This window comes from Ranitomeya imitator, chromosome 2 (genome assembly GCF_032444005.1).
Source record: "Ranitomeya imitator isolate aRanImi1 chromosome 2, aRanImi1.pri, whole genome shotgun sequence".
Taxonomy (NCBI): Eukaryota; Metazoa; Chordata; class Amphibia; order Anura; family Dendrobatidae; genus Ranitomeya; species Ranitomeya imitator.
Window position 1 is genome coordinate 827,491,515 of NC_091283.1, and position 142,945 is coordinate 827,634,459.

Sequence of the window (142,945 nt, forward strand, 5' to 3'; positions counted from 1 at the left end):
TTGCCATGGGCTTTACACTTCTTGATGACACTGCGCACGGTAGACACAGGAACATTCAGGTCTTTGGAGATGGACTTGTAGCCTTGAGATTGCTCATGCTTCCTCACAATTTGGTTTCTCAAGTCCTCAGACAGTTCTTTGGTCTTCTTTCTTTTCTCCATGCTCAATGTGGTACACACAAGGACACAGGACAGAGGTTGAGTCAACTTTAATCCATGTCAACTGGCTGCAAGTGTGATTTAGTTATTGCCAACACCTGTTAGGTGCAACAGGTAAGTTACAGGTGCTGTTAATTACACAAATTAGAGAAGCATCACATGATTTTTCGAACAGTGCCAATACTTTTGTCCACCTTTTTTTATGTTTGGTGTGGAATTATATCCAATTTTGCTTTAGGACAATTCTTTTTGTGTTTTTTCATTTAAGACAAATTAAATGAAGATAATACCAAATAATGTGTTTGCAATCATTTTCAGGAAGAAAATTAGTACTATCTGACAGAATTGCAGGGGTGTCAATACTTTTGGCCATGACTGTATATCTCAGAACCTGGCAATTGAAATTCCTCCTGCAGTACCTCAAAATTCTTAATCCTACCCTGGTGTAAAATTTGTCCCATCCGAGAGATACCTGCCTCCTTCCAAACATGGAATCCCGACATCTGTCTGAACTCTTGTAGAAAATTGTTATTCCAAATGGGTGAAAATCTAGTAAGTGCCCTTACTGCCCTAATCCCCGTTACTTTATCCCAAACCTTATGAATAAGTCTAATGGTACAGAATTTAGAACCTTTCTCCCGGAAGTGTCCCCCCTCCAGACCCTCACACAATACCTGCAACCCAATCAGTTTCTTCAGACAACAGGGTATCCACGCCCCACTAGACTCCTCTCCCCATCCCCTAAAATGCTGACACTGTGATACCAAGAAGTATAGCCAAGGATTAGGGATCCGTCTTGAACCTTTGTAGGGTTTCTTGTTTAAATCTGGGGCTTTTTCCTCCCCAGATCAACTCGCCAAACAAGGATCTAATCCTGCAAAACCTATTCTGCGATATCCAAATAGGGGAGTTGTGTAACACATAAAGGAGTTGAGGCATCACGATCATTTTTATAAGATTTACCCTGCCAACTACCGACAGATGTAGCTTTTTCCATGCCTGAATTTTAGTGCGTATTTTCCTCAAAAGCGGCGCCAAATTCAGTTCTTCAAAGCTGGTCAGGGGAAGAGCGATCTGGATCCCCAAGTATTTAAATTTATTTACTACACTCAGCTTTGTAGAAGTGTCTCTTACTTCTCTATCCCCATAATTCCCATCTATCACCATCATATTAGATTTGCCCCAATTAATCCTTAGGGCCCGAATTACTCCCAAATTCCTCAATAATGGCCTCCGCCCTAACCAGGATCCCCTCAGAGTCCTCCAAGAAAAGCAGAATGTCATCAGCGTACAATGCTATTTTATCTTCTGAGTCCCCATACATAAAACCTCTCACCTCCTGGGACCCTCTTATTTTGGCAGCAAGGGGCTCCACCACCAAAAGCAGCGGGAACAAGGGACAACCCTGTCTAGTGCCTCTAGACAAAGAGAAGCTCTCCAAAAGAGCGTTATTAACCCTGATTTTGGCCACTGGAGAAGAGTACAACAGCCGCACCCATGAGATAAATTTAGGCCCAAACCCCAATCGTTCCAACACCGACCACAGGTAGCTCCACTCCACACAGTCAAACGCCTTATGGGCATCCAAAGAAACCACAACCCTCTTACCTACATTGTCGGAAGGAATTTGCATGTTTAGGAACAGCCTTCTCAGATTGAATGCCGTTGATTTATTGGGCATAAAGCCTGACTGATGTGGGTGGACTAGTTTGTCAATCACCCGATTCAGCCTGTTTGCCAAAATCTTTGTCAGCTGTCAAAAGTGAGATTGGTCTATAGGATTCTGGTAACTGTAAGTCCTTGTCGGCCTTAGGGATGACCACCACAATGGCCTCTCTCATTGATAAAGGCAACTCCCCCCTCTCCAACGAACTATTATACACCCCAGCCAATTTAGTCAATAAAGTATCTTTCAAAATCTTATAGACCTCGGCTGGAATACCATCCGCCCCCGGAGCCCTGCCCCCAGCAACACCCGCCAAGGCCGCCCCAATTCCTCCTCCCCAATCGGCTCATCCAACCACTCACATTCCTCTCTGCTCAGCCTGGGCAAATCAATCCCCTTCAAGAACCTGGTCATGTCCTCTGACCCTTTCTTTACACTAGAAGTATATAACTCCCCATAGAATTTTCTAAATGCTTCCAAAATTTGCTCCCCCTGAGTAACAACCTTTCCCTCTTCTGTTTTTATTGAGTATACATGGGAGGAACCCCTCTGTGAGGAAGCCACTACTGAAAGTAGATGCCCCACCTTTTCCCCCTCTGAGTAGAAAAATTCTTTTTGAAAAGCCCTCAACCTCTCTGCCTTTCTCAGATATAACTGATTGGCCCCCTGTTGAGCCACCCTCATACGGTTCTGAGACTCCTTAGTGCGCTGGGCACCCAATGTTACCTTGGCTGCCTTCAGTTCCTCCAAGACAGCTTGGTCCTGTGCTCTAGTCTTTGTCTTATGTCTTGAGATGTCCCGAAACAAAATTCCTCTTTAATACGCTTTCATGGTGTCCCATACTACATGACTTTCTGCACTACCTTCATTGATCTTAAAAAACTCAATCTCTGTCCCCACCCTTTCCATGTCCAAGAGCTGTAACCAGGAGGGGTGAATTTTCCATCCCGTCCTCCCCAATCCAGCCCCATCTGACAAGTTCAGAGATACCAGAATTGGGCTATGATCTGATAAAATCCTGGGACTATATTTCACCCCACATAGCAGCTCGTTCATCTCATCATTCCCCAGGGCGCCATCGATTCGTGACATAGAGCCGTAAGTAGTTGAATAGCAGGAATAAGAATATGTGTTAACATTGCGTACCCGCCATAAGTCAATCCACCCTATTTCTCCAAGATAGCTTCCAAAAGGAGTGTCATTACCGTTTCTGCGCAGCACTGCGTGATTACTCTTGTCCCAGTGGTCATTAGTTATATTGTTCACATCTCCAACCACAAGAAGGGGAACCCCATCCCAACCTCTCAGACTCAAATATTTCCTGAATTTTCCTACCAGAGTATGGCGGGGGTATATATAATGAAGCTATGCAGATCAACCAATTGAAAATTTTACACACTAAAAAGTTAAATTGACTGTCTTTATCAATTTTAACCTCAATCTCTTCAAATGGGTTATTCATATGAATTAAAATTGACACCCCTCTTGCATAATTAGAGAACGTCGAGTGATACGCCCTGTGCACCCAACTCTTCTGCAGCGTATCAACCTTTTCTTCCACCAGATGGGTCTCTTGCAAGCATATCACCGAGGGCCTGTTTCAACAAGTACTGAAATATTGCGGTTCGCTTAGTAACATCCGCTAACCCCCTGACATTACAACTTAATATATTAACATCACCTCCATTTCCTCAAAGAAAGACAATAAGTGAAAACAGTCTCCCCCAGGTCTCTGCCAATACTCACCTCCCCCCTCCCCCCCTGAACCGTCCCAACTCACGCCATCAAAAACTCAATAGAATTCAAATAAACCGAACTTTCTTTCTCTATACGAGAACTGAGAGCACTTGATATCAACCTAGAACTGTGCCCTTTACCGTCCATCTCTCCCCCTCCCACCGCAACTGAAATGAACTATTCATTGCGCCGCCGAACACAATACTTGACATTTGGGTGCGTTCTGTCTGATAACCACAAAGCACGATCAAAGATCAATAAGTGGAAAAACCAGCAAAATAACGGATCCTCAATATCGTTCTCAACGGTTCCGTTCCGTGCCGATTTTCTTGGCATTGGTATCCAGCCATTGCATAGCCTCCTCCGGACTTTGGAAAACGTGTACACGGTCCAGCGCAACCACCCTGAGCTTAGCCGGGTAGAGCATCGAATATTTCAAGTCCATGTCTCGGAGCCGTCGCTTAACTTCACCAAACTTCATTCTGAGTTTTTGCACCGACGCCGTATAATCCAGATAGATGGAGATCCGATTTCCATTTATATTTAGACCATCACTGATCCTAGCTTTCCTTAGTAGGGTTTCTGGATCCCGGTAGTTCAAAATTTTAGCCAGTATAGCACAAGGAGCAGAGCCTGGCGGCAGGGGCCGAGTGGGGACTCTATGAGCCCTCTCCACCGCGAAGTGATTGGTGAGGTCATTGCCACCGAATTTTTAAGCCATGTCTCAATATATTCAGTGGGGTTATTCCCTTCCACTTTTTCTGGCACCCCAATTATTCGTAGATTGTTCCTTCGGGAGCGGTTTTCCAAGTCATCTGTTTTAAATTCCAATTCTGCAATACGTTGGATACATTTCTTTTCTCTTTGTAACAGTTCGTTTGTTTGGTCCTCCACGCTGCCCACACGTTCCTCCACCGCCTCAACCCTTTTCTCCACCTTACATATGGCAAAATTAAGGGACTTAATTTCAACTTTTAAGTCATCCACCCTTAGGATTAATGCGGCCAAAGCGGATTTACAGAATAGAACAGAGAAAATGTTTTGCAGCGTTGGTTCCTCTGAATTTGACTGCTCCACAATCAGCAGAATCATTAGCCTGCGCTGGACTAGCAGCAGGCGTCATATTGTCAGCACCATGCACTTGCTGCTCCTTCAGCGGGGATCGCTGCTGCTCCTCCACCGGACTGAGACCGTCCTCCCCACCTCTCCTCTGCGGGGGGCCCCCTTCTCTCCAGGTCTCAGCATCTGCATCCAGCAGCAGGGCACCCCCCTCCTCTGTGCGGGCGAACGGCTCCAGCCAGGCAATTACCGTATATACTCGAGTATAAGCCGAGATTTTCAGCCCAAATTTTTGGGCTGAAAGTGCCCCTCTCGGCTTATACTCGAGTCACGGTAGCGGTGGGGTCGGCGGGTGAGGGGAGGAGAGGTCTGTGGCATACTTACCTAGTCCCGGTGATCCTGGCGCTCCCCCTGCCGTCCCACGGTCTTCGGTGCTGCAGTTCTTCCCCTCTTCAGCGGTCACGTGGGACCGCTCATTAGAGAAATGAATATGGACTCCACCTCCCATAGGGGTGGAGCTGCGTATTCATTTCTCTAATCAGCGGTAACGGTGACCGCTGATAGAGGAAGAAGCTTCGGCACCCGGAGACCAGCTGTCCGGGGGAAGGAGTGGGACGCCGGGACTAGGTAAGTATGTAATATTCACCTATCTCCGTTCCACACGCCGGGCGTCGCTCCATCTTCCCGGCGTCTCTGCGCTCTGACTGTGCAGGTCAGAGGGCGCGATGACGCATATAGTGTGCGCGGCGCCCTCTGCCTGATCAGTCAGTGCGGAGAGACGCCGAGACAAGACGCCGGGAGCTGCAAGCAGAGAGGTGAGTATGGCTTTTTTTATTTTTTATTGCAGCATTATATATACCAGTAGCACAGCTTTATAAGGAGCATCTATGGGGCACAAATGGACGGTGCAGAGCACTATATGGCAGAGCTTTATACGGAGCATCTATGGGGCAATAATGAACGGTGTGCAGCATTATATGTGGCACAGCACATGAAGGTTACAAGAAAAAGATTTTACAGCGAGTACCAAAAGTCCTCTTTTCTCACATGACCAGATGATGATACATTGCACCACAGTACAATTGAATGGGATTATATTGCGACTCGGACACCCATGGTCTCCTCCCCAAATAAGGTTACAAGAAAGGGATTCTATGGTAGTACCAAAAATCCTCTTTTCTCCCACTTGTTCCATGATCAGAGTATGCTAGGTGTCTGCGTTCAGGATATATATAATTGTGAAGATATACAAAACATCGACGCTTGCTTAATATGTTTAAGAATCACGAATATTAAATGTATGTACGTGCTCTAATGTCTGTCAGTAGGTTTATATAAACCTCAAGTGGACTCTGATATGATGGTGTAATCCACCAAGCTAATCAAGAAAGAATAATATTTAATCTGCCCGTACCAGGGTGCACCCGCCCCACTCCCCTCATGGTGATCAAAAATCGATATGGTGCGTGCGAGACAGATGTCAGCTTGACCTAATTGATTAACCTTTAGAGTAATACAGATAGCGACATATGGGCGACAGAAACCAAAAATGATTACGAGATAAATCAATGAGGTAATATGTGGAAAACCCCTTATTTCTCTCTATAAATACTGTACATCTCAACCAATAAACCAGACTTCATTTGAGACACAACTCATTGTCCATGTCCTCCGATTTCTCCGGCCGTAAACCTGCAAGATACAATTTGGCGGCAAACAATTAACGCAAGAACACCGGCATTTCTAAATGCAATGGTGCCAGCTCCAAACCAAAGGTAACATTGTGGTCTGTAGAGTATTCAGTTTCCATTATGGATCCAGTATTTCTGATCTACAGAACCAAATAGATCTAGCGACATAATATTGCACTTTTTTTCCCTTCAATCTGATGGCCCAAGTTGCCGCAGGTCCCGATCAATAGAGGCTGAACTCCCGCTTACCAAACAGGACCAGGTCAGCGCCCGCTTAGCGGGAACCATTTGCATGGGACTTACCCACTTATTGCATACAGCATTGGTAGTAAAGGGAAAGTCCACGCCGAATACTTATTAACCCGACCGATAAATCAATCAGAAAACAATACATAGGAGTTTTATAGAAGATTTTTTTAATAAATAAATCACATCAATATTCCACAATCGGCACACTCAGAGCTCCATACCAAACAGTAATGGTGGAAGAAATTACCAAAATCTGCTCATGATGAGTGATTAATGAGGGCAAAATAAGATGGAAGGATTCCTGCAGGCTGCCGGCAATCACTCAGAGAGGCGCTGAGCACTACAAGTCTAAGAATCTTCTGAGGGTAATCTGATAATACGGGATGGCGAATTTACACCCTGTCATCAAGATCCGGACAGTCAACCTTAATGCACTAAAGCTGGTGCAGGCCAATAACAGCTGCTGCCATATTTTCAGGAATGTATACATTAAATATATTTATATATATATATAATAAAGCTACATAGTAACATTAATATATTAACATTACTACACAGGTTACAAAAATAACAAATCGTGTTTGTCTCCCTGGTTACTAGAGCGCACATACAATGGACTGACATTTCCCGATTTGTGTCAGCTTTGCTGTGCAGGCTGGGACAGAATATTCTGATTTTCTTTAGCAGGTGGGGAATTTATTATGACCGTGTCTGGAGGCCTAGATAAAGCAGTATAGTGGCATTATACACCATGTACCCGGGGAGAGGGATGACTCCAACTCTTCCTTGTGCCATACAGCACACTCCTAGCTTTACTGTACAAAATGGAAGACAGTTTCTCCAATGTGGTTGCCCAGGATTATTAAAAAATTAAATAAAAACCCATACAATGGAGAAGACTTAGTACGGTGTTAAAGGGAATGTGAAATCAGAAAATTAGCTATTGTTTTTAATCAGGGGGTTGTTAAAAATCAGTCATATTTTTGTTCAGATTTTTTTGAGTTGCAATATGAAAAAAAAAAAAATTAACACTGTCCACTGAGGCTATTTTAGATTCCTGCCATTTCAGGGAGTTTTCTTCAGCCTCATTATCATCAAAGGCAGGATTACAATGACTGATAACACCTCTATATACAGTAGATAACACAGGATCCACCATTCACAATAGGTGATGTCACAGCTCACCTCCTCCTCCTGTACAATGACTGATAACACCTCTATATATAGTAGATGACACAGGATCCACCATTCACAATAGGTGATGTCACAGCTCACCTCCTCCTCCTGTACAATGACTGATAACACCTCTATATATAGTAGATGACACAGGATCCACCATTCACAATAGGTGATGTCACAGCTCACCTCCTCCTCCTGTACAATGACTGATAACACCTCTATATATAGTAGATGACACAGGATCCACCATTCACAATAGGTGATGTCACAGCTCACCTCCTCCTCCTGTACAATGACTGATAACACCTCTATATATAGTAGATGACACAGGATCCACCATTCACAATAGGTGATGTCACAGCTCATCTCCTCCTCCTCCTGTACAATGACCTCTGCACACGCTCATTCAATGCTTCAATACATAAACGCTTTGATTCAGTCTATTACTGCTAATGTACATGTGATTGAGTGTAGAATAGCCCCAGTGGCCTGGGTGAAAGTTGCACAATTTATTTTTTGTTTTCCCGTATTACAATCGGATTTAAAGACAAAACATAAAAAATATATAATATATACACACGCTTGCACCTGATGTAAACCATAGATCATTTTCTGATGACACATTCCCTTTAAGTGCTAAGCGGAACTAGATGAGCCCAATATGCGACTTAATGCCGACTCTTGGTTGTCCAAATTTTGATACAAAATGGATGGCGCATTTAGGCCACACCACTTTTCTGCTCCTCTGTTTTAGCAAGCGGAGGGTCTCGCAGCCCTTGGACCACAAATGATCAACATTACAGTTACACTTTAGGGCCAAATATAATTGTTCTTTGTCCAGTAGTAAAATGAGCAAATTATCATTAATACAATCTATATTACCCATCGCTATAACGCACAGCATTAGTCCATGGGGTGAATATTTCTTTGGCCTCTTAAATCCACTAAGGGGTTTAAAAAAAAAAAAAAAAAAATCTAAAACAAAAGTAAAATATGGCAGTAAGTTTCTTATAGTGTCTAATGCTCCACTGTGATTATTAACCATTAGTGATAGAGATTTTAGAACTAGGAGAATGAGGAGTGTGACGTCCATCTTGCCCCTTAAATGTGAACAAAAAAGTATATTTTACAGAAACAGCGCCACTCTTGTTCATAGGTTGTGCCTGGCATTGCAGCTATTCAGATTTGTTATGCATTGCTTACATAATGCCATCATATTGTGCAGCGCTTTTCAGACATTATCATCACTGTCCCCATCGGGGCTCACAATCTAGATTCCCTATCAGGATGTCTTTGGAGTGTGGGAGGAAACCGGAGAACCCGGAGGAAACCCACGCAAATACGGGGAGAACATACAAACTCCTTGTAGACGTGGAGCTTGGTGGGAATTGAACCCAGGACCCCAGTGCTGCAAGGCTGCATTGCAAACCACTGAGCCACCATGCTAACCACTGAGCCACCATGCTTGGTCTGTTATTGCAGTTTATGTACAAAAGTGGCGCTGTTTTTTTAAATATACCTTAGAATCCCTTTAACAAACTTTGACCGCTCCATACTGAATACGAGGCCAACATTGGCTGGTTCAGGGCTAATAAATCCTCTTAGTAATCAGGGACTCTCCATTACACAGAAAATCCAGCAAATGCAGGACTCTCAAGACCGGTCAAAGTTCCATTAACATTTTTACAGGAAATTCCCAGAATTAAAAAAGCTTGTCTACCTTCTTTCAAAAAATAGTGCCATTTTACAGGTTGTGTCTTGTATTTCCTTAGCTCTTTAATCTTAGCTGCAGAGCAACACAAAACTTGTAGGCAGGGGCGGTACTGCTTTTGGAAGAAGGTGGATATGTTTTTCCCTAATTCTAGACATCCCCTTTAAGGAGGGAGTCAGTGAGTCAGAATACCCAATCAGGAAATCCTTCAGTAATATAGGGTCAGCGCACTGCTCAAAGTCTTCATGCTGGAGGACCTGGCACAGCTCATTGATTTCAATGTGCAATACTTCATTTCACCTGCGGGGGAGCTGTAGAGAAACAGAAAACTTGCTGCTAAATTCTGCTGCTGAATAAAGTGAAGCATGAAGTCACTCATCAGTCAAGGAACGGTTTCAACAAAGAAGAATGGTCTGAAGCCTTATAAAGAGGTCATCATTAATGCAACTCATGCCCTGAAGTGTTAGCAGCACTGGGCGAGCCCTTTAAGGTTACTGGCATTTTTTGTCTCTCAGCAATCAAAGGGTCCAAGATGCCATTTTGTCAGATATTGTTTTAAGATTAGAAAGCTGTAACTGCTTTCTTTCACAAACAGCGCCACTTCTATTCACAGGTGGCCTCTGGCACTGCAGCTCAGCCCTATTCATTTTAATAGTGCAATACCAGGCTCAGCCACCAGGGGTGCTGTTTGTGGAAGAAGATAGACTTTTTTGTTCCCTTTCTAATGTCATTATTGGGTGAGGACTCGGTCTACGCAGGACAGGATGGCCGATGAAGCTTTTCTCTGTCGGTCATGTTCCTTTTTTTGCTGGTGGAACACAAACACAATCGTTTGGACATTACAAAGTGTCCGGTGATACATCGCACCATTCCCTGGAGGAACCGCTTTTGCTCTAGATTGCAAGGACAGACGCTTGTTTCATGGGGATCCAATGTGGAGCGCTCCATGTCAGACCGTCTCCGTAAGCCGGGTGTGCAGACGGGAGGAGAACACGAGTGATCCATTGCCTGAGACAAAATAAAAACAATGCTGTTACATACTTGTTATGGTGCCCCCTGCTGTCAGACCGCCAAGGGGCCAGTGTATTTTTGCTTGTTTTTTTTGTTTTTTTATTATTATTTAAATACATGTATTTTGGGTTAAAATCATTTTTGCATTCGGGTTGCAATAAGTTTTGGGAATGTTAGCTCAGGCAGGGTTCTATGCTTCACTTTACATTGTGTGAAATAAATGGTTAAATTTCTATCTCCAAACCTGAATAAAATACCAGAAAACAGTATTATGGAAGAATGACCCATGTTCTGTCTACGCGTGGATATTTTTATGGCCTGGTGGTCAGTCTCACCAATTCACAGAAATCGTCAAGGACATATTGTTGTTTCCAAATGTTATAATGATACAGTACAAGCACCCAAAATTCTGTAGATTCCACACAAATTCTCTTGAGAACTTCAAGTCTTGCACCAGGACACGTTGACACAAGGAAAGTCCCCCCACATTTTCTCACGTAATTTATCTTGCATCCCAGGATGTGTTTGACAACCCATTGTATAACCCATATTTCTGCCAAATTATTGTGCAATGCCTCGTTTCCCTTTGATGTTGTCCTATAAAAGATCACCCTTTCCATTCAATAAACAGAGATTTGTTTGGAAAGACGAGGACTGTGTCTCTGAATTATTTCTCCCATCTCTAGGTACCTGAGCTATAACCATACCTGAGGTTGGATCGAGAGAGAGAGAAAATCCTGACTGATAACTGCTTGCTGCAGAATGAGTTAACTGAGAATCCATCAGTGAGTTTGCTGCATAGCAAGATTTATAACTCCCATCTCTTTTCCAAGCCGATTTGTAACCTCAGCTCAACTTTGATGTGGCCAGAAATCAGCATACAGGATATCAGGAGAAGAGATAAAAGCTATAAACCCTAGAATGAGTTCAAAAAAATTGGATAAAGTTAAAAACTGTCCCAAAAGTGTTAATAGAAACCAATTGCAAAACGATTATTTAACCTTAAACGCCTGCATTCAAGAAAACAAATGGCACCGTAGGCGTCTTTAGCATTTAATTCTACATCTGATGAGAACTTACGACTGGGATTCAACCCCAAAGAAAAGTCTCCAGTTACTGAAGCGGCCGTAGCTGTACGGATTGTGAAATATCTGAAAAAAAAAAAAAATAGTAGTAATCACCGCTGCAGGACCCGCACACCCCCACCACTGCAGGAACCCCAGCACCCACCACCACTGCAGGCCCCGAGCACCCCCACCGCGGCAGAAACCCTGCGCTCACCCCCCACCCCCCACACACCGCTGCAGGAAGCCCGCGCTCACCCCCCCCCCACTGCTACAGGAACCCCGGCACCCACCACCACTGCAGGCCCCGAGCACCCCCACCGCGGCAGAAACCCCGCGCTCACCCCCCCCCCCCCCCACCGCTGCAGGAAGCCCGCGCTCACCCCCCCCCCCCCCACTGCTACAGGAACCCCGGCACCCACCACCACTGCAGGCCCCGAGCACCCCCACCGCGGCAGAAACCCCGCGCTCACCCCCCCCCCCCCACCGCTGCAGGAAGCCCGAACTCACCCCCCCCCCCCCCCCACTGCTACAGGAACCCCGGCACCCACCACCACTGCAGGCCCCGAGCACCCCCACCGCGGCAGAAACCCCGCGCTCACCCCCCCCCCACACACTGCTGCAGGAAGCCCGCGCTCACCCCCCCCCCCCCCACTGCTACAGGAACCCCGGCACCCACCACCACTGCAGGCCCCGAACACCCCCACCGCGGCAGAAACCCCGCGCTCACCCCCCCCCCCCCACCGCTGCAGGAAGCCCGCGCTCACCCCCCCCACTGCTGCAGGAACCCCGCGCTCACCCCCCCACCGCTGCAGGAACCCCGCGCTCACCCCCCCACCGCTGCAGGAACCCCGCGCTCACCCCCCCACCGCTGCACGAACCCCGCGCTCACCCTCCCACCGCTGCAGGAACCCCGCACTCACCCCTCCACCGCTGCAGGAACCCCGCACTCACCTCCCATCGTTGCTGAAACCCCGCGCTCACCCCCCCACCGCTGCAGGAACCCCGCACTCACCCCCACCCCCCACCGCTGCAGGAACCCCGCGCTCAGCCCCCACCGCTGCAGAAACCCCGCGCTCACCCCCCACCGCTGCAGGTCCTGCACGAATTGCCTGGAATGTTTATGTAATTGTATAGTGTAGAGGTCAATGCAGAGGTCACACACCTTCCCTTTATCCAGCAGCCTCTTTCTCTCCTTCTTGTTAATGTGTCTCTCTATGCTGGTCTCTCCTCGGGTGATGAGCATGGCGTGCCAAAGCGTGAGGGCACCGAGAGCCACCGCGACAGAGCTGCAAAATGCCAATAGCAGGAATTACTCCAATCCCCTACAGATCGCCTGTTTACCCTTGTCGATGGGTTTGTCTAAACAGACAGTTCTTCTAATTAGTAAATCATTAACTATGGCTTATATTTAACTATAATATTTAATATGAATTTCCAGGGGCAATAACAGAGGAACAGCACAAAGTGAACAAGTATCAGTAAACACATTTACTACAACGTCAGGAGAGTGGACAGAGCCACTAGCAGAATAGCTACTGATGTCTGAAATCCACCTCCTCTCTGACCCCTATGATTTACACTGCAGCTCTGCTTGTTCAGACTGGCTACTTCGCAAAAGTGAAAGCCAACCAGTACTGCACAAAGAGAGTATATCAGCACTGACAGGGACGGCTCCAGGGTAATGCAGCCACAGGGATACTTTTTCCTTCTATTTTTCCTCATCATTTACCTAGAGCTGTAACTAAAGGTACCTTCACACTGAGCGACTTTAGAACGATAACGATAGCGATCCATGACGTTGCAGCGTCCTGGATAGCGATATCGTTATGTCTTACACGCAGCAGCGATCAGGATCCTGCTGTGACATCGTTGGTCGGAGCTAGAAGGCCAGAACTTTATTTCGTCGCTGGATCTCCCGCTGACATCGCTGAATCGGCGTGTGTGACGCCGATCCAGCGATGTGTTCACTGGTAACCAGGGTAAACATCGGGTAACTAAGCGCAGGGCCGCGCTTAGTAACCCGATGTTTACCCTGGTTACCAGCGTAAAGTAAAAAAATAAAAAACACTACATACTTACATTCCGGTGTCTGTCCCGTCCCCCACCTTCAGCTTCCCTGCACTGTGTCAGCGCCGGCCGGCCGTAAAGCAGAGCACAGCGGTGACGTCACCGCTCTGCTTTACGGCCGGCGCTTACACAGTGCAGGGAAGCAGAATGCCGAGGGACGGGACAGACACCGGAATGTAAGTATGTAGTGTTTTTTTTTTTTTTTACATTTACAATGGTAACCAGGGTAAACATTGGGTTACTAAGCGCGGCCCTGCGCTTAGTAACCCGATGTTTACCCTGGTTACTAGGGGACTTCGGCATCGTTGGTCGCTGGAGAGCTGTCTGTGTGACAGCTCTCCAGCGACCACCCAACGACTAAACAGCGATGCTGCAGCGATCGGCATCGTTGTCTATATCGCTGCAGCGTCGCTTAATGTAACGGTACCTTAAGATCTTTCAGTCGATTAACTGTGTTTTAGAAACAGGTTTTTTTTTTTATTTCTGTACAAGAAGTTTTTATCATTACCATTTAAAGGTCCATGTGACTTTTTGATCACTTTTTATTCCCCTTTTTCAGGATACCAAAAAAGAGCAATTCTGCCATTCCACATTTTTTGGGTTTTGACGTTCAATGGATGGGATAAATAATACAATACATAGTTTGGACAGAGACACGTGTACCAAACATGCATTATTTAAAAAAAAAACTGGAAAGTAGAATTTAGTTACGTTCTGGCAAAAAAAAAAAAAAAGTAGGTGGAAGTTTTGAACTTTTATATTTTTTTATTTCATATTTAATTTTCCTAAGGCTACTTTCACACTTGCGACGTGTGTCAATGCGTCGCTAATGTTAGTCTATGGGGAAAAAACGCATCCTGCAGACAACTTTGCAGGATGCATTTTTTCCCCTAAACGACGCATTGCGACGTATTGAAAACGACGCTAGTGTGGAAGTAGCCTAAGTCCCCCAAGGTCTAATTGACAGTGACATCTAAGGCCGGCGTCACACTAGCGAGTTTTACGGACGTATGAGAGAAAATACGCATTGCACACGGACCAATGATTTTCTATGGAGCAGCTCCTATCTGCCGTATTTTACGCATCCATATTATACGGTCTTGTATGGATGTAGAAAATTGCAGCATGCTGCGTTTGTCAGCGTATTGCGCAAAAAATCCGCCAATGAAAGTCAATGGGGGCGAGAAAAATACGGATTACACACGGACCAGCAGTGTGACTTGCGAGAAATACGCAGCGTTGTTCTATAGAAAAGCCGGCAATTCATTGCGGTGTACAGTAAAATCACACTGACAGGTTACAATACAATAGCCAAAATAAATGTCTACACATAGTATATATATATCTCTCAGATGAACTCGAGTGTGAGAAAATATTCAGAAAAATTCCCACGCTCGAGTTCATCTGAGGGTATACCAGCAGGGGGCGCAGCACCGCAAGTCTAGGTAGCTATGTTCCCTTGCTTTCCAATCATTCCCCAGATTTTACAGGCAGGGGTGGCTGCATTAGCAGAGCTCCTGCTTGTAAAATTATTTAACCCCTTCAGATGGATTTACATCATGGGACAAGACTGAACGACGGAAGGTATGGGATATTATTGCTTTTTTATTTTCACTTTGTTTCAGGTGACAAGGGTCTTCAATTGGATTGAGAGTATAATAAACTATTACAACACCCTGTGTCTATTTCAATAAAATACTTTTTTTCATAACGTGCGTGTTTTATTAACCATTTCCTACTATTGGATTAATAATGGAGAGGTGTCTTATTGACGCCTCTCCATTATTAACCTGGCTTAATGTCACCTTACAATAGCAAGGTGACATTAACCCTTCATTACCCCATATCCCACCACTACACGGGAGTGGGAAGAGAGAGGCTAAGTGCCAGAATAGGTGCATCTTCTAGATGTGCCTTTTCTGGGGTGGCTGGGGGCAGATGTTTTTAGCCGGGCGGGGGGCAATAGCCATGGACCCTCTCCAGGCTATTAATATCTGCCCTCAGTCACTGGCTTTCCCACTCTGGCGGAGAAAATTGCGCAGGAGCCCACGCCAATTTTTTCCGTGTTTTAACCATGTATTTTAATAGCTAGAGCCACCAAATTTTACACACAGACACTTGGAACATTATTAGTGAGGAATATGTACTACAAAAATAAGGGATATGAAATGGTTTACTGTATGTAAACCATGTCTCATATCCTGACGGGTTTGGGAAGGAGATAGAAAAAGGCGGCAATTGAATTACCGGCTTTTAAGCTACGGTATCTAGCGCTGTATTAAATATAAATATATATATGTGTCTCACTGATAAAATAAATATATTTAACACAGCTGGCGGCCTGCAAAACAAAGCCGGCGGCTCGCATCCCCCCCACCCAACACAGCCCTCGACCAGCACTTTACATCCAGTGGCAAGAGGGCCAGGTACTGAAAATCAGGAAGTCGGCTGCAAACATCGTACCTGCAAAGCACCCAGAGGTATATGATGCACTTGTGAAAAACTCTCTCCCGAAAAGAGAAGGCTGGAGGTGGCGTCTGGCTGTACGTCTGAAAGAAAGACATCAAATATACTTAGTTTCAGTGCATCTTAGACAGGTTGGAATTATACCTCACATAAACACAAGCATTTAAAGGGGTTCCATCAAAAAGACAGAACCTTTAAAAATCGATGTTTTCCCCTTTGGACATTCTTTTTTTTGGCATAAAGGATCACTAACTATAAGTTTATCACAAGTCCATCTGCTGCTGATCATCAGTAACCTGTGATGACACCTTGTAGTAAGTGTTTCATATTCCTGCAGTGCCTCCAGTGGAGAAAAAAAGTATTACACAGTACTAAAAAAAAAATCAGTCATCTCTCTGCATAACGCGCAGACATGCTGGGTCCACTAGTACAAGAAATGTTATTTTTGGATCTGCTATAGCTAATTGGGGAAGGTCTAAAATGAGGAACTCCTCTGTATTAGAGAAACATATTAAGCCTAAAAATAAATGTGCAAATATACCTATAGTCTAGTTGTCTCAGAATTTTAATTCTGAAGCAATCAGCTTTGTAGAAAAACCCTGCAGGGGTTATTCTCCTGCTGGCCAGGCAGGTTTTTTTTTTTTGGAGGGGGAAGGAGGGCTTAGCAATCTTCAACCCACTACAAACAGAGCAGAGGGGAGAGGCTCCTGCTGCAGTAACACTAGACAGTGAGGAAGAGATGGACCAGGCTGAGTTGAGAGATAGAAGATTTATATATTTCATGAGACTAAATAGGAGATAAAGTGCTCAGATTTTTTTTTTTTTTCTGCTCTTTTGGGGAATTTTCTGTAATTAGTGAACTTTGAACTCACGGTGCACTTTTTATTTCATGGTATCCAAAAATGTTATTTATATATATATATATATATATATATAGATAGATAGATAGATAGATAGATAGATAGATAGATAGATAGATAGATAGATAGATAGATAGACAGATATATGTGAATATCGCTGCAAAGACAATTGAGCGTAATTCCTTACTGTATTTGCGCCTGTTTTCATCTAGGTTTTGGTGCTTTTCACATTTTTCATTTTTCTCCTTATTCTTTTTTACCTTTTTTAAAGTCTATTTTATATGCGTTCACCCATTTGTTTCTTTTCCTTTTATTTTGAGGATCATCATTGTGGATGGGGGGTTTTGGGGTTGTTCCACATGTTTTCGGGCTGATTCATCAACTGCAACTTTAAAATGTTGCTACATTTTTGTCAAATGTATTCCAGATGCCAACTTTTAGTGGAACAAATTTTTTATTTTTTTTTTTTAAGAAAAAACAAACAAAAAAACCCCCAAACAATTCAATTAAAAATGTAAATACGGTTGACACGTGCACAGTTTTCAACAATTTGACACAAAAACCAACAACGAATATACCAGATGGCAAAAAAGGAAAAGTGACGCAAATTATTTATTGGACAAAATGTGCTTTTGTCGTGACTTTCGAAAACCACAACGCAACCGCAAATTGCAAACACAGTAAACTGTAGCTATACAATTTGTGTGCTTTATACATATGTCGCCCCTCGTCTTGTTAAAATTCTTCTTGGCTGGTGGTATGAGATGAAAAGCCTCATATAATACCATCAAACTCAACAGAAAGCCTCCTGGACTGGCTAATGTCTGACCAAACTTTATATTGTGCGGCCCCCACAAGCAAAGGAAGATTTATTTTTTACACATTGGTACAATAATAAAAAAAATTAAGAGAAGGGCCCTGTGAATATTATATAATTAAGCTTGATGAGGCAGGTGAACTTACTGTGAAAATCCATGCGAGAGTGGCTGTATAATCCTTTTTAGAGGTTTACACTCAATCTTTGACCTTCAAGTCTGACTGACCGCTTCCCGTGTCCCCTCTTCCCCGCTCTTTAAGCTCTATCCACCTAGCCTAATTGACAGCTCCTCAGTGTCCCTCTTCCCTGCTGAGATCTCAGACTGGTCAGTACAAACTGCAGCAGTCAGGCTGGTTGGGAGGAGACTGAGGACTCAAGTGTTCTACCACTAACAAAATGCTCATCATCATATCAGGATTGCACAGCCAGTCTGACATGGTTTTTCAAAGTAAGTAGAACCGCTTCATCCAGTCTATGCAATACTGTATTGTTAATCTAGTGACAGATCTACTTTAAGATCTACTTTACAGACTCCTGCAGCTTTAATGATGGCATGTACACTGGTTAGTCACATTATGGCTTTCTACACCAGAAGAGCAGAGACGGACAATATACAGACAGGACGTTACAGAGACAGAGAACAGTGGAGTCGTGCGTGATCAGCAGGACGTGAGGCCGCGTTAGTCACACACATAGGTAGCCGCTTCGCCCACCTCATTGCCTGCATGCTGGAGCCTCTCCGCCTCCTGGTGCTTCATTGTCTAATAGGAGGGAAATAGGACCACAATTACAGTCTAGCGGAACTGAGCAACGTTCTGCAGAACTCCGGAACAACGGAATACGAGGAAGGACAGGGAGAGGATGAGGATGGTATACTGCAAACCACTAAGACACAAGCGGCTATTGGTTAAAAAGAAACTCTTGAAAGCTTGTGATTCCTTAATCCTGCCCACAGTGACCGGCCGCGCTTTATACACACAGCAATGGTGTGAAGAACAGGACTCACAGGCTCTCCGAGTGGGCACGAGGGTGGAGGAGGACTCACAGGCTCTCCGAGTGGGCATGAGGGTGGAGGAGGACTCACAGGCTCTCTCTCTGAGGGGGTGGGGTAGAGGACTTACAGCCTCTCTTACTGGGCATGGGGGTGGAGTGGTTGGAGGACTGCACACGCACAGGCTCTCTCTTAGCGGGAGGAGGGGGATGGAGGTGGGTATGAAGGGGGAAGGTGGGGCTCAAAACTCGTCAGGGGCGTGGAGGATGACCTGAAGTCGCTCAAAACTGGGCAGGAGCGTGGAAGGTGCTCAAAAATGGGCAGGGGTGTAGAGAATGACCCGTGCACGCTCAAAATTGGGCAGAGGGGAGGAAAACAACCTGTGGGCGCTTAAAAAACTGGGGAGGGGCATGAAGTATAGCGCTCAAAGCTGGAAAGGGGATGATCACCCATGGGTGCTAAAAAATCGGCAAGGGAGTGGAGGACAACATGCAGGCTCTCAAAACTGGGTAGGGACTGGAGGACTATGCACAATCTCTCAAAACAGGGTGGGGGCATGGAGGACGACCACAGGCTCTTGAAACTCGGCATGGGCTGGATGACGAATCGCTCCTTTAATGTGTAGTTTTTCCTAACATTAGTTAGGCAGATTCTAACAGGACAATAGTGCAGGAAATTATTGCCAAAATCTTTTTATTTTCCCCCCCCCCCCCTCTCATCTTCTGGAATTATGAGTTTGGGCACCGCGTGCAGCCACTTTATGAAGCATCTACAAGATGTTCTTCTGGAGCTCCGGTAACAACACGCATCTAATCACCTCAAAACTAGTCGGGGTTGACAAGTAACTACCGGAAACCGATCTCACAAGTATAAAGCCCACTCTCCTCCAGATTAGTAATCACACTGGCTTCAGCCCAAATCCCCCAGCACTGCTGTTTCAGTGTCTGTACACACGATGCTTTAGTTTAGGCTTGACATCAAACACTATATCAGATACTAGAACATGAATTATCCTACAGAGACTTTCACATAAGGTACAGACCAAAAGTTTGGACATATCTTCTCATTTTAAGATTTTTCTGTATTTTCACGACTACGAAAATTGTACATTCACACTGAAGGCATCAAAAATATGAATTAACACGTGGAATTATATACTTAACAAAAAAGTGTGAGGCAACTGAAATTATGTCTTATATTCTAGGTTCTTCAAAGTAGCCACCTTTTGCTGTGATGACCGCTTTGCACACTCTTGGCATTCTCTTGATGAGCTTCAAGAGGTAGTCACAGAAAATGGTTTTCACTTCACAGGTGTGCCCTGTCAGGTTTAATAAGTGGGATTTCTTGCCTTATAAATGGGGTTGGGACCATCAGTTGTGTTGTGCAGACGTCTGGTGGATGCACAGCTGATAGTCCTACTGAATAGACTGTTAGAATTGGTATTATGGCAAGAAAAAAGCAGCTAAGTAAAGAAAAACGAGTGGCCAACATTACTTTAAGAAATGAAGGTCAGTCAGTCTGAAAAATTGGGAAAACTTTGCCTGGTTCCCACCGTGAAGCATGGAGGAGGAGGTGTGATGGTGTGGGGGGGCTTTGCTGGTGACACTGGTGGGGATTTATTCAAAATTGAAGGCATACTGAACCAGCATGGCTACCACAGCATCTTGCAGCAGCATGCTATTCCATCCGGTTTGCGTTTTTTGGACCATCATTTATTTTTCAACAGGACAATGACCCCAAACACACCTCCAGGCTGCGTAAGGGCTATTTGACCAAGAAGGAGAGTGATGGGTTCTACACCAGGTGACCTGGCCTCTACAGTCACCAGACCTGAACCCAATGGAGATGGTTTGGGGTGAGCTGGACCGCAGAGTGAAGGCAAAAGGGCCAACAAGTGCTAAGCATCTCTGGGAACTCCTTCAAGATTGTTGGAAGACCATTCCCGGTTACTACCTATTGAAGCTCATCAAGAGAATGCCAAGAGTGTGCAAAGCAGTCATCAAAGCAAAAGGTGGCTACTTTGAAGAACCTAGAATATAAGACATAATTTCAGTTGTTTCACACTTTTTTGATAAGTATATAATTCCACATGTGTTAGTTCACAGTTTTGATGCCTTCAATGTGAATGTACAATTTTCATAGTCATGAAAATACAGAAAAATCTTTAAATGAGAAGGTGCGTCCAAACTTTTGGTCTGTACTGTATAAGTCAATTATGGGAAAACGAGCGTCTCTCACCTCGATGGCTGCGTAGGCTTCCCGGAACATGACTCGGCTGCTGATACTACAGTAGATACAACCCAAGGTCATAAAGAGGCAGAAGGAGAAGAAGTAGCGATGGTTGTGGTGCCCCACACAGTTATTAAGCCAGGCTACAATGGGAACACGTTAAAGAATAACATATCCAACGCATTAGAAAACACAGCTTCGTTATTATGTTTTTTTTTTTTTTTTTTTACGGTTTGAAAAGTAACTTCACTTTCACAAAACTTTGACATGTTATGGTGACAAGTTAGATATTTGCTCGCAGGGGGGTCGTGGTACAGAGACCTCCACCCAAGTCACATGACGTGCTCAGTCCCACACTGCTCCCCTCCAAAACTGGAGAGTGTCATGTACGGAGGAGAGACAGACCTGGGCAGGGCTACCTAATGATCCACGAGGTTCTTTATACGACCATGTTATTCACCTTTCACAAATAATAATCGACTCAAATCTATTCACAAAGGATACGGCAATGGTGATCCATTTTCAATATGCATCTGTGAAGAGAAGATGATTAATAATGATTGTCCATCATGGACGACCTGGTTCTAGATCAAATCTACTGACCGAACATAAAAATGAGGTTATTCTATTTCACAGCCAGGCAAAAAGTGTTTTCAGTGAATGATCCCATTGTATGTTATTACTAGGGCACCATAATAACTATTTATAATGACGAAACTTCCCCCAGACCTGTAAAATGTTTATGGCGTAGGAATGTCTATAACGAGACTGAAGAGGACGGACCACATAATTATATAGAGAGACAGCTTACGTGTCACATATGGGGAATTCACAGTCAAAGGATGATTCCCATTATTCCATAGGGGATAACTTGCCGATTGATAGTTCCCGAGAAAGGAGCTCTGCAGCCCCATCCTGAATGCTGGAGGTGCACATGCTCAACCTTCGCTCCATTCATTGTCTATGGGACTGCTGAAGACAGACAAGTATAACGATCCCCCGAGGATCCCAACCGTCAGATCTCCCCCCACCAAGGATCCCAACTGTCAGATCTCCCCCCTCCCAGGATCCCAACCGTCAGATACCCCTTTTCCACCATGGATCCCAACCGTTGCATTCCCCCCCGAGGATCCCAACAGTCGGATACCAATTCCCCCCTCCCCCCCCCCCGAGGATCTTAACCATCGGATATCCTCTCAGAGGACCCCAGCCACCCCAAGGATCCCGGCCATCGGATTCCATAGAATGGGGTTCCTATTTTATGACATCGGATACCCCCACAAGGATCCCAGCCATCAGAGAGCCCCTCAAGGATCCCAACCATCGGACACCCCACCACCACCGAGGATCCCAACAATCGGATTCCCTTCTCCCCCTCCCGAGGATCCCGGCCATCGGATTCCATAGAAGTTGGGTTCCAATTTTATGACATCTGGATAGCGCCTTTATCTTTGAAAAGGATTGTTGCGCCCCAAAACGGTCAATTCTAAAGAAGAAAACAAAAAACCTTAAAACCTTATCACATACTTATTACAAATGCTACAGTGATGAGTCCGGGCAGGTTTTGGAGCGATGCATTTCCGGCAAACCGACACCGATGGGATATTCTTCTGAGCCTGATTAACACAAACAGTAGGAATGTTAAATCCCTCAAACTGAAGGAAATACATTGATTCTATGAAAATGAAACGTAGGGACAGGATAAAACATAATTTTGCCATTGTTTCATACATTACTTGTGGCAAGAACAGGCTGCATAAAATAAACGCAAAAAAAAGATGGCAAACCTGCAATCTACAACAGTTAAAGGGAGTTATAAGCAAGTGCCCAAGTTATTCCCCATTGATAAGAGAACGGATAACCTATTGTTCCCTAGTAGTCCAGGGGGTCATGTTAGTATTCTGTGGTCACCGGATGGGATCCTGTGAACCTCCTCCTACTGCCTGAACCTCCAATGCCTCCTATAAGGCTACTTTCACACTGGCGTTTTTTGCCAGACGTCGCAATGCGTCGTTTATGGCAAAAAACGCATCCTGCAAAGTTGTTTGCAGGATGCGGTTTTGCCCCATAGATTAACATTAGCGACGCATTGCGACGCTTTGCCACACGTCGCAACCGTCATGCGACGGTTGCGCCGTGTTGTGGCGGACCGCCGGGAGCAAAAAACGTTACATGTAACGTTTTTTGCTCCTGACGGACCGCTTTTTCCGACCGCGCATGCGCGGCCGGAACTCCGCCCCCACCTCCCCACACCTCACAATGGTTGTGCAGTGCGTCAAACGCTAGTGTCGGAATCTCTGCCCGACGCATTGCGACGGGGAGATTCCGACGCTAGTGTGAAAGTAGCCTAACATGTAAGCCTGAAGCGATGCAGCCTATTAATCAGAAGAGGAGCCGGGGTTACCAGCAGCTAGGACGAGGCTCCAGTGACTCATAGGGTCCAGCAAATTAATATACTCGTCTCTAATTCCTGGGGTCCGACCTCTGGGCCCCCACGGAATTCAGAGTCTTGTCTGAATAGAGCAGTGGTTGAGCACGTGTACCTCCACTCCACTAGCTTTTTATAGGACTAGCGGAAATAGCAGAACACAGTATTATCAAGCAGAGAATGAATGGAGTAAAGGTGCACATGCTCGCCCTCTGCCGATCCATGGAGGTCCCCTATCCTATTGATACAAACCCTTGACTATACTGGTAGTCCGATGAGAACAAGTGATAACTACTAGATCATTGAGGGTCCCATTACTAATGGATTGCTAGTACATGGAACTTGTGACCAATCTGAATGAAGCAGCAGTCGCGCATGTGTATCTTGTAAAAAGAAGCTACCTGCGGAGGATACCCAGGGGGGGTGGTGATCGCCTTGTAATAGTGAAACACTATCAGGAGGAGATTCCAGTGGCCATAGGCGACGTGCCAGCAGATCCAGGCGATGGAGTATGTTTGGAGTATAAGAGGAAGGAGGCAGATGTACACGATCAGCACAATGGAGCTGGTCAGTAAGATCACCAGAGCGACAAACACCTATAAAAAATTTTTTAAATAAATTATTAATAATAATAATAATGACAAAAAATATCATGAAAAATAAATAAAAGAAAAAGGTGTTTGGAGGTATACGGGAAGGAAACACTTACGATGCCAAACCATCTCGTCACATGATCCACCAACCAATAAATTGGCTCAAAGAGAGACTCTATGACGACATCGCTGTTCGTGAAGGAGTTATAGGCTAAGGACACGAGGCAAAGGCGGCTGTAACGCAGCGAATCCGTCAGCAGGTGCACATATGTGAATTTCCTTCTGTGTCCCAGGCGAAGGCACCTCAAGAAAAGGCGCCGGATGTTTCTCATTCCCACTGTTCATTACCTGGGGACATCAAATCAACATGAAACAATGTATCAAAAAAAAAAAAAATTAAAAAAATTAAATATATTTTTTTTGACAGAGGGTGATCTGACATCACCTGCTCCACCACCCACAAAAATGCAGCAAAAAGCAATCAAAACCTTGAAAAATATATATATAAAAAAAAAATACAGCTCATCACACACCTCTATTGGTGAGGAAATAGAAAAAACCTACAGGTTTTACTAATTTTTTTTTTCAAAATTCTTAAACTTTTTTTTTTTAACAATTAAAATAATAATGTATACAAGTTCGGCATCGCCCTGGAGAATCGGATCACAGGGTCGTCTTGATGATAGTGTGTGCAAACTGTAAAGCGCTGCGGAATATGTTAGCGCTATATAAAAATAAAGATTATTATTATTATTACCTGCACAATGAGAGGCTTAAAAACACAAAAAAGTTGAATAATTTTTTTTCATTTTAGATTTCTTCCCACATTTTTTTTAGCACATTATGTAGTGACTAGATGGTGGCCCGATTCTAACGCATCGGGTATTCTAGAATATGCATGTCCACGTACTATATAGCCCAGCCACGTACTATATTGCCCAATCACGTACTATATTGCCCAGCGACATAGTATACAGCACAGATCCACGTAGTATACAGCACAAACACGTAGTAAACTGCCCAGTCACGTAAACTGCCCAGCCACGTAGTATATTGCCCAGCCACGTATGTAACAGGTTAAAAAAAACTTAAAATGAACATATACTCACCTTCCGAGGGCCCCTTGTAGTCCTTGCCCCTGTGTGCGGTGCACGCGGCAGCTTCCGGTCCCAGGGTTGGCAAGAGCGTGACGTGACGTCATGGCAGGTCCTTCTTGCATAGCATCCTTGGCACCGGAACCTGACGCTTGCACTGCCGAGAACAGGGCGCGACGTCGGAGGGTGAGAATAACGTTTTTTTCTTTATTATTATTATTTGTAACATTAGATATTTTTACTATTGATGCTGCATACGCAGCATCAATAGTAAAAGTTGGTCACACAGGGTTAATAGCTGCATCAATGGAGTGCATTACAGTGCGGTCCATTAACGCTGGCATTAACCCTGTGTGTGGGCTGACTGGAGGGGAGTATGGAGCGGGTACTGACTGCGGGGAAGAAGGAGCGGCCATTTTGCTGATTGGTCGTGGCAATGGTTGTGGGCGTTTTGCCACGACCAATCAGCGACTTGGATTTCCATGACAGACAGAGGTTTTTCATACTCTAAGCATGTTCTATGACAGGGGTGTCAAACTGCATTCCTCGAGGGCTGCAAACAGGTCATGTTTTCAGGATTTCCTTGCATTGCACAGGTGATAATTGAATCACCTGCAGAGAATGATTCCATCACCTGTGCAATACTAAGGAAATCCTGAAAACATGACCTGTTTGCAGCCCTCGAGGAATGCAGTTTGACACCTCTGTTCTATGAGACCTAACCTATTGACTTTTATTGGGGCAAAATCTATGATGTTATATCCTATCATGCCTATCCATGCTAGGGGATATATAGCGGCCATGTAGATTTACAACATATGGGGTATTTGTTACATGATATCTTTATAGACTTATCCTCATGTATATCCTTGGAGATGAGTAGTATTTGGAGATACAAGTCACATTTTCTATTTTGTCTCGGTTGCCAGATTATGCTAGTCCATGAGCAGCAGAGGGGTGTTTTTTCCTATCATCTCTGCTGCAAACTATATATGTGGTTATTTTAAAGTGTAATTTACTTGTACTGCATTTAGGCTATTCATGGAATTTTCCTGTCTGATATCCCAATAAAGGTATTTATTCATTTTTTTTTTATTTTGGTCGTGTTGTGACTTCACTGTCTCTGCTATCTAATTGTGAAGAGGATCACAGTCAATTGTTTATAGAGGAATTCTTTTGGTGGTATTATTATACAGTAGATATGAATAGTGTCAAACAAAAATATAAATGGTCTTTAAAAAAAAAAAAAGAGCCCCCACATGGCAAAGTGGAAAATTACTTATATATATATATATCTATATATATATATATCTATATATATATATATATATATATATATATATATATATATATATATATATATATATATATATATATATTAAAGTTATGGCTGTTGGAAGAAGGATAGGAAAAAAAGAGAAGGCGGAAACAAACAGAAATCCCGGCCGGGAGTGCGGGGGTTAACAGCATTGTGTGGGAGAATGTTACAATGTTACAGGTGACGCAGCCTCGCCTCCTCCGTGTTCTCCCCGGTGCCCGCTCCTCACCTGCCCGGCGCCGCCGCTCATAGTCTCGCCTTTCCGCAGCGCCTCCGCCTCTCTCCCGTCATTCTGACTCCCGGGTACCTGCAAGAACCGGATGTCACTGCGCTCACCTCACGTCGGCCGGAGCCATGCCTACAGAGCATGCGCACAACAACCCGGCAGCTGGGTATCATTACCACGCATGCCCAGTGAAAGCCGGTATTACGTCACCATAAACAACGCATGCGCTTCATGAGTGACCTAGAATACGCATGCGCAGAATGGACAGTTCAGAAGGATGCTGCTACCAGAAAGCAGAAGCGGATTACTCACTATAACATTATGTGGGAGTCAAACTTGGGTTTTTTACGTTTGCTAACCCAGAAATCCTATATAATATAGATGATATATAACTAACCAACTCCAAGAGCCATACCATATTATTTAGAGGGGGTTGTCCACCAACGGTGACTTTTTTTTTTTTTCTTCACTTAAATGCATGAATTTGGAACTAAAATTCATTTTTGCAATATGGTTTTGTTAAAAAAGTTGCACCGTTTGTCTTCTGTATCCTCTGTGCTGCGGACTTAAGGCTGTGTGCACACGTTCAGGATTTTTCGTGTCTTTTTGCTATAAAAACGCTTAGAAAACGCGTACGTAAGCATCCCATCATTTATAATGCATTCCGCAATTTTTGTGCATATTTGCGAAAAAAAACGCATCGCGGTAAAAACCGCAGCATGTTCATTATTTTAGCAGATTTATTGCAGTTTTCCTACTATAATTATTGCATTGGGAACCTCCGGGGGGGAAAAAAAAAAAAAGGAAAAAAAAATCAGCAAAAAAAAAATAAACGCACAAAAAACGCATGTGGATTTCATGCAGAAAATGTCCGGTTTTGTTCAGGAAATTTCTGCCAGAAATCCTGACGTGTGCACATAGTCCTAAGAGTTGACTAAGAATTGGTCAGCGAGCTCGCTAGGACAGGAAAGTTTGTCACTCTTATATATGTGTGTTTCTGAGCTCTTCTCATCAAAGTGTAATGTGTCGGGAAGGAGCCTGCAAAGGTAAAGTGATGCAACATTTTTAATAAAAAAAAAATTTGCAAAAATTATTTTTTTTGCTCAAAATACAGGCTTTTAGAATAAAAAAAAAAAAATACATGCATCCAAAAAAAAAAAAAAAAAAATTTACAAAAGCCCCCTGAACGACCATGGGCCTTTAATCGTATTGGTCTTCTCTATGGGCCACAGGCTGCAGCCCCCCGTTAGGGTGACACCATCGAGTTCATCATGACTGGCCGACCCTGTAACGCATACAGGTCCTCTCAATTATGTCGGAGGAGGAGGAAAGCATCGGCCCACTTTGCTCTCCCCGGATATAAGCTGCCGCCCTTGGAGGAGATGATGTAGAATCTGCCGGGGGCACATGCGGTGGTCCAGGTCGCTGTAAACATTTACAGGACTACGGATATAAAACAGATTAGGCGTCATGGATCTGATAGTGATTCTTAGGTTTATTCTGTGTGCGGATGGACCCATTATAGCCAGAAAACATGACCGACCAGGCAGCATTATTCTATGGACCAGAAGGTATTCAATGTCAGCGCAGCTCCTGTGCCCACAATGCGGATGAGCGCACAGACACTGGACCAGCTTTAATTTGGCTCCTTCACCCATAAGTTTATTTAAGAGAGTAAAAAACAAACAAAAAAACAACTTATGGACAATTTATCAGCTGCTAGAAATTTGTTGATTACCATAGTAATAACCAAATTTGTATTTATTTATATGGCGCCATTAATTCCACGACAGTTTACAGGCATCATCACTGTCCCCATTTGGACTCACTATCTAGATTCCCTATCAGGATGTCTTTGGAGTGTGGGAGGAACCCAGAGGAAACCCACGCAAATAAACAAGGGGAGAACATACAAACTCCTTGCAGATGTCCTTGGTGGGATATGAACCCCGGACCCCAGTGCTGCAAGGCTACAGTGCTAACCACTGAGCCACCATAGAATGCTAACCACTGAGCCACCATAGAATGCTAACCACTGAGCCACCGTGCTGCAATTGAGATTCTAATTCCTGGAGCAGTAACAAAAAGGGTGACCTGAAGAGCGAGCGGCACACAACTTCTTTACAAAACTTTGTTACCAAACTTTGGTGCATTATTTTACATGTTTTTAGGTCCTTAAAGGGATTGTCCAGTAAAAAAAACAAAAAAAAAACTATAGTCTATCCACCCAATAGGAGATAAATTACAGGGTGGGGGTGGTCCGACCACTGGGTCCCGCACGGATCTTCAGAATAAGGAATGGTGATCACTGATGGGACACTTAAATGGAGCGAGAGTACATGAGAGGCTGATGCTCCATTCATTCTCTATTGGGCGTGCACACTTACGCTCTATTCTAACAGGGATAAAAGAGTCCCCGTTCTGCTGATAAGTGCGGACCCCAGCAGTCAACAAGCTCTCCTCCTTCCCGAGTCTGTACAATGCATCTGTACTCTGCTCCGACACGTGAGCTCTTCTGCCTCATGAGGAATCACGGGGATCTGAAAATCCTGATCTGCAGAGAATTTAAAGGGGACACAAAAGTTTAGTTGCACTTTTATCTCTACTAGACTGCAATGAGCTCCCTCTAGTGGTGGCCGCCAGCAATCCAAATGTTATAATTTGACTCCATCTATAGTGGTTTTGACTTATAATGCAGTGTCAGGGAATCATCCGATTGTCTCCAACTTTATTCTGCAGCCAGACGACTCCCAACATCCAATCAATGTCATGAATATCAAGGAGTCCTGGGGGTGATGATCCGGCCCCCACAGAGCCCTGATCTCACATGAAGAGACAAGCCTCATAGACAGAAGATCTGGGGACAATTCTCCAAGATGTTTAGAACAACCTCCTTCCGAAATCCTTCAAGAAGAGCGATCAGCAGATACTTGTGTGATTTAGATTTCTCTTTTTATTCCCCATTCACTTTTCATTTTGTTAATTGATAAAAATTGGGTTTGTGCCTTTACCAAAATGTATCAAGGAAACTACTCAAAAGATGATAAAAGAGCAAAAAACAAGTGTATAACCCCTCAAACTCTGCTCCCCTTTGATTTTTTTGTGACTGGCAGTGTTCACATTGATCAGATGCTGGCGGCCACGTAACACAGTTGCCTGCAAGGAGACGACCTCGTTCTCGCCCGCTCTATAAAGTACAAAAGAAAACAAAGCTAAAAGACATAAAACAATTTAATGTGTATAATAAAAGCAGCGATGAAATCAACTTGGGAGGGGGGGGGGGGAGGGGGGAAAGTAATGTAAGAAAAATAAAAGTAAAAAAAAAAAAAAAAGTGAGCCCCGCTTCTTTAATGTAACCACATGGTGGTGAATATACTGTAACTGTCCAGTCTGTGAGACACAAGCGTACAGCAGTACAGCGTTATGTCTGGAGAAACTCGGGCTGCACTCGGGCCACTTTCCGAGGCTCCTTCATGTGAGTCTTCGGGCACTGCATCTCACACCAGCTGATTGGCACCATGGTCGCCCCTGGAAAAGTAAGTAATTCACATTTTAAACAATTGGTCTTCTTTCACACACACCGTTTCTGCAGCTTGTAAACTGAATTTCAGTTTTTAATTTATTTTAATTTGCACATGTATTACGCTAATTTTTGCTGTAGATAAGTCTATGAGAAAACATGTCTAAAATGTGCTACAAGTGGAAAAAAAAAAATGCCTCAAAACATGGACTTTAAAAGGTCGTCTACTTTTGGGGTCTTTTTTTCCCCCCCACCTCATTTAAATGCAAATATTTCAGGATAAAAGAAAAAAGATAAAAACCAAGTTTCAAAAAAATCTTATTAAAAATTTTGCATTGATTGGGGCTCAGGAGAGAAAAAAAAAAAAAAAATGGAATAATTAGAAACTCTCCATTGAGAATGAGCTCACTTATGGATCCTCAGTTAACTCATTCAGCAACAGTTAATGAAATGCAGAGTCTATAGAATGCAAAAGAGTGCAACATTTTCAAAGAAACGCAATTACAAAAAATTTTTTTTTATCCCCCCAAAATCTGCATTTAAGAAAAAAAGAAAAAGTATTACCAAAAGGTGAACAATCCCTGCGGCACACGTTTCATGGGATCTTGGCTGCCTGCTTTCCTCCGCCAGGAAGGACATCACGTACATGGGCAGGCAGGGTAAATACACGGCGTACGCTGGAGCACGGTGTTATATATTAGGCCATGTAATGCCCAGAGAACATATTTGCACTCACCGGCTTCGCTATGTGCCACCACCACTCCCAACTCATTCTCCGCCGTGGTCAGCAGATAATTGGACTGAGCGTCTCCTAATGATATCTGTGTGTGATGTAAGGAAGCTCCGGCAATTCCCGCTTTACAATAATTACTGATTACCAACGCCTTTTTCATACTCATGCGAGTACCAAGGAGATGCTGGGAATTTGATAATTATTATTATTTATTTATATAGCACCATTAATTCCATGGTACTGTACATAAGAAGGGGTTACATACAAAGTTATAGAAACTGTAAAGCGCTGCGGAATATGTTAGCACTATATAAAAATAAAGATGATTATTATAGATATCGTTCACAGTAAACAAATTCACAATGACAGACTGGTACAGAGGGGAGAGGACCCTGTCCTTGCAGACTTCTATAACAAGGATACAACTCTTGCTACAACAATGTCTCCAGGACGAAAACTTTTGTACACTTCAACCTGCAAAAGAAAAGCAAATAGTTAACAAAATATGGAAAGTCCTTCTCACCAGGTAACAATTTATATTGTATGTGACCAGCAGCGCGTTCCTGCACATTTACCAAAATAATATATATATATTATTTTTTTTCCCCCAATCCAGTGTGATCGTCTTGCAGTGTATAGTGAAAATGCCGTCCTCTTATGAAGCCCGGCCTCAGAATTAGGCCGGGGTCACGCTTGCGAGTCTCTCGCATCAAGTCCTGGCGCTGCCGCCGGCACTCGGGACCGGAGCATGTGGCTACATAGAAATACATGCAGCTGTACCCTCTGGTCCGAACCGCCGGCGGCAGTGCCGGGACTTGACGCGCAAGTTTCTCGCATTGAACTCGCAAGTGTGACCCCGGCCTTCGCTTCATAGGCCGACTAAGGTGCCAGCAATGAGCGCCTTCAGCAGACTGGGCCTCTGTGACCTTAAGCGACTGGGTCACAGGGAAAACAATGGGTGCCGGTCACCCTACAATCTGCTGAGACTCCTAAACAAATGGTTTTCGTTAACTAACTACAATGTGCGGCTACGAAGATTAGATTTGTGCATTACCTTATCTTTCTCTGTTGCTCTGATGTCCTCTTTCCTACATTATAAGACAAAAATATTATTAATTAATAATAATAATAATATACACAAAGTATAAGATAGATAAGAGAACACAGCCTTACACAATTGCTAGAACCGAACCATCTTGCATCCAAACCTCTTCATTTTGTGGACCCCCTAAGCACCAGGTAATATCATGAATTGTCATTTGCCCCTTTTGTGCCACACCAATTTTGCAACAATTGCAATCAATAGGGGTCTTGTAAGGCACCACGGGGGTCCGGAAAACGACATGCAAGTTTGTTTTACCTGATCGTCCCTCTAAATGTGTTCTTGAGCGCCGCCGCACCGATGTACATGATCTGGACTTTAGCAAACCTTGGATTAATACTCATCACCTGCAATTAAAAGCACAAAAGCAATGAATGGCCTGACCCATACAGCAGGTTTCTAAAACATTTCAAGCCACCGTGCCCCCTAGTGACAAACTTCCAACCATGTCCCCCTCCCCCAATAACAAGAAAGGACAAATCCAGCACTGTGACAAAGCAACAGAAGGGGGCGCCATCTGCCCTCTGCTCAGTCTCTTCCTCCATCCAGCAATGCTGTTCACACTGGTGCCGGGACTCCACCGTCTCCTGAGCCCCCAAAAGCCGGGTTGTGGAGTCGGAGCCCATTTTGGTGGAGTCGGAGTCATGGAAATTGAGGAGCCGGTGGTTTGGCTTACCGACTCCACAGCCCGGCCCAAAAGTTCTTGGAACCAATGGAATGGGTCTGATGTTTGCTGGAGGCACTCTGTTCTGACTCAAGGGGTGTGGGGGTCCACAACAATACGCCCTAAGAGCTACATGAACAGGGCAGAGAGGAAGAACTACTCACCTTACAAGTCACTATAGAGCCCACGTCAGGCAGAAGATGGGAGTCTGTGTCCCTCACTACCGAGACCACCGGCATCTGCACACAGAGAAAACACGTCAGGGACGTCACTGCAGGGGAAGGACTAGGTGCCAGTACTGGGTGCTCTACACTTCTAGGAAATATCATTAGGATCACCAAAGAGAAGCAAGTCTACATACAAGGCCCCTTCCTAATATTCTGCATTGTATTATGGCCCCAGAGTGTGTTCCCTACAGATCCCCTGCCAGTCACTCCAGTGTGGAGACCTGCACACAACGATAATCCATAATGACACAAACCCCCCCCCAGGGCAATGCAGCGTCATGAAGCCACACAGTTAAATGGCTGCTCATATCTGTCTTCAGGGGTGCACCGATACCAGCCTCATGGCATCCTGCGAGGGCGCTGACAACCCGACCAGCAGCATGGTAGACAAAGCTCCACAGCATCGGAACCGGGCAGGGGCACCAGTGGCCGGGCTGAAAGAAGAACTTGTAAGCTGTATAGCAAAGCGTTTGCAAGGGTCGCTGTCCTTTCCAAGAAACTGGCCACCTCTGAATGGCTACCGGCCACCTCTGCAGTCTAAGGCAGCGAATCACAATATCATTAAAAATCCCTCCCAAAACAAGGTGTGAATGCTCCTCACCAGGCCGTTGTCGCTCTTCTTCACCACATATCCGGACAGCGAGGAGAAGACGTAGCCGTGTTTGCAGTAAGTCCCGTAGCCGGGCGTACATTCCTCCAAGCTGCACAGACGCTCTCCTGGAAAACGGACACATATATGATCAGTGCATGTGGATATAACGCCGCCGCCATACTGCTCTGCCACAATTACTACATTTTCCAAGACCAAAAGTTAAAAGCTGGACCTGCCAGATTCTATTTATGCCAGAGATCTCAGACAGCACACGCGCCTCCCGCCACCTTTGGATATCCGGAGCAGACGGCACAGGCGCCTCCCGCCACCTCCGTATATCCAGAGCAGCCGCCTCCCGCCACCTCCGTATATCCAGAGCAGACGGCACAGGCGCCTCCCGCCACCTCCGTATATCCAGAGCAGACGGCACAGGCGCCTCCCGCCACCTCCGTATATCCAGAGCAGACGGCACAGGCACCTCCCGCCACCTCCGTATATCCAGAGCAGACGGCACAGGCACCTCCCGCCACCTCCGTATATCCAGAGCAGACGGCACAGGCACCTCCCGCCACCTTTGGATATCCAGAGCAGACGGCACAGGCACCTCCCGCCACCTCCGTATATGCAGAGCAGACGCCTCCCGCCACCTCCGTATATCCAGAGCAGACGGCACAGGCGCCTCCCGCCACCCATGATTTAAAAAAAGATTACCGCACACTCAAGACTGGTAAGATGCAAAAGGTGTATGCCAATTTTATTGAAGAAAACAAAACAAAAAAAGAAGTGGTTGCCACATTCATATTCATTTGAAATAGACAAAAACCCGACATTTCGACCCTCCCGGGTCTTACTCATGGGGTTACTCAAGTCCTTTGACATAGATGCATAATAGTGGCAGTGGTAGGGGGTGTACGACCGATCCCTTGTTAAGGCACAACCTTATAATAAAGCCAGTCCGGGCAGAAGTGTCCCGGGAGCACAGAATCTGGGTGGTGAGGGCTGTTAGACACCTAGTGGGTCTGAAAAGGGTCCCTGGGAGGATTAGCGGCACATCCCGCGCCTTGCTGCGATGTCCTGGGGGGAGACCCGGAAAGTCTTTGGATATCCAGAGCAGACGGCACTGGCACCTCCCGCCACCTCCTTAAATGCAGAGCAGACGGCACAGGCGCCTCCCGCCACCTCCGTATATCCAGAGCAGACGGCACAGGCGCCTCCCGCCACCCATGTACATCCAGAGCAGACGGCACACGCACCTCCCGCCACCTCCGTATATCCAGAGCAGACGGCACACGCACCTCCCGCCACCTCCGTATATCCAGAGCAGACGGCACAGGCGCCTCCCGCCATCTCCGTATATCCAGAGCAGACGGCACAGGCGCCTCCCGCCACCCATGTACATCCAGAGCAGACGGCACAGGCGCCTCCCGCCACCTCCATATATCCAGAGCAGACGGCACAGGCGCCTCCCGCCACCTCCATATATCCAGAGCAGACGGCACAGGCGCCTCCCGCCACCTCTGTATATCCAGAGCAGATGGCACAGGCTCCTCCCATGTACATCCAGAGCAGACGGCACAAGCGCCTCCCGCCACCTCCGTATATCCAGAGTGGTGGTGATGCCTGCGCTCGCAGGATGGCACAATGCCACTGAAGCCTGTGACTGATGGCAGCGGTCATGAAATAGACACAGTGCATCACTGTATATTTCCCTAATGACGTGCAGTTCCAGTCACCTGAACACTGCAACCAATCACAGACTGCAGCGGTTCTGTGAAACTTGGACAGTGTCAACCACTGGACAGAAGGGGAACATGCTTCCGTTATTGTATGATAGCCCACACCTAAGGAGGGAAAAAGAAAAAAAGAAAAAAAAAAAAGTGCAACACCGACAACCCATTCAATTTCCTTTTTTCCCCTCCATTGCTTTTTTTTTTTTGGGGGGGGGGGGGTCATTTTTACAGCACACATCGCGCGGAAAGAATAGTTCTTCAGATCAGTACGGATATATACACCAGTATATATTTAGGCGCTTAAAAAAAATTCTTAACAGTATTTAGCTATGGTCACACGTTCAGTATTTGGTCAGTATTTTACATCAGTATTTCTAAGCCAAAACCAAGAGTGGAACAATCAGAGGAAAAGTATAATAGAAACATCTGCACCACTTCTGTATTTATCACCCACTCCTGGTTTTGGCTACAAATACTGAACGTGGCTTTATATGGAATAAGCCGACACTCGTAACCCTGATCTTTATGTGGACGGAGCTGCGTCAGGACTTGTTTTTTCCGCTCGTTATTTTTGGTCCCGTTTTGGGCCAGATACGACGTTTTGACATGTTTTTATTGCATTATTTTGGTGGGAGGTGCAAAAGACAAACAAACCAACAATTTTTGGAGTATATGATGTCTACGTCCACACAGGACTGCAGAAACCCTGCCGCAGACCCCTGCACTCCACCCTATGGCAGTCACTGGGGTCATTGGGTCCCATTTCTGCGCAAAATAACGTTTCACCCAAATCTGAGGCGTATCTGCTCTCTATGAACAAATCCTAAGTGTTTCGTGTGCATATACTAAAACCAAGCTAAATAAACAGCGTGGAACTACAAGTCTCAGCAAGCAGCCAGCAATCTCCACACATTACACAGCTATATACTAAACAAGCACCATTTATCGGAAGGAGCCTTCCCTCTAACCGCCCATGACGGTGCAGACAGCCAGTATCAGATGACTCCGCTCATTACCAGCTGTTTTCCTCTCCCGTACTCACCGGGGACACAACACCGAACCGGCGCCATTAGTACCACGTGGGATTTGACACGCAGGAGAAAGTCACGCTATGATTGGATGATGCAATATCACGTGGTGTATTAACATGCCTGCAGCCGATTGGACGTCTTGTGAAGTAGTCGAGCCAATCAACTGTGAGAGGTCTGCAGACCGGCGGCAGCCATATTTAGTGAGGGAAAACTGCCCACAGATAGTTTCCAGGGTGTATTGTAACTTTTACTGTACAGGGAATATAAATAATACAAAAAGAAAATGTTTAGTTTTTCTCCATTTTCGGGATCTGGGGCTGGGTGATGACTTATTTTTTTGTGCGCAGAGCTGACGTTTTTTATTGATGTAGATATGTTTAGATCGCTGTTATTGCATTTTATTGGAAAGTCGTGGTGACCAGAAAAAACGTAATTCTGGCATTTTACAGATCGGATTCATTTATTTTATATTTTGATAGATTGGACATTTCTGCATATTTTGTTTTATTTCGAGTGGGGGGGGGGGGGGGGAAGGGAATCTGAACTTTTTTTTTTTTTTGCAAACTTTTTTTCCTTTTTACTTGCTTCAAAGTTCTCCCTAGAAAACCTGAAACTGCAATCTTACAATCGCCTGTGTTATGTCTACCGTAAATGCAGATCTCCTAATTGCCACAGGCCGGTCTCAATAACAAGCACGTGGGTGGGGGGGGGGGGGCGGTCATGGCTGTCATGACAACCTATCGCCACCAAGGATCATGTGATGGGGGCGCCAAGACGCACTTCCTGTAAGAACGAGTTAAATGCTGCAGATGGATGGTGATTCCACCTGCGGCTGTTACAGACGCACATGACAACTGATCAGATTGGCTGTCACGTGCAGGGAAAGATGCGGGCTCAGCGCTGGAGCCTCCGCCCCAAATGCAGGGACGTGACCGATGACGTATCTATAAGTCATTTGTCGTGAAGTGGTTGAAGACCAATGGACATCTGGATTTCATAAATCAATAGTTCACATGAAAATAAGAAACGTTGTAACATATTTCATCAGAGAAATCTGCTGCTTTCTCCTCCTGGATCGATCCCTCTCGATTCCTGGATAAAATCTGTATTCAGTGGAGATAAGACTGAGAGGAGTCTGCAAATGGTTTCTTCAGAGAGGAAGAGGACCACAGCGCTAGCGCCACCTATTGGAAGTCGTGATCCTAAAACTCAATATCGACCTTTTAATGAGCCTTGTCACATGACTTAATGACAGTTGGTGCTCACATCATTCTATGCAGAGGGGAGGAGCTAGCGGAACACACGGACATTCCACTGAAAATTCTTTTGAAATGAGTTACAATTTAAAGGGGGTTTCGCCCCGGCCTGTGGATATTGTAAGTTCTACTGCTCAGGACATGGATTGTCCACAGGCGGCCCAGATTGCCACCTATGTCCGCCCTCCTCTTCCTCAATTGATAGTTCTGGCTTTACAGGAGTAGAAGGGTGGAAATAAAGGAAAAACAAGCAGGTGGGACGGTGCACTCGGCTGCTCAGGCGCAGCACGGAAGCACCGAGGCCGACGTCGTTCACACTTGTCTTGATGAGGAGGTGTGCTGGAGTCAGAAGCCCCCGCGGTGCGTCAGATAGGTGGTGCGCTCCGCCATCTCCATGCACCACTCATCATGAATTTGCCGAGCGGTCGCCTGGCACGCACTCTGCCGACTTTGGCAAAAATAGAGCGAGAACACCATATGGCGTAAAATCTTAGAGCAGCCAAAGTTTTGCAACTTTTCACGTGTAGAAGCTTTGATGATATGGGCCTAAAGTGTTGGTGCTTGGTTTGAACAGTCATTTTTTTTTTCGTGCTTACAGAGTCTGGAACCATAGACACAGGCTGGCCGAATGCTCCAGTGATGACAACCCCCATTAAAACTTGTGTCATGGCAAAAAAAAAGTGAGGCCTCATACAGATGTTCTTTTTAACTTTTGCATACAAAAAAAAAAAAAAAAACAACTGGCAGCTTTTCATCAATGTGCTGGATCAGGTTTTTACCTTCATTGTCATCCAATTATCTCATATTCCAAAAATAATACCAAAATTTCCAAGGTTCCTCTAATTATTAAATGTAAAGCGCACGTATGACATTTGTGCCTCCTCTATTTTGTTCATTGATTTGATGAGTTTGTTCCAAGTCGTAGATCAAAAAAAAAAAATGGCCGTCTATTATTTTGATTTTTTGCAAACATTCTGTTCGGTTGTGTTCATTACAGGTAGGGTTCCTATATGTAGAATGGACGCTTGTAGGAGCCTTACTGGGGTAAAAGCACAACCAGAAGGCCGCTCTCATTGCACATCACTCCTTTATTGTAATGGTTTAAATAATAGACGTCTCTACAAAAAAAGAAAATACGGGACCAGAAAACATGTACAGGTCTCCGGGAAGCAGAGCGGCACGATGCACTACGTCGCCACAGTATAGGGATGTACGTTACCGCTAATACATGGGGGCACAGGAAACCTAAAATACAGGGGGGGGCGGTATACAAACAAATCTCATCCCACTGCATTCCCACTCAGCTTTTCTAGAGTCCTGAACAGCGAATCTACCTACCTGTGCAGGAACATGGGAGCTGGGGATGTATCACTACATAAAGGTGGCAGCGCCGCCATTCAGGAGTCTGGGAAAGTGAGATGTTTAACTGCAGCCATCTTGCCTAGAAATGGTTACAAATGGCATAACAGACAAAAATAGAAATCACTTAAAGGAATTGTCCATCTTTAGTAACTAATTTTTTTTTAACTTAAATTCATGTATTTGGAGCTAAAAAGCTTTTGTTTTGTAATTGAGTTTCATTAAACACATTTGCACCATTTTGCGTTTACAGCTTTTTTTTTTGCTTCATTCACTTTCATTTTTGATGAGACCTCAGGTCATAAATCAACTCAAAAGACTGATCGAGAGTCACAAACTCTCGTGTCAGGCCGAGCTCACTAACCGTTTCTCAGATAACTCCTTCTGCAGCCAGTAATTGTGCAACGCAGACACTGTAGAAAGCAAATGGCGCAACTTTTTAATGAAACTCAAAAATGAATTTTAGACTCCAATACATGAACTTAAGTACAGTTGGGGAGGGGGGTGATACCCCTAAAAAGGTGGACAACCCCTCAAAGACAATCTGAACCTCACAACCCTAAAAATAAAAGGAGCAGCAGCACTGGAGTTGTGAGGGATCACTGGAATGGAGCTGTGGTCGAGTTAGCATTTGCATCCTGGTTCTTGGGATAGGTAGGGTCCAAGGGGTCAGACCCCCTCCGTAACATTATACGATGAGGATATCCCTTTAAGAACAAGAAATTACTGCAAAAGAAGCAGAGGGCGACCATCTACTGATTTGCACCACATACGTTACGATCGGAATGACAATGACAGAAACGAGTTCCTGCATTTTGGGGCAAATGTCTGAAGACGCTTGGAAATGGCGCGACGAACGGTAACGTCTTCATACAGGAATATTTTCAGTGCACTGGAATAAAAAGTGTTGGAAACCTGGAAATGAAAGAACACGTACATGAGAACCCTATGAGTGCCGTAAACAGAGGACTACAGAGCGATACGACTACCTGCGTGTGACCGGACCACGGGCCGACGTGCGGCGTCCCAACATCCTAACTATGCAGACGGCGCTCCTATCGTAGAGAATGTGGAATGCACTAAAGTCTACTCCAGCTGCGCGGGCATGGGGGCTGGAGACGTGAACGGGTTTGCTAAGGGGGGCACAGTTACAAGAACAGACGCATTGTAGAATCTGTCAAGTGTTGGTTTTAAAAATAAACTTGAAAAATAATTTAAAAAAAGGGGATGGATGACGCCGGCAGCAGCGAAGGACGATTTATTTCTTGGCTTTTCCTTGGGCGGCCACGGCCTCCATGGCTTTGCGCACCGTTTCTTCATCGCCCAGAAACTGCATTGCTTTGATCGGCTTCAGGTTCTTATCGAGCTCATACACGATGGGAATCCCGGTGGGAAGGTTCAGCTCCATGATGGCTTCCTCTGACATCCCTATGGGGGAGGGGGATTAAAGTACGCAAAAAAACGTAAATATTATTAGGTATAACTGCACAATAATACATGAACAGTGCATGGAAACAGTCAGCAAGTTCAACTCCCCGATATCACTCGTCACGGTGCACTTCAGTCCCCATAGCTAATGAGCTCCGTTGTGCTGACGCTTTCCCTCTGTCTTTGATGCCCATTTTCTTTTTTCTCCAAAATTCCAAACGGAATAGCTGGGAAAAGTCTGAACTATGCCTTATCTTTGCTGTGGGATGGAGGATTGACCAGCAATGACGACAACCAAGGAAAGGCATCGTAGTCCAGACTTTGCCTAGTTGTGGCCATTTTAAAAAGAGAAGAAGGGGCACTGAATTCGGGGGCAGAAGTGTATAATCGCAGGCAATATCAGGTGTGCAGAGCGGCTTTAAGCTCAGTTCTCGGCTTACTTATGGCTTCTTTTTGCACATCTGACACGACCGTTGCTGACTGGGCTGTAATGTGGACCCATCAAGAGACATTGTGATGGGGGTAAAAAAACAAAAACAAAAAAAAAAAAAAAAAAACACGAAGTGACCCAGATTCATAATTTGTGTTTTTGCTTTTTTTTTTTTTTTAAGTCACTTTACTTTATTGATCTTCTGGTAACTGTTGCCGGCTGTTTTATTGCTCCAAACTCTATGGTATGGTGCATGCATTTCATGAATTTTGCCCAAAGGATTTATTCTTGTTTTTGCATCCTGTGTTAAGTGAAAAGTATGTTCTGCATAAAAGTTGCGGAAAAAAAGATATAGATAAAGAATATAGATAGAAGCTCCTACGAGGCGCTGACACGGGTTCTGTCTCCTAGTGCACAGAGAAGCTGCGGCTGAGAAGCAGAATCCTCATGAGCACCATAGTCTCCTCCTGACTATATAATTAGAGACACTAACACTCCACCTGCGTGACAACGTGGCCGCTGCACGTCTGTATGTGCACACGGCAGAAAGAACACTAAATAAACCCCTCATAGCTATAGGTCTGAGTCAGCCCCATTTACCTCTCGCTGACGCTGGGAAAGTTCTGACATCAGCAACTTTGGCAGATTTGCTAGAAACAACTAACGCTGCATCTATAGGTTTGATGTTCACTGGACGCCGAAGGACGCCGACTCTCAGAGTCAATAAAAAAAGGCTTTTCCCCCCACAGATGTGGTTGACTCATCAGTTAGATAGGACGTCACACGGACAGGGGCCGACTGCTGGAAGCGGCACGATTTCTAACATACGCTATAGCAAATAACAGGTGACAAAATGACATTGGGATTGAATGCATTTTCCTTCTTTTAGCATTTGTGAAATTTTATATTGTGCATATCAGTAAAAGAAAAGAAAATATCCAGAAATCCTGCAATTCTGTTGTGACAAAGGGATTTACACTAAACTAATACTTCCTACTCTCTGTAGCAGCCTTATGAATATAGGCAACCAATGTCTTCTGTAGGGGAGTTACTGGGCATGCTCTCATCTGTGCAGGGAGGGAGGAGGTGAGCTGTGACATCCTGTGTTATCTACTGTATACAGAGGTGTTATCAGTCACTGTACAGGAGGAGGAGGTGAGCTGTGACATCACCTATTGTGAATGGTGGATCCTGTGTTATCTACTGTATATAGAGGTATTATCAGTCATTGTACAGGAGGAGGAGGTGAGCTGTGACATCACCTATTGTGAATGGTAGATCCTGCGTTATCTGTCATTGTAATCTTGTCTTGCTGAAAAGTATTCTGCATAGAACAGGAAGTAGGATTCTAGTATTTGGCTCAGTGGCCGGAGTGAAAACGGAAATATTTTAGAATTTATATATGGAAAAAGTTTATACAATTTTTCTATCCAACTAGATCTAAAACACCTTAAAAATCAGAATAAAGACCAAAAGGCATTTTCTGATGGCGCACCCCCTCTGCGGACTTTAGACACAAACCTTCAAGGTGCTTGACGATTCCTCTTAGGCTATTCCCATGAGCTACGATCAGGACCCTCTTCCCTTCCTTGATGGTTGGGACGATTTCGTCATTCCAGAATGGCAGCGCTCTGGCAATGGTGTCCTTCAGACTCTCACACTTCGGTAGTTGGTCTTCTGTCAAGTCACCATAGCGACGATCCTGAAGTTAAACGGAAAAAAATAAAAATTATTGTTTTACAGTAGGGCTATGGGGTTGTAACAAACGTAGCAGCTGTGCACTCATAAGTTGGCCCCGCCTGAGCCGCTGTATGCAAGGTGGCCCCGCCTGAGCCGCTGTATGCAAGGTGGCCCCGCCTGAGCCGCTGTATGCAAGGTGGCCCCGCCTGAGCCGCTGTATGCAAGGTGGCCCCGCCTGAGCCGCTGTATGCAAGGTGGCCCCGCCTGAGCCGCTGTATGCAAGGTGGCCCCGCCTGAGCCCCTGTATGCAAGGTGGCCCCGCCTGAGCCCCTGTATGCAAGGTGGCCCCGCCTGAGCCACTGTATGCAAGGTGTATTTTAAGTATGATCCCAGATACATTAATGGTTACATACCCCTCCCCTTACCTTGCTTATGATGTTATAGAAATCATGGTCCGGATTCATGGGTGGTGGAGGGATATCATACGACCGTCTCCAGATCTTCACTTGCTCCTCTCCGTGCTTGGCCGCCGTCTCAGCTTTGTTGAGCCCGGTCAGGCCGCCATAGTGCCTCTCGTTAAGCCGCCAGGTCCTCACCACCTTCACCCACATCTGGTCGGTGCAGTCCAGCGCGTGCCACAAGGTTCGGATGGCCCTCTTCTGCACGGACGTGAAGCAGATATCGAACTGATAGCCGGCATCTGTCAAACACGAGAGCGGGGGGGAGAAAGATTTATAAGTTGGAAAGCTAAGAGGCGTTGCTTCCGTTTTCCATGACAAAACGAGCAAAAAAATCATTGGTTTGTTGAGTGAAACAATTTTTAAGTAGAGTTAGAACAATGTTTTTTTTTGTGTGTGTGAACAGTACCTGTTCTGCAGAGAACAGTGACCTCCTGTGTGCACAGAATGATCTATTAGTGGTCATTCTGTGCTCAGCCATAGAGGCTCTGCATGCCATAATGGTCTATTAAACCACCGGCTTCAGAGGTCATTTAACGCTGCCGATTATGTAGTGTAAATTCAGCTCATTAAATATCAATCAGGGAACAGTTGAGCTTTCCTACATTTGCACTGTTATGGTAAATATTTATACTTTGCTTTGATTATTAGACAAATAAATCTACCTATATATCTTTCATAATTTTGCATTTTAGTATTATCTTTGTAAGTGTTATACATAAAAGCAATAACATAAGGCGTTGTATCTGATACACAGGCGTCTGTGTGTTAAGCTTTCCTTTGTTTCTGAAAGTAAAGTAAGTTGGTCAGACCTAGTTTTAAAGGAATTTGGCAGAATCCATAATTTACGAGTTTGTTATTCCCAACTCAAATATCTTCTTTCTTAGGTAACATAAGGGGAGTGGGAATGGCTTCTTGCATTATCTTTCTGGTTGTAATGAAGACTTGTGACTGGGATCTGAGATTCAGACAAGAATTGTACACGGACACTGGCTGCAAGTTATTTTCTTATCTCCAATGCATCATATTTATTTATTTTGGCAGATAATGGCAGATCTAGAGATCGTTTGTATCTCAACCCAAATGACATCTTCTTGGAAGGGGCTACCACAACAGCTCTAACCCCCCAGACACCAGAGGAGGTAGGCGGCAAAGGGAAATCTGTTATGAATTCTGTGGTCAAGCTCCCTCCTGTGGTCATGAGCAGTACTTCGGCTGGTTCTGTCTATGAGCTTCCTCTGGTGGATGTGAGTGGGGCTGCGGCTTCTGAGTTTCCTTCCTCAGGTGACGAGGTTAAGTCGTTAGGTGCTGCTCTATTTAACTCCACCTAGTTCTTTGTTCCTGGCCTCCAGTCAATGTTCCAGTATTGGTTTTGCCCTCTCCTGGATCGTTCTTGTGGCCTGTCTGCCCTGCATAAGCCAAGTTCTGCTTGTGTTACTTTGGCTTGCTATTTTTTCTGTCCAGCTTGCTATATTGGTTTGTCTTGCTTGCTGGAAGCTCTGGGACGCAGAGGAAGCACCTCCGTACCGTTAGTCGGTGCGGAGGGTCTTTTTGCGCCCTCTGCGTGGTTGTTTGTAGGTTTTTGTGCTGACCGCAAAGCTATCTTTCCTATCCTCGGTCTATTTAGTAAGTCGGGCCTCACTTTGCTAAAATCTATTTCATCTCTGTGTTTGTGTTTTCATCTTTGCTCACAGTCATTATATGTGGGGGGCTGCCTTTTCCTTTGGGGAATTTCTCTGAGGCAAGGTAGGCTTATTTTTCTATCTTCAGGGCTAGCTAGTTTCTCAGGCTGTGCCAAGTTGCATAGGGAGCGTTAGGAGCAATCCACGGCTACCTCTAGTGTGGTGTGATAGGATTAGGATTGCGGTCAGCAGAGTTCCCACGTCTCAGAGCTCGTCCTATGTGATTAGCAACTATCAGGTCATTTTCTGTGCTCGTAACCACCAGGTCCATTGGGGTTCTGAATCACCTGTTAACAGAAATCCCAAGGTTCTCTTTCCACTGCCATTATACAAGTGACTGTTCCATCATTTCCTGCACTGCACAAAGACAAGAAGCAGCGATTGGACCCAGAGGAGCAGAACAGTCCTGACACTACGGAGTCATTAGGCCGTCTGCTCTCTGTAAGAGCCACCATGGCATCCAGAGATGAGCATTATTGATCCCTATGCAGAGCTCCGCAGTGATAAATCATGCACAATTGGCGGACGTCCACAAAGGACGAATATGTAGTAACATTACCATAGTAGAAGGGGGGGGAATGCAGAGCCCCCATCCAGGGGCCACAGACCCCCTGTCATGGCCGATGAAATGGGATGTGCACATAAATTCACACCAAGTCTTATATTACATAACAGATTCATATTTGGGGGGGGGAGCGTCACAAGAAATCACATGCAACTTAACATAACTGCAAACAAAAAAATAAAAAAAAAGTTAAAAAAAAAAAATTTGATTTTGTTGTGATGATCAAAAAAAAAAAAAAAAAAAAGACAAAAAACAAAGCTACCAATTCCTAGCCAAATGTCATCATTGTGGACAAGATTTGGGATCTCCAGATTTTTTTTTGGCCTATTTGAGACCTCCCCTGGAGCAAATTCACGTACTTCTGAAATCTCTGCGCAAATTTTAGTGACATTTTTGTCGAGCATGTGACTTTGTGCCAAGATGGTTAAAAGATAAAAATAAACTGCATTTTTTGATTTTGGATGAAAGTACATGGACCGGTGGAAAAAAATTACAACAAATACAAGAAGAAAAAAAAGTGACAAAAAAAAAAAAAAAAAAAAAAAAAAGAAAAGCTGTAAAAGATTAATGGGGCTCATAGACTCAATGTACATAATGCTTTAGGGAATTGTTGCTGCAAGGTCAAAGAGACACTTGATTCTGATTAACGCCCCTTGATGCTACATGTGCCATTTGTGTAATTAAAGACCATTTCCTCTTACAGGTTTCACCCACATTCAGTCCTGGGGGGAGGTTTCCATGATTACAGAGCAAAGGGTTGAAAACAAGACAAAGGGCAAACATCCTGAGCAAGGCAGCGAGAGGAGCGAGGATGCAGCAGAGCAGAGTGGCGCAGACAAGAGGAGCGAGGACGCAGCAGAGTGGCACAGATGAGAGGAGCAAGGATGCAACAGAGTGGCACAGATGAGAGGAGCAAGGATGCAACAGAGTGGCGCAGACGAGAGGAGCAAGGATGCAGCAGAGTGGCACAGATGAGAGGAGCGAGGATGCAGCAGAGTGGCACAGATGAGAGGAGCGAGGATGCAGCAGAGTGGCACAGATGAGAGGAGCGAGGATGCAGCAGAGTGGCACAGATGAGAGGAGCGAGGATGCAGCAGAGTGGTGCAGACGAGAGGAGCGAGGATGCAGCAGAGCAGAGTGGCGCAGACGAGAGGAGCGAGGACGCAGCAGAGTGGCACAGATGAGAGGAGCAAGGATGCAACAGAGTGGCGCAGACGAGAGGAGCGAGGATGCAGCAGAGCAGAGTGGCGCAGACAAGAGGAGCGAGGACGCAGCAGAGTGGCACAGATGAGAGGAGCAAGGATGCAACAGAGTGGCACAGACGAGAGGAGCGAGGATGCAGCAGAGTGGCGCAGACGAGAGGAGCGAGGATGCAGCAGAGTGGCGCAGACGAGAGGAGCGAGGATGCAGCAGAGTGGCGCAGACGAGAGGAGCGAGGATGTAGCACAGATGAGAGGAGCGAGGATGCAGCAGAGTGGCGCAGACGAGAGGAGCGAGGATGCAGCAGAGTGGCGCAGATGAGAGGAGCGAGGATGCAGCAGAGTGGCGCAGACGAGAGGAGCGAGGATGCAGCAGAATGGTGCAGACGAAAGGAGCGAGGATGTAGCACAGTAGAGAGGAGCGAGGATGCAGCAGAGCAGAGTGGTGCAGATGAGAGGAGGGAGGATGTAGCAGGGCCGAGTAGCGCACTATTTTTGGAGCAACTGTTCGGCAGCCGCTCTTATCCAAGCTGTCAGATGCTCCATGTCAGGCTCATAAGTGGCGGCCCAGGTGTTATATTAATAGTCGTCCTCTTCGCTTCATCAGTTTCTGGAAAAAACTGAAGGTCAAGCAACATGGCTGCTACCGATGTGTGCATCATTTAGCTTTCATTACCCTCGTACTTGGTGATCTGCAGGATGGGGATAGACTGCTCCATGACTGGATATATTTGGTGATCAGGGGCCCAGAAAAGCTGGGTGACACGGAACAACTGGGGACATTTATCACTGCATTTGCATCCAAAATTACCTGTGACATTTTCTTGTCATAACCCTGCATTTAATACAACCAGCTGAAGAGAATTTGTATTTATGATGAATCAATCTCCATTTGGCCGCGGTCACACTTGGCGCCGCGCTCCCTCGCTATCGCACCATTTACTCCTCGCCCTGAGACTCTGATCTGATGATTCATTCCGGCAGATCTAGAGCGAGCGATGGCGGGAAGGAGAATGAATCATCTTCGCCCCCTTCAGATGGATGGAGCATTTCACGACTCATAACGTGGAAGACATAGGAAGATGACGAAATAATAACGCTTCACCGCCAGCAAAGGAAATGAGAAAAATAGAAATCCGACTGCACGGACCCCCAGATCAGGAGGATGTACCATCAAGGGCCCAGAAACGCAGAAATTTTGCAAAAAAAATTACAGTACACCCAGATTAATCAGAGAGATCACATCATGAATCGCAAAGTGACAAATCTGCGGCATCGGCCGGAGGCTACACGGCAGCGAACGCCTGGACTGCGATTGTGCGGCTCTGATGCTGCTGCATGGTCGGGGAGTGTGGTCGTCTGATTATTATTATTTATATAGCACCAATAATTCCATGGGGCTGTGTATGAGAAAGGGGTTACATACAGAGTTATAGATATCGTTTACAGTAAACAGGTTTACAGTGACAGACTGGTACAGAGGGGAGAGGACCCTGCCCTCGCGGACTTACATTCTACGGGACCTCATCTCCCGAGTTCTCCATCTGCGCATGCGCTGCCCCCAGCCGACAGCCATATTCCTGGAGTCCAGTCCACCTCATCGGAAACCATGTCACTGCGGGGGTTCTGGGCTTTCACAAGATGTCGGCAGATCCCCCACAGTGCTGGACACCCGCAGTGGTGCGCCGAACCACACATCCAAACACCCCAGCCGGTAACGTATATCCACATTATAAGGCGCACCCCCATTTCCTCAATTTTTTTTTTTTTTTTTGGGGGGGGAGTGCGCCTTATAATTCGAAAAATAAGGAGAAAAAATAAATAAAAAAAAAAAAAAAAAAAAAAATTATATATATATATATATATATATATATATATATATATATATATATATATATATATATATATATATATACACACACACACACATACATACATATACATACATACACACACACACGAGTTGTATTCTTATAATTGTTAAATATTTTCTTCATTATTATGTATGTTTATTTAAAAGGAAATATACATTTTAAATGAAATATATTAAAACAATAAAAAATATATTATAACAACAATTAGAATGAAATTTAATTACAAAAAAATTGTGCATATATATTTGCACATAAAAATTTTGTGGGTTTTTATATTATATATTTTCATTATTTTTCATCCCCCAAATGTGAGTATCTCCTACTTCAGAAACCCATTTAGGTCGCCTATATACAAGGGCTCGCCCCATCTGCAGGCTATAGGGTAATGTGCTCTGCACTACGTAGCTACGGCCTCTATGGGCGAATTATATTCCATCGCCATCCATCCATCCAACCATCATTAAGGGGGCACTTTCCAGGCATCATGCACTACATAACACAGGGAGGGTCCTGCACCTTCCTTAAAGGGGATGTCATTTAACGTCGCCCTCAATGACAATGGCTGCATCACTGTGATCGCACGTCCTTGGCAGTATGGCTGCTCTCGGATGCTGCACAGGACCCCGGGGGGGTGCAGCCTCTATAGCTGGAGGCCATTCAGTGACTGCAGGGTGACATTACAATGGAGATCAGGGCACCATGGATACTGCACATACACAGGGGGCACCAATACATGGGGAGCCATTATTCAGCCAAGCAAAAAAAAAAAAAAAAAATAATAGCAGCACCAAAAACTGGTGATAGATAGATAGAGGGTACATGTACATATATATATATATATATATATATATATATATATATATATATATATATATATATATATATATATATATATGTGTATATATATGTATATATATATATACCTATATATACATGTATATTATATTTTCCCCTTTCATTTAGTAAATAATGTACAATGAGCCAATAAATGTATAGAAACATCTGCCCTGATGGTCTCTGACATCTGCCCCATTCATCTGCACGTACACCCACTTAAAGGGACAGTACCTCTCAGAGCCTCGCCGCCCCTTTTGGCCTCTTCTACTCCCGTCTCGCTGAGGTCAGCATCATACCAGCCGGAGAATCTGTTCTCCTGGTTCCAGGTGCTCTCCCCGTGACGGATAAGGACGATTTTATAAGCTGCCATTTCTTTCTCCGGTCGCCGGCTGCTGTTACGCTGCGGAACTGAGGGATAACTGCGCCTGCGCATTCACAACCAAAGAAGGAGTGGGCGGGGAGGCGTGACGTCACTCGAAAGCCTCCCGAGCACGTTCGCGCTTCTCAGACTCAAGTGCGCCTGCGTGTGTTTGTACGCATGCGTAGTAGTTCGATGTTGGGCGAAAAGCGGGCACCGTTTGTTTCGGGAGAGTGATTATAAGATGATTAGAAAAAGGAGTTATACTTGTGTTGACGGCTCAGTTTAATCAACGCCGGATAATAATGTTATAAAGGTGGTTGTGTGAGGGAGAAATAGGTTTCTTGATGGTTAGTGGTATAATGTTGGACAGGTTGCCCTTTGGAAAGATGGCCGCCGCGGCATCGGGTTGTGACGCTAACACTGCTGGGCGTTGGCAGGGCTTGTGCTGTCTGCACGTAAAGCACGTCTCCGCAGCAAGGCGACGTGACCTTCAGCCGGGGGCTTGGTTGGTTCTGTCAGAACTTAGGGATTATGTGACCGAATGGTTCTTGTTGTGCAGACGCTGGAGGGGAGAGATGTGAATCCGGGGCTGCCAGAGGAAGCAGGACTCACAGGCTTTCCATGTGGGTTGGGGAAGCAGGACTTTCTCTATGAGTGGATGTTGGAAGCAGGACTCACAGGTAGTGTTGAGCATTCCGATACCGAGTTCCGATATTTTTGTGGTATCGGGAATCGGTATCGGATCCATATTAATGTGTAAAATAAAGAATTAAAATAAAAAATATTGATGTACTTACCTCTCCGGCGGCCCCTGGACATCACCGCTGGTAACCGGCAGCCTTCTTTGTTTAAAATGAGCGCGTTTAGGGACTTCCATGACGTCACGGCTTCTGATTGGTCGCGTGCCGCTCATGTGACCGCCACGTGACCAATCAGAAGCCGCAACGTCATTCGCAGGTCCTAAATTCCTAGAATGAGGAGTTTAGGGCCTGAGAATGACATCGCGGCTTGTGATTGGTCGCGTGGCGGTCACATGAGCGGCACGCGACCAATCAGAAGCCGTGACGTCATGGAAGTCCCTAAACGCGCTCATGTTAAACAAAGAAGCCTGCCGGTTAGCCGCGTGATGTCCAGGGGCCTCCGGAGAGGTGAGTATATCAATATTTTTTATTTTAATTCTTTATTTTACACATTAATATGGATCCCAGGGCCTGAAGGAGAGTTTCCTCTCCTTCAGACCCTGGGAACCATCAGGATACCTTCCGATACTTGGTGTCCCATTGACTTGTATTGGTATCGGGTATCGGCGATATCCGATACTTTTCGGGTATCGGCCGATACTATCCGATACCGATACTTTCAAGTATCGGACGGTATCGCTCAACACTACTCACAGGTTTTCTATACGAGTGGGTGGAGGAAGCAGGACTCGCAGGCTTTCTCTATGAGTGGGTGTTGCAAGCAGGACTCACAGGCTTTCTCTATGAGGATGTTGGAAGCAGGACTCACAGGCTTTATGAGTGGGTGTTGGAAGCAGGACTCACAGGCTTTATGAGTGGGTGTTGGAAGCAGGACTTGCAGGCTTTCTATACGAGTGGGTGAAGGAAGCAGGACTCACAGGCTTTCTCTATGAGTGGATGTTGAAAGCAGGACTCGCAGGCTTTCTCTATGAGTGGGTGTTGGAAGCAGGACTCACAGGCTTTCTCTGAGTGGATGTTGAAAGCGGGACTCGCAGGCTTTCTCTATGAGTGGATGTTGAAAGCAGGACTCGCAGGCTTTCTCTATGAGTGGATGTTGGAAGCAGGACTCACAGGCTTTATGAGTGGGTGTTGGAAGCAGGACTCACAGGCTTTCTCTATGAGTGGATGTTGGAAGCAGGACTCACAGGCTTTATGAGTGGGTGTTGGAAGCAGGACTCACAGGCTTTCTATATGAGTGGATGTTGGAAGCAGGACTCGCAGGCTTTATGACTGGATGTTGGAAGCAGGACTCGCAGGCTTTCTCTATGAGTGGGTGTTGGAAGCAGGACTCACAGGCTTTCTCTATGAGTGGGTGTTGGAAGCAGGACTCGCAGGCTTTCTCTATGAGTGGGTGTTGGAAGCAGGACTCGCAGGCTTTCTCTATGAGTGGATGTTGGAAGCAGGACTCACAGGCTTTATGAGTGGATGTTGGAAGCAGGACTCACAGGCTTTATGAGTGGATGTTGGAAGCAGGACTCACGGGCTTTCTCTATGAGTGGATGTTGGAAGCAGGACTCGCAGGCTTTCTGGATGAGTGGGTGGATGAGGCAGGTAATGGGAAAGGATTTTTTACAGTTTGTGCAGTCAATATGGAATGCCCAACGACAAGAGGTAGTAATGGCATACATTAAAACAGCTTTTATAAAATGGCTGAAAGATTTCCTCAACACACATAACATTGTGGGTTATAGTTAAATTAGTATGCAAATTGCCTCTTCTGAGAAAAAGAGGACTTAACTCTATAGCGCCACCTTTTGGAAGTAGCGATCCTACAAGTCACAATCAACTCTTTAACCCCTTCCCGACCTTTGACGCCACGTAGGCGTCATGAAAGTCGGTGCCAATCCGACCCATGACGCCTATGTGGCGTCATGGAAAGATCGCGTCCCTGCAGATCCGGTGAAAGGGTTAACTCCCATTTCACCCGATCTGCAGGGACAGGGGGAGTGGTAGTTTAGCCCAGGGGGGGTGGCTTCACCCCCTCGTGGCTACGATCGCTCTGATTGGCTGTTGAAAGTGAAACTGCCAATCAGAGCGATTTGTAATATTTCACCTATTATAACGGGTGAAATATTACAATCCAGCCATGGCCGATGCTGCAATATCATCGGCCATGGCTGGAAATACTAATGTGCCCCCACCCCACCGATCGCCCCCCCAGCCCCCCGATCTGGCCGGTACACTGCTCCGGCTCCCCTCCGTCCAGTGCTCCGCTCCCCCCTGTGCTCTTGTCCACTCCCCCCGTGCTTCAATCACCCCCCCCCCCGTGCTCCAATCACCCCCCCTGCATTCCGATTCACCCCCCCGTGCTCCGTTCCAGCCCCCCCGTGCTCCGTTCCACGCCCCCCGTGCTCCGTTCCACGCCTGCCGCGCTCCGATTCCCCCCCCCCCCGTGCTCCGATCCCCCCCCGTGGTCCCCCCCACCCCATCATACTTACCGATCCTGCCGGGGTCCCGTCCGTCTTCTCCCTGGGCGCCGCCATCTTCCAAAATGGTGGGCGCATGCGCAGTGCGCCCGCCGAATCTGCCGGCCGGCAGATTCGTTCCAAAGTGCATTTTGATCACTGAGATAGATTATATCTCAGTGATCAAAATAAAAAAAATAATAAATGACCCCCCCCTTTGTCACCCCCATAGGTAGGGACAATAAAAAAATAAAGAAATTTTTTTTTTCCACTAATGTTAGAATAGGGTTAGGGTTAGGGGTAGGGTTAGGGGTAGGGTTAGGGGTAGGGTTAGGGTTATTGTTAGGGGTAGGGCTAGGGGTAGGGGTAAGGTTAGGGGTAGGGCTAGGGTTAGGGTTTCGGTATGTGCACACGTATTCTGGTCCTCTGCGGATTTGATAAATCCGCAGTGCTAAACCGCTGCGGATTTATGGCGGATTTACCGCGTTTTTTTCTGCGCATTTCACTGCGGTTTTACAATTGCGATTTTCTATTTGAGCAGTTGTAAAACCGCTGTGGAATCCGCACAAAGAAGTGACATGCTGCGGAATGTAAACCGCTGCGTTTCCGTGCAGTTTTTCCGCAGCATGTGTACAGCGATTTTTGTTTCCCATAGGTCTATGAAAAACCAAATCCGCTGTGCCCATGGTGCAGAAAATACCGTGCGGAAACGCTGCGTTGTATTTTCCGCAGCATGTCAATTCTTTGTGCGGATTCCGCGGCGTTTTACACCTGTTCCTCAATAGGAATCCGCAGGTGAAATCCGCACAAGAAACACTGGAAATCCGCGGAAAATCCGCAGGTAAAACGCAGTGCCTTTTACCCGCGGATTTTTCAAAAATGGTGCTGAAAAATCTCACACGAATCCGCAACGTGGGCACATAGCCTTAGGGTTAGGGTTGGAATTAGGGTTGTGGTTAGGGTTAGGGGTGTGTTGGGGTTAGTGTTGTGGTTAGGGGTGTGTTGGGGTTAGGGTTGTGATTAGGATTATGGCTACAGTTGGGATTAGAGTTAGGGGTGTGTTGGGGTTAGTGTTGGAGGTAGAATTGAGGGGTTACCACTGTTTAGGCACATCAGGGGTCTCCAAACGCAACATGGCGCCACCATTGATTCCAGCCAATCTCGTATTCAAAAAGTCAAATGGTGCTCCCTCACTTCCGAGCCCCGACGTGTGCCCAAACAGTGGTTTACCCCCACATATGGGGTACCAGCATACTCAGGACAAACTGCGCAACAATTACTGGGGTCCAATTTCTCCTGTTACCCTTGTGAATCTAAAAAAATGCTTGCTAAAACATCATTTTTGAGGAAAGAAAAATGATTTTTTATTTTCACGGCTCTGCGTTGTAAACGTCTGTGAAGCACTTGGGGGATCAAAGTGCTCACCACATATCTAGATAAGTTCCTTGGGGGGTCTAGTTTCTAAAATGGGGTCACTTGTGGGGGGTTTCTACTGTTTAGGCACACCAGGGGCTCTGCAAACGCAACGTGATGCCCGCAGACCATTCCATCAAAGTCTGCATTTCAAAAGTCACTACTTCCTTTCTGAGCCCCGACGTGTGCCCACACATGGGGTATCAGCGTACTCAGGAGAAACTGGACAACAACTTTTGGGGTCCAATTTCTCCTGTTACCCTTGGGAAAATAAAAAATTCTGGGCTAAATAATTATTTTTGAGGAAAGAAAACGTATTTATTATTTTCACGGCTCTGCATTATAAACTTCTATGAAGCACTTGGGGGTTCAAAGTGCTCACCACACATCTAGATAAGTTCCTTTCGGGGTCTAGTTTCCAAAATGGGGTCACTTGTGGGGGGTTTCTACTGTTTAGGCACATCAGGGGCTCTGCAAACGCAACGTGACGCCCGCAGAGCATTCCATCAAAGTCTGCATTTCAAAACGTCACTACTTCACTTCCGAGCCTCGGCATGTGCCCAAACAGTGGTTTACCCCCACATATGGGGTATCAGCGTACTCAGGAGAAACAGGACAACAACTTTTGGCGTCCAATTTCTCCTGTTACCCTTGGGAAAATAAAAAATTCTGGGCTAAATAATTATTTTTGAGGAAAGAAAACGTATTTATTATTTTCACGGCTCTGCATTATAAACTTCTATGAAGCACTTGGGGGTTCAAAGTGCTCATCACACATCTAGATAAGTTCCTTTGGGGGTCTAGTTTCCAAAATGGGGTCACTTGTGGGGGGTTTCTACTGTTAAGCCTCATCAGGGGCTCTGCAAACGCAACGTGACGCCCACAGAGCATTCCATCAAAGTCTGCATTTCAAAACGTCACTACTTCACTTCCGAGCCCCGGCATGTGCCCAAACAGTGGTTTACCCCCACATATGGGGTATCAGCGTACTCAGGAGAAACTGGACAACAACTTTTGGGGTCAAATTTCTCCTGTTACCCTTGGGAAAATAAAAAATTGCAGGCTAAAAGATCATTTTTGAGAAAATAATTTTTTTTTTTATTTTCATGGCTCTGCGTTATAAACTTCTGTGAAGCACTTGGGGGTTCAAAGTCCTCACCACACATCTAGATTAGTTCCTTTGGGGGTCTAGTTTCCAAAATGGGGTCATTTCTGGGGGATCTCCAATGTTTAGGCACACAGGGGCTCTCCAAACGTGACATGGTGTCCGCTAATGATTGGAGCTAATTTTCCATTTAAAAAGCCAAATGGCGTGCCATCCCTTCCGAGCCCTGCCGTGCGCCCAAACAGTGGTTTACCCCCACATATGGGGTATCAGCGTACTCAGGACAAACTGGACAACAATATTTGGGGTCCAATTTCTCCTATTATCCTTGGCAAAATAGGAAATTCCAGGCTAAAAAATCATTTTTGAGGAAAGAAAAATTATTTTTTATTTTCATGGCTCTGCGTTATAAACTTCTGTGAAGCACCTGGGGGTTTAAAGTGCTCAATGTGCATCTAGATAAGTTCCTTGGGTGGTCTAGTTTCCAAAATGGGGTGACTTGTGGGGGAGCTCCAATGTTTAGGCACACAGGGGCTCTCCAAACGCGACATGGTGTCCGCTAACAATTGGAGCTAATTTTCCATTCAAAAAGTCAAATGGTGCGCCTTCCCTTCCGAGCCCTGCCGAGTGCCCAAACCCCCACATATGAGGTATCGGCGTACTCGGGAGAAATTGCCCAACAAATTTTATGATCCATTTTATCCTACTGCCCATGTGAAAATGAAAAAATTGAGGCGAAAAGAATTTTTTTGTGAAAAAAAAGTACTTTTTCATTTTTACAGATCAATTTGTGAAGCACCTGAGGGTTTAAAGTGCTCACTAGGCATCTAAATAAGTTCCTTGGGGGGTCTAGTTTCCAAAATGGGGTCACTTGTGGGGGAGCGCCAATGTTTAGGCACACAGGAGCTATCCAAACGCGACATGGTGTCCGCTAACGATGGAAATAATTTTTCATTCAAAAAGTCAAATGGCGCTCCTTCCCTTCCGAGCCTTACCATGTGCCCAAACAGTGGTTTACCCCCACAGGTGAGGTATTGGTGTACTCAGGAGAAATTGCCCAACACATTTTAGGATCAATTTTATCCTGTTGCCCATGTGAAAATGAAAAAATTGAGGCTAAAAGAATTTTTTTGTGAAAAAAAGTACTTTTTCATTTTTACGGATCAATTTGTGAAGCAAAGTTCAAAGTGCTCACTATGCATCTAGATAAGTTCCTTGGGGCGTCTAGTTTCCAAAATGGGGTCACTTGTGGGGGAGCTCCAATTTTTAGGCACACGGGTGCTCTCCAAACGTGACATGGTGTCCGCTAAAGAGTGGAGCCAATTTTTGATTCAAAAAGTCAAATGGCGCTCCTTCCCTTCCAAGCCCTGCCGTGCGCCCAAACAGTGGTTTACCCCCACATATGAGGTATCAGCGTACTCAGGACAAATTGGACAACAACTTTCGTGGTTCAGTTTCTCCTTTTACCATTGGGAAAATAAAAAAATTGTTGCTAAAAGATAATTTTTGTGACTAAAAAGTTAAATGTTCATTTTTTCCTTCCATGTTGCTTCTGCTGCTGTGAAGCACCTGAAGGTTTAATAAACTTCTTGAATGTGATTTTGAGTACCTTGAGGGGTGCAGTTTTTAGAATGGTGTCACTTTTGGGTATTTTCAGCCATATAGACCCCTCAAACTGACTTCAAATGTGAGGTGGTCCCTAAAAAAAATGGTTTTGTAAATTTCGTTGTAAAAATGACAAATCGCTGGTCAAATTTTAACCCTTATAACTTCCTAACAAAAAAAAATTTTGTTTCCAAAACTGTGCTGATGTAAAGTAAACATGTGGGAAATGTTATTTATTAACTATTTTGTGTCACATATCTCTCTGGTTTAACAGAATAAAAATTCAAAATGTGAAAATTGCGAAATTTTCAAAATTTTCGCCAAATTTCCGTTTTTATCACAAATAAACGCAGAATTTATTGACCTAAATTTACCACTAACATGAAGCCCAATATGTCACGAAAAAACAATCTCAGAACCGCTAGGATCCGTTGAAGCGTTCCTGAGTTATTACCTCATAAAGGGACACTGGTCAGAATTGCAAAAAACGGCAAGGTCTTTAAGGTCAAAATAGGCTGGGTCATGAAGGGGTTAAAGGGAACCTGTCACCCCGTTTTTTCAGTATGAGATAAAAATACCGTTAAATAGGGCCTGAGCTGTGCTTTACAATAGGGTATTTTTTGTCCCCTGATTCCCCACCTATGCTGCCGAAATACCTTACAAAAGTCGCCGTTTTCGCCTGTCAATCAGGCTGGTCTGGTCCAAAGGCGTGGTGACAGCGCTGTTTCTCCCCCACATCTTGCTTATCTTCCTGTTGGTGGCATAGTGCTTCTCGCATGCGCAAGTGCCTAATGCACTGCGCAGCTGTAGAAAAAGAGTGTGCTCTCTGCTATTCAGCGGTTTCTCAGTGGGCGCGGCCATCTTCCTGAGGCCGCGCGTGCGCAGATGGTGTCCTGCTTCCTGGGGCTTCAGGAAAATGGCCGCGGGATGCCGCGCGTGCGCAGATGGAGATCACGACGGCCATTTTCCTGAAGCCGAGATGCGAACTCGGCTTCAGGAAAATGGCCGCCACGATCTCCATCTACGCACGCGCGGCATCCCGCGGCCATTTTCCTGAAGCCCCGGGAAGCAGGACACTCCATCTGAGAAACCGCTGAATAGCAGAGAGCACGCTCTTTTTCTACAGCTGCGCAGTGCATTAGGCACTTGCGCATGCGAGAAGCACTACGCCACCAACGGGAAGATAAGCAAGATGTGGGGGAGAAACAGCGCTGTCACCACGCCCTTTGGACCAGACCAGCCTGATTGACAGGCGAAAACGGCAACTTTTGTAAGGTATTTCGGCAGCATAGGTAGGGAATCGGGACAAAAAATACCCTATTGTAAGGCACAGCTCAGGCCCTATTTAACGGTATTTTTATCTCATACTGAAAAAACGGGGTGACAGGTTCCCTTTAACGAGTCGTGCAATATGACTTAGGATAAAAGCCAAATTAGTATCTCAATTCGCAGACACGGTGTTTCGGGCTGTTGGCCCTCGTCAGTGCGAAGCATGAGAACTAATTTGGCTAGGTGAGAGGCTCTGGACTGGGGTCTAAGGGGTATCGTTTCTCCTTATGGAGTGTGACATACCATCTCTGGCTTGTCAAGGTAAGGAGGCTTATTCGCCATGCAATGCTCCTCTGGGAAATATAATATGCAAATTGCCTCTTCTGAGAAAAAGAGGACTTAACTCTATAGCGCCACCTTTTGGAAGTAGCGATCCTACAAGTCACAATCAACCCTTTAACGAGTCGTGCAATATGACTTAGGATAAAAGCCAAATCAGTATCTCAAACTAGTGACACAAATGTATAATTGGTGGAGAAATGTTTACCTTGATGGACCTAGGTCTTTTTTTCAAACTAATATGCAAAAAACATAATTTTCTCAGACTTTCTCTGGGTGGATTAAGCAGGAGTCACAGGCTTTCTCTATTAGTGGGTGGAGGAAGCAGGACTCACAGGCTTTCTCTATTGGTCCGTGGATTAAACAGGACACAAAGGCTTTCACTAGAAATACTGACAAAGGAAACACAACTTGATACAAGAAAACACTCAAGGAGATCACAGAGAACGTCACATCCCTGAGCTTAGCATCTCGTCCTTTATTCTCTGCTATCCCAATGTAAAAAAAATTACAGGTCACAGAGATGTATTTAATTATGTGCAGGAGGACACCAACTCCCAACGGATGAAAGTGGAAAAAGGCGTGTCCTCATTCCCATAAATCCTACACTGTAGCAACGATCCTCTTCTTTGATATATTAACTCATCAGCAGCATAAAGAACATAAAGTGCAATGCTTTGACGCCAGGTTACACCTGGGTCTTTTCCACCAGAAATGCGCCTCCGTTTTGAGAAGACGGTGAAACGTTGCACTTTATTATCTGTAGGTGAAACGTTGCACTTTATTATTTGTATATTGATCATGAGCTAAAACATGAAAGATTATCATGGTTGCTGCGAAGGCTTTAGGTTACTGAGACGAGTCAGAGCTTCTCATCGGTGGTGGCTTTGAGCAGTTTGACTTTGCCTCCACCAAAGACTGGAAAGAAGGGACTGCAGAGTTCTTCTTGGCTACATAATGGCCTGTCTTCTTCATCTTTTTTTTTATCGAAGCCAAGAGAATCAAATAGGAGTCAATAAATTATTTCTATAATATGAGACATTTTTTCTGAACTGGAGAAGAACAGATTAAAATGGTTTTACGATGACTCTTCTGAAGGACGCCGAGAATGGTTAATGGAAGGTGATGGTCACTATGGCTTTTTTTGCTCCAGTTATTGTGGGGCGGTATTTGTGCCCATCCCAATCCGATAGTGATTTTTACCTATCTCTAGGACTAGTGACGTCACCCTTCACAGTCTCATGGTATTGCCTTGTTTTCCTTGGTTGTTAGGAGGCCATGATTTCTGTTGCTGGAGGTCTGTTCAGTGGTTTTACAGTTAGAGCTCTGCAATTCCAGCACTTTGTGTCGTTACAGGACTGAAGCTTTTACTCGAGGTCAGCGGCTTAAAAAGTTCTTTTCGGATTCTTTGGCCGGATAAATTCTTTTTCTTTTTTTGATATTGTTTTAATTGGTCTTGGAAATCCTTGTGAACCATTTTGACGTATCCTTGCGGCTCACAGAGGCACTGGAAGAAAAAATAAAGCACAAATTACTATTATTATTATTATTAATAATAAATAATCTTTTTGCACCCTCTGGTCAAACTCACATGACAATTTTGCATGTGATAAATTAGGCTCCAGTGCAAACCACAGATTTTTTTTTTTATCGTGCACGTCCGATCAAAAATGAAAAGTTGACCTTATTCATAAATTGTGATGTAGAGCTGCAGTTTTTGTGCCGGAAACTTCAATAGTTGAGTTACAGTTCCGTAGTCAGCCCTATTAGGCTTCATCTTGTTGCCTTTTTTGTCACCTGGTCACATAGTTCCCAATTCATCATTTGCGATTTATTGGAGTCACTTTTCTTTGTTTTATGTTTTGTTGTATTCGCTGATGTTTTTTTGCACCAAAATACTTAAAAATGGCGCACAGGGGTCATGAATTCTGCACAAAATCTAAAATGCTTTTTTTATTTTTGGCATCTTTACAACACCAAAAGCTGCAAATTCTTTGAATAGTTGCAAAAATGCATCAAATTTAAAACTCCTTCAGAAACTTTACATCTGTCAGGGATTGGAGTGAGAAGCGCCCAAAAAAGTTGAGATTTGGTAAAAATCATAGTGGTTTAAAAGTTGCTTTTTTTGTTTTTAAGTTACAGTACAAAAAAGTAATTTCTATGTCGTTATTTTTTCTTTAAATTTGCAAACTTACAGTAAAATAAAGTAATTAAAATAGTCTCCTTTTCTTTTGGTCATTTTCATGTACAATGTGTTTACTCTTTGATCATGAGGTGTGTATTGTGTCAGTTTGTAGTTTGTTCCGGCGAGGGCAGTGTGGTGTTTTTTTATTTATTTTAATTTTATTTTTACTAATTTTGTAAATATATATTTTTTATATGTAATATGAGGATATCCGAGATCTCTGTGGGGGGGCATATTCATTTATGTAATACAGTATACAGTGGTGTGAAAAAGTATTTGCCCCCTTCCTGATTTCCTATTCTTTTGCATGTTTCTCACACTTAAATGTTTCAGATCAGAAAACGAATGTAAATATTAGACAAAGATTACACAAGTAATCACAAGATGTAGTTTATAAATGAAGGCCTTTATTATTAAGGGAAAAAGAAATCCAAACCTACAGGGTTCAGTGCCTCAGTTAAGGTCAGTGTTCATGACTCAACCATAAGAAAAAGACTGGGCAAAAATGGCCTGCATGGCAGAGATCAAAGACGAAAACCACTGCTGCGCAATAAGAACATAAAGGCTCGTCTCAGTTTTGCCAGAAAACATCTTGATGATCCCCAAGACTTTTGGAAGAATACTCTGTGGACTGACAAGATAAAAGTTGAACTTTTTGGAAAGTGTATGTCTCATTACATCTGGCATAGAAGTAACACAGCATTTCAGAAAAAGAACATCATACCAACAGTAAAATATGGTGGTGGTAGTGTGATGGGCTGGGGCTGTTTTGCTTCTTCAAGACCTGGAAGACTTGCTGTGGTAAATGGAACCATGAATTCTGCTTTCTACCAAAAAAATCCTGAAGGAGAATGTCCAGCCATTTGTTCGTGACCTCAAGCTGAAGCGCACTTGGGTTATGGAGCAGGACAATAATTCAAAACACACCATCAAGCCCACGTCTGAATGGCTTAAAAACAAAATTAAGACTTTGGAGTGGCCTAGTCAAAGTCATAACCTTAATCTGATTGAGATGCAGTGGCATGACCTTAACAAGGCGGTTCATGCTCAGAAACCCTCCTATGCGGCTGATTTACAAAAATTCTGCAAAGATGAGTGGCCAAAATCCCTCCAGAGTGTTGTAAAAAGACTCCTGTCATGACTCAGGTCAGGGTTTGCTTCTTGCTTTTCTTTCCCCGGCCCGGTTATGGTGGGGTTAACCTTTCCTGCCTCTCTTTGGTTGGGTGGCTATTTATTGGTGCCATTCCTGGTAGCATATGTAAGTGATAGATCCAGTCTCTGGCTTGAGCAGCTGACCTGTATACCCTAGTGATCCTTCTGCCTCTGACTACCCGTATTTGTGCCTGACGCGTTCCTTATCCCTGACTTAGGCCTCTTTCACACTTTCGTTTTTTACAATCAGTCACAATCCGTCAAAATGTTGAAAAGACGAATCCTGTGCAGATTGTAAAAAACGGATGCACTGGGTTTTTTGATGGATCCGTCAAGGTTTTGTGCATACATTGTGTATGCGTCTTTGCGGTGTTTTTCCACTGGAAAAAACTCATACACAACACAACCCATGTTAAAAATAATAAATAAAAAATCGTGATATTCTTACCTTCCGGCGTCCTTGGCAGCCTTCCCGATGCTCGCGATGCTGCAGGCAGCTCCCGTTCCCAGTAATGCCTTGTGAGACAATGACCTGTGATGACGTAGCAGTCTCGTGAGACCGCTACATCACCGGGTCATTTAGCAAGGCATCACTGGGAACGGGAGCAGCATTGCCAGCATCGGGAGGGCTGCAGGGACCGCGGGGAGGTTGCGAGGGACGCCGGAAGGTAAGAATATCACGATTTTATATTTTTAACATATCTTAGCATAACATTGCATAGGCAGCATCAATAGTAAAAAGAGAAAGGGAGAGCGCGAGAGAGAATTTCCCGTCAGGAAGCTTGATTCCTGCTTTTGACAGCAACGGATCCTGCGCCCATAGGCTTCCATTATAGCCAACGATGGACAGCGCAGGATCCGTCGCTGAGCGATTTTCCGACGTACACAAAAAAAAGTTTCTATGTGCGTTGTCCACGCCCAACGGACAGCAATTTTACAACGGATCCAGCGCACGACGGACAAAAGTCTATCAAATCCAAGTCTATGAGAAAAAAACGGATCCAGCAGAAACATTTGCTGGATCCGTTTTTTTCACAAAACGACGCTTTGTGACAGAAAAAGAAAGATGGAAGTGTGAAAGAGGCCTTAGTGTGTTTGGTGGTTTCCTACAGTGTATGACTCGGCTTGAATTCTGAACCCTGCCTCCTGCTTTCTGTCTCTGTTACTACATTTCCCATCTGGCTTTGGCTCGTACCCAACTACGTCTTCTGTCTCACATTTTGGATTCTTCACTCCCGTCTGGTTTCGATTTCTGGCTTGTCTCTGTCCACGTGCATTGCTGTGACCTCTGGTACTTTGTCTTCCTGTTTGTTGCCGACCGGCCTGTCTGACTACTCTGCCGCCTCCTAGTGGCACTCCGCGCTTTGCACTGTGGTGCTACACAGTGAGTGATACCTTTTTCCCCTTACCTGCACCCCCCTGGTGGAGGATGCATGCAACTGCCTTGCTGTTGCATTACAACTCATTAACATTTATCGCAAACATTTGATTGCAGTTGTTGCTGCTATTATTAGTTATTAGGTTTAGGGACAATCGCTTTTTCACACAGGGCCCTGTAGGTTTGGATTTCATTTTCCCTTAATAATATAGACCTTCATTTAAAAACTACATTTCATAATCACTTGTGTTATCTTTGTCGAATATTTACATTTGCTTGGTGATGGGAAACATTTAAGCGTGACAAACCTGTAAAAGAATAGGAAATCAGGAAGGAGGAGCTGTATAGTGCGTGAAAAATGAAAAATTTAATTTACAGGCTGTGTACAAAAAAAATAAATAAATCTACAGTTTAAAGTAACCACTTGGAAAAACAAGTGAATTCCTTCTGCAATCATCAGTTCCTTCTCACCGCTGACTGACACGCCTTACATTTTATTTCCAATGGACCCAACCATATTGCACTCTGTTTTCTGATTTATTATTTTTTTCTTTTTGCTCTAAATGAAATGAAATACTCACTTTGAATGTTTCGTAGAATTCCTTATATCCACCCTGTAAGAGATAGAGCTCAGGGTAATACAGGTGAGGATACCTGTTCGCTTTTCTGTCCAGGTTTCTGAAAATCCGACATCTTGATTGAGAGAAAAAAAAAAAGTTTTAAAAAATACAAGTTAATAATTGAGAATATTTTATTAATATTTTATATTTATTTTACTCCCTGCAACATCACTTTAGCCCATTACCATTGGAAACAATTTTCATTTTTTGCTCCTTAATTTTTAATTCCTTTCTTCCAAAACTTTTTTTTTATGAGTTGGTTATATCTTTCACTGACACCATGCATTGACGAAACGAAAAATGGCAATTCTGGTGTTTTGATTATTTATTTTTTTTACGGCGTTGTTTTTCTTTTGTTCCAACGGTAAAATGAATATCACTCAAAACTGTAACTGGTCCTGTTAAAAAAAAAACAATCTATGATACGTGCTGAGTCAACAGAAATATATATAAAAAAAGTTTTTGGAAGAAGAGGAAAAGACAGAAGTATAAAAATGGAAAATTTGGCACGGTGGGAAGCGGATAAGGACCGAGAAGCTTGTTAGCCTGCACTTCACCTGTTGACTAGGTGGCTCCACTCACAGTTTGGGGAGCACTGATTGACCAAGTGACTGTTTTCTTAAACGATACGGATGATAAATGAATAAATCGTTTCTACGCACAGTTTAGGAGCTCTTTCAGAGGAGAATTCGCAGTGGAAGATGACTACTCTTCTGCCAGGGGCAAAGGATGGGTTCTGAAGAAAATGTTCTGAAATTTGGTCCTCTCTATAGAAGTTCAGGGCCCCCTGTTAAAATCAAAGAGAACTTATAATCATAATTTTATTTCTATAGCGCCAACATATTCCGTAGCACTTTACATTTTCCTTCCATCTATAACCAGCTTTAGTATACTGATAATATTCACAACGATCCAGCTCATTATCAGCGAATGACCATTACTAAGACCCAGATGGACCACAGTAGGCGTTCCTCTCGCACCTCCATTATTGCCCGACATAAAGTGGCTTTACCCACGTCAGTAAGTGATAGAATATCGCCAGGATATGCCGTAGCTTAGTGATCACTGGGTCTGACCTGCAGGGCCACCGTTGTTCATAATAACGAAGGGGGTCACAGCAGGCAGTTAAAAATGGGCTACATTCAATTCTCTGCACAGTTGCAGCCCCTTCACTCTTTTTTTGAAGGACCCTCCCAGCGATCCTGAGAAATGGGGCTGTGGAACGCTAAGAACGAGGCTCTGCAGCCCCGTTGTGAACAGGGCGGAGGTCCACATGCTCGGCCTCCGTTCCAGGGTCTGCTGAGCACTGCGCTCGGGCCTTTCTGTCAGTCCTATAGACAATGGAGAAGAGACCTCTGCTCCAGTCACCCTGGGGCTGCAGAGTCTCGTTCTCATGGTTCCAGAGCCCTGTTTTTGGGACCACTGGAGGACCCAGTGTTCAGACCCCCAGCAGTTAGCAAGTTATCATTGGATAGGGGATAACTTGATTATTGGGGAATAACGCTTTAAACACATGGTACACATGTAAGGAGCCGGGGCCAGGGCCGTAGTGATGGCCAACAACAACCCCTGTATAGCTGCCTGGCCCACTCTCAGCACGAGATCATGTTTTCTTCTCTGAGTACCTTGGTGCTGCTTCTCTGCGTCATCTGGGATCTCCCGGTACGAGAGAGTATTCTCTACAGACGGTTCCGCAATTAAAGAGTCACAGTCCGGCTTCACTTTTTCTTCAACTTCTTTACTTAACACAGCATTATCCAAGGCACAATCAATCGTAGCAATTGGCAACGCTTTCCCTTGCCTCTTCTCTCTGCCTCTAAGCCTGTCCCCGGGACGGTCCGTTTCCTTCGGTCCCTCAGTGACCTCAATGCCCAGAATTCCTGCTTTTCGTGGGGGTATTCCCTGCCGTTTTGCCCCGGTTTTTAGAATAGCGGCCCACGCAAAAATCTGCCACATATTGAATACCTTGCTCCCGTTCTGCTTAGCCTTCTTCCTGTAGCACTGCAGTCCCACTTATACTGCACTGCTATCACTGGTGTCACTGTGCTTCGTTCTGTACTCTGGCCCCTTGGATATTAAGTGCTGGGCCCACTCTTCTGAGAACATTGCTGGGCATGGTGTTGCCCTGGGCTAGCCAGCCCTGCGTACCACACGGGCGCCCCGGCCCCAACTGACTAAACCTGGGAAAACCTCACTACTTATCCCACCGTGTCCCTCCTACAATTAACTATTACTATCCCACTAATAATGCCCCCTTCTAGTGGTCAACTTGGGGTACTACTCCCCCTACCCCTATATCTGATGAACGGCCCAGGGGGAACTCACTCTCCCTATCATACAATAACTTGTGCAAACATGTAAACAATAATATGTATATGTACAGAGTAATACACGTGTAGCAATACTCTTATGCATGACTGGTAATACACTTGTATGTGTAGCAATACCAGAAGATACAGTGTGATAATACACCTGATAGCGTAGCAGTACCACATTAGATAAACTATTATATATATATATATAAATGAAACCTATTAATATCACACTTCCCTACACACACACCATGTGAATGGAGCGTCATACCTTAATGTGTCCTCCCGCGTATTCATATGGATAGCGGCAGTCCACCAGAAGGTACGTCTGTACAACGCCCTGATATCCTCCTCCGAGCAAGTGCGCTAGCTGAGTATAAAGCACCAGGAGAGAAATAAATCACCGGGAATACAGAATGTCAGAAGTCATTTTAAGGTCACGTTCAGTATTTGGTCAGTATTTTACATCAGTATTTGTAAACCAAAACCAAGAATGGAACAATCAGAGGAAAAGTATAATAGAAATATATGCACCACTTCTGCATTTATCACCCACTCCTGGTTTTGGCTACAAATACTGATGTAAAATACTGAAAGTGTGAACGTGACCTAAGGGCAGATTCATCATCACTTTGCACCTCAAAATGGTCCTAATAATGTTTTTTTTTTATTTTGCACCTTTTTTATTATTTAATTTGTTCCTTTTTTTAAGCTAACTGTACTTGTTTCGACTGTCGCTCTTTTCCTTTGGCTTTATGAGTGTTTTTCATTATCCCGATGTTTCTGTATAATTCATCATTTGTGACTTTTTTTAAATTTCACTGATTTGCCAGTTTTAGCCTTACATGTGGGGTCCGTTGGCAGCTTATCCCTTCACAACCACAACCTCAATAATAACAATGTTCCTTGTCCGGTACCCAATTCCCAAAGAAGCCAACGACTAGGAGGACCTGCTGGAGACGCGAACTATTACTCCTGTAGCGCTAGTAATGTCAATGAGTCAGCATTAGTTTTGCCATCTTTATAGTGGCGTCACTGTGGAGTGTAGGCGCTAAAAGGGCACAATATACAGTATTTATTAATCTGGGTAAAGTGCATTGGGAGTGCCGCCTGGTACCTAAATCTTTTGATTATCCGGCTTGGTGCGATGTCACTTGTCCGTCACGCCGTAACAATAACGTGGCATCAGTCCGGCTAATCAAACTCAAAGTCAAGATGTCTTCAGGTCAAGGCGGTTCTGACTGATTCCTGTCGTGGCTGATCGTACAAACCGATTCACACCGACTGTGATTGACAGGTCACACAAAATGTTTTTTTTCTCTTCTTGCCATAGAAGTGAATGTGAATAAATCCCCTTTAAAAAGATGTGATACTTTATTGCAGCTACTTACTGTGTTACAAGTGATATATTTCAGGTCCTGGTGATTGCCCCTTTCTACCGGCAGGATGTGAGGCTGCGAAAGAGACATTCACTTGTGTTTAGTAAGTTGTAATGCATTTAATAGCTTTTATAAGAGGCATTTACATGGTGATCGCTTCCTCCTGTTGATCACTATTTTATATAAAATGATGGACCCCCTTTATAGTCAATCTGTCCCTTTGAGCACTACCGGTGTCTGGCATGTAAGGGGTCCGAAGCTTCCAATATTTTAATTCATTACCTTGCAGAAAAAAATAGAAATGCTATTAGGGGATAATATTTCTGTAATTGGCGCTGTATGGAAACACTATATGGTGGAGTATGGAGTGCCGCCCGACAACCTGCCGTGTGCTTGAGGCCGACTAGTCAATGACTGTGAATGCAAAGAGAAATGGAGGAGGAGGACCATTCTAAGGGTGGGTTTGGTTTCAGATATTTACTGGATTTCCAGTTAAATGGGTTTTAATGGATCGTCTACCAATGCCAAGAGCGCAGTCACTGTATCCCTTCCTCCTGGGAGATCTGGTGTTAGGTGATCATTACGTATTGGTAAACACAGATCTTCCATTTAGCCTGTGTGTTTTGTTCCTCACATTAAATGGACTTAGATTATTTTCGTGCTGAAGAGGTTAACGACTCTTTGTATGCTGGTTGGAGACATGCAGTTTAATCTCACAGCTGCTCCTGACCTGCTCATTTCCTCCCTCTATAAAACCTGGCCACACCTTTTCATCCCCGCCTGTGAAAGCTTTGCTTCATGGCTTGCTGGAGTTGGTGTGCTGACGTTAGAGTTTGTAGTTGCTGCTGGAGATTGTTGTTTGCAGTTTTTGGGTGTATGTTTTCTTCATTATCCTATTCCAATTTCGTTAGTACCTTTCTATCCTTCCCTTTATTCCTCTCTACCCTTGATGAGTATTTTTGTATGTTAGTTGCTTTTTGTAATCCCTGTTTGTCTTACGAGTTTATACACTAACATATCTATCCCAGGCCTCCTAGGAGAGGGAGGGGACAGCTTAGGACATTAACAGGAGCATAGTAAGGTCTGAGACTCAGGCCTCTTTACCATCAAGAGTACCCCGGGACAGGGTTAGTTAGTGTCCCAGTTCCAGGGACAGTTTGAGGCCTCCCTTCCTTACCGAAGACCGTCAAAGCGTGACACACTGCTCAATTCCTTGGGACTTACAAAGACTCATGAGCACTATCTCCTGCAGATCCATAGACAATGAGTGACGCCTTGTGCAGACATGTGGCCACTGCTCAGGGCATTCAGAGCCCTGTTCTTGGGATCAGTGGGGGGCTCAGCTGTTAAATCCCCAGCAATCAGCAATTATCACCTATACAGCGGAAACCTTTTTGATGTAACATAAATAGCTGTGCATTGGCAGATGTGGGTCACAGGCCGCCCATGCTCCACTTCTGGGACCGGCACCTATTATAGTACATACACACTATGGCATAAATGCCAACAATGGGAATACCTGATGTTATTGGGGTGAGTAACTGAATGCAGAATATATCTGGTACATCTCTCCTATACATCCTGCAATACATCCCTATTATTTAGCATTTTTGCACAATTGATGGCACAGAAGTGTTTATCACATACTTTGGAGAAATCTCCTATGAGGTTGTCACTTTCCTCTTCGGCCTCCTTAAATGTCGGACTGATGTCAGCCATCTAGAGAGAACAGCACAGAAAAGGTTCACATGTTACCGAATGCAATAACGTTTTATTTTCCAGGATCACAAAATTTACTGCAAAAAGATGAAAGTTTGTAAAATGTTGTCAATAAACCAAATTTGCAATGGGGGGTGAATAAAGTGCCAAAGGCTAAGACTAATCGTAATAGACTGTTTTGTTACCGATCCCCTCTTGCTCTCAGAGCATTGTATGCGTTCTGTCTTGGGCTCCCTTTCTCCGTCTTCTTCTTTCTTGTCTGTTTCCAGTCTCTGACCCTGGTGCCCAATCAGAAGTTCTGGGCTTTGGAACAAGTCTAAAAGCTTCAGGCGAGATTTTTTCTGGATAAACAGAGGGTAAAAAAAATAATCCGTGAAGCGCTGAGAAGGTCTGACCCCATCGGTCTTGGCTACACACTGACCAATCATGATGATTAAATGGCGGTTTGTACCTTTCTTGTGTCTTTACGACAGGCGTTCTCCTGTTCTCTGACGTTCACTTTTCTTGATGCCTTTTTCTAGATATAAAAAAAAATAATAATAATATGATACATGAACTTGAAGACAACACAGATGATTCCTTCCATGCCATGAAGCACAGGGCACTGATACACAGACATTGGACTTAGGACACTCACCGGCTTGTAGATGCTCGGTGGATAAGAAAAATCACTGCAAAATTAAAAAAAGGGTATTATAATAGAACACAAATATATTGACCTACATGGTAGACTACTGGTTAAATCTGACTTTCTGATTCAGGAACATCTTGCTGTCTCTTGTCATTGGAGAGTTAAGCTCCCATGCACTTTAGTTAGCTCTCCGACTGGTCAACCGGCAGCTAACTCGATCAACTCTCACACACACAGGAGCACTCGATCGGCCAATCTCTCCGGTGTTCTCTATAGGAGAGCCTCTGTCAGACTAAGGGAGCAGCTTGTCTCTTGGATAACTCCAAAATCGGAAACACTGGATGCTTACCTTCCCCCAAAAATCAACAGTTGGGGAGCCCAATACAGACTAGACTGTCGGCTGATCCTGCCAATATCACCGGCTTTGACTGACGTTAGTAAAATGTGTTTTGGGGGCTTTAGACTCTGTTCATATCACGATATGAGTCTTTACCGGGGAAAGCTTCTGGCATACACTCCAAGCTTATTTACCCAATGGAGGCCAAAATGGTGTTCCTTCAGTCTTTGATCGCAACAGTATATTATCAAACGTATCGTGCCTTTCATGAGAAATTACTGCATGAAGTATATAACAGATCAAGGGGTTCTCCTGTGATAACTTAGCGATTGGTGGGTGTACGATCTCTGGAACTCGCACCAATTAGCTCCCCAAAGGATAGCTATTAACATCAATTGGTGGGTGATTGACCTCTGGGACTTGCACCTATTAGCTCCTCAAAGGGTACGTGATAACTTATCGATTGGTGGGTGATCGACCTCTGGAACTCGCACCGATTAGCTCTCCAAAAGATAGGTGATAACTTATCGATTGGTAGGTGTATGACCTCTGGGATTCGCACCGACTAGCTCCCTAAAAGATAGGTGATAACTTATCAATTGGTGGAAGTGCGACCTCTGGGACTCACACCGATTTGCTCCCCAAAGGATAGGTGATAACTTATCGATTGGTGGGTGTATGACCTCTGGGACTCGCACCGATTAGCTCCCCAAAGGATAGCTGATAACATCAATTGGTGGGTGATTGACCTCTGGGACTCGCACCTATTAGCTCCCCAAAAGGTAGGCGATAACTTATCGATTGGTGGGTGATCGACCTCTGGGACTCGCACCGATTAGCTCCCTAAAGGATAGCTGATAACATCAATTGGTTGGTGATTGACCTCTGGGACTCGCACCTATTAGCTCCCCAAAGGGTAGGCAATAACTTATAGATTGGTGGGTGATCGACCTCTGGTACTCGCACCGATTAGCTCCCCAAAAGATAGGTGATAGCTTATCAATTGGTGGGTGTACAACCTCTGGGACTCGCACCGATTAGCTCCCTAAAAGATAGGTGATAACTTATCAATTGGTGGGTGATCAACCTCTGGGACTTGCACCGATTAGCTCCCTAAAGGATAGCTGATAACATCAATTGGTTGGTGATTGACCTCTGGGACTCGCACCTATTAGCTCCCCAAAGGGTAGGCGATAACTTATAGATTGGTGGGTGATCGACCTCTGGTACTCGCACTGATTAGCTCCCCAAAAGATAGGTGATAACTGCAAGAGAAGTATGCTGCCTTCCAGGTGCGATGATCAAGGATGTGACCGATAGGATACCAAAGCTCTTCAGCTCCAAGGACGTCCACCCATTTCTTCTGATACATGTTGGCACCAATGACACGGCAAGGAAAGACCTACCGACAATCTGCAAAGACTTTGAAGAGTTGGGGAAGAAAGTAAAGGAACTGGATGCACAGGTAGTTTTTTCTTCTATCCTTCCAGTAGACGGGCATGGCACCAGGAGATGGAACAGGATCCTTGATGCAAACAACTGGCTAAGACGATGGTGCAGACAACAAGGATTCGGATTCCTGGACCACGGTGTGAATTACTGGTACGATGGACTCCTCGCCAGAGACGGACTACACCTCAACAAACCTGGGAAACACACATTCGCCAGAAGACTCGCTACACTCATCAGGAGGGCGTTAAACTAGAAGAAGAGGGGACGGGAAGAAAAACATTAGACTTGAACAAAGAAGACCCAGGAAAACATACTCAGAAGGGAGGTAAGAACATTTCTAAAACAATCCACAGCGAGGAGATTGGAACAAAACAAAATCCTCTAAACTGCATGCTCGCAAACGCCAGAAGCCTGACAAACAAGATGGAAGAACTAGAAGCAGAAATATCTACAGGTAACTTTGACATAGTGGGAATAACCGAGACATGGTTAGATGAAAGCTATGACTGGGCAGTTAACTTACAGGGTTACAGTCTGTTTAGAAAGGATCGTAAAAATCGGAGAGGAGGAGGGGTTTGTCTCTATGTAAAGTCTTGTCTAAAGTCCACTTTAAGGGAGGATATTAGCGAAGGAAATGAGGATGTCGAGTCCATATGGGTCGAAATTCATGGAGGGAAAAATGGTAACAAAATTCTCATTGGGGTCTGTTACAAACCCCCAAATATAACAGAAACCATGGAAAGTCTACTTCTAAAGCAGATAGATGAAGCTGCAACCCATAATGAGGTCCTGGTTATGGGGGACTTTAACTACCCGGATATTAACTGGGAAAGTGAAACCTGTGAAACCCATAAAGGCAACAGGTTTCTGCTAATAACCAAGAAAAATTATCTTTCACAATTGGTGCAGAATCCAACCAGAGGAGCAGCACTTTTAGACCTAATACTATCTAATAGACCTGACAGAATAACAAATCTGCAGGTGGTTGGGCATTTAGGAAATAGCGACCACAATATTGTGCAGTTTCACCTGTCTTTCACTAGGGGGACTTGTCAGGGAGTCACAAAAACATTGAACTTTAGGAAGGCAAAGTTTGACCAGCTTAGAGATGCCCTTAATCTGGTAGACTGGGACAATATCCTCAGAAATAAGAATACAGATAATAAATGGGAAATGTTTAAGAACATCCTAAATAGGCAGTGTAAGCGGTTTATACCTTGTGGGAATAAAAGGACTAGAAATAGGAAAAACCCAATGTGGCTAAACAAAGAAGTAAGACAGGCAATTAACAGAAAAAAGAAAGCATTTGCACTACTAAAGCAGGATGGCACCATTGAAGCTCTAAAAAACTATAGGGAGAAAAATACTTTATCTAAAAAACTAATTAAAGCTGCCAAAAAGGAAACAGAGAAGCACATTGCTAAGGAGAGTAAAATAAAAATAATAAATAATAAAAACTGAAAATGTAGGCCCCTTAAAAAATAGTGAGGAAAGAATGGTTGTAGATGACGAGGAAAAAGCTAACATATTAAACACCTTCTTCTCCACGGTATTCACGGTGGAAAATGAAATGCTAGGTGAAATCCCAAGAAACAATGAAAACCCTATATTAAGGGTCACCAATCTAACCCAAGAAGAGGTGCGAAACCGGCTAAATAAGATTAAAATAGATAAATCTCCGGGTCCGGATGGCATACACCCACGAGTACTAAGGGAACTAAGTAATGTAATAGATAAACCATTATTTCTTATTTTTAGGGACTCTATAGCGACAGGATCTGTTCCGCAGGACTGGCGCATAGCAAATGTGGTGCCAATATTCAAAAAGGGCTCTAAAAGTGAACCTGGAAATTATAGGCCAGTAAGTCTAACCTCTATTGTTGGTAAAATATTTGAAGGGTTTCTGAGGGATGTTATTCTGGATTATCTCAATGAGAATAACTGTTTAACTCCATATCAGCATGGGTTTATGAGAAATCGCTCCTGTCAAACCAATCTAATCAGTTTTTATGAAGAGGTAAGCTATAGGCTGGACCACGGTGAGTCATTGGACGTGGTATATCTCGATTTTTCCAAAGCGTTTGATACCGTGCCGCACAAGAGGTTGGTATACAAAATGAGAATGCTTGGTCTGGGGGAAAATGTGTGTAAATGGGTTAGTAACTGGCTAAGTGATAGAAAGCAGAGGGTGGTTATAAATGGTATAGTCTCTAACTGGGTCGCTGTGACCAGTGGGGTACCGCAGGGGTCGGTATTGGGACCTGTTCTCTTCAACATATTCATTAATGATCTGGTAGAAGGTTTACACAGTAAAATATCGATATTTGCAGATGATACAAAACTATGTAAAGCAGTTAATACAAGAGAAGATAGTATTCTGCTACAGATGGATCTGGAAAAGTTGGAAACTTGGGCTGAAAGGTGGCAGATGAGGTTTAACAATGATAAATGTAAGGTTATACACATGGGAAGAGGGAATCAATATCACCATTACACACTGAACGGGAAACCACTGGGTAAATCTGACAGGGAGAAGGACTTGGGGATCCTAGTTAATGATAAACTTACCTGGAGCAGCCAGTGCCAGGCAGCAGCTGCCAAGGCAAACAGGATCATGGGGTGCATTAAAAGAGGTCTGGATACACATGATGAGAGCATTATACTGCCTCTGTACAAATCCCTAGTTAGACCGCACATGGAGTACTGTGTCCAGTTTTGGGCACCGGTGCTCATGAAGGATATAATGGAACTAGAGAGAGTACAAAGGAGGGCAACAAAATTAATAAAGGGGATGGGAGAACTACAATACCCAGATAGATTAGCGAAATTAGGATTATTTAGTCTAGAAAAAAGACGACTGAGGGGCGATCTAATAACCATGTATAAGTATATAAGGGGACAATACAAATATCTCGCTGAGGATCTGTTTATACCAAGGAAGGTGACGGGCACAAGGGGGCATTCTTTGCGTCTGGAGGAGAGAAGGTTTTTCCACCAACATAGAAGAGGATTCTTTACTGTTAGGGCAGTGAGAATCTGGAATTGCTTGCCTGAGGAGGTGGTGATGGCGAACTCAGTCGAGGGGTTCAAGAGAGGCCTGGATGTCTTCCTGGAGCAGAACAATATTGTATCATACAATTATTAGGTTCTGTAGAAGGACGTAGATCTGGGGATTTATTATGATGGAATATAGGCTGAACTGGATGGACAAATGTCTTTTTTCGGCCTTACTAACTATGTTACTATGTTACTATGTTACTATGATTGGTGGGTGTACAACCTCTGGGACTTGCACCAATTAGCTCCCTAAAAGATAGGTGATAATTTATCAATTGGTGGGTGTACTGACTAAAAAGCTGAATGCAGCTCTAGGCAGTCCCATGGGGAATGAATGGAGCACTGGTCAATCATGCACACTGCCCTTTCGTTCTAGTTCCCCGTATTGTCCGTTGGTACTGGTCCCAGCGGTCGGACCCCCACGATCAATTCAGATAGCTGATAACTTGTTTCCACCAGACAATCCCCATAAGTGCATCATTTCTGAGATTATTCTCCTACAAGAAAACCAAACTGAGCCCCAGGATGGATTGTGGCAAGCACCAGGATCTGGTCAGAGAATGGTGTCGTCTTCCTGCTGTTATAGCAGGATCACGTTTTCTAGTTATCTGTTTGTTACACGATGGCGCCGATTCATCAATCAGTTTTCACCAAAATTCTCAACGACTTTTACCCAGCTCCGCCAGGTCTTAGCCAAGAGGGATTGTTTCCGCGCATGCTCCAGAAATGTGCTCCCGCCACTGTCATTTCTCGCGGTGACGCTGAAACGCTAAAGCCGCGCCAAAGTTATTAAGAGGCGAGCCTCTCTGGGGGTATCTTAGTACAAACGCAACCTTCACACAAATTGCCAGTCTTCAGCTGATGTTTTTATCCCTGCACCTTTTTTTAGAAAAAGTAGCCTAAAAGTGGAGGTTCCCATTAAATCCCGGCATCTCCGCTGATGTCTCGCGCTCTCTCTTACCTTGTATTACAGACTCGTGGTTTCATCACCGGAGTTAATTCACTTGATAAATCTGAAACATAATATTACAAATTATAAACCTTATGCATTTGTGCTAATTATATTGAAATATGTCACAAATATATATATGTAACCCTGGAAATAGTGCCGACATGACGATGGCGCGATACCAAGATGGCAGCAACGCTTTATGTATATCTGAAGCTGCTCCCGATGGGGGAGGACCGAGATCGGACCGGCCGGCGGCTCTCCCCACCCGAGCGGGCCGCCAGCCGGTCCGTGCACTATGTTCCGATCTCCGTCGGACCGTCCTTAGATGAATATATTTGCATAATACATAGCCTTATATAATGCCATATAGCGTCTCGCCAGATTTAATCCTGACCTTATTGATGTTTCCTGCATGAGACTATAACGCACAAATTGCGGCATCACTAGCGTCCGGCCGTCGGCTGTTACTAATGTCCGAGCACCTCCATAGAAGTGAATGCAGTTCACCTTCAACTTAGTAACAGTGCATGACAACATGGCAGTTTATAGAGGATGAGACCTGAAACTGTTGGATACGGATGTGATGGTGATTTTATAGACACGTAAGGTCATCATAAGGTGCAGGATGGACATTTTTACTGAAGAGTGATCCTAGGTTTATTCTGCGCAGTAAAAAAAAAAGTATATATTTTTTTACAAAATGGGAAAGTCGCTAACGCTGGAAACAACCGTTCACTTGTCCCACAGCGCCACCACAGGGGAAGTCAGGTATTACACAGAGCCCAAAAAAATCTTAAAACAAGTTCTCTAATAAGGCTAGATGTTTTTTTGAAGATTTTTTTTTAGCGACTCCTTTCCCAAATTCAGCTGGGAAAACTCTTTTAATTAATTTCTATTTCTATTTACATTTTGTTGATTGTACCTGCTTTGCAACCTCAGTTTGATGTTGATCTATGTTCATTATAACTTCAATTAAAAAATCCACTTTGCTGTTTAAGGATTTTTTTTTTCCGAAAACAAATTTTGAAAAAAAAAAAAAAAAAAAAAACCTGATAAAAAAAAATAATTATATAAAATGCATGTCATTGCTTAGAAGTGGATCCTAATAGATCTGCTCTGAACTTGGAACTGTCCAATCAAAAGGCTGCAAAAAAAAAAAAAAAAAGCTTCAGGAAACAAAAACTCTTCCAAACTCCTGTAAAAACTTTTCAAGAAATGAAAAACTCTCCAAAGACTTCCCTAAGTGGTGTCTTTTTTATTGCTGAGGGTCATCCGGACGGGACACAACCCTCAGCTGCAACTCTAAACAGATCCAACTACGACTTCTGAGAGCAAGAAGAGATTTTGGAACTCAACAAATGAAAGTTAATTAGAAAGTTGCACAACGTTTCATTATTTTTTATTAGGGCTCATTTACACTTCCGATTTTTTGCGTGAGCGCTATCAGTGTTTTATACAGATTGGGGCCATTCACGTCAGTGAGCTCTTTTTTTTTTTTTACAATGAGTTTGTAACACCTTTATCTGTCTTTTTCTGAGCTTCTCTGTTTATTTAGGAGCGCGGACCACATCGAGGTTGAACGTAACATTTATGTGGTCGCACATTAGCTGAGACGAGCTCAGGAAAAGACGGATACAAGAGTTAAAAAACTCCCTGTCGGAGTGATCTCACTGACAGAACCTTAGAGAACTCATTCTACAGCCACCGATAATCAGCGCAGACTTGATCTTCTGATCCCGCTGAAATCAACAGGTATAGCGGACATTTATGCAGCCTGCCCATGTCCAATACTCCTATTGTGGGAAGAATGTGGCAGCCAAGATTCCGTGAAGAATGTATTGCAAGGAAATATTAAAGGGGTTGTTCACCTTTGGGGACAATCTTCTCACTTTGCGTAAATGCATGTGTGTTTGGGGCTAAAAAATCATTTTTATATTAAGTCCTTATTGCAAAATTTTGCCTTCCAAAGCCTCCTTAACTGAGAACCCTTCAGTGAGCTCCTTAGGATTGGAGAATTTGTTGCGCTTTTATTTGGATTTTTCAGCTGATCTATGACCACAGCAAAGATGAATGTGCATAGAAACAAAGAGCCTGTAAAAGCAAAACGGTGCACAATTTTTTTTATAAAAACCCAATTTGCAAAAATGATCTTAAGCCCCAAATATATGGATTTAGGTTAATAAAAACAAACAAAAAAAACAACAACAAACACTCGAAGGTGTTTCTGACTGTGAGTGAAGGCCTGAGCAGTGATTTCCCTGGCACTGGATTTGTGTTCTAGGCTGTTGCTGGGCTCTGTGGTGCCTGGTGACAGTGTGTGGCGGCAGTCACCAGCCGGCTTGGTGTGGGAGTGATGCAGCTGACCTGAGAGTCCCGCAGTTCCCATGGCAGGCTCTTGTAAGCTTGGTGTCTCCATGGGGCTGGCATCCCGGGAGTCCGGGGATAATTTCAGCTTTCTTCTTGGAGTGAGACTGAGAAACGATAACAAAGGAAATTACCAGAGTATTGTTGTGGGTTAGACGCAAACCAAGCGTGAAACCGCGACACGTATCCGCCGTAATTCATTGTAAAACGGAAGCGACAACTTGGAAAAATGTCACCAAATTAATTAAAAAAAAAAAAACAACTAAAAAGTAAATAAAAGTTTTTAAGTCATCATCAATTCTTAAGACCCAATATTTCTACGTCTGGAAAAGCTTGGTGGCAGCTCACAGCGGGGTGTAATCCAGCTTTCCTTTCCCCTTAGTTATGTATTCATAAAGGATATGACACACAGGGGCTTCTCACAAAGTCACAATATCATCGAAAGGTTCATTTCTTCCAGTTCTTCAATACAAAAAGTGAAACTCATATATTCTATAGAGTAATTACACACAGTGATCTATTTCAGGAGTTTATTTCTGTTAATGTTGATGATTATTGCTTACAGCCAATGAAAGCCCAAAAGTCATTATCTCAGTAAATTGGAACACTTTCAGTAAATGCACTCAATACTTGGTCGGGGCTTCTTTTGCATCAATTATTGCATCAATGCGGCGTGGCATGGAGGAGATCAGCCTGTGGCACTGCTGAGGGGTTATGGAAGCCCAGGTTGCTTTGATAGCAGCCTTCAGCTTGTCGGCATCCTTGGACCCCTGACAACAGTCCAGTTCTTTTCCTCTTTGGCCCAGGTAAGACGCTTCTGGCGTGGTCTATTGGTCATGAGTGGCTGACACAAGGAATGCGACACTTGTAGCCCATGTCCTGGACACGTCTGTGTGTGGTGGCTCTTGAAGCAATGACTCCAGCAGCAGTCCACTCCTTGTGAATCTCCCCCACATTTTTGAATGGCCTTTTCTTAACAATCCTTTCCAGGCTGCGGTTATCCCGGTTGCTTGTGCACCTTTTTCTACCACACTTTTCCCTTCCACTCAACTTTCCATTAATCTGCTTGGATACAGCACTCTGTGAACAGCCGGCTTCTCTAGCAATGACCTTTTGTGGCTTACCCTCCTTGTGGAGTGTGTCAATGAGGCCTTCTGGACATCTGTCAGGTCAGCAGTCTTCCCCATGATTGTGGAGCTACTGAAACAGACTAAGGGACCTTTTTAAACACTTAGGAAGCCTCTGCAGGTGTTTTATGTTAATTATTCTAATTTACTGAGATAACGACTTTTGGGCTTTCATTGGCTGTAAGCCATAATCATCAACATTAACAGAAATAAACACTTGAAATAGATCACTCTGTGTGTAATGACTCTGTATAATATATGAGTTTCACGTTTTGTATTGAAGAACTGGAATTAATTATGTTTTTGATGATATTCTAATTTTGTGAGAAGCACTTGTATTTGCCATTCAGGCACCCAGGAAAGCTGAATGGCAGTCACATTAAATGTACTAATGGCGACCTTATTTGTTTTGTTTCTTTTAGTCTGGAACAAAAAAAATTACTTTTGCAATAATAAGGGAATGAGAGATATACCCGGATATATCAATGTTTAACCAGGCCATTCAGGATACTAGGAAAGCTGTGTGGCAACACTATTAGGAGTTCCAATTCACACCATATTGGCTGTCAATCATCTTTTTTTAAGTCCCGAATATAAAAAAATAATCAGTTATACAGTAATAAGGGAATGTGACCGGTATCCCTTAATATCCAGGCCGATATGTCATTTAGAAGGAAAGCTGGGTGACGTCAAGTTCTGATGGTGACTATATTGGTTGTCAGCCATCTTTCTTAGGGCCCTGAATTGTAAAAATAACAGTAACGGAGGACTGTGTGCTATATTGCTTCATAACAGGAAGATAAATCTTTCAGGAGTCTAGGAAAGCTGGGTGGCATATTTTCTTAAGTCTTGAAAGGTCAAAATGATTAGTTACACTGCAATAAGAAAATATGAGATATATCACTTTATTACCAGGAAGGAAAACTAAATTGACAACCAGATAAGGAGTTCTGCTGGCCACTATATTGGTAGTCACCCAACTTTCCCTGAGCCCTGAATATAAAATCTGATGTGTTATCCAGTCTGAAGAATGGAAGGAATAAGGCGAAGAGGAAGACCAACAAACCGGTCATCAAGTCAGCATCAATAATAATAATAATAAAATATAAGATGCAGTTACCCCAGGGTTAGAGCGCCCCCTATACCAGGATGGCAGGGTCAGGAATCGTACTTTATTCACATCATCGATTTAATTCGAAAAGTTCTAATTTTTTTGTTATTTTATTCAATATTACAATATTTACGTAAAATAAGATAAATTAAAAAAAAAAAAAACACAATCATCCGTGTTAAGTAATAGGACAACCCAACAATACAACAATGTGGCAATGTTACCTGTCCTCACAGTGCAGATGCCCCATGTCTCCAGAGAGGCAGCTGACAGGTGACAGCCCCAGATCTGGAGAGAAGCGGAGACCCTCATCACAGCTGCCGGGGTCCTGGCCACTGCGGACCCCTTGTAGGACCTCCACATCCGCCACGTAGGACATTGCAGGCTGCTCTTCTATGGAGGATAGTCAGATGTGGCTCTATGCCGGCGGCATTGGATGCAGGCCGCTGTTTATGTTTAGGTCCCCGCTGTAACAATGGCTTCATCTGCTGCTTGTTGGCTTGTCCCTCTGTGTCACCGCAGAATGAATGGCTCCTGGAGATGGTATCTACAACAAGCAGAGGCAGAGCAGCTCACTAGTCCCCAGGAGGCTGTGAGAAGCCAAGTGTTACCCAGCGCTTGTTTGTGGGCATGTCTGAGCTTTAACAGTCTGTAATAACCAGAGGATTAGAATTATTTATTGTACTGCGGACTTCACACAGAAAACCTACATTTTTATAAAGAAAATCTAAGGCTTAGAGCGTATCCATCACCAGATTTCATAATGCAAACTGCATATATTACTATATAAATATTATACCTGATGAGTCCGGTGTACTTACTATGAAAAAAAAATATCCATCAGAATGGCTGCTTAACCCTAATATTAAAGTAAGCATTATATGAGTCCAGGCATTGTAGTATAACCTCAGCCTATCTTTTACATGGATTTTCAAAGTAAATATACCTGCATCATCAGGTCACAGAGATCTATTTCATCTCTCCATTTATTATCGTTATTTTGCACTGCGATATTTCTACCATTCCCTCTCCTCCAAGAACTGTAAGGCTATGGTTCACACACAACATTTTTGCTGCATTTTTCATTTATTTAATTTTTTTACTCAGTTATATAGCGCCATTAATTCCACAGCGCTTTACATAAATTATCATCACTGTTTCCATTGGGGCTGACAATCTACATTCTCTATAAGTATGTATTTGGAATGTGGGAGGAAACCAGAGGAAACCCACGCAAACATGGGGAGAACATACAAAGTCCTTGCAGATATTGTCAGTGGTAGGATTTGAAACCAGGACCCCAGCGCTTCAATGTAATAGTGCTAACCACTGAGCTACCATAAAGTGCTAACAACTGAGCCGCCATACAGTGCTAACCACTGAGCAATCGTACAGTGCTAACCATTGAGCAAACATACAGTGCTAATCACTGAGCCACCATACACTGCTAACCACTGAGCCGCCATACAGTACTAACCACTTAGCCACCATACACTGCTAACCACTGAGCCGCCATACAGTACTAACCACTGAGCCACCATACAGTGCTAACCACTGAGCCACCATACAGTGCTAATCACTGAGCCACCATACACTGCTAACCACTGAGCCGCCATACAATACTAACCACTGAGCAGCCGTACACTACTAACCACTGAGCCGCCATACAGTACTAACCACTGAGCCACCATACACTGCTAACCACTGAGCCGCCATACAGTACTAACCACTCATCCACCATACAGTGCTAACCACTGAGCCACCATACAGTGCTAATCACTGAGCCACCATACACTGCTAACCACTGAGCCACCATACAGTACTAACCACTGAGCAGCCATACAGTGCTAACCACAGGGCCACCATACAATGCTAACCACGGAGCAACCATACCGTTCTAACTAATGAGCCGCCATACAGTGCTAACCACTGAGCTACCATAAAGTGCTAACCACTGAGCCGCCATACAGTGCTAACCACTGAGCCGCCATACAGTGCTAACCACTGAGCCACCATACAGTGCTAACTACTGAGCCGCCATACAGTGCTAACCACTGAGCCACCATACAGTGCTAACCACTGAGCCACCATAAAGTGCTAACTACTGAGCCGCCATACAGTGCTAACCACTGAGCCACCATACAGTGCTAACTAGGGTTGAGCGACCTTGACCTTTTTAGAGTCGAGCCGTGTTTCGCGAAACCCGACTATCTTAGAAGTCGAGTCGAGTGGAATCGGCCGATTATCGCGAAAAGTCGGGTATCGCCCGAAACACGAAACCCAATGCAAGTCAATGGGAGAGCATAGTCAGCAGTGAGTGGAGGCCAGGAAAACACCTAGAGTGCCCATTTTAATGGCAAAACCATCCATTCTTCTTAATGAAGCTTGTCAATCGTAATTTACCTTATAATAATTGGAAGGCATGTGAAATTGGGGGTCATTTGGCTAAAGTTGTGGGGGGTAGGGCTGGTTGAAGTAATTAGTGGGCCCAGTAAATCTGGACCACGTCACAGCAGTGGAGCAGGGAGAGGTAAGTATTTCAACTTTGCAAGTGCTGTGATCTTGAGCAAGCAGGGGGGGCCCACTCGTTGGCATTGGCACTGGCACAGGGCCCCTCAAAGTACAGGGGTGTGTTTGCACAGCGGGGGCGCCTCCCACCGGCAGCAACACTTTTGCGTACTATGAGAGGCCCTGTGCCAGTGACATCGCCAACTAGTATTCCTCCCTCCACCTGATGAAGGAACCTGCACTTTCATCTGCACCTTCCTGTTTGTCCCCGTGTAAGGTGGTATGGTATGCGGGAAGAGGAACCTGACTTTCAGCAGGGTCACAATCTTGCTGTGTAGCGTGCACGGGGAATTTTGCGTTATGGGTCAATGTACCAGCAGACTCATCTATCACTGGCTGGGCAATGGGCAGGATGAGGAGGAAACACAGATATAGGCCCAAAGAATAAAGTGGGCTAAATGCAGTTCAAAATTGGTAACACAGGACTAACCAGGGGGCATTGCAGTGGAGGACAACTGGAATGAGAGGCTGACACAGAGAGTAGGCCCAAATCAGTAAGTAGTCGAAATGCAGTTCATAATTGGCAACCGTAGTAAACAGGCGGCACAGCTTTGTTCAGTTGAGGAGAACAGCAAGGAGTGGCAGACACCGATAGTAGGCCCCAACCCAACTAGTAGGCCAAATGCAGTCTAACATTAACAACTACTTAACGAGAGCCTGAAAATGGAATTTCAGGACAGGAAACCAGGAGAACAGCAAGGAGTGGCAGACACCGATAGTAGGCCCCAAACCAACTAGTACGCCAAATGCAGTCTAACATTAACAACTACTTAACAAGAGCCTGAAAATGGAATTTCAGGACAGGAAACCAGGAGAACAGCAAGGAGTGGCAGACACCGATAGTAGGCCCCAAACCAACTAGTACGCCAAATGCAGTTGTTCCATTTAACTACAATTTAATGAGAGCCTGAAGATAGAAGTTCAGGAAAGGCAACCTGGAGAACACCTTGGAGTGGAACACACCATCTCTCTACACCCCATACCCAATTTGTAGGCCTAATGCAGTGTAGTTTTCAACAACTACTAAACGAGAGTCGGAAGATCGAAGCAATGTGGACGAAACCTGGGGAACACCTTGGAGTGGAACACACCATCTCTCTACACCCCATACCCAATTTGTAGGCCTAATGCAGCGTAGTTTCCAACAACTACTAAACGAGAGCATGAAGATCGAAGCAATGGCGATGAAACCTGGGGAACACCTTGGAGTGGAACACACAATCTCTCTACACCCCATACCCAATTTGTAGGCCTAATGCAGCGTAGTTTCCAACAACTACTAAACGAGAGCATGAAGATTGAAGCAATGGAGAGGAAACCTGGGGAACACCTTGGGGAGGCAGACACCGTTAGTAGGCCCTACCAAAGTTGTACACCCAATGCAGTTTTAAAATTCCTAGAGGCTGAAAACAAGACTATTGACGCTCAGCTTTTTTCAAAGGAACACAGCTGAATTGAGTGGCGCAGACAGACACAGGTAGTAGGACTCAAACCAAAAATGTGGCTCACTGCAGCAGAAAAAAGTTACAGGGGTACACAAGCTGCAGTGCTCTGGGCAGTGGAGGACAATTTCAATAGTGAACCGCAGACAGACTTTGTACGCCTACTATTAAAAAAAGGATGCTCTATGCAATTATAAATAGGTTCTAGGGGTACACGGGCAGCAGTGGTGTGGTCAGTGGAGGCCTAGTGGAAGGAGTGACCGCAGACAGGCATCGAAGGCCTAAAGTAATAACACATGGCTGTAGGCAATTTTAAATTGGTTCCAGGGGTACACGGGCAGCATTGGCCTGGTCAGTGTAGTAGTAGTAGAAAGAACGGACCGCAGACAGGCATCGAAGGCCTAAAATAAAAAAATTGGGCTGGCTGTAGGCAATTTTAAATTGGTTCCAGGGGTACACGGGCAGCAGTGGTGTGGTCAGTGGAGGCCTAGTGGAAGGAGTGACCGCAGACAGGCATCGAAGGCCTAAAATAAAAAAATTGGGCTGGCTGTAGGCAATTTTAAATTGGTTCCAGGGGTACACGGGCAGCAGTGGTGTGGTCAGTGGAGGCATATTGTAAGGAGTGACCGCAGACAGGCATCGAAGGCCTAAAATAATAACACATGGCTGTAGGCAATTTTAAATTGGTTCCAGGGGTACACGGGCAGCAGTGGCCTGGTCAGTGTAGTAGTAGTAGAAAGAACGGACCGCAGACAGGCATCGAAGGCCTAAAATAAAAAAATTGGGCTGGCTGTAGGCAATTTTAAATTGGTTCCAGGGGTACACGGGCAGCAGTGTTGTGGTCAGTGGAGGCATATTGTAAGGAGTGACCGCAGACAGGCATCGAAGGCCTAAAATAATAACACATGGCTGTAGGCAATTTTAAATTGGTTCCAGGGGTACACGGGCAGCAGTGGTGTGGTCAGTGGAGGCCTAGTGGAAGGAGTGACCGCAGACAGGCATCGACGGCCTAAAATAAAAAAATTGGGCTGGCTGTAGGCAATTTTAAATTGGTTCCAGGGGTACACGGGCAGCAGTGGTGTGGTCAGTGGAGGCCTAGTGGAAGGAGTGACCGCAGACAGGCATCGAAGGCCTAAAATAATAACACATGGCTGTAGGCAATTTTAAATTGGTTCCAGGGGTACACGGGCAGCAGTGGCCTGGTCAGTGTAGTAGTAGTAGAAAGAACGGACCGCAGACAGGCATCGAAGGCCTAAAATAAAAAAATTGGGCTGGCTGTAGGCAATTTTAAATTGGTTCCAGGGGTACACGGGCAGCAGTGGTGTGGTCAGTGGAGGCATATTGTAAGGAGTGACCGCAGACAGGCATCGAAGGCCTAAAATAATAACACATGGCTGTAGGCAATTTTAAATTGGTTCCAGGGGTACACGGGCAGCAGTGGTGTGGTCAGTGGAGGCCTAGTGGAAGGAGTGACCGCAGACAGGCATCGAAGGCCTAAAATAAAAAAATTGGGCTGGCTGTAGGCAATTTTAAATTGGTTCCAGGGGTACACGGGCAGCAGTGGTGTGGTCAGTGGAGGCCTAGTGGAAGGAGTGACCGCAGACAGGCATCGAAGGCCTAAAATAATAACACATGGCTGTAGGCAATTTTAAATTGGTTCCAGGGGTACACGGGCAGCAGTGGTGTGGTCAGTGGAGGCATATTGTGAGGAGTGACCGCAGACAGGCATCGAAGGCCTAAAATAATAACACATGGCTGTAGGCAATTTTAAATTGGTTCCAGGGGTACACGGGCAGCAGTGGTGTGGTCAGTGGAGGCCTAGTGGAAGGAGTGACCACAGACAGGCATCGAAGGCCTAAAATAATAACACATGGCTGTAGGCAATTTTAAATTGGTTACAGGGGTACACGGGCAGCAGTGGTGTGGTCAGTGGAGGCCTAGTGGAAGGAGTGACCACAGACAGGCATCGAAGGCCTAACATAACAAAAATGTCAATACAATGGTATTGTCAGTGGCAGGCATTGAAGGATGTCAGCGCATAGACTAAACATTGGTGGAGCTGTGAGATAATTTTGCAAGTGGTAGAGCACTGTTTGAGCTGGGGGGGGGGGGGAACTGTCTTGTGGCCGGCGGTACAGGCCCAGGGCCCCTCATATTACAACGGTGTGTCTGACGTTGGGTGCGCACCACCACCGCCAGAGACACTTTATTGTACTAGGAGGGACCCAGTGGCAGTGCCGTCAACCAAAAGCGGGCACACCCACCTCTTCAGATAAACAGCACTCTCACGGGTGCTGTCGCCAAGTGTCGATACCACGGCCCCGTGTGGGGAGTTTGGCCATTTCGTGAGGTGGAAACATGTCGTATGCTGGACAATCAGGTGCAGAAAATTACGAGATTGGAAAAGGCATTCAGAATAGTCCACAGGCAAGACCTTTTCATAGGAAAGCTAGGTGTCAGCTGGGCAAGGTGGGGCAAAAGATTTCGAAATCCAGTTGTGGTTCATTTTAATGAAGGTTAGATCATCTACATTTTGGGTAGCCAGACGAGTCCTTTTTTCTGTTAGTATTGAACCTGCAGCACTGAATACTCTTTCTGATAGGACACTAGCTGCCGGGCAAGCAAGCTCCTGCAATGCATATTCTGCCAATTCAGGCCAGGTGTCTAATTTTGATGCCCAGTAATCAAATGGGAATGACGGTTGAGGGAGAACATCGATAAGGGATGAAAAATAGTTTGTAACCATACTGGACAAATGTTGTCTCCTGTCACTTTGAATTGATGCTGCAGTACCTGTCCTGTCTGCGGTCATAGCAAAATCACTCCACAACCTGGTCAGAAAACCCCTCTGGCCAACGCCACTTCTGATTTCTGCCCCTCTAACTCCTCTGGTCTGCTGGCCCCTGCAGCTCGTGTGAGAACGATCACAGGCGCTGTGTGCAGGGAATGCCAGAAGCAAACGGTCAACAAGAGTTGATTGTTTGGTTGCTAATATTAGTTCCAAGTTCTCATGTGGCATAATATTTTGCAATTTGCCTTTATAGCGAGGATCAAGGAGGCAGGCCAACCAGTAATCGTCATCGTTCATCATTTTAGTTATGCGTGTGTCCCTTTTGAGGATACGTAAGGCATAATCCGCCATGTGGGCCAAAGTTCCAGTTCTCAAATCTGCGGTTGTGCTTGGTTGAGGGGCAGTTTCAGGCAAATCCACGTCACTTGTGTCCCTCCAAAAACCAGAACCCGGCCTTGCCGCGCCACCAATTTCCAGTGGCCCCGGAAAAGCTTCCTCATTAAAAATATAATCATCCCCATCATCCTCCTCGTCCTCCTCCTCCTCTTCGCCCGCTAACTCGTCCTGTACACTGCCCTGACCAGACAATGGCTGACTGTCATCAAGGCTTTCCTCTTCCTCAGCTGCAGACGCCTGATCCTTTATGTGCGTCAAACTTTGCATCAGCAGACGCATTAGGGGGATGCTCATGCTTATTATGGCGTTGTCTGCACTAACCAGCCGTGTGCATTCCTCAAAACACTGAAGGACTTGACACATGTCTTGAATCTTCGACCACTGCACACCTGACAACTCCATGTCTGCCATCCTACTGCCTGCCCGTGTATGTGTATCCTCCCACAAAAACATAACAGCCCGCCTCTGTTCGCACAGTCTCTGAAGCATGTGCAGTGTTGAGTTCCACCTTGTTGCAACGTCTATGATTAGGCGATGCTGGGGAAGGTTCAAAGAACGCTGATAGGTCTGCATACGGCTGGAGTGTACGGGCGAACGGCGGATATGTGAGCAAAGTCCACGCACTTTGAGGAGCAGGTCGGATAACCCCGGATAACTTTTCAGGAAGCACTGCACCACCAGGTTTAAGGTGTGAGCCAGGCAAGGAATGTGTTTCAGTTGGGAAAGGGAGATGGCAGCCATGAAATTCCTTCCGTTATCACTCACTACCTTGCCTGCCTCAAGATCTACAGTGCCCAGCCACGACTGCGTTTCTTTCTGCAAGAACTCGGACAGAACTTCCGCGGTGTGTCTGTTGTCGCCCAAACACTTCATAGCCAATACAGCCTGCTGACGTTTGCCAGTAGCTGCCCCATAATGGGAGACCTGGTGTGCAACAGTGGCAGCTGCGGATGGAGTGGTTGTGCGACTGCGGTCTGTGGACGAGCTCTCGCTTCTTCAGGAGGACGAAGAGGAGGAGGAGGGGGTGCGAACGGCTACAGCCAACTGTTTCCTAGACCGTGGGCTAGGCAGAACTGTCCCAAACTTGCTGTCCCCTGTGGACCCTGCATCCACCACATTCACCCAGTGTGCCGTGATGGACACGTAACGTCCCTGGCCATGCCTACTGGTCCATGCATCTGTAGTCAGGTGCACCTTTGTACTCACAGATTGCCTGAGTGCATGGACGATGCGCTCTTTAACATGCTGGTGGAGGGCTGGGATGGCTTTTCTGGAAAAAAGTGTCGAATGGGTAGCTCGTAGCGTGGTACAGCGTAGTCCATCAGGGCTTTGAAAGCTTCGCTTTCAACTAACCTGTAGGGCATCATCTCTAACGAGATTAGTCTAGCTATGTGGGCGTTCAAACCCTGTGTACGCGGATGCGAGGCTAAGTACTTCCTTTTTCTAACCATAGTCTCATGTAGGGTGAGCTGGACTGGAGAGATGGAGATCGTGGAACTAGCGGGGGTGCCGGTGGACATGGCAGACTGAGAGACGGTGGGAGATGGTATTGTTTCCGCCGGTGCCCTAGATGCAGTGCTTCCTACTACGAAACTGGTGATTCCCTGACCCTGACTGCTTTGGCCTGGCAAAGAAACCTGCACAGATACTGCAGGTGGTGCGGAAAATGGTGGCCCTACACTGCCGGAAGGGATGTTGCGTTGCTGACTAGCTTCATTGGCCGAGGGTGCTACAACCTTAAGGGACGTTTGGTAGTTAGTCCAGGCTTGCAAATGCATGGTGGTTAAATGTCTATGCATGCAACTTGTATTGAGACTTTTCAGATTCTGTCCTCTGCTTAAGGTAGTTGAACATTTTTGACAGATGACTTTGCGCTGATCAATTGGATGTTGTTTAAAAAAATGCCAGACTGCACTCTTTCTAGCATCGGATACCTTTTCAGGCATTGCAGACTGAGCTTTAACCGGATGGCCACGCTGTCCTCCAACAGGTTTTGGCTTTGCCACGCGTTTTGGGCAAGATACGGGCCCGGCAGATGGAACCTGTTGCGATGTTGATGCCTGCTGCGGCCCCTCCTCCTCCGCTTCTGAACTGCTGCCGCCTGCACCCTGTTCCCCCAATGGCTGCCAATCGGGGTCAAGAACTGGGTCATCTATTACCTCTTCTTGTAGCTCGTGTGCAACTTCGTCTGTGTCACCGTGTCGGTCGGTGGTATAGCGTTCGTGATGGGGCAACATAGTCTCATCAGGGTCTGATTCTTGATCATTACCCTGCGAGGGCAATGTTGTGGTCTGAGTCAAAGGACCAGCATAGTAGTCTGGCTGTGGCTGTGCATCAGTGCACTCCATGTCAGATTCAACTTGTAATGGGCATGGACTGTTAACTGCTTCACTTTCTAAGCCAGGGACGGTATGTGTAAAGAGCTCCATGGAGTAACCCGTTGTGTCGCCTGCTGCATTCTTCTCTGTTGTTGTTTTTGCTGAAGAGGACAAGGAAGCGACTTGTCCCTGACCGTGAACATCCACTAACGACGCGCTGCTTTGACATTTACCAGTTTCACGAGAGGAGGCAAAAGAGCTAGAGGCTGAGTCAGCAAGATAAGCCAAAACTTGCTCTTGCTGCTCCGGCTTTAAAAGTGGTTTTCCTACTCCCAGAAAAGGGAGCGTTCGAGGCCTTGTGTAGCCAGACGACGAACCTGGCTCCACAGCTCCAGACTTAGGTGCAATATTTTTTTCCCATGACCAGCTGATGCTCCACCACTACCACTACCCTCATTACCAGCTGACAATGAACGCCCCCGGCCACGACCTCTTCCACCAGACTTCCTCATTGTTTTAAAAACGTAACCAAACTAACGGTATTTGTTGCTGTCACACAACTTACACGGTGAGCTATAACTTCAGTATGATTTAGCTACCCCTTTACAGGTGAGTGAGACCACAACGAAAATCAGGCACAATGTTACACACTCTGTTGTTGGTGGAAACAAATGAGAGAGATGCCACACACGCAGGACTGTCACTGAAGCACAAATGTAAATATTAATCTCCCACTGATTTGATTTTTTTTTTTTTTTTCAGGGAGACTTTAGGAAAAAAAAAAAATAGAATAAAATGATTTTTTTCAGGAAGAATTTAGAAACCAAATAAAATAAAATGATTTTTTCAGGGAGAATTTAGAAAACAAATAAAACAAAAAAAGGCTTTCTATGGCCCACTGAGTGAGAGATGACGCACACAGGAGTCAGGAGTGGCACACAAGCCCAGAGGCCAATATTTATCTCCCACTGATTGATGTAGTGATTTTTTCAGGTAGATTTTGGAACCCAAATCAAGCTAAAAAAATAATAGGCTTTCTATGGCCCACAATTGGAGAGAGAGAGAGAGAGAGAGATTGCACACCCAGGAGTCAAGACTGGCACACAAGCAGAAAGGGCAATATTAATCTCCCACTGATTTGATTTTTTTTTTTTTTCAGGGAGACTTTAGGAAAAAAAAATAATAGAATAAAATGATTTTTTCAGGAAGAATTTAGAAACCAAATAAAATAAAATGATTTTTTCAGGGAGAATTTAGAAAACAAATAAAAGAAAAAATAGGCTTTCTATGGCCCACGGAGTGAGAGATGACGCACACAGGAGTCAGGAGTGGCACACAAGCCCAGAGGCCAATATTGTTCTCCCAATGATTGATGTAGTGATTTTTTAAGGTAGATTTTGGAACCCAAATCAAGCTAAAAAAATAATAGGCTTTCTATGGCCCACAATTGGAGAGAGAGAGAGAGATGGCACACCCAGGAGTCAAGACTGGCACACAAGCAGAAAGGGCAATATTAATCTCCCACTGATTTGATTTTTTTTTTTTTTTTTTCCAGGGAGACTTTAGAAAAAAAAAATAATAAAAAAAAAAAGATTTTTTTCAGGAAGAATTTAGAAACCAAATAAAATAAAAATGATTTTTTCAGGGAGAATTTATAAAACAAATAAAACAAAAAATAGGCTTTCTATGGCCCACTGAGTGAGAGATGACGCACACAGGAGTCAGGAGTGGCACACAAGCCCTGAGGCCAATATTTATCTCCCACTGATTGATTTATTGATTTTTTCAGGTAGAATTTAGAACCCAAATCAACCAAAAAAATAAATAGTCTTTCTATGGCCCACTATTTGTGAGAGAGATGGCACGCTCAGGACTGGCACACAAGCCCAGAGGCCAATATTAGTCTCCCACTTTTTTTTTTTGTTCCAGGGAAAATTTATAAACCCAATAAAAAAAATAATAAATAGGCTTTCTATGGCCCACTATCTGAGAGAGAGAGATGGCACGCTTAGGACTGGCACACAAGCCCAAAGGCCAATATTAATCTCCCTTTTTTTTTTCAGGGAGAATTTATAAAACCAAAAAAAAATAAATAAATAGGCTTTCTATGGCCCACTATTTGTGAGAGAGATGGCACGCTCAGGACTGGCACACAAGCCCAGAGGCCAATATTAATCTCCCACTTTTTTTTTTTTGTTCCAGGGAAAATTTATAAACCCAATAAAAAAAATAATAAATAGGCTTTCTATGGCCCACTATCTGAGAGAGAGAGATGGCACGCTTAGGACTGGCACACAAGCACAAAGGCCAATATTAATCTCCCACTGATTGATTTATTGATTTTTTCAGGTAGAATTTAGAACCCAAATCAAGCAAAAAAATAAATAGGCTTTCTATGGCCCACTGACTGAGAGATGGCACACACAGCAGTCAAGAGTGGCACACAAGCCCTGAGGCCAATATTTTTCTCCCACTGATTGATGTAGTGATTTTTTCAGGTAGATTTTATAACCCAATTCAAGCAAAAAAATAAATAGGCTTTCTATGGCCCACTGAGTGAGAGATGACACAGACAGGGATGGCACTCTAGCAGAAATGTCAATCTTAATCTCCCACAAAAAAAAAAAAACAGGGAGTGTCCTTCAATTACTATCTCCCTGCAGTAATCTCAGCCAGGTATGGCAGGCAGCAATAAGGAGTGGACTGATGCACAAATTAAATAAAAAGTGTGGACAAACCAAAAAGATAGCTGTGCAGAAAGGAAGGAACAAGAGGATTTGTGCTTTGAAAAAAGCAGTTGGTTTGCACAGCGGCGTACACACAGCAATGCAGCTATCAGGGAGCCTTCTAGGGCAGCCCAATGAGCTACAGCGCTGAGGGGGAAAAAAAAAAATGTAGCTTCCACTGTCCCTGCACACCGAAGGTGGTGTTGGGCAGTGGAAATCGCTACAGCACAAGCGGTTTGGTGGTTAATGGACCCTGCCTAACGCTATCCCTGCTTCTGACGAAGCGGCAGCAACCTCTCCCTAAGCTCAGATCAGCAGCAGTAACATGGCGGTCGGCGGGAACTCCCCTTTATAGCCCCTGTGACGCCGCAGACAGCAAGCCAATCACTGCAATGCCCTTCTCTAAGATGGTGGGGACCAGGACCTATGTCATCACGCTGCCCACACTCTGCGTTTACCTTCATTGGCTGAGAAATGGCGCTTTTCGCGTCATTGAAACGCGACTTTGGCGCGAAAGTCGCGTACCGCATGGCCAACCCCGCACAGGGGTCGGATCGGGTTTCATGAAACCCGACTTTGCCAAAAGTCGGCGACTTTTGAAAATGAACGACCCGTTTCGCTCAACCCTAGTGCTAACCACTGAGCCACCATACAGTGCTAACTACTGAGCCGCCATACAGTGCTAACTACTGAGCGACCGTACAGTGCTGACCACTGAGCCGCCATAAAGTGCTAACTACTAAGCCGCCATACAGTGCTAACAACTGAGCCGACATACAGTGCTAACCACTGAGCCACCATACAGTGCTAACCACTGAGCGACCTTACAGTGCTAACCACTGAGCCACCATACAGTGCTAACCACTGAGCCGACATACAGTGCTAACCACTGACCCACCATACAGTGCTAACCACTGAGCCGCCATAAAGTGCTAACTACTAAGCCGCCATACAGTGCTAACCACTGAGCCGACATACAGTGCTAACCACTGAGCCACCATACAGTGCTAACCACTGAGCCGACATACAGTGCTAACCACTGAGCGACCTTACAGTGCTAACCACAGAGCCACCATACAGTGTTAAGCACTGAGCCGCCATGCAAAGCTAACCACTGAGTCACCGTTCAGTGTTAACTACTGAGTCGCCATACAGTGCTAACCACTGAGCCACCGTTCAGTGTTAACTACTGAGCCGCCATACAGTGCTAATCACTGAGCGACCGTACAGTGCTAACCACTGAGCGACCTTACAGTGCTAACCACAGAGCCACCATACAGTGTTAAGCACTGAGCCGCCATGCAAAGCTAACCACTGAGTCACCGTTCAGTGTTAACTACTGAGCCGCCATACAGTGCTAACCACTGAGCCACCGTTCAGTGTTAACTACTGAGCCGCCATACAGTGCTAACCACTGAGCCGACATACAGTGCTAACCACTGAGCGACCTTACAGTGCTAACCACAGAGCCACCATACAGTGTTAAGCACTGAGCCGCCATGCAAAGCTAACCACTGAGTCACCGTTCAGTGTTAACTACTGAGCCGCCATATAGTGCTAACCACTGAGCCACCGTTCAGTGTTAACTACTGAGCCGCCATACAGTGCTAACCACTGAGCCGACATACAGTGCTAACCACTGAGCGACCTTACAGTGCTAACCACAGAGCCACCATACAGTGTTAAGCACTGAGCCGCCATGCAAAGCTAACCACTGTGTCACCGTTCAGTGTTAACTACTGAGCCGCCATACAGTGCTAACCACTGAGCCGACATACAGTGCTAACCACTGAGCGACCTTACAGTGCTAACCACAGAGCCACCATACAGTGTTAAGCACTGAGCCGCCATGCAAAGCTAACCACTGAGTCACCGTTCAGTGTTAACTACTGAGTCGCCATACAGTGCAAACCACTGAGCCACCGTTCAGTGTTAACTACTGAGCCGCCATACAGTGCTAATCACTGAGCGACCGTACAGTGCTAACCACTGAGCGACCTTACAGTTCTAACCACAGAGCCACCATACAGTGTTAAGCACTGAGCCGCCATGCAAAGCTAACCACTGAGTCACCGTTCAGTGTTAACTACTGAGCCGCCATACAGTGCTAACCACTGAGCCACCGTTCAGTGTTAACTACTGAGCCGCCATACAGTGCTAACCACTGAGCCGACATACAGTGCTAACCACTGAGCGACCTTACAGTGCTAACCACAGAGCCACCATACAGTGTTAAGCACTGAGCCGCCATGCAAAGCTAACCACTGAGTCACCGTTCAGTGTTAACTACTGAGCCGCCATACAGTGCTAACCACTGAGCCGACATACAGTGCTAACCACTGAGCGACCTTACAGTGCTAACCACAGAGCCACCATACAGTGTTAAGCACTGAGCCGCCATGCAAAGCTAACCACTGAGTCACCGTTCAGTGTTAACTACTGAGCCGCCATACAGTGCTAACCACAGAGCCACCATACAGTGCTAACCACAGAGCCACCATACAGTGCTAACCACAGAGCCACCATACAGTGCTAACCACAGAGCCACTGTACCGTTTTAACCACTGAGCTGCGCATTTTTTTAACTTTTTTTTTGCATTGTTTTATTTTTTGGGGGATTGAGGATTACATGTGTGATTTTTCTACCGTACATGTTTAATAAAGTCAGTTTTATTTACCAAAAATGCTTCATAAAGGCCATTGCATTTTTTTTCCATACATTTTTCATTGCTTTCTACGTGTGAATAAAAACCACTGCGAAAACGCTGGCAGAATTGACGCGATGCCGATTTAAAAAAAAACACAGTTTCTAATTCAGTCAGGAAAAAATAGATAAGAGCGTGCAGGAGATTCCTGAGATCTCAGAGATTTTGCTGGAATTGTAAAAAGCAGCTTTTAATTTGCATAAAAAAATGTAGCAAAACCCCCCCCCCCCCCGATGGGCGTGAAAATCGCCTTATTTTATGCCATCGCGATAGCCGCGTTTGTAAGGGTTTGTTTTTTTGCAGGATGAGTTGTAGTTTTGAATGACTCCATTCATTTTACCATTGAACATTGATTTTTGGGGGTTTTATTTTTCCGTCATTCCTTGGACCATAACAATTACCCGGCAGCGTAATTTCTCCAGATCACCACAAGGGCGGCGATAACAAACTTGTACATTTTTTTTATTTACTTAAATAGCGGAAAAATAGTTTAGAAATTTGTTAAATAAAAAATGAGGGATTGCATCTCCATTTTCTGAGACCGGTGGTGCTTTCATTCTTCCGGGGACGGGGCTTGTTTTCGCAGGATGAGCTGTAGTTTGTATTGATACAATTGAACATTGTGATAACTGTTTATTGCATTTTTTTGTGTGTGAAGTTTAGCAACTGAAAACTAAAATTCTGGCACTTTAGGTTGTTTTTTTTTTTTTTGCTTTATGGCTTTTGTGGTTTAATTTTTTTCACCACTTACATAAAAATAAAAAAAAGTGACATGTTTGGTATCTGCGTACTCGTACTGACCTTGTCCCCCAGTCCCTATATTATTATTATTTATTATTATAGCGCCATTTATTCCATGGCGCTTTACATGTGAGGAGGGGTATACATAATAACAGGTACAAGACACAAGGTATGAAGATACTATTGTTTCCCACTTCAAAAATGGATACGAGCAGAAAGAAAAAAGCAGAAAGCTGCGTGAATAGCGAGGTCAGGCTCTTTAATTCCTCGGTGTTTGCTTTCTGGAGTCTTTGCTTTTCCTCCCATGAATAGAATGTACACAACTATAAATCCCTCTGCTATTACACCAGAATGGTCCGTCGCCAGCGATGGTTACATTAAAAACTTATAAAAGTCATGTTAACTATTACGATACATTGAATAAACAAAAGAAAATAAATATAACGTTCTTGGCAAGACAAACTGTAACTTTAACCCCACCTTCGCCCCCAAATGACGCATGTCAGATCTTAGAATGAAAGCGGAATCTGTTTTAAGTTTTATTTATTAAAGTAACTTTACTTGTGTCAACATTAAGATTGGTTACAATTGTACAGTGTTTGAAAAAAATGTGCATTTTTTCTATATTAATATTATTAAAAAAAAATCCTCTCTGCTCTCAGGAATGAAGATGGATGTCTGTTGTGCAGGTTACCGGCCACCTCTGCGGTTTTTGCAGCAGTGGCCGAGCATGCTCAGCGTTTGCAGGCTTTATTCAATAGAGCACGGTACGCAGCGACCTAATTCTGGAACAACGCTTGAAAATAGCAAAACTGTGGAAAGAGGTTTTACCATCTCTTCGCACATTATTCTAAAGTAAGAGTGTAAAACTGACCTTCTTGCTTTTTTATTGATTTTTTTCCCATATAGTAGCATTCTCTATGACCATGATCACACGGTCAGTATTTGGTCAGTATTTCACATCAGTATTTGTAGCCAAAACTAGAAGTGGGTGATAAATGCAGAAGTGGTGCAGATGTTTCTATTATACTTTTCCTCTATTTGTTCCACTCCTGGTTTTGGCTACAAATACTGATGTAAAATACTGATCAAATACTGAACGTGTGAACGTGGGCTAAGTGTCATTTTTTTGCAGATGGCTGTTCGCGCCATTATTTATTTTTTATTTTTGTCATTCCTAGACCTCCATTATACCAAAATTAATGAATTGAAGGGGTTGTCCCATTATCTTGTTGAGCGGCTCACTGCTCCCCAGCCTCCTGCATTGTTTAACACCCGGCCCAAATTGTGTGATCCCCGTTGTTGCCATGGAAGAACCGCAGGGGTACCAAAGCTGGCAGAAACGGTAGCTAACAGTGCGCTCCAGTGATCCCCGCCAGCTTCAGGGTAGTGCTTACAAGCTCAATAGAAAAGACTGTCTGGCCACCGCTGATAGGCGGCAGAGGTGGTCGGTAACCTAGACAATAACCAGTTCACATTAAAAATCCATCCATTCTTGAGAACCGTGATGATTTATAATGACAAATATAGATTTTCACAAACACTTTGCAATTTTAATCATAAAGTAACATGGGAACAACCCTTTATTGTAAGGGCGCAATCAGACGTCCATGCCAATTGGTCCAAGATCGGATGGCAAGGCACTGACTGGTCACCCGTCTCCCAACCCGAGCGTGACAGCCGATCTCTGACCAATTTTCACCGCCATATCTTTCCTTTCTCTGCGCAATTTTTGTTGCAATTTTGGCATTCTGTCGTCTTAAGAAAAATCATGGAATTCCAAGATCTATGAATTATATGACTTGTAATATTAAAATTCCACAACTTAAAAAAAAAAAAAAAAAAACTGCTGCTGTTAGGCCAAAAGATATATTTGCACGCAGCTATTTTATTTAATTTTTTTCAGAAAAAAAAAATGTTTTTTTTTTTTTTAGTGGAACGTAATATGGAAAGCAATACACAAGCTACATTTTTTCAGGCGACGTCTTCAAGGGATAGGGAGCTTTTCAGGCAAGTTTTTCATAAACATTTAACAGAAAAAAAAAAGGTCTGAAAAAAAAAATGCAGGTATAAAATGTGTGAAAAAATACCGCTAGAAATGATTGGGGAAAATACATGAAATTGATGCAATTTTTTTGTGCCCGAAAACCCTGGCAAAAGAATAGTGTAGAAAGGCTCTGTGCACACTGAGTGTTTTTACTGTGCAAATGGAGCTTTTTGGAGCAGAAACTCAAAAACTGCTCAATTTCTGCTCTAAAAAGTCTCCATGCACATGGCGCCCGAGCAGAGACTCAATGTTTTGGAGGAATTTTGAGATTTGATGAGTTTCAGCCCAGTTTCTGTTCCAGAATTTCATTTAAAAAAAATCTCAATGTGAACGCAGCCTCGGTTCACATTCAATCGGTGTTTTTGTGTTTGTTTGTTTTTTAAAGTGGATCTGTAAAATCAAAACACACAAAAAGTTTTTTTTACCATTTCTGTGAACTTGGATTTTTTTTTTTCCCCACTTGTATTACATGATATGGTAAAGTGAACGGTATAATTTAAAATTAAATTGCAAAAAAAAAAAGAAATAAGCCTTCGCAAGGCTATTTGGATGGAAAAATAAAGCAATGAGTGCAAAAAAAAAACACTTGGGGGGGAAAAAGTGCAAAAAATAAATAAAATTACAATTGACCCCCCCAACCTGTCTCTCCACTGCCGGGGTCCTTGTAGAATCTCTCTGGATGTCTCCCCCCTGCAGTACCGCACTGACCACCAGAGGGCAGTGCGCTGTAATCTGCTCAGCCGGAAGCGGCTGCACCATAGAGCGCTGTGCTCGCTGCTGGGGGCGGAAGTGACCGGCGTGTGTTGGAGGCCGCACGTGGATTCAGCGTGGAACCGCAGTCACCACGGATCATGGGGAAGTCGGGGAAACTCCGCTCCGGGACCGCCGGGAAAGTGAAGCGCTGGAAGAAGGGACACAGCAGCGACTCCAACCCTCAGGCCAAGCGGCACCGGGAGGCGGCGAGGAGCAGGTTCTTCAGCCGACCCTCAGGTGAGGCGACCAGCTAGAGCACTGGGGCCGCTCTCATCAGCTGACTTAAAGGGATCCTTAAAGGGATTTACCAGAACTCTTCCCTGGTTGTAATTTTCCCTGGATCTCTGCTTGCTGTCAGTGACTGGACACACGCAGTGCTCTCTTCTCAGCTGATGCACACCTGTCCTGCTGATTATAAGGCTCTCCGGTGTGTGCTGGGGGGTCTCTGACTCCGGACCACCCCGGGGTCACTGTGATGCTGATCCTGTGCTCTGTTATTCTCTCCAATGGGCGATGTGTACTTCTATATTTCCATGTTAAAGGGGTTGTCTGCCCCTGACAATAACTTTAATAAGGGTTGACAACCCCTTTAAGGAATATGATTCCCCCCCCTTGATGCAGCCGTGTCACGGCGGGACGGGTCGTAGTTTGTAATTTTATCATATAAAATACTCTAAAACGGCGAAAAAGCCCAACTGAGTAAAAATAATGAAGTCCCAGCGTGTGGGTTCTCCCTGAGTTCAGCGTCAGGATTTAGGTTTTTTTTTTATTGGCACCATTTTGGGTGCATTGGGTTTTTTTTATTTATTTTTTTCCTTGACAAAGGGCATCTTTAAATAAGTGAGGATCATCCCAGTACAGACTTATTTTAAAGGCATAATTAGAAAAGTAGGGAGTATCACCAGATGAGAACACCTTTATTATAAGTAGCAAAAGTAAGACCTGGACAACAAGTAATAAAAACCACCAGGTTATCAATATGTCCTGCTTATATAGCGCCATTAATTCTATAGACACCATCATCACTGTCCCCATTGGGGCTCGCAATCTAAATTCCCAATCGGTATGTCTCAGGAGTGTGGGAGGAAACCGGAGAACCCGCACAAACACGGGGAGAAGACAGATCACGGCAGATGTTGTAACTGGTGGGATTTGAACCCTGGACCCAGAGCAACAGTGCTAACCACTGAGCCACTATATAGTGCTAACCACTGAGCCATTGTGCTGCCCAATGCACTAATAAGGAGTGCCCATAAGACAGTCAGTGAAACTCCTCAACCTGACAGATTGAGAAATCATAAGAAATAATATATATATATATATATATATATATATATATATATATATATATATATATATATATATATATATATATATATATATATATATATATATATATTCCATAAAGTAGCGGAGGATACCCAAAAGTAACACAATGCAATAAATGCATGAACCATAATGCATTTAACCCAAGATGTATATAAATAGATACCTCTGGCTAGATTTTTTTTTTTTAGACTTGATATACTTGTGCAGAAATAATGCACAAGTGTCACCAAGAGCAAAGGTAGATACAAAGAAATGACACAGAGGGGCAATGTAACAGGTTAGGTAAGATAACATGTAAAGAATGAGCAGGAATGAAACCTAAGGCCACGTTCACACGTTGCGTCGGGTCCCTGCGGGTTCTCCCGCAGCGGATTTGATAAATCTGCAGGGCAAACCCGCTGCGGTTCTCCCTGCAGGTTTATCGCGGTTTGTCCTGCGGGTTCCGCTGCGGGATTTTACCCCTACTATTGATGCTGCATATGCAGCAATATGCAGCATCAATAGTAGTGTTAAAAATAATAAAATAATGATGATATACTTACCCTCTGACGTCCCGATCTCTTCGGCGCTGCAGGCGGCAGTCCGGTTCTAAACATGCTGTGCGACCAGGACCTTCGTGACGTCACGGTCATGTGACCGCGACGTCACCGCAGGTCCTGGTCGCATAGCAAACCTGAGACCGGACTGCCGCGTGCAGCGCTGAGACTTCAGAGGTGAGTATATCATTATTTTTTATTTTAATTCTTTTTTTTTTTTTTTTTAACTCAAATATGGTTCCCGGGGCCTGGAGGAGAGTCTCCTCTCCTCCACCTCGGGTACCACCCGCACATTATCCCATGCGGGAAGTAAGCGGATCAATGCACTTCTATGGGTGCAGAATCGCTGCGATTCTGCACAAAGAAGTGACATGCTGCGGGTTTTTAACCGCTGCGTTTCTGTGCGTTTTTTTCCCGCAGCATGTGCACAGCGGTTTGCGGTTTCCATTGGTTTACATGTAAATGGAAACTGCAGCGGACCCGCAGCGGCAAAATCGCTGCGGTTCCGCGGTAAAAACCGCAACGTGTGAACATGGCCTTAGCCTATCACCACCACTCTTTGGCTTCCTCAGTAGTGAAGGTTTTTTTTTTTTTTAACTACATTTATCTTGTAGGAGATGTGGATTGTACTTTTACATTCGCTGCAATGTTAAATGTTTTATGTTTGTTTAACTGGTGAAAAAGGAGGGGAATAGAATTTTTTTTTATTTTTAAATATTCTAATATCTAAACAAATGTTGATTTGTATCGCCTTTTTCCAAGACTTGTAACTTTTTTTTATTTTTCCATGGATGGAGCTGTGTGGGTGCTCCTTGTAATTTTTTTTTTTTTTTTTTGCATGGGGGATCTGCATTTTTTATTAGTTCCACTTTGGAGTTTACAGGCAGACCCTGCACTTTTGGGGAGTGGGGGGTCAGCTCATGAGCTTATTTCAGACACCTGCAGCCGCTCCATTACGAGTGTAAGAAAAAGAGGAATGTCAGCTCACTTGGGAGAAAAGGATTCAGACTGCACGGAATATTTAGAAGTACTGCAAGTCCCATATAAAGGAAACAGAAAAAATCCAGCAAGTGAATCCTTAAAAAGAAAAAAAAATATGTATTAAAAAATATGCAATAGCATAATTTTCTAATCCAGATCCAACACCCATGAAAAATTCTGATGCGTTTCAGTCTTCTTTAATCGTTGCTGACTAAGGACTGAAACGCACAAAAAGTAGTGTAATTTCAGCTCACCAGTTATGTTAGGGATAAGTGTCCCAGGAAACCTCCAGGGTGGACAGTCTGGTGCACGGAGGAGTACGCACTGGTCTGGCTTCCAGGTCAAATGGTCCTAAAGGGGATGTTCTCCAGGACCAAAGGAAGGTAGTTATGTGTAGGGTTAGGACAGTTAAGGATGTGTGGGCACCTTTGGGAACATAGGGCATTATAGCCCTTTGGATGGCGGATGAGAAATTTTCAGCACCGGACAATTTACCGTGCAGATTTTCTCTGCGGTGTGTGGATGGAATTATTTCTGTGTAACCTTACTGCACAGACCGTACTGTATTAATTGTGTAAGTCTACGTTCACATTTGCGTTCTGCTGGGCTGCGTCGGGCGCAGCCGCGGCGACGCATGCGCCATGCGCACCTATATTTAACATGGGGGCGCATGGACATGCGTTTGCATGCGTTTTGCGATGCATGCGGTTTTTTTGCCGCAAGCGTTAGGGCGCAGAGGACGCAGCAAGATGCTTTTTTTTTTTTGCATCCAAAATTCGGCAAAAAAGGACGCATGCGTCGCAAAACTATACGTTTTAGCATGCGTTGTGCATTGCGTCGCCGACGCAACATCGCACAACGCAAATGTGAACGTAGCCTAACTCCACATCCTCTTCTCCTAAGCCCCTGGGATCAGCCGATCACTACACATCTGAGTTCTTCAATCATTTTCAAGAATTCTGTTTGCTGTCAGTGGATGAGAACGCTCTTGTTTCCATCCATACACAGTAATCCTGCACATATGAAAAGTGGATACAATTGTATCTTGTGTAGACAGTGCTCTGTGAGCTGAAACAGGACTCTAGACTGATACATTGTAGCAAACTGTTAGACATTTCTGCTGATGATGTGTTTACGGTGATACTAGTGAATCCATTTGCAGTCTGTGATCATGCAGGCACATGGGTCTGCAGAGGCGCTGAAGGCAAAAATCCAACCCAATTTATTTATTTTTTTAAATCTAATATATTTTCGAGCTTTTCCATTAATACCCCTGGCTGTGTAGTACATATATACACCTGACCTCACCCTGTCCTGCTTTCCTCTCCATTCTCTAGGTAAAAGTGATCTGACTGTAGACGCCCTGAAGCTCCACAATGATCTCCAATCCGGGTCCTTCACCGTGCAGAAGAAGCCTGCAGAAGACATGGAGGAGGACGCTGACATGGCCGTGACCGAGAAGTCGGGAGCCACTTTCTTGAGCGGCTTGTCTGACTGCACCAATGTCACCTTTGGCAAAGTTCAGAGATATTGGGAGTCCAACTCAGCGGCTCATAAAGAGGTGAGAAAGTCCCGCCAGATTCCTGGCCGATCACTTTATTACTCTGCCAGATTTGGGGACTGATAAAGCTGTGAATTTGGAAATACTGATTTTCTCTTCTAGGACGGCTCTTCTGATTTTCCTATATATTAGAGGTGGGGGGGTGGCACTCAAGACCATGCTCTGTGCCAAAACAAAGCCTAATACTTCTGAGGGCTTACCACACTTCCATCCAGTCTAGACCCTTCTCTGGGAGCTAAAATGCCTGAGCCGTGTCCTGTTTGCTACAGTGTCGCAGTGCAGGAAAGTGTGCAGCTGTATGTAGATATAAATGAGCAGAAGCTGAGAAGAAGGAAGATAAGACTTTAGAGATGAGATTCTTATTTCAGAATGAGTTCACTGATAGTCTCTGTTATTTCCTTGTGCATAGTCTACAGAAGTCGAACCGTGCAAAATGATGAAACCCAATAGCAAAAAAATAACTCAAAAGCCAAAAAATTAATTAAACTAAACAAGAAAAAAAAATTGCTTCTGAATGTTTCCTTTTCCTTTAAGTCCTTGAACACCTGGGTGTCCTTATTATGTCTTGTGTAGAGCAATATGTAAGATACAACACCCATTATGATTCAGGGAGGATGCAGCCAGGTGCCCTGCGCTGTCACATTCAGCAGAACAGCCAGCTAGATGAAGGAGCTACAACAGCACAATGCCAGGGCACGTCTAATGAAGACTATCTAGAAAGTTGCTTTATTTCTAGAAAAAAAAAAATATAAACAATTGTGCACAGATATCTGAAGCTTTTAAAGATGAACATGTTTAGTTAATTTCTAATTATTTTTTTTTAAATATTTTTCAGATCTGTGCTGTGCTGGCAGCTGTGACTGAAGTGATCCGATCCCAGGGAGGAAATGAGACGGAGACAGAATACTTTGCAGCCCTGGTCAGTGTTTCTCCTCTGTTGGTAGGGTGGAAAGGTGCAACTCTGAGATGATGACCTGTAACCGATACGCTGCTGTGATCCAATTCATCTTCATAAACATCCAAGTCTGAGTTCTTGTGATCCGCCATATCATCCGTCGCAGATGCCTTTGTTTTGTGGATGAGCTGCGTAACAATGTGATGCCTTCTTTTCTACTGCAAAAATTGCCCCAGTCCTTCTTTTCTCTATGACAAGGTGCTGGGATGTAGGCAGATACGATGAAGTTTGCCATGTTCTCGCCCGTGGCCTCCTGTAATGGGGTCTTACAAGACTGAATCTTTGCTTTGCAGAAAGGAAGGACCAGGGTCACCAAATTTTTTTCCAAATTTAGTAAATGCCTTGTGAAGGCAGAGACCGCCAACATCTGTGACCCGAGTCCCTCCCTCTTAACCCACGAATGCCCTTACTATATTGTTAGGGTTACAAGATGCCAATAATCAAAGCTAAAACAAGTTTCTTACCATCTTCTGACTCGACTTATTCTGTTGTGGATTTTGTCATGCAAGTAGTTAACATTAAGCCGTCGTTTGCTCCTAGATGACGACCCTCGAGGCGGTGGAGTCCTCCGAGTCTTTGGCCGCAGTCGCCTATCTGCTCAATCTGGTTATGAAGAGGTCAGTTGGTTAATCCTTAAATCTGTGGGGTCATCTTATGTATTGCACCTCATTATTACAATATTTTTTTTTGCTTTTTTTTTTTAAAAGGGTGCCAGGTCCCGTGCTGATTAAGAAATTTTCGGACACATCGAAGGCATTTATGGACATCTTGGCGTCACAAGCAAATAAAGGCAGCGTCTCTGCAGTTAGATGGGTGAGTAGTTTTTACTATGATCTTATTTCCATTGGAGAAAATACAGTGACTGAAAAATATTAATTCTGGCACTTTGATTTCTCCTTCGCCTCATTGGGGGACACAGACCATGGGTGTATGCTGCTGCCACCAGGAGGCTGACACTAAGTAATACAAAAAAAGTTAGCTCCTCCCCTGCAGTATACACCCTCCTGCTGGCTCCCAGCTAACCAGTTCTTGCTTAGTGTCCGTAGGAGGCACACGGACGGGTCTGCTATTCAGACCCAAAGAACTCTTTTTTACCGTTTTTTTACTTTTTACTACGGTCGAATGGGGCGACGGATTCTTTCATGTTCCGATCTCCTCGAACCAACAACAGGCGAGCACGGGAGTTTTACCTCTCCGTATCCTCTCCTGCGACGTGGGAAGCCACTGCCTGAGCTGATTTTAGGGGCGACGGGCCCCTTCAAGGGCACCGATCTCCCCCCTCCCTTATCAGACGAGCACTGGAGTTTCACCTCCAGTATCCTCTTCTGCAGCCAGGCCTATTGCCGGACATTCAGCCCTGTCCACCAGGTTTTACCCTCGGCTGTACAGAGGCACCTTCCAGCGTGGCGTCCGAGCAGCCCCCACTGCACCACCACTGAAAAAGCGGATGATGGAAGGAGGCAGACGGTTCCTCTCCACCCCTCTTCTGCAGGGATGGTGGATGGAGGCTCCCCAACCCTGCACCGTCCTATCTACCCGGGCACAGCTCCTACCTGCAGCATCTGCCATCCCCTTCATATCGGGGTAAGTGCTCCGTGAGATTTGGGTTTTTCCGGCGGTCAGAGGAGGGCTCCATAGCGACTGGGTCCCCACAGAACTTCGCGGCCTTTTTCCCTCTCTCTGCGGGTGCGCGTCGGCCGAAGCCATAAATTTAGTCCCCGGCTTCGGCCCTGTTTAGGCCGCATCCCGGGAAGCCCCGCCCACCGCCAGCATCCTTCTAGCGGCTCCGCCCCCCTATTCAGGCGCTTCTCGTTCCAGACGAGATCTCGGCGGCCATCTTCTTCCTCCTCCATTGCCGGTCACTATTTCTTCTGGAGGGGGCTGCGGCCGGCGGTTTTTCAGCGCTGAAGTCAGCGCTATTCCAGACGGGGGACTCAGAATCTGAGTAAGGTGAATCGCCCAATATCTCTTCCCCCCCCCCCCCCCCGGCACGCATCCCGGCAGCATTAAGGGACTAGCTTTCCCTGTTTTTATATACTTAAGGCTGCAATCTCTGGTGCTCCTGCACACTACAGAATGTATAGTACAGTGTGCAGGCTTGCAAACAGAGAGCTGTGAGTTCCCAGCAACGAAAGTTAATTTTTAACCTCCGGTCTCATGACCTCATTCCCTGGTATTTGATACTCTGCCCAGTAGTCGCTGGGCCCATAGGTGCATCCCCAGCTTTCCATGCCTTTTTATTAAACCCAGGACCAGCATTCCCTGGTTTTAAGGGTCCCCTAGTTTTAAAAAGGGTCACATCCCCAGCATTCTCTGCTCTGCCAGAAGCCGGTCACCTTTTCCTTAGTACTTAATCAGGCCAGTATGCCCTGGTCTTAAAGGCACATAGCAAGTATGCCCTCGTCCTAAAGGCACATGACCAGCATTCCTGTTCTTAAAGGCACATGACCAGCTTGCTGGTCTTAAAGGTACATGTCCAGCATTCCTCTCATGGCCAGTATTCCTGGTCTTAAAGGCACGTGACCAGCATGCCCTGGTCTTAAAGACTCGTGACCAGTATACCCTGGTCTTAAAGACACGTGTCCAGTATACCCTGATCTTAAAGGCACATGACCAGTATGCCCTGGTCTTAAAGGCACGCGACCAGTATTTCCTGGTCTTAAAGGCACGCGACCAGTATGCCCTGGTCTTAAAGGCACGTTCCCAGTATCCCCTGGTCTTAAACGCAATAACCAGTATGCCCTGGTCTTAAAGTCACATGACTAGTACGTCCTGGTTTTCAAGGCACGTGACCAGTATGTCCTGGTCTTAAAGGCACGTGACCAGTATCCCCTGGTCTTAAACACAATAACCAGTATGCCCTGGTCTTAAACGCACATGACTAGTACGTCCTGGTTTTCAAGGCACATGACCAGTATGCCCTGGTCTTAAAGGCACATGTCCAGTATGCCCTGGCTTTTAAAGGCACATGACCAGTATGCCCTGGTCTTAAAGGTACACGACCAGTATGCCCTGGCTTTTAAAGGCACATGACCAGTATGCCCTGGTCTTAAAGGTACACGACCAGTATGCCCTGGTCTTTAAGGCACGTGACCATTATGCCCTGGACTTAAAGGCTCAGGACCAGTACGCCCTGGTCTTAAACGCAAATGACCAGCATGCCCTGGTTTTAAGGGCACATGACCAGTGTCTCCCGGACTTAAAGGTACATGACTAGTATGTCCTGGTTCTTAAGGGCTCATGACCAGTAGGCCCTGGTCCTTGAAGGCACTTGTCCAACATGCCCTGCTTTTAAAGGCACATGAACAGTATGTCATCTTACTAAAGGCACAAGACCAGTATTCCCTGGTCTTAAAGGCATATGACCAGTAACCCCTAGTCTTAAAGGCGCATGACCAGTATTTACTGGTCTTAAGGGCACATCATCTATCCTAAGCTGGTCACCCTAACTGAGCTCTGGAGCACTCAACATGCTCCCTCTCCTACAATGGGAGCCGTCGGCCAGCAGGGGCCGCAAGTATTCTAGAAAAACGTACAGGTTCTAGAAAATCTCCATCAACACATTGACGGGTGATGCACTGGACAGAAACCTCTAAGTAGGATGCCATACCTGGTCGGAATTTTATGGGCGACGGGTCCCTTAAAGGGCTCCGATTTTCCCCCCACACCTTCAACAGACGAGCACACGGAGTGTCGCCTCCATGTATCTTCTTCTGCATCCAGGCCTATCGCCAGACACCCTGCCCTGTCCACTCGGAAATCTCAATTCTGGGGATGTACGGAGGCACACATTTGTGGCGTCCCAACAAGGAGGGTTTTCCCCCCTTTGTATCAGATGCAAGAAAGCGGACGATTCCTCTCCACGTTCCTGTTAAGAAGATGGTGGATCCAGGTTTTTCCTTATTTTCTTCTCTGCACGACGATGGCAGAGACCTGCTGGTTACAGTGCCGCATTCTGCCACTTGGCAGACTAACCGGGCAGAATTTCTTGTGGTATTCCTACCAGTATCCTGGCCGGTGTATCATCAATTAATATACCACAGACGGTCGGATAGCAAATCTAGTTCGTTCCGCCTTGTGGTTTCGGGCTCAGCGCTCTACCCTTCCTTAGCCGCCTCATGGGTTGCTTGACCAAAGGGAGGGAATGAAAGTCTCCGGGTCACAGACCTTAACTTCTTCGTTCCACAGTATAGCTGGCCAATCAAATCTTCTGAGCGGGAGACTAGCAAGGGATCGTATCTCTTCTTCAGACTCAACCAGCAGTGGAAGCATTGTCCAGGACAGTCTAGATCTAAGGGATCTTGGTTCCAAAATGGAGGGAATGAAAAGTATCTCCATTCCTGGACCTCAAACTTCTAACAACCTTTGACAAGGCCCTTTCTTTTTTCGGATGGAGTTCCTCCGCTCAGCCATTACTTCAACAGTAAAAGGTGTTTGTTTTTTTTTTTGTTTTTTTTTTCTGGCATCCATCGTCTTTCGGGATTCTTACCCTCACATGCCTATTTCTCCTCTCTACATTAATCTCTTCGCCTTTCCATTCGCGAACAGCATTTTCACGACCTGGCCCTTCGGCCTGGCTACCACACCAGAGTGGTCGCAAGGGTCATGACGGCTGTCATGTGCTTCTTGCACCTTAGAAGCATGGTCGTCCTGCCCTATTTGGTCGACTTTGTAGCCGCTCTCCTAGGACTACGCTGAGTCGTCTATATCACTTGCAATTACCTCTCTACTGGGCTAGCAGCTAAACTTAGACAAGTTTTTTTTCCTTCATTCCCAGCCCAGCAGATCCTCTTTGAGGATGATCCTGCCCAAGTAGGATGGTTATTCTCTCTCGAGTCTAGGTCGTGGCCCTTCTACAGGGAGCTTGCGCACTTGATCTCTCATTCCCTCGGTTCATTCAATTCGCTAGGAGGGTTCTGAGGGAAAGGACGTCAACGGAAGCAGTTTCCTTCGCTGCGCTCGTTTTCTGCAAGTCAATCAGGCTCTCAAAGGGTAGTCTCTGAGCTCCTTCCTCTTCCAGAGCCTTCTCCTGGCCCAATGGCTATTAGGAAATACCATTGCCAGTTTTCTTCTCCCGATCATCTCTCTGTAGATCCGAACGGTACGGCTATTCCTTCAGCAGGTCCTCTGCCTTGTGGCGGGTCTTCAGTTGGATAATGCCATGGCTGTGCCACAAGTTAACCATCTAGCAAGTACCCACAGTCAAGCGCTATGACTAAGGTACCTCGCACTCTGATGGGCCGAGATCTATCTTCAGGTGATCTCAACAGTTCATTCCCTGGAGTAGAACACTGGGCGGCAGACATATTCAGCCGTCCGGGTTTCTCCTCTAGTGAGTGGGAACTTCACTCGGAAGTCTTCCATCGGACCTGCCTTCACTGGAGTACTCCAGAGGTAGTTCGGATGGCGTCCAAGCTGAACGCCAATGTACTCCAGTTCATGGTTTGGCCTCGCGATCCAAGTCCATCGCAGTTCATGCTCTGTTCTTCCATGGTACCAATTTCCATAACCCCTCTTCCACTACGTCTGAAATCTTTTCGGAAGCGGGTAGGGCCCCAGTGATCCCAGGAGACCCGCACTGACCATGTCAGGTTTTTCTCGCTTACGGTACTAGTATTTTTCCGTCTTATTGCGACAAGCTGGAAATATGGTCTTTCTCGCAGGGAGCCTTAACCTGTAGTTCTTCCCTACCGCGTACCGTTAAATCCGCGGGACCTTAATGGATCTGGGCATCTTACAGTGGACTCCTTTTTTGATCCGGATAGACTTTTCTATCAGGGAGGGTCTCTCCCCTTCTTTCTCTGCGTTCTTGTCCTCCTGATGAGTCTTCAGATCTCGACGCTCTGTCCTTTATCTTTTTTCCTTATTACCATCAAGGCAAGGTTGCCCTCTAGCCATCCCCTTCCCTCGTTGCCAAGGGGTATTATATTCCCACTGTTGCAGGGGCATCGTCCTCTCATCTCCTTCGGCTCTAGTCCACATAGCGGAATGGGTTCTCCATAATCTGGAAGAAGCGAGTGCTCCGAGTGGGTACGTATCGAGGACGACGTCCTTCCAAAGGTTGGACACTTTACTCGGATTTTTCGATGGTAAGTAGGCTTCCTGACGGTCGCAGGAAGGGTTTAGCCGTTTTCTTCGGCCATGTTAGCCTGGTGGATTCTTTTCTCCATCCAGGAGTCCTTCCGTGCTAGATGTCAGCCTTCTCCCTGTCTGTGGGCTCTAGGCGTCAGACGTCGACAAGCACGACCGCAAGCTTGCGAATTCCTCCAGGCCGCATGCATTCTTGAAGCACTATAATTCACTCACTTCCACAGATGTGAGTCTGGGCAGGCGGACTTTGCAGGCCGCGGTGGCGCACTTGTAAGTAGCGGCTACACGGCCTGAGGTGATGTTGTCCCCACCCAGGGACTGCTTTGGGACGTCCCATGGTCTGTGTCCCCCAATGAGGCGAAGGAGAAATAGGGATTTTTGTGTACTCACCGTAAAATCCTTTTCTCCGAGCCACTCATTGGGGGACACAGCTCCCACCCTGTTATTAGCTTATGCTTTGTTTTTATCTTTTGATATGTTATACTCTTATATATAATGTGACATGCTTTACGCTTAGATGTCGTTATTGATCTCCTACTGCTTTTGCACCGAACTGGTTAGCTGGGAGCCAGCAGGAGGGTGTATACTGCAGGGGAGGAGCTAACTTTTTTTGTATTACTTAGTGTCAGCCTCCTGGTGGCAGCAGCATACACCCATGGTCTGTGTCCCCCAATGAATAGCTCGGAGAAAAGGATTTTACGGTGAGTACACAAAAATCCCTATTTTTTTTTTCTTTGTTTACAGTCTTATGGGCTAAATATATTTATATTTTGATTAGACTTGTAATAGTTCATCATAAAGCATGTAGGGGTTAAAAATCCGCACACTCTCCCTCTGTTTGCTGCAAAGACTCGTAAAAATGTAATGTCTTTATTGCAGATTGTCTCCTGCCTGGCCGTACTGCTGCGTAAACAGGACCTCTCTGTGTGGAGTTACCCGTCCACCCTGCAGGTTTACCACGGGATATTAAGCTTCACTGTCCATGCAAAACCGAAGGTAAGATAATGGTTCCATTCACAGATCTCTGCTGAGCTGCGGTATTGGGAGAGGATGATTCAGAAATGTACCAAGTTAGTTAGTTATTTTTTTGCTTCCATGATTTATTAGATTCGCAAGGCAGCTCAGCTCGCTGTGTGCTCCATCTTAAAAGGCAGCGAGTTCATGTTTTCTGATTCACCCCCCACTCACCACCCAGCTGCACCGTCCACAGCTAAATTCTGTATCCAGGAAATTGAGAAGTCTGGAGGTAAGAGATCTGTATGTGGACCACTGCTTTACCTGACTCTGGAGGATGGAGACCGCTGCTTTACCTGACTGTGGGGATGGGGGCCGCTGCTGTACCTGACTGCGTGAGGATGGGGGGCCGCTGCTGTACCTGACTTTGAGGGGATGGGGGCCGCTGCTGTACCTGACTTTGAGGGGATGGGGGCCGCTGCCCTCCAACTCTGGGGGGGGGAAGGGGCTGCTGCCTTCCTGACTCAGGAGGGTGGATGGGGTCTGCTGCTCTCAAGACTCTTCGGGGGAGGGGGGTATGGGATGGGCGTCCGCTGCCCTTCTGACTTTTGGGGGTGGGGGTTTGAGATGGGATGGAGGCCGCTGCCCTCCTGACTGTAGGAAAGGGAGGGATGGGGCGGGGCCGCTGCCCTCCTGACGCGGAGGGGGGAGGATGGGATTGGGGCTGCTGCCCTCCTGACTTTCATTACAGGATAAAGCTAACCCATTTTTATTTCCTCTTGTATTTCCATGCTGTGCACAGGCAGCAAAGAAGCCACCACCACCCTGCACATGCTGTCACTGCTGAAGGAGGTGCTGCCATGTTTCCCTGTCATCTTGGTGAAGTCCTGCTGTGAGACTTTGCTGAAAGTCATGACCTTAAGCCACGTGGTGAGTGTGTATGTATGTGATATGGGGGTGCAGGCCAGGAGAACCTTTTAAGTCTTAAGTGGGAAATTTTAAGGAGGAGCTTTTTTGCTTTCTCTCTTTTTTTTTTTTTTGTAAACATTTGCATTATCTGTGAAATAGCCATTGTGGAGCAATTCCTCTATTGCAGGGGTGTCAAACTGCATTCCTCGAGGGCCTCAAACCATGCGTGTTTTCAAGATTTCCTTAGCATTGCACAAGGTGCTGGAATCATCCTCTGCAGGTGATTAAATTATCACCTGTGCAATGCAAGGAAATCCTGAAAACATGACCTGTTTGCAGCCCTCGAGGAATGCAGTTTGACACCCCTGCTTTATTGTTCCTCCTGGAAATGCGTGAATAAAATGAGCAGGGTGCTAAGATTCCTCCTGCGACTTACTTGCAAGATATGAGATGGTGGTTGTCCCACTCTGATAATACAGGGGTGCAAATCACTGATATAGCGCTGCTTCTCCCGCACACCGAGGTGTGGAGAAACATTAGGAGAGGACTAAGCACTACACCTGTACTGGGTCCACTTTATTCTTAGGATTGGTGGGGATACAGCAGGATGGACCCCCATGATCATAAGAGGATGATGGTATGTCCAGCAGTATGCTATTGTTTTATGATGGGTAAACCCTTTGTATTCCTTTTACAGATGATCACCGCCTGTGCCATGCAAGCCTTTCATGCCCTTTTCAACTTCAAGCCAAATACCCAAGCGCTGACTGCAGAGCTCAATGCCCAGATCATCACTGTGAGTATAAATCCACAAGTCTCATTCCTCCCATCATTTGTCATTTTACTGCACAGCCTTGATATATTCTTACTATTTTTCTGACAGGCGCTGTATGATTATCTTCCTAATGAGAACGACCTGCAGCCCATGTTGGCCTGGCTAGCTGTCATGGAACAAGCTCATGTAAATTTGTCCCGGTAGGGAAACTATATTTAATCTGGAACACAATAAAACATTTTTTTATTCCTACGAATATATAAGCACTGCAGTACAACATTTCACCCCTAGATGGCAGACACATCTTATTTCTCAGGCCTTGTGCAGTGGACACCATAAAAGCTGACCTGTGCCATTGTGGTCCCACAAGAGCAGCCATGGAAAACTGCACGGCCTAAAACCTCCACTATTTGATTGCATTTTTTTCCCCGTTTTCCTGTATGTGGTTTAGTAAAAAGAATGGTGTCCTATAAAACTGCGAAAAACAAGGTCTTAGATATCTATTCCTATGGAAAAAATAAGTTATGGCACCTTAAAGAAAATGAAGAAAAAAAAAACAACCTAAAACCAAAATGAATATTGGCTTATCCTCCAATCTGTGTCTGCCATGCTCATCTCTTAGGCTATGTGCACACGTTGCGGATTTGCCTGTGGATCCGCAGCGGATTGGCCGCAGTGGATTGGCAGCAGTTTTCCATCAGGTTTACAGTACCATGTAAACCTATGGAACACCAAATCCACAGTGCACATGCTGCGGAAAAACACAGCGTGAAAACGCAGCGTTGTATTTTCCGTAGCATGTCAATTCTTTGTGCGGATTCCGCAGCGGTTTACACCTGTACCATAATAGGAATCTGCAGGTAAAACGCAGTGCTTTTTACCTGAGGATTTTTAAAAAACGGTGTGAAAAATTCCGCACACGAATCTGAAACGTGGGCACGTAGCCTTACTCTGCGGTAATGTAGTGTTTGTATTTGCAGATTGCAGTGGGACTTGTGTCTTGGTCACCTCCCTCGGCTCTTCTCTACATCCATGACTTGCCTCCTGTCCCCGCACACACAGGTTGTTTCTGCAGCTGCTCGCACATTAAAGGTATGCTGATATGTAACTCCGGGCTACTACTAACCGGGGTGTGTGTTAACTGTTTAATTGCTAATATTAATGGTTTTTGCCTTTCATCTGACTTCTCTGCCTTTTCCCCCAGTCTCTTCTTACAGAATGCATTGCGCCCCACATTGCAGAGATTGGGACCGTCCATCCCGCTTCAGTCACCGGACCTGCTGGTCACATCTGTAAAATGTTTAAGTGAGTCACTCCAGAAATCTATAGTAATGCTAGTGCATGGCTTTTGGCAAGGGAGGGCTCCGGGCCAAGAGGCTTTGCACCTGTCAGGATATTTAATTATCTGAATGCAATGCCGCAAATCACAGACAGCAGGCGGAGTTGTGGACTAAATGATCGTTAACTACTTGCAGACCTCCTAATGTCATAAAACAGCGGTCTAGTCCACATGACTAGGCAAGGATTTTGTAAAACATCGGAGCAGGGAGCGGCTGTCGTATGTGACTGGTCTCGCCATAGAGAAGGCAGAAGTGGTTTATTTTGATGGCTGTATGCACAGGACAACACGAGTGCTGTTTATACAGATTAGGCAACATTCACACACTCAGTATTTTACATCAGTATTTATAAGCCAAAACCAGGAGTGGGTGATAAATACAGATGTGGTGACGTGTTTCTATTTAACTCTTCCTCTGATTTGTTCCACTCCTGATTTTCGCTTACAAATACAGACGTAAAGTACTAGACCTGTGAACGTGGCCTTAGGATTAGTCGTCTTCCTATAGATCCAATGATGGTACAATTGCCGGGTGCTGAGACACAGGAGGAGCTGCTGCATCTTAAGAGAGAGATCATCTCTACTGTGCAGCCACAAAACTGAATTTGCCCTGTAACTGTGGACAATGTACCAGCCCCCAGTAACCGGAAAAACAGTAAAAAAAAAAGATAATAATAATCTTTATTTTTATATAGCGCTAACATATTCCGCAGCGCTTTACGGTTTGCACACATTATCATCACTGTCCCTGATAGTGCTCACAATCTAAATTCCCTATCAGTATGTCTTTGGAAGATACTGAAATGCCCCAAAAAGTTCATTGATGACCATATGGTTGTGGGGTGGACAATGTGTGAATTATAAAAAATAAATAAATAAAGTTTTTAAAAAAAAAAAGCTCAAAAGCCACTGCCGGTCTGAATAGCTGTTTTTAGCCCCGCACCCGACGGAAAAATCAAAACATGTCAGACAAATAAACATAATTGCTGTGGAAAAGGGAACACAATTGTTCAGTCTTTGAAAAAAAAATGTATAATTTAGGTATCACGAAGAGAAAAAAATGATTTGAATAAACTGAAGGAGTAAAATATTTAAGAGTTTTTAAAACTTCACTTATGGAAAACAAAGAAAATGTCTGTACAAGATGATGAACTATAGCTCCTGCGTTTCTTACTCGCTCACATCAGCCCCAGTTCCACAATCCACGGCTCCATGTCTTTGCTGAGCTTTCCGATCAGTGTTTCCGATAGGCGAGCGGAGCAGCAGGTGAAGAGGACGGCCTGACTACTTATTGCTTGTCGGCCACCCCCCTTTCTTTATCGCCTCTCATTGGGGGACACAGGAACCATGGGTGTATGCTGCTGCCACTAGGAGGCTGACACTATGCAAATAAAAAAGTTAGCTCCTCCTCTGCAGTGTACACCCCACCGACTGGCATTATACTCTTCAGTTTAGCTTAGTGTCAGTAGGAGGTGGACATGGGTCTTTCATTAGACCCTTATCTACCTCAATGTGCGTCGTTTCTTTTCAGGTTTTTCCGGAGGGATACAGGGTGAACAGTCACACCTGTACTCCCACAATGCAGACTATGAGTACGGCGTGTACTGCCACCCCCGTTTCCTCATAGATCCCTCACCAGGACCAAGATCCTAGCACACCAGTGTGCTTAGAAGTCCGGTCCTGGCTCCGTCCCCCACCCACTCGCCCACCAGAGCCTGTCGGTTGCGGAGACGAGGACGTCCATCAGCTCCCTGGACGTCTCATTTTTTCCAGGTTAGTACCGGCGTGGGATGTCTAAGGTGAGTATTTTTTATTTATTATTTTTTTCTGCGGCCCTGGATCCTCAAAAAGGGGGTGCCTGTTAAGGGGTTCATTATGTGGGTCACATTTGTTCCCAGCTGCCGCGCCTATTCGGCTGCGGCCGCCCTCTCTCCTAGTTCCGGCGCGGCTGCCTTTTCGGACTACCGCGCCACTTCCTATCTGTCACTGCGCTGTGCTCTCGGCGGCCGCGCTTTTAAGGAGGCCGCTGAGTGCCACACTGCTTCGGGCCCCTGCGGCTTCCCTGCTCCGGCGCTGTAAGCATCCGTTCCTTTCCTCTGAGCGCGGCGGCTTTGCCAGCCGCCACATCGCTTTGGCCCCCGGCGTTCTCCCTGCTCCTACAGCGGCTATTCTTTTTCATCAGCGCGGGGGCTCTGACAGCCGCCGCATTTCTCCACCACTACTATCCGGCCACGGTAAGCGGCCGTTCCTTCTCCCTCAGCGTGGCGGCCTGCCAGGTTGCCACACCGCTTGGGCATGCGGCCGCTGTTTACGGTCGCTCACCTGCCGCATCGCTTCCTCCATGCGGCGCACTGTGCCTACGCCGCGGCCCTTCTCCGCCGGTCTCCTATTCCTAATTTAGGCCCCGGCTTCTGCCCGGGCCTACTTCCGGTGGCGGGCTCCGCCCCCTTCCCTCTTTCATCGGGCGGGCTTTTCTCCCGCCCGACAATTGCACTGAGGCACCGCCTCTTTTCCCTGCCCACCGGCGCCATCTTGGGACTCCCTAGCCACGAGCCCTCTCCTCCACACAGGATACAAGACAGCCGCAGATCGGCCAAATTGCGCCAGGAGGCCATTCCACCCTCCTGCCTAAGGGTCCACTTCTCGCCAGAGGTCCATGCATCAAGCTGGTCAGCTTCACTCCGCAATCCATCTGCCGTGAGTAGTTCTGCAATTGCAGACTGACACTCCCCTCTGTCCCCTAACCCTCAGGCATTTTCTTCACGGACCTCTCTAAAATGTCTAACTCTAAAGGGGGCCGCTCTCTTCCTCCTACTTCATCCTCTTCTGCCTCTCCGCTCTGTCAGGCCTGCAGCAACCCGATTGTTCCCACCGCCCAGGATCCTCCGGCCGGTCCGCCCGAGAGTGATACCCCCATCCCAGGCTGGGTTTTCTCTCTGTCTCAATCGGTGGCCGATCTAATGCGGGTGTCTCAAAATTTCTGTTATCCGTGCTGGACCGATTACCTCCGCAGCCCCCACAGTGGCCAGCGGGTTGCAGGAGCCTCCGCCCGAGCCCTCCTTGATAAGCCGCAAAAGGTCCAGACAGGAACATCGGTCTGAGTCCTCTTCTTGCTCCATCTCGCCACACGGTCCTCCTCTGTGGTCGGCGTCCTCCCGATCCTTCTCCCCTGAATCAGGCGAGGCGTTATCTGATGAGCCCTCGGAGGACATTTCGGAGCTGGATTCTAACCAAATCGCCACCATGAGGGATATGGTCCAGAATCTCATTGGAGCTATAAACCAAACCTGTGGCATTATGGATCCCTCTACGGAACCCGCAGATCAGGCGGTTTCGTTTAGACGGGCTATACCACCTTCTAAGTTTTTCTCCAGAACTTACTGCCAAATGGACGGTCTCCCCCTCGGTGGATCCCCGTTTCCAGGCTCTCCACCAACATGGTGCTTCCACTGTCCGGCGGAGCAGCCCTGAATGACTTTAACGATAGTTATAGAGTCCTTTGCGAAGTCAGCCTTTGAGGCAGCTGCAGCCGCTTCAAATGCCCAGTTTTTGCTTCCACCTGGGTTTCGAAATCCCTTTCCAAATGGGCCAAAGAGCTCCGTCGAGATATCCTGGACAGAGCGCCTCCTGTGCAACTGGCGGAGTTTGCCATCCAGATTTCCCACGCGAGTGAATACCTGGTCTCCGTCTCTCTGGATGCCGCGTCTTGTGCGGCTCAGGCATCCAGCAATGCCGTTACCATCTGCCGGACCGTTTTGGCTCAAGGCCTGGGGGGCAGACTTGTGTTCCAAAAAGTCCCGCACCAGTCTCTCCTTTCAGGGCTCACGTCTCTTTGGTTCCAAGCTGGACCAAATCATTAAGGACGCCACCGGGGGTACAAGTCCCCTCTCCCCCAGGCTAATCCTCGTCGCCCTCCTCCTAGACGGCAGTTTCGGTCTTTTCGGCCTTTTTCATCGCCTCACGGCACCAACCTCCTTTTCTCAGCAGCACCAGAGTCCACAGGCACGTCAAGAGAAGAAAGCGGTGCCCTTTAGGCCCACTCCGTCCTGGCGTCCTCGCTACTCCCCGGGTAGATCCTCCAGGCCAGGACTGGAAGATCCACCTCAGCATGACTCTGACAAGACTCCAACCCACCTCCCAGGTTGGGTGGCCGTCTTCTCTTTTTCAGGGACGTCTGCACCTCCGCAGTAGAGGATGCATGGGTCAGGGAAGTTGTATCCTCGGGATACAAGATAGAGTTCGTTTTCACGACCCCGGGATCGTTTCTTCGAATCCCGACCTCCCAGAGATCCCGCTCTAGTTCCGGGTTTCCTCGCAGCCATCGCTTCTCTTCTCAAAGCCGGGGAAATCGTTCCCGTCCCAGAAAAAGAACGGTTCACAGGTTTCTACTCGAACCTTTTTGTGGTACCAAAAAAAAAAAAAACCGGCAAGGTTCGCCCCATTCTGGACCTCAGATTACTGAACAGGAGAGTTTGTCTGAGACACTTCGGGATGGAATCCCTTCGTTCAATAATTGCTCCCATGCAGGCTCAAGAATTTCTGTGTTCCATAGATATTCAGGACGCCTACCTCCATGTCCCGATATTTCCTGGACGTCACCGATTCCTGCGCTTTGCGGTGCTCCCGGTACATTTTCAATCCGTTGCCCTGCCGTTCGGTCTCACAACCGCTCCAAGGGTATTCACGAAGATCATGGCGGCGCTGTTGGCCATCTTCAAAGTCAGAGGCCTGGTCCTATTTCCATTCCTCGACGACATCCTCATCAAGGCTCTGTCCTTTTCTCAGGCTCACGAAAGTCTGTCCGTCGTTCTCGACACCCTAGCCGTTTCGGGTGGCTGGTCAACCGGAAGAAGTCCTGCCTTATTCCTTCTCAGCGCATCATTTTTCTGGGCATGCTCTTCGACACTTGTCAGACCAAAGTCTTCCTTCCCAAAGACAAGAGATCCTCTCTATGTCGGGACATACGCTTGCTCCAGGGTCCTCGGCCTCCCTCCCTCCGATCGGCCATGAAGGTTCTGGGGAGGATGGTATCAACATTGGAAGCGATTCCCTTCGCCCAATTTCATTCGCGACCCTTTCAGCATGCCATTCTGTCTCAGTGTGACAGTTCTGTCTTCTCCCTGGTCCGTCCGATCCGACTCTTTTCTCGGGTCAAACGGTCTCTCAACTGGTGGCTGATGTCACCTCTCATCTCCCAGGGCAGGTCCTTCTTTCCAGTTCCTGGTAAGTGGTGACGACGGACGCCAGCCTTCTCGGCTGGGGTGCGGTTTTTCGCCACCTCACGGTTCAGGGCCGTTGGTCGTCTCTGCCGATCAATGTCCTCGAGATTCGGGCCACCTTTTTCTGTCCCTCCACCACTGGGAAAGGATTCTCAGGGGTCTGCCAATCCGGATCCAGACTGACAACGCCACCGCTGTGGCATATGTCAACCATCAAGGGGGGGGACTCTGTGCTCCTTGGCCCTTGCTGAGGTATCCGAGATCCTGCTTTGGGCAGAGACGACGGCTCCGGTGTTATCCACGGGGCATATCCCCGGCGTGGACAATTGGGCCGCCGACTTCCTCAGCCGCGAGGGCCTCGCGGCAGGGGAATGGTCCTTGCATCCGGAGGTCTTCCATCAAGATTTTTCTTTGATGGGGGACTCCGGACGTGGATCTCTCGGCGTCTTGAATGAACAGGAAGATTCTGCAGTTCATCTCCAGGTCTCGCGATCCTCTTGCAGTGGGCGTCAATGCTCTGGCCATTCCTGGGTCACAGTTCGTGCTGCCCTACCTGTTCCCACCCCTTCCATTACTTCCCAAACTGTTGAAAAAGATCAAAGTGGAAAAGGTGCCGGTCATTCTGATCGCCCCGGATTGGTCCAGGAGAACTTGGTTTGCGGAGCTCGTCAATCTTCTTGCGGACGCTCCCTGGCGCCTTCCAAACAGGCACGATCTGCTGTCTCAGGGTCCGATCTGCCACCCGAATTCTCGGTCGCTCAGTTTAATGGCGTGGCTGTTGAGACCGCAGTTCTAAGAGCGTCCGGCCTTTCGGACCGGGTGATTCACACCGTGATTCAGGCTCGGAAGCTTTCATCTTCCAGGATCTACTATCGTACCTGGAAGGCTTACCTTCGTTGGTGCTAGTCCACCTGCTTTTCACCTATGTCCTTTTCCCTGCCTTCCATTTTGGCCTTCCTTCAGGCAGGACTGGATTCGGGCCTGGCTCTTAGTTCCCGGAAGGGCCAGGTCTCTGCGTCTTCCATCCTCTTTCAGAAGACTGTAGCTTTTCGGCCACAGGTTAAGACCTTCCTTCAAGGAGTAGCCCACGTTGTCCCTCCGTACAGGGCCCCCGTGGTTTCATGGGATTTAAACCTGGTTCTGGACGTTCTGAGGGTTTCCCCCTTTGAGCCTCTCAAGGAGTTTCCCCTGTCGGTTCTATCTTTGAGGGTGGCCTTTCTTGTGGCCATCACCTTTATCTGCCGCTTTTCCGAGTTGGCGGCCCTGTCCTGCTGACCTCCGTACTTGGACATTCACCAGGACAAGGCGGTCCTCCGGCCTCCGCCTTCCTGCCTTCCTAAGGTGGTTTTCCACCTCAACGAGGTCATCGTTCTACCTTCCTTTTGTCCAGCTCCGGCTCATCCCCTGGAGTGATCGTTGAACAGGCTGGACCTCGTCAGGGCAGAGAGGATCTACCGGGATAGAACGTCCGCTTTCCGGAAGACTGATTCCTTTTTCGTCATTCCTGATGGCACGTGCAGAGGCCAGCCGACTTCTAAAGCGACTATTTCTCGCTGGATCAGAATGGCAATTTTTGGAGGCTTACCGGGTCAAGAACAGAGTGCCCCTCCTGGGATTAAGGCTCACTCTACCCGGGCAGTGGGCGCCTCCTGGGCGGTGCACCACAGGGCTTCCGCCTAACAGCTTTGCAAAGCGGCAACTTGGTCTTCCATCCACACGTTCGCCAAATTTTACAAGGTCCATACCTACGCTTCGGCGGACGCCAGCCTAGGCAGAAGGATCTTGCAGGCAGCAGTGGTGAGTCCCCTGACCTGATGGAAGTCTGTTTTTCCCGCCCTAGGGACTGCTTTGGGACGTCCCATGGTTCCTGTGTCCCCCAATGAGAGGCGATAAAGAAAACAGGATTTTTGGTTGCTTACCGTAAAATCTGTTTCTTGAAGCCTCCATTGGGGGACACAGCTCCCTCCCAATTTTTCTGTTCTATGACTGTTCTCACGTTTACAGTTCTCAAGTTTGTGGTTATGGTTTTCAACCTTGCTACTTATCTCCTACTGCTTTCTCACTAACTGAAGAGTATAATGCCAGTCGGTAGGGTGTACACTGCAGAGGAGGAGCTAACTTTTTTTATTTGCATAGTGTCAGCCTCCTAGTGGCAGCAGCATACACCCATGGTTCCTGTGTCCCCCAATGGAGGCTTCAAGAAACAGATTTTACGGTAAGCAACCAAAAATCCTGTTTTACTTGCTGCACGGGATTGGCATAGCTTCAGGGACCCTTGACACTGGCAGTGACTCCCTGATCGAGGCAGTGGGTCTAATGGAGGGGGATTCTGCCAGATCCCGTACACCCCAGTGTAAGTAACCGCTGCAGTCTAAGGCCCAACTAATTTTCCTTTCAGCAGGATTCTCACCGTCCCCTAATTTCCCACCACATAAGTGTCTCTCCTTCCCCCGTCTGTCCTTTGATATGAGCCTCCTCATTACTTGTAGGATAACGATGGCCATGACTGTATCCTCCAGTACCAGTGTCTGTTACTAGTCTAATGTCTTATGCTTATCTCTCCAGGTTGGTAGAAGAAGGCCTCTCCTACAAGTTCCATGCCTCCTGGGTCTTTGTCCTCCAGGTGTTACAGAGCTTTTTTGAGGCCGCTGGGAAGTTTTGCCACCCCATTATGAAGAAGGTAATGTATACTGGGACTGGATGATGGCGGCGAGGCGATGTCTCTGCGCCTGTGCTCTCTGATCCTCTGACCATCGTCCATTGCAGTGTTTGCAGACTCTCGCTGACCTGCGGATATCTGCTCACTTCCCTCACACCGCAGAGCTGGACCGTGCCGTTGGAGCTGCTGTAGAGAACATGGGGCCCGAGGTGGTCCTGAGAGCTGTACCGCTGCTGATTGATGGCACAGAGTAAGCATCATTTGTAGTCTGGGGCGGCTTTATCTGCCGACGTGATCTCGGTATTTATCGGCGTTTTGTTCTTTCAGGGACATCTCTGACTTCCCGCGCAGTTGGCTGGTCCCCGTGATCCGGGACTACGTGAAGAACACAGAGCTGGATTTCTTCACCAGATATTTCTTGCCCCTGGCTGAAAAGCTAAAGAAGCGAGGTGACTCTAATGTCTTTACCTCCGATGTTTATGTACATATAGCCAATGAATAGGGAGAAGTTTTACATCTTTCTAATATATTTTTCATCAAGCAATCCCTTAAGTACTCCACTTGCTGTCAGTAAGCGCATGGATGTCCTGTGTCATTATTTGGGATAATTAATAAAAATCAGTGGAAATTAAGGAAGTGTATGGAAAATATAGGTGGCCATGCTGCACTCTTGCATAAGAGGTAGGGCAGGTCTTGAGCAGGGCTTACAGGTATTGTGGACCAGTCGTATTAAATATTGCACCAACATTAACAGCGCCTGTCCTCCATACATGCAGTGGAGAGATGCGGAGTATCCCACCTTTAGCCTTTTAATTAGGTAATGCTTGGAGGAGGGGGCACTGAGCAGAAATACATGTTGGATTTTGAAGGTTCAGCGTCCTGTCTGAATGTGGCATTTTTCATATATAATTTGCAATTAGAAAATGTAAATATTTCTCATAAAAAAATTTTTATATATATTTTGGGATGTATAACTGATGTGCATTCACTGGTGTCTTTTTTTTTTTTTTGTTTTTTTCCATAGCCAGTGACTTCGCTGAGGCCGGGAGAAGTCTGGAGGCCAAGATCTATGAGACTCTTCAGTGGCAGGTAAGTGATGTCCTGGATCACTCAGCACTATACAGGGAGGATGTGGGGTGGAGGAGTCTTATCTATATTGTGAACCAGGCATATGAGCTTCCCAGCAAAGGTAACCATCTGGCATATTTTTCCCATGTACACCACCTTTTATACATCATCCATTGCGCAGAAGATGTCCGCAGAGATGCTGAGAAAAAGACTTCTAGGCAGATGGTCACCCCTAGGGTTGGAAGAGAATCAGAGTCTCTGCAATCTGGGAGTAAAACACTGGGGCAATCCCAGGTAAACTGGGATGAGGATGGTCATCCCTGACTGGCATTGTAAGGCACCTTGGTATACGAGCTGTCACACCTGAACGGAGATGGATACCGTCCTACTCTGAACAGGGAAAAATTAGATGGAAAGTCCCTAAATAGTTGGAGTAAGCCAAGGAACACATAGGAGACCAATCATTTCCCCGGAAAGATGGCCATGGGATGGAGCACCTAGAATCTGGAAAAGGAGCAACCTTCCATATGACATCTTCAGCTATCTGGCCTGGACCATCTTGGAAAGGAAGGAGGTGAGAAGACTCGTGTGTGGAACCGCTTACCTTGGTCTGAGTCACAATCCAACTGATGATTACGGTGAAAAAGAGAGAAAAAGTTGAATGCTGAAAACCCTACACCAACCAAGAGTATCATGTGCGACGAGGTCCCACTATTCGAAATAGTGTGTGTGGGGGAGGGATGGACCCCAGTGAAGACAACCAGCGACTAGAATAACTGGTGTAGGCTCCAGAAAGGAGGCGGAGGAAGGCTTACCGGCACAACCGGCTGGCCACGAAACCCAATCCCATATACTAGGGGGTCAGATCTAGTCAGGGATAACGTTGGCTGGATTGGGTTTTCCAGATGACGGAGTAGTACATGGGAAAAGGATACGATTCTTACCAAAGGAAGAAACCTGTTTCTCCTACGTCGGATGTGGGCCTAGAACATCTCCCGTACCGTGATCGATGCTTGCGAAGAGTAAGATGTTAACCGATCAGATTCTTGTCGGAAGGGAAAAACCTGTTCCTGTGATGTTCGGAAAATTGAATCCCGGAGCTGATAGGCTCTTGCGCTCATGGCCATATCTGGAGTCTGTGAGGAAAAAGGAGGTAAGTACTGACAAACAGGCGGGGAGCTCAGGTGTTGATCTAGCTCAAGGTCTCCTAGGATGGCACTGCCATCAGTCATGAGAAACATGGTAACTGGGGATCTGACTCACTTAGAAATAGAACACCTAAAAAGCAGTCGGCGAATCACATAAGGCAGGTGAAACGCCTGGATAATGGGTAGAGCGCATGGACGGCACAGCAGACTGATCTACTGGATAGTTAGCGTCAGGCCCGAATGACTAGATGTGAACTAGGTACTTGGGGGCCATGCAATCAGGGAAAGGTACGTGGTAGAGAGAGAGAATCTGCTGGCCATCCGGCACCTGAAACCTGCGTATCTGACCGACCTGGAAGTGCGCTGGGCACTTACGCTGCCGCTGTGATCAACCATGTAAGTTGTCCGACTCACTGTAAGTAACGCTGGAGTCTCCAACAGCGAGGTATGAGATGTCTGTGCATCAAACTTACCCAACCGTTATTCCATGAGGCACATGATAGAAGATGCGTCTGACTCGCCTGAAAGCGGTCTAGTACCGCTGCTGCAGTCATGTATAACAGATGGATACTAGGCACATCTGATTCACTTTTGATTTACTGAATGGTGAATAGAAGGAAGCGTAGGTAGATGCTGCAAATGACCATGCGGTACATGTTAGAGGGTGTATCTGACTCGCCTGAATACAGGGCAGAACACCAGTACCGCTGCTGCAATTGAACGTGAGGTATGTAATAGCGGGTGGTTCTGGCACAGAACAAAGGTACCGCTGCATCAGTCAATCCGAGGCACGTCTGAGTCACTGGAGAGAAGGCTGCTGCTGTCGACTGTAATGTACCTGGTAGGTGCTATCCTGGATAGATGAGGAGAGTCCTGCTGCAAATGGTTCTCAGTATCCTGCGACACTCACCGTGGACGGACCCCGGTAGAGAAGGGTGTAGGAGAGAGTATTCCTGAGCTGCGGTCAAGGTCAATGAAAAATCAGAGACACAGCTTCTGCCCGCTACTATAGGAAGAAGGGGCGTGCCTGCGATGGGCGGGAGAAAAAAAGCCGGGAAGGAGGTGGCGGAGCTATCCGCCGCGACTAGGCTGCACAGGAGCCGGGGCTTAAAGTAGTACATGAGGCCTGCGAGACAGGAGGGGGGCGGCGTGGAGGCTAAGAAAGCCTGTAAAAAGGACCCTGTGCCCTTGATCCAGTTTATGTAAACCCCACACGTGCTTGTTTTATAATTTTTTTAAAATATTTTGTTGCAATATTTTTTTTAGAACTCTTTTACTTAGTCTTACTATCTGACAAGTGCTGTTTTCCACCCTCACACTACCTGTAATTCTGTGTAATGCTGAAGCTGCTCCTCACTGCTCCCCCTCTCTTATGGGACATTACATCTCGCATCAGGGGTACGGCCTGCTAGGAGCGGCGACCAGCCCCCTGATGCTCTGTTTGTATGTGGTCTGATATCAGGGGGTTGGCTGCCGCTCCTAGCAGGGAGGTGAGACCTGCACCCATCAGACTTTTCTAATGTTATGTCTGTATATTTCAGATCTGGACGATGCTGCCCGGTTTCTGCACCAGACCCACCGATGTGGCCGCCTGTTTCAAGAACATTGCAAAGACGTTGGGAATGATTATCTTAGAGCGGCCGGACCTCCGTCTCACCGCCTGTCAAGCTCTCCGCACACTAATTAACAAAGGATGTGAAGCAGGTAGCATTGCCGGAGCTTTGGGACTGGTCCGTTGGGGCATTTAGCTCCGATCACAACAGTTTAATTTCTTAAATGACTCGTGAGGCTGGCATTTAGTAGGCTTCAAACATGACGACTGTTGTAGATGGGGGGTGGGAAAGGAAACAAAGGGATTTTGGAAGAAGGTTAAAAAAGGGAAAGTCTGCAAGGGGTTAAATCCCATCACAAGCTTTCTGTAATGCGGGATTGTAAAGGTACCGTCACACTCAGCAACTTTGCAAAGAGAACGACAGCGATCCGTGACGTTGCAGCGTCCTGGATAGCGATCTCGTTGTGTTTGACACGCAGCAGCGATCTGGATCCCGCTGTGCCATCGCTGGTAGGAGCTAGAAGCCCCGAACTTTATTTCGTTGCCAGGTCGGCGTGTATCGTCATGTTTGACATCAAAAGCAACGATGCCAGCAACGAGCATAGGGCCGCTAGATGTGTGTTGGATCGGTACACTCCGGCTGTTTGACATGGAGCTAACAACCAGCGAGAATGATAAGTGAGTCGCCGTTACGTCACTGGATCGCTCCTGCATCGTTCTGGAGTTTGCTGTGTTTGACGTCTCTACAGCGACCTAAACAGCGACGCTCCAGCGATCTAGTTTAGGTCGGCTCGTTGTCTATATCGCTGCAGCGTCGCTGAGTGTGACGGTACCTTAAGAGAAGTTTCTTTATCGCCTCTCATTGGGGGACACAGGAACCATGGGTGTATGCTGCTGCCACTAGGAGGCTGACACTATGCAAATAAAAAAGTTAGCTCCTCCTCTGCAGTGTACACCCCACCGACTGGCATTATACTCTTCAGTTTAGCTTAGTGTCAGTAGGAGGTGGACACGGGTCTTTCATTAGACCCTTATCTACCTCAATGTGCGTCGTTCCTTTTCAGGTTTCCGGAGGGATACAGGGTGAACAGTCACACCTGTACTCCCACATTATGGACTATGAGTACGGCGTGTACTGCCACCCCGTATCCTCATAGATCCCACAGCAGGACCAAGATCCTGGCACAGAAGCGTGCTCAGAAGTCCGGTCCTGGCTCCGTCCCCCACCCACTCGCCCACCAGAGCCTGTCGGTCGGAGGAGACGAGGACGTCCGTCACCACTACACGGACGTCTAATACCTTCCACTTCTTAAGGTTAGTACCGACGGCGTGGGAAGTTAGGTGAGTATTTTTCTACGGCCGCACTTCTCCACCTGCGGCCGCACCTTTTTCCGAGACCCACCGATCTGGGTGACACTTAGGTCCCATTCCTTCCCGCAGTTTTCCACCGCGGCCGCGTTTTCACAGGCAGTCGCACTGCCTTACCTGCGGCCGCATCCTTTTAATCTTTGCGGCGCGGCCCCCTTCAGGCAGCCGCACCGTTTTCCCCGGCGGCCGTACCTTGGGAGGTGACGCGCGGCCGCGGTCCTATCCAGCGGCCGCTGGCTTCTAATTCAGGCCCCGGCTCTTCCCGGGCCTACTTCCGGCGCCGGCATCAGCCGGGCGGCGCCCGCACTGTTTTTTGCGCCGCACCGCCGATTACCATCTTTTCGGCGGTCACCGGCTTCTAATTTAGGCCCCGGCTTTCCCCGGGGCCTACTTCCGGTGACGCGCTCGCCCACTTCCGGTATCATCGGGCGGGCTTTCTCCCGCCCGACAAACTCCGCATTCTCCTCCCACCGGCGCCATCTCGTCTGGCTCCGCCCCTTCCTCCACGCCGCTGCTGGACGCTTAGGGCACGAGTCTCCTTCATTCTGCCACGCTCCTGCGCCGGGAAACTTCGCAGAGCGCTCGGTCCGGGGACGCAGCACGCCATCTGCGCCGGGGATCCACAGCATCTTCCTGCAGCTCCTGGTATCCGGGCTTTTCGTCTGCCGTGAGTAGCTCTGCACTGCAGACTGACACCCTCCTCTGCCCCACTGTCCCCTAACCTGCTGGCATTTTCTTCAGGGACCTCTTCAAAATGTCTAACTCTAAAGGGGGCCGCTCTCGTCCTCCGACTTCTTCATCTTCTGCCCTAGTCACCTACTTTGCATGTTCGTCCTGTAACAGCAAACTTCCCTCAGGTCAGTCCTCCCCGCTGTGTCAGTCCTGCAGCAACCCGATTGTTCCCACCGCCCAGGATCCCCCGGCTGTTCCGCCCGAGACTGACCCCCCCATCCCAGGCTGGGCCGCCTCTCTGTCACAATCGGTGGCGGATTTAACACGGGTATCTCAAACCCTGGTGTCCGCGCTGGATCGGTTACCCCTGCAGACCCCTGCCGTGGCCAGCGGGTCGCAGGAACCGCCGCCCGAGCCCTCCTTGATAAGCCACAAAAGGTCCAGACAGGAACGTCGGTCTGAGTCCTCTTCGCGCTCCATCTCGCCACTCGGCCCTCCCCTGCGGTCGGCATCTCCTCGACCCTCCTCCCCTGAGTCAGGCGAGGCACACTCTGATGCGCCCTCGGAGGATATTTCGGAGCTGGATTCTAACCAAATCGCCACCATGAGGGAGATGGTCCAGAATCTCATTGTGGCAGTAAACCAATCTTGTGGCATAAAGGATCCCTCTACGGAACCCGCAGATCAGGCGGTTTCGTTTAGACGGGCCAAACCACCTTCCAAGTTTTTTGCTCCTCATCCTGAATTCGAGGAAATCATGTCCAGAGAGAGAGAGAACCCCACTAGGCGTTTTCAGAGGGGAAAACGCCTGGGTGTGCTATATCCCTTTTCTCCAGAAGTTACCGCCAATTGGACGGTCTCTCCCTCGGTGGATCCACCTGTGTCCAGGCTGTCCACCAACACGGTGCTTCCTCTGTCAGGCGGAGCATCTCTGAAGGACTCTAATGATAGGGCTATAGAATCCTTTGCGAAGTCAGCTTTTGAAGCGGCTGCAGCGGCCATATGCCCAGCTTTTGCTTCCACTTGGGTTTCTAAATCCATCTCCAAATGGGCCAAAGAACTCCGTCGAGGTATCCTGGACGGGGCGCCTCCCATGCAACTAGCGGAGCTTGCCAACCAGATTTCCCACGCCGGTGAATACCTGGTCTCTGCCTCCCTGGATGTCGCGTCTTGTGCGGCTCAGGCTTCCAGCAATGCCGTTGCCATCCGCCGCACCGTTTGGCTCAAGGCCTGGCAGGCGGATTTATCTTCTAAAAAGTCCCTCACTAGTCTGCCCTTCCAGGGCTCTCGTCTCTTTGGTTCCCAGCTGGATCAAATCATTAAGGACGCCACCGGGGGTACAAGTTCTCTTCTCCCCCAGGCTAAGCCTCGTCGCCCTCCTCCTAGACGGCAGTTTCGCTCTTTTCGGCCCTTTCGTCGCTTCGCTGCGTCAAACTCCTTTTCCCAGCAGCAACAGAGGCCACAGGCACGTCAGGAGAAGAAGGCGGTGTCCTTTAGGCCCACTCCGTCCTGGCGTCCTCGCTATTCCCAGGGTAGATCCTCCAGGCCCAGGACTGGAAGATCCACCTCGGCATGACTCTCGGCAAGACCCCAGCCCACCTCCCAGGTTGGGCGGCCGTCTTCTCTTCTTCAGGGACGTCTGGATTTCCGCAGTGGAGGACGCATGGGTCAGGGAAGTTGTATCCTCGGGATACAAGATAGAGTTCGCCTCCCGACCCAGGGATCGTTTCTTCCAATCCCGTCCTCCAAGAGATCCCGCTCTAGTTCCGGGCTTCTTCGCAGCCATCGCTTCTCTGCTCAAATCCGGGGTAATCGTTCCCGTCCCAGAGAAAGAACGGTTCACGGGTTTCTACTCGAACCTTTTTGTGGTACCGAAAAAAGACGGCAAGGTTCGCCCCATTCTGGACCTCAAATTGCTGAACAGGAGAGTTCGCCTGAGACACTTCAGGATGGAATCCCTTCGTTCAGTAATTGCTTCCATGGAGGCCCAGGAATTTCTATGCTCAATAGATATCCAGGACGCCTACCTCCATGTCCCGGTATTTCCCGGACATCACCGTTTCCTGCGCTTCGCAGTACAACAGGAACACTTTCAATTCGTCGCCCTGCCGTTCGGTCTCGCAACCGCTCCAAGGGTGTTCACGAAGATCATGGCGGCGCTGATGGCAATATTGAGAGTCAGAGGCCTGGTCCTATTTCCATACCTCGACGACATTCTCATCAAGGCTCCGTCCTTTGCTCAGGCCCACGAAAGCCTGTCCATTGTTCTCGACACCTTAGCCCGTTTCGGGTGGCTGGTCAACCGGAAGAAGTCCTGCCTTATTCCTTCTCAGCGCATCATCTTTCTGGGCATGCTTTTCGACACTCGTCAGAGCAGAGTCTTCCTTCCCAAGGACAAGAGATCCACTCTTTGTCGGGACATACGCTTGCTCCAGGGTCCTCGGCCTCCCTCCCTCCGATCGGCCATGAAGGTTTTGGGGAGGATGGTGGCTACCTTGGAAGCGATTCCCTTCGCCCAATTTCATTCGCGACCCCTTCAGCAAGCCATTCTGTCTCAGTGGGACAGGTCTGTCTTCTCCCTGGATCGGCCGATCAGGCTCTCTTCTCGGGTCAAGCGGTCCCTCAACTGGTGGCTGATGTCACCTCTCATCTCCCAGGGCAGGTCCTTCCTTCCAGTTCACTGGCAGGTGGTGACAACGGACGCCAGCCTGATCGGCTGGGGTGCGGTTTTTCGCCACCTGACGGTTCAGGGCCGTTGGTCGTTGCAGGAGTCATCTCTGCCAATCAATGTCCTCGAGATTCGGGCCATCTTTCTGTCCCTCCGCCACTGGGAAAGGATCCTCAGGGGCCTTCCAGTCCGGATCCAGACGGACAACGCCACGGCTGTGGCGTATGTCAACCATCAGGGGGGGACCCGGAGCTCCTTGGCCCTTGCCGAGGTATCCAAGATCCTCCTTTGGGCAGAGGCAACGGTTCCGGTGATATCCGCGGTGCATATCCCCGGCGTGGACAACTGGGCCGCCGACTTCCTCAGCCGCGAGGGCCTCGCGGCAGGGGAATGGTCCTTGCATCCGGAGGTCTTCCATCAGATTTGCCTTCGATGGGGGACTCCGGATGTGGATCTCACGGCGTCTCGAATCAACAGGAAGGTTCCGCAGTTCGTCTCCAGGTCCCGCGATCCTCTCGCAGTGGACGTCGATGCTCTGGCCATTCCTTGGTCACAGTTCGAGCTGCCCTACCTGTTCCCACCCCTTCCATTACTTCCCAAGCTGTTGAAGAAAATCAAAGCGGAAGGGGTGCCGGTCATCCTGATCGCCCCGGATTGGCCCAGGAGAGCTTGGTTCGCGGAGCTCGTCAACCTTCTCGCGGACGCTCCCTGGCGCCTTCCAGACAGGCCCGATCTGCTGTCCCAGGGTCCGATCTGCCACCCGAATTCTCGGTCGCTCAGTTTAACGGCGTGGCTGTTGAGACCGCGGTTTTAAGAGCGTCCGGCCTCTCGGACCGGGTGATTCACACTATGATTCAGGCTCGGAAGCCTTCGTCTTCCAGGATCTACTACCGCACCTGGAAGGCTTACTTCCGTTGGTGCGAGTCCAACCGCGTTCCGCCTATGGTTTTTTCCCTGCCTTCTCTTTTGGCCTTCCTTCAGGCAGGACTGGATTCGGGCCTGGCGCTTAGCTCCCTGAAGGGTCAGGTCTCTGCGCTTTCCATCCTCTTTCAGAAGACCTTGGCCTCTCGGCCACAAGTTAAGACCTTCTTTCAAGGGGTAGCCCATGCTGTCCCGCCGTACAGGGCCCCTGTGGAGGCATGGGACTTAAACCTGGTACTGGACGTTCTGAGGGTTTCCCCCTTTGAACCTCTTAGGGAGATTCCTCTATCAGTTCTATCTTGGAAGGTGACCTTTCTTGTGGCCATCACGTCTATTCGCCGCGTTTCCGAGTTGGCGGCCCTGTCTTGCCGCCCTCCGTTTTTGGTCATTCACCAGGACAAGGTGGTCTTCCGGCTCCCACCTTCCTTTCTTCCTAAGGTGGTTTCCACCTTCCACCTCAACGAGGACATCGTTCTACCTTCCTTTTGTCCAGTTCCGACTCATCCTCTGGAGCGATCATTGAACAAGCTGGACCTCGTCAGGGCAGTGAGGATCTATCTGGACAGAACGTCCACTTTCCGGAAGACGGATTCCTTTTTCGTCATTCCTGATGGCACGCGCAGAGGCCAACCGGCTTCTAAAGCGACTATTGCTCGCTGGATCAGATTGGCAATTTTGGAGGCTTACCGGGTCAAGAACAGAGTGCCCCCTCCTGGGATTAAGGCTCACTCTACCCGGGCAGTCGGCGCCTCCTGGGCGGTGCACCACAGGGCTTCCGCCTTACAGCTTTGCAAAGCGGCAACTTGGTCTTCCATCCACACGTTCGCCAAATTTTACAAGGTCCATACCTACGCTTCGGCGGACGCCGGCCTAGGCAGAAGGATCTTGCAGGCGGCAGTGGTGAGTCCTCTGACCTGATGGAAGTCTGTTTTTCCCGCCCTTGGGACTGCTTTGGGACGTCCCATGGTTCCTGTGTCCCCCAATGAGAGGCGATAAAGAAAACAGGATTTTTGGTTGCTTACCGTAAAATCTGTTTCTTGAAGCCTCCATTGGGGGACACAGCTCCCTCCCAATGTTTCTGTTATCTGTTTTATGACTGTTCTCACGTTTACAGTTCTCAAGTTTGTGGTTATGGTTTTTCAACCTTGTTCTTTTCTCCTACTGCTTTCTCACTAACTGAAGAGTATAATGCCAGTCGGTGGGGTGTACACTGCAGAGGAGGAGTTAACTTTTTTATTTGCATAGTGTCAGCCTCCTAGTGGCAGCAGCATACACCCATGGTTCCTGTGTCCCCCAATGGAGGCTTCAAGAAACAGATTTTACGGTAAGCAACCAAAAATCCTGTTTTTCTGTCCAGATCTGCAAAATTAAAGTGCTAGCGCGTCATCACCAACCTCTCCAAAAAAATGTTCTACTTCCATCCTGTTTGTTCTGAATTGTCAAGAGAACCACAATCTTACTCCTGGCTGCTCCACTGCCTGATCCATATTGTCATGTAGAGCAGAACCGAATAAGCTTTAATCACCCTGCGACTAATCCGCTGGGATTAAGGGAACAGAATAACAAACCGCTGCTTGAGTTAATATTCATTTTCACTGTTTGCACAGAGGCTGATAAAGCAGAAGTGAGCCGATTAGCCAAGAATTACCTTCCTATATTGTTCAACGTGTACATGAAAGCGCCTGAACCAGGAGAGGGCGCGACGCAGAAGTTTCCCGTGATGGAAACTATCCGGGCTTATTTGAGCTTAACGGACCAGCAGGTAAGGAGATAAAAGTATTCATCATTCATTTGTTCATTCATTCATTCATTTCTTGGTCTATCTGCCACCATACTGTTGCAGAGGGAATTTGTTTTTGTTTTTTTTTTTTGCTTGCTCATGTTGCAGTGGCAGACAAGCGGTCTTACCACCTAAACTTTTTTTCTTCAATTTATTTTTCTTCATTTGCAGCTCGTCTGCGATTTATTATCAAAAGCCAGTGCCAAGGCGTCAGAGAAGGAGGAGAACGAGAAGTGAGTTATTGGAATTATGAGGCTATTATACCCTTATTATAGGCATACAATGATTTTTGTGAACCGGAGCAGCCACTCTGAAACGTTGCTGATATTTCCTTTTCAGAACTATTTGTTTTCCTTTTTGTTTTTTTTAGGCTGTATGTACTGGATCTCATTACCGCAATGGCGCCATATGCCGATGAGCCATCAATGACCAGGGTGTATCAGACCATTTTACCATTTCTTGAGGTCAGTGAGACGTTATTATATATTTAGGGGGAATCGCACTAGGTTTATGTATTTGGCGAAGTGCACACAGCAGATCACCATCAAGTTGAAGAGCTCACGAGATTTAACATGACAGCTCCATCTTCAGTGCAGTGATTAAATAGCTCTAATCTCTACTTTCATTATAGCCAGATGACGGCTGTATCGCACAGGTGTCGCCTGCTGTGTGCGCTTGCAGGCTCAGCGCCTGACGACGTGTTACTTGCACGTACGTCATATCTTAAGAAGGGGTTAAAAGATTGTCTAGTTTTAATCAAAGCCTATTAATTGTTTAAGGAGAAGTTGGCAACTTTATTTTAATATATCCCTTGTGTTTAGGTCCTCACCATTTTGATAATCTCTACTTGCCATCAGCGATTTTGTAAACTTTACTTGAGCAGCTAAAAGTTTTCAATGTTTAGAAGTAAGTTAGGATTGCAGAAAAAAACCTGTCTAATCTTCATTTTATTACATCAGGAAAAAAACCACAGTGTGCAGAAAAAGGCTTATCGTATCCTGGAGGAGATCTGTGGAGGGGAGAGGCCTCCGTGTGTAGCCTTCGTGAATAACAACTTGGAGGAGCTGAAGAAAAGTCTTTTGGGATCACTGAAAAGTGCCTCATCCCCGGCCAAAAGGGTGAGTGTCTGACTGCAGCCATGGAGTCCACCATCGATGCTTAGGAAGCTTATACGGCACATTTTCTTACATCTCACATAGGAGTCAGATGAATGGAAGACGACGTACAAATACGTTAAGTCTTAATTGATTAGATTGTCAGTTCCATTGTGAGCAGGTGGAGACGTGAGTGTAAAGGTACCTTCACACATAACGATTTCATTAACGATATCGTTGCAATGTCACGCATTTTGTGACGTAGCAACGATATCGTTAACGAAATCGTTGTGTGACAGCGACCAACGATCAGGCCCCTGCTGGGAGATCGTTGGTCGCTAGGGAATAATCAGGACCTTTTTTTTGGTCGCTAATCACCCGCTGTCATCGCTGGATCGGCGTGTGTGACGCCGATCCAGCGATGTGTTCACTTGTAACCAGGGCAAATATCGGGTTTCTAAGCGCGGCTTTGCACTTAGTAACCCGATGTTTACCCTGGTTACCCGGGGACTTCGGCATCGTTGAAGACAGTTTCAACGATGCCGAAGTCTTTCCCCTGATCGTTGGTTGCTGGAGAGAGCTGTCTGTGTGACAGCTCCCCAGCGACCACACAACGACTTACCAACGATTATGGCCAGGTCGTATCGCTGGTTGTGATCGTTGGTAAGTCATTTAGTGTAACGGTACCTTTAGAACAGACTTGCTAGGCAAAATTTGCCACATTACGGGCTTTTGCAGACGGCTGTACATTCATCCGATAGAATTGGGTGGATTATGCAAATAATACTCGGATCAGTGTCTGCATCGTGTGATCCAATTTTCTCAGATTAAGAGAATATGGAAAAAAATTCTCCATCTTCATTTTGTCAGTGCAGTCCGATGTTTCCCACCCACTCATTGACTTGTATAGCCGAGTTCGATCCGAACATCTGATCAAACTCTGGCGTGCAGATTTTTTTATTTTTTTGGACAAGTGCACAGCCCCATAGAAGAATATTGGTCTGGGTGCAATCCACTGTTTTGTCAGACTCATTCGGACCGATAATACGGCCATCTGCAGCTGCCCTTAGGCTGCAACTTGCACATAAAAAAGGAATATTTATAACGTGAACGCTGCAGCCGATCTGCAGCACGGATCATCTGCAGTGGTCTTGTTTCCATCCAAGCTGAAAGAAATGGTCTCCTTGCTTGAACAAAATGTGACCACTGCAGCCAGTCAGTGGCTGCAGTGGTCATCTGAAACACCACTGAAAAAGGAAGCAAGAGACAACCCATTCACTACCATATACAAGGATTAAAGACCCATATGATTACATATTCAGATCTGTGGCATTTGGCCAATACAGTCCAGCTTTACTTGGCTCTGCTACATCTGTACATTGTTTGCTCCTTTGAATCTAGAACAGCGCTTCTTAAGACTTGCCGTAGTGGTTGATTAAAGCAGGTCATGCCACCATTGTATTCCTGATGCTGCAGAACACCCCAAGCTATTTTTCGGTTCGTTTTTTCCTACCCTTATTCCAAGACCTGTAACTTTTTTTTTTTCTTTTTTTTTTAATTTTTACAGCCATATGTGGTCTTGATTTTTGCGGAACGAATTGTACTTTTGAATGACACCATTCATATTATCATAGTGTACTGGAAAACAGGGGGAAAAAATTCCAAATGCGGTGAAATTGATAAAAAATGCAATTCCACAATGATTTTTTGAGTTTTCTAATTTTCATGTTCACTATACGGAAAAACTGACCTGCCGTTAGGATTCCCCAGGTCAGTACGAGTACCCAGATGACACACACATACAGGGTTTTTTTTTTTTTTTTCTTTAATCTGGAAAAAGAAATCAGAAATTTGTATAAGCAATTAAGCTTTTATTGCCATTTTCAGAGACTCTGAGCGGTCTCATTTTCCTTGATCTGGGGATGGGTGAGGGCTTATCTTTTGTGGCTTGAGCTGGCGTTCTTTACTGATGCCATTTTCGGGTAGAGACAATGTTATGATCCCATTTTATTGCAATGTTGCGGCAGCCAAAAAAACGTAATTCTGACGTCTTTATTTTTTTTCCTCGTTACACCGTTTACCAATTAGATAATTTTTTTTTTATTTTGGTAGATCAGGCATTTCTGAAGTGAGATACCAAATGTGTATTTTTTTTATAGGGCAAATCATTTGAACTATTTTTATATTTTTTAAAACTTTTTTTTTTTTACTGTATTTAATAGTCTCTTTAAAAGACTTGAAGCTGCTATCATCCGAACACCTGGGTGATACATAACAGGGCTCCAGCTCTATCTATAGCAGAAACCATGATCTCCTTAGAATGCCGGCCAAAAGCCTTCATTCACAGAAGGTTTGTGATTACAGGTGCGAGGGTCTTCAGCAGACTCCCGGGTGTCATGTTCAACCCATTGGCGCCCCACAATCACGTGACGGGGGCGGTGAATCAATGACATGCTTCTTGTCTGCATGTGTTGAGTACCGCTGTTGGGTGATTGACAGCGGCATTTAACTGGTTAACATCCGTGGGTGGATCTGAGATCCACCCACGGCTGTAAAGCACTTAATGGCTTCCTAAATCTGCCTTCAAGTGCAGGGAAAGATGTGTGTGAGCCCTCATTAACCCCTTCCCGACCTGTGACACAGCGTATGCGTCATGAAAGTCGGTGCCAATCCGACCTGTGACGCATATGCTGTCACAGAATGATCGCGTCCCTGCAGATCGGGTGAAAGGGTTAACTCCCATTTCACCCGATCTGCAGGGACAGGGGGGGTGGCTTCACCCACCCGTGGCTACGATCGCTCTGATTGGCAGTATCACTTTCAACAGCCAATCAGAGCGATTTGTAATATTTCACCTAAAAAACTGGTGAAATATTACAATCCAGCCATGGCCGATGCTGCAATATCATCGGCCATGGCTGGAAACACTTATGTGCACCCACCCCAACCCACCGATCGCCCCCCCCAGCCCTCCGATCTGTGGTCCGCTCCCCTCCGTCCTGTGCTCCGCTCCCCCGTCCTCCTGTCTGCTCCCCCCGTGCTCAAATCACACCCCCCGTGCTCCAATCAAGCCCCCCCGCACTCCGATCATCCCCCCCGCACAGCGATCCACCCCCCTGCACAGCGATCCCCCACCCCGTGCTCCAATCCACCCCCCCATGCTCCGATCCACCCCCCCGTGCTCCGACGCCCCCCCGTGCCCTGATCTTTCTCCCCCCCCCGCCCCTTATATTTACCTAGCCTCCCGGGATCCGTCCGTCTTCTTTCCTGGGCGCCGCCATCGTTCCAAAGTGAGTTTTGATAGGTTATAACTCAGCGATCTCAGTGATCAAAATAAAAAAAATAGTAAATGACCCCCCCCCTTTGTCACCCCCATAGGTAGGGACAATAAAAAAAAATATTTTTTTTTTCCCCACTAAGGTTGGGGTAGGAACTAGGGTTAGGGTTAGGGGTAGGGTTAGGGTTTCGGTATGTGCACACGTATTCTGTTCCTCTGCGGATTTTTCCGCTGCGGATTTGATAAATCCGCAGTGCTAAACCGCTGTGGATTTATCGCGGATTTACCGCGTTTTTTCTGCGCATTTCACTGCGGTTTTACAACTGCGATTTTCTATTGGAGCAGTTGTAAAACCGCTGCGGAATCCGCAGAAAGAAGTGACATGCTGCGGAATGTAAACCGCTGTGTTTCCGTGCAGTTTTTCCGCAGCATGTGTACAGCGATTTTTGTTTCCCATAGGTTTACATTGAACTGTAAACTCATGGGAAACTGCTGCGGATCCGCAGCATTTTCCGCAGCGTGTGCACATACCTTTAGAATTAGGCTATGTGCACACGGTGCGGATTTGGCTGCGGATCCGCAGCGAATTGGCCGCTGCAGATTCGCAGCAGTGTTCCATCAGGTTTACAGTACCATGTAAACTTATGGAAAACCAAATCCGCTGTGCCCATGGTGCGGAAAATACAGCGCAGAAACGCTGCGTTGCGTTTTCCGCAGCATGTCAATTCTTTGTGCGGATTCCGCAGAGTTTTACACCTGTTCCTCAATAGGAATCCGCAGGTGAAATCCGCACAAAAAACACTGGAAATCCACGGTAAATCCGCAGGTAAAACGCAGTGCTCTTTACCCGCGGATTTTTCAAAAATGATGCTGAAAAATCTCACACGAATCCGCAACGTGGGCACATAGCCTTAGGGTTAGGGTTGGAATTAGGGTTGTGGTTAGGGTTAGGGTTGGAATTAGGGTTGTGGTTAGGGTTGTGATTAGGGTTATGGCTACAGTTGGGATTAGGGTTAGGGGTGTGTTGGGGTTAGTGTTGGAGTTAGAATTGAGGGGTTTCCACTGTTTAGGCACATCAGGGGTCTCCAAACGCAACATGGCGCCACCATTGATTCCAGCCAATCTTGTATTCATAAAGTCAAATGGTGCTCCCTCACTTCCGAGCCCCGACGTGCGCCCAAACAGTGGTTTACCCCCACATATGGGGTACCAGCATACTCAGGATAAACTGTGCAACAATTACTGGGGTCCAATTTCTCCTGTTACCCTTGTGAAAATAAAAAAATGCTTGCTAAAACATCATTTTTGAGGAAAGAAAAATGATTTTTTATTTTCACGGCTCTGCGTTGTAAACGTCTGTGAAGCACTTGGGGGTTCAAAGTGCTCACCACATATCTAGATAAGTTTCTTGGGGGGTCTAGTTTCTAAAATGGGGTCACTTGTGGGGGGTTTCTACTGTTTAGGCACACCAGGGGCTCTGCAAACGCAACGTGACGCCCGCAGACCATTCCAACAAAGTCTGCATTTCAAAAGTCACTACTTCCCTTCTGAGCCCCCACGTGTGCCCAAACAGTGGTTTACCCCCACACATGGGGTATCAGCGTACTCAGGAGAAACTGGACAACAACTTTTGGGTCAAATTTCTCCTGTAACCCTTGGGAAAATAAAAAATTCTGGGCTAAATAATTATTTTTGAGGAAAGAAAACGTATTTATTATTTTCACTGCTCTGTGTTATGAACTTCTGTGAAGCACCTGGGGGTTTAAAGTGCTCAGTATGCATCTAGATAAGTTCCTTTCGGGGTCTAGTTTCCAAAATGGGGTCACTTGTGGGGGGTTTCTACTGTTTAGCCACATCAGGGGCTCTGCAAACACAACGTGACGCCCACAGAGCATTCCATCAAAGTCTGCATTTCAAAACGTCACTACTTCACTTCCGAGCCCCAGCATGTGCCTAAACAGTGGTTTACCCCCCACATATGGGGTATCAGCGTACTCAGGAGAAACTGGACAACAAATATTGGGGTCAAATTTCTCCTGTTACCCTTGGGAAAATAAAAAATTGCGGGCTAAAAGATCATTTTTGAGAAAATAATTTTTTTATTTTATTTTCATGGCTCTGCGTTATAAACTTCTGTGAAGCACTTGAGGGTTCAAAGTGCTCACCACACATCTATATTAGTTCCTTGGGGGGTCTAGTTTCCAAAATGGGGTCATTTGTGGGGGATCTCCAATGTTTAGGCACACAGGGGCTCTCCAAACGCGACATGGTGTCCGCTAATGACTGGAGCTAATTTTCCATTTAAAAAGCCAAATGGCGTGCCTTCCCTTCTGAGCCCTGCCGTGCGCCCAAACAGTGGTTTACCCCCACATATGGGGTATCTGCGTACTCAGGACAAACTGGACAACAACATTTGTGGTCCAATTTCTCCTATTACCATTGGTAAAATAGAAAATTCCAGGCTAAAAAATCATTTTTGAGAAAAGAAAAATTATTTTTTATTTTCATGGCTCTGCATTATAAACTTCTGTGAAGCACCTGGGGGTTTAAAGTGCTCAGTATGCATCTAGATAAGTTCCTTGAGGGGTCTAGTTTCCAAAATGGGGTCACTTGTGGGGGAGCTCCAATGTTTAGGCACACAGGGGCTCTCCAAACGCGACATGGTGTCCGCTAACAATTGGAGCTAATTTTCCATTCAAAAAGTCAAATGGCACGCCTTCCCTTCCGAGCCCTGCCGTGTGCCCAAACAGTGGTTTACCCCCACATATGAGGTATCGGCGTACTCGGGAGAAATTGCTCAACAAATTTTAGGATCCATTTTATCCTGTTGTCCATGTGAAAATGAAAAAATTGAGGCTAAAAGAATTTTTTTGTGAAAAAAAAGTACTTTTTCATTTTTACGGATCAATTTGTGAAGCACCTGGGGGTTTAAAGGGCTCACTATGCATGTAGATAAGTTCCTTGGGGCGTCAAGTTTCCAAAATGGGGTCACTTGAGGGGGAGCTCCAATTTTTAGACACACGGGGGCTCTCCAAACGTGACATGGTGTCCGCTAAAGAGTGCAGCCAATTTTTCATTCAAAAAGTCAAATGGCGCTCCTTCCCTTCCAAGCCTTGCCGTGCGCCCAAACAGTGGTTTACCCCCACATATGAGTTATCAGCGTACTCAGGACAAATTGGACAACAACTTTCGTGGTTCAGTTTCTCCTTTTACCATTGGGAAAATAAAAAAATTGTTGCTGAAAAATCATTTTTGTGACTAAAAAGTTAAATGTTCATTTTTTCCTTCCATGTTGCTTCTGCTGCTGTGAAGCACCTGAAGGGTTAATAAACTTCTTGAATGTGGTTTTGTGCACCTTGAGGGGTGCAGTTTTTAGAATGGTGTCACTTTTGGGTATTTTCAGCCATATAGACCCCTCAAACTGACTTCAAATGTGAGGTGGTCCCTAAAAAAATGGTTTTGTAAATTTCGTTGTAAAAATGAGAAATCGCTGGTCAAATTTTAACCCTTATAACTTCCTAGCAAAAAAAAATTTTGTTTCCAAAATTGTGCTGATGTAAAGTAGACGTGTGGGAAATGTTATTTGTTAACTATTTTGTGTCACGTAACTCTCTGGTTTAACCCTGCTGTTCTGTTGGTCAAAAATGACCGACTTTGAACTTCAATATTCTTTAAAACATTCAAGATGCGGCTCTGAAACCCGTGGCCGACCGACCCATCCTCATTTAAGTCAATCAACCACAAGTTTCAGAACCGCATCTTGAACACCCCAAAAAATACCAAAGTTCAAAATAGGTCTCCCCAGACCGAACAGAACAGCAGGGTTAACAGAATAAAAATTCAAAATGTGAAAATTGCGAAATTTTCAAAATTTTCGCCAAATGTCCGTTTTTATCACAAATAAACACAGAATTTATTGACCTAAATTTACCACTAACATGAAGCCCAATATGTCACGAAAAAACTATCTCAGAACCGCTAGGATCCATTGAAGCGTTCCTGAGTTATTACCTCATAAAGGGACACTGGTCAGAATTGCAAAAAACGGCAAGGTCTTTAAGGTCAAAATAGGCTGGGTCATGAAGGGGTTAAAGGCAGGGACACGGCTGATGACTTAAATATACTTCATCGGTCGTGAACGGTTGAAGGTAATAAAAAACAGTATTGCCATAAAAGAAAACTGTAACAATGTATGATAGCAATACAGGTATATTCTACAAAAAGCAGAAAAAACTCAGTATTTTCTTAAATCACTATTTGTGCTCGGGGGATCAGGGCGTAACAATTCACTTTCCCCGCCATCCCACGCTGCGCCACAGCGGTGGAGCTTAATTTTCTGCCGTTGATTATCCTTCCACGTGTGTCCCTCCTGGTTTGGATGTTGGCGGCAGGTGAGAAGGTTGTAGACCTCTCTGATCCTCGCAGACCTCTCTGATCCTCGCAGACCTCTCTGATCCTCGCAGACCTCTCTGATTCTCGCAGACCTCTCTGATCCTCGCAGACCTCTCTGATCCTCGCAGACCTCTCTGATCCTCGCAGACCTCTCTGATCCTCGCAGACCTCTCTGATCCTCGCAGACCTCTCTGATCCTCGCAGACCTCTCTGATCCTCGCAGACCTCTCTGATCCTCGCAGACCTCTCTGATCCTCAGCATGCATGAAGAAAGTAGGTGTATATTCTAGCTTCTTAAAACTTGAAAGGCTTTATTAGTACATCCAAAATATAAAATATAGCAAGTCCTTACTTATAGGTGGAATCAGACAGAGAATATAGACTACGCGTTTCGACTACGCGTGTCAGACATGAGTAAGATCGGTTAGATCGAAACGCGTAGTCTATATTCTCTGTCTGCATCCACCTATAAGTAAGGACTTGCTATATTTTATATTTTGGATGTACTAATCAAGCCTTTCAAGTTTTAAGAAGCTGGAATCTACACCTACTTTCTTCATGCATGCTGTTTCACGTCTGGATCAGGACGGAGATTCCCGTGCTTCACAGGTCTGTCGGTGAGCTGGCTGAGGCTGTTTAAGCCGCATTTCTTATCTCTCTGATCATCGCAGACCTCTCTGATCCTCGCATGACTTCTATGACTACATTGGTGTTCGGTTTTTCCTTTCTAAACTTCAGGACTTAATTTGACTCTTATCCTCCGGTCTGCAACTCCTTGACAGCCATTTTTTTGCCGGAGGCTTATTACAGCTGTCACTCGCGATGCAAAAATTGAGAACGTTTACTACCAGAACATAAGAACAAGTTGCAATTATTTCTGAATCCTGTCAAGAGTTGATTGTTTCAGCTCTGGTCCTATGTACTGAAAACAAGAGTTAATAATGGAGATCACCCAGCAGGGAACTTGACTCAAACCTTTATCTTTTTGCTTTTTTTTCCTTCTTGTTTTGCAGCCGCGTCTGAAGTGCCTGATACACATTGTCAAGCAGCTGACAGCCGACCATGAAGAATTCATGACGTCCATTATCCCGGAGGTAGGGGGTCATGGGGCCTACATGTGTGAGCACATCAGCTTTATTGTACATTGTCCTGAATCTGGCACCTTCCACGGTCGCCCATATCAGAAGACTTTCTGCTTTATTGCATGTTGTGGT

At 46.0% G+C, this 142,945-nt stretch overlaps 5 protein-coding genes across 8 annotated transcripts in view; 1 reads left to right on the forward strand and 4 right to left on the reverse strand.

Annotated features, from left to right (window-relative positions):
* Nucleotides 1-6,710: 6,710 nt before the first annotated feature.
* On the reverse strand, nucleotides 6,711-26,769 carry ZDHHC16 (zinc finger DHHC-type palmitoyltransferase 16). 4 transcript variants are annotated; one of them, XM_069754036.1, is made up of 12 exons: nucleotides 26,621-26,750; nucleotides 25,089-25,230; nucleotides 24,096-24,327; nucleotides 23,788-23,982; nucleotides 22,486-22,574; nucleotides 21,463-21,491; nucleotides 20,968-21,101; nucleotides 18,452-18,499; nucleotides 16,059-16,144; nucleotides 12,691-12,814; nucleotides 11,542-11,612; nucleotides 6,711-10,458 (listed from the first exon to the last, which is right to left on the reverse strand). In XM_069754036.1, exons 3-12 carry the CDS (start codon nucleotides 24,309-24,311, stop codon nucleotides 10,344-10,346), a joined length of 1,107 nt encoding a protein of 368 aa, XP_069610137.1. In that variant the 5' UTR covers nucleotides 24,312-24,327; nucleotides 25,089-25,230; nucleotides 26,621-26,750; the 3' UTR covers nucleotides 6,711-10,343. The 4 variants fall into 4 exon arrangements, with proteins under 4 accessions (XP_069610137.1, XP_069610136.1, XP_069610138.1 ...); XM_069754035.1 differs by lacking the exon at nucleotides 25,089-25,230 and having other exon boundaries at nucleotides 26,621-26,769; XM_069754037.1 differs by lacking the exon at nucleotides 25,089-25,230 and having other exon boundaries at nucleotides 26,728-26,748.
* A 1,494-nt stretch (nucleotides 26,770-28,263) lies between these two features.
* On the reverse strand, nucleotides 28,264-36,311 carry EXOSC1 (exosome component 1). Its single transcript, XM_069754039.1, has 8 exons — nucleotides 36,228-36,311; nucleotides 33,465-33,580; nucleotides 32,801-32,875; nucleotides 32,231-32,319; nucleotides 31,925-31,958; nucleotides 31,294-31,344; nucleotides 30,874-30,958; nucleotides 28,264-30,145 (listed from the first exon to the last, which is right to left on the reverse strand). The coding sequence occupies exons 1-8, from the start codon at nucleotides 36,253-36,255 to the stop codon at nucleotides 30,039-30,041; spliced, it is 585 nt and encodes a 194-aa protein (XP_069610140.1). The 5' UTR covers nucleotides 36,256-36,311; the 3' UTR covers nucleotides 28,264-30,038.
* Nucleotides 36,312-38,540: 2,229 nt separating this feature from the next.
* On the reverse strand, nucleotides 38,541-49,418 carry PGAM1 (phosphoglycerate mutase 1). Its single transcript, XM_069754040.1, has 4 exons — nucleotides 49,216-49,418; nucleotides 42,795-43,069; nucleotides 42,211-42,391; nucleotides 38,541-40,259 (listed from the first exon to the last, which is right to left on the reverse strand). Exons 1-4 carry the CDS (start codon nucleotides 49,415-49,417, stop codon nucleotides 40,090-40,092), a joined length of 828 nt encoding a protein of 275 aa, XP_069610141.1. The 5' UTR covers nucleotide 49,418; the 3' UTR covers nucleotides 38,541-40,089.
* Nucleotides 49,419-58,679: 9,261 nt separating this feature from the next.
* On the reverse strand, nucleotides 58,680-80,633 carry LOC138665997 (M-phase inducer phosphatase 1-B-like). Its single transcript, XM_069754041.1, has 12 exons — nucleotides 80,222-80,633; nucleotides 77,760-77,866; nucleotides 75,405-75,456; nucleotides 69,604-69,637; nucleotides 69,418-69,483; nucleotides 69,152-69,307; nucleotides 68,895-68,966; nucleotides 67,260-67,322; nucleotides 66,140-66,238; nucleotides 64,219-64,343; nucleotides 63,518-63,629; nucleotides 58,680-59,728 (listed from the first exon to the last, which is right to left on the reverse strand). Exons 1-12 carry the CDS (start codon nucleotides 80,374-80,376, stop codon nucleotides 59,540-59,542), a joined length of 1,230 nt encoding a protein of 409 aa, XP_069610142.1. The 5' UTR covers nucleotides 80,377-80,633; the 3' UTR covers nucleotides 58,680-59,539.
* A 17,865-nt stretch (nucleotides 80,634-98,498) lies between these two features.
* Nucleotides 98,499-142,945, forward strand: part of RRP12 (ribosomal RNA processing 12 homolog) — a 57,705-nt gene continuing 13,258 nt past the window's right edge. Inside the window, exons 1-22 of the mRNA XM_069754043.1 lie at nucleotides 98,499-98,721; nucleotides 102,668-102,891; nucleotides 103,727-103,810; nucleotides 104,387-104,463; nucleotides 104,554-104,659; nucleotides 110,816-110,932; nucleotides 111,044-111,182; nucleotides 111,693-111,820; nucleotides 112,497-112,595; nucleotides 112,683-112,774; nucleotides 113,555-113,666; nucleotides 113,779-113,879; nucleotides 121,698-121,812; nucleotides 121,899-122,041; nucleotides 122,119-122,240; nucleotides 122,816-122,880; nucleotides 125,549-125,711; nucleotides 132,796-132,950; nucleotides 133,140-133,201; nucleotides 133,339-133,432; nucleotides 133,928-134,086; nucleotides 142,745-142,825. Coding sequence (XP_069610144.1) covers nucleotides 98,583-98,721; nucleotides 102,668-102,891; nucleotides 103,727-103,810; nucleotides 104,387-104,463; nucleotides 104,554-104,659; nucleotides 110,816-110,932; nucleotides 111,044-111,182; nucleotides 111,693-111,820; nucleotides 112,497-112,595; nucleotides 112,683-112,774; nucleotides 113,555-113,666; nucleotides 113,779-113,879; nucleotides 121,698-121,812; nucleotides 121,899-122,041; nucleotides 122,119-122,240; nucleotides 122,816-122,880; nucleotides 125,549-125,711; nucleotides 132,796-132,950; nucleotides 133,140-133,201; nucleotides 133,339-133,432; nucleotides 133,928-134,086; nucleotides 142,745-142,825 — 2,577 coding nt within the window. The 5' untranslated portion in view covers nucleotides 98,499-98,582. The remainder of the gene's footprint in view (nucleotides 98,722-102,667; nucleotides 102,892-103,726; nucleotides 103,811-104,386; nucleotides 104,464-104,553; nucleotides 104,660-110,815; nucleotides 110,933-111,043; nucleotides 111,183-111,692; nucleotides 111,821-112,496; nucleotides 112,596-112,682; nucleotides 112,775-113,554; nucleotides 113,667-113,778; nucleotides 113,880-121,697; nucleotides 121,813-121,898; nucleotides 122,042-122,118; nucleotides 122,241-122,815; nucleotides 122,881-125,548; nucleotides 125,712-132,795; nucleotides 132,951-133,139; nucleotides 133,202-133,338; nucleotides 133,433-133,927; nucleotides 134,087-142,744; nucleotides 142,826-142,945) is intronic.

Bases quoted from the DNA above. Each gene is read 5' to 3' on its own strand.
- ZDHHC16 (XM_069754035.1), bottom strand. From the start codon at position 24,311: ATGAGAAACATCCGGCGCCTTTTCTTGAGGTGCCTTCGCCTGGGACAC. The intron at 21,102-21,462 runs GTATCCTTTGTG...TTCCCATTGTAG, and splicing joins GAAAATGGATCACCATTGCC to CCTGGCTTAATAACTGTGTG. The intron at 16,145-18,451 runs GTGGGCGAAGCG...TCTTTCTTTCAG, and splicing joins TCCAGCATGCAGGCAATGAG to ACGTACAGCCAGACGCCACC.
- EXOSC1 (XM_069754039.1), bottom strand. From the start codon at position 36,255: ATGGCGCCGGTTCGGTGTTGTGTCCCCG. The intron at 31,345-31,924 runs GTAATGCACAAA...TTTCTTTTGCAG, and splicing joins GAGCAACAGAGAAAGATAAG to GTTGAAGTGTACAAAAGTTT. The intron at 30,959-31,293 runs GTATCCTTGTTA...CATCACACACAG, and splicing joins ACATTGTTGTAGCAAGAGTT to ATATCATTAGGAGACGCTCA.
- PGAM1 (XM_069754040.1), bottom strand. From the start codon at position 49,417: ATGCGCAGGCGCAGTTATCCCTCAGTTCCGCAGCGTAACAGCAGCCGG. The intron at 43,070-49,215 runs GTACTGTCCCTT...CGTGTTTGACAG, and splicing joins GGGCGGCGAGGCTCTGAGAG to ATGCCGGCTATCAGTTCGAT. The intron at 40,260-42,210 runs GTTTGTGTCTAA...CCTCCCCCATAG, and splicing joins AATCGTCAAGCACCTTGAAG to GGATGTCAGAGGAAGCCATC.
- LOC138665997 (XM_069754041.1), bottom strand. From the start codon at position 80,376: ATGTCCTACGTGGCGGATGTGGAGGTCCTACAAGGGGTCCGCAGTGGC. The intron at 68,967-69,151 runs GTAACAAAACAG...TGTTCTCTCTAG, and splicing joins CTGAGAGCAAGAGGGGATCG to ATGGCTGACATCAGTCCGAC. The intron at 66,239-67,259 runs GTAAGTAGCTGC...CTTTATACTCAG, and splicing joins AATATATCACTTGTAACACA to CTAGCGCACTTGCTCGGAGG.